General features: G+C 35.8%; 2 protein-coding genes across 3 annotated transcripts in view; both read right to left on the reverse strand.

The window, feature by feature from the left end:
• Positions 1-44683: 44683 nt before the first annotated feature.
• Positions 44684-95739, reverse strand: LOC149781958 (NACHT domain- and WD repeat-containing protein 1-like). Of its 2 annotated transcripts, XM_089936139.1 has the most exons (29): positions 95643-95739; positions 92349-92603; positions 89616-89818; positions 86613-86728; positions 84866-85041; positions 83877-84005; positions 83086-83274; positions 82390-82592; positions 81818-81960; positions 81252-81354; positions 80660-80872; positions 79755-80085; positions 78991-79143; positions 78426-78575; positions 77383-77590; positions 76490-76646; positions 75731-75902; positions 61149-61319; positions 60296-60499; positions 59410-59631; positions 57196-57472; positions 56744-56855; positions 55193-55370; positions 53876-53982; positions 52152-52413; positions 50633-50779; positions 47370-47530; positions 46167-46305; positions 44684-45567 (listed from the first exon to the last, which is right to left on the reverse strand). In XM_089936139.1, exons 1-29 carry the CDS (start codon positions 95704-95706, stop codon positions 45500-45502), a joined length of 5013 nt encoding a protein of 1670 aa, XP_089792265.1. In that variant the 5' UTR covers positions 95707-95739; the 3' UTR covers positions 44684-45499. The 2 variants fall into 2 exon arrangements, with proteins under 2 accessions (XP_089792265.1, XP_089792266.1); XM_089936140.1 differs by lacking the exons at positions 44684-45567; positions 46167-46305; positions 47370-47530; positions 50633-50779; positions 53876-53982 and having other exon boundaries at positions 52288-52413.
• Positions 95740-119935: 24196 nt separating this feature from the next.
• LOC149781959 (OTU domain-containing protein 3-like) overlaps positions 119936-144179 on the reverse strand; it is a 37431-nt gene continuing 13187 nt past the window's right edge. Inside the window, exons 3-8 of the mRNA XM_089936141.1 lie at positions 135700-135812; positions 131096-131218; positions 130556-130675; positions 129986-130079; positions 128576-128784; positions 119936-122122 (exon numbers count right to left, since the gene is read on the reverse strand). Coding sequence (XP_089792267.1) covers positions 121943-122122; positions 128576-128784; positions 129986-130079; positions 130556-130675; positions 131096-131218; positions 135700-135812 — 839 coding nt within the window. The 3' untranslated portion in view covers positions 119936-121942. The remainder of the gene's footprint in view (positions 122123-128575; positions 128785-129985; positions 130080-130555; positions 130676-131095; positions 131219-135699; positions 135813-144179) is intronic.

Raw genomic sequence — 144179 nt, forward strand, 5'->3', positions numbered from 1 at the left:
ATTGATCTTACCTAGATCATGACCAAACAACGCGCGGACGTGAAGGAAAACATCCCCTACTTTCTCATTTCATATAATAAAACCCAAACTATACTCTCCACATACGCTAAGAAACAATAAAGAAACCCATAATCTACTATTCACACGAACTTACTTGAACAGTTACAAACACAAACACACAAACATATACACTCGCATTATTAAAAAAAGAGTTAGTGTTTATATTCACACTACTCTACCTACACACATTGGCAAATTGATCGTTATTTCTTTTCTTGAGTATTGGGTAGCCCTGAAAAGGGCTGTTTTTTTGGAACTTCATGGACACCTGGTTAATGGTGGCACCTTCCAGGCCTGGCGCCACATACACATCTTGTTCCCCAGTTACTTTTTACTTTTTTGGGGGAGAGAGCAGAGGCAGGATATGTGGCTTCAGAATCCCAATTTTCGGTTTCTGGGATTCTGAAATTTCTTCTTCTCTCCTTTTCCTCCTCCTCTTCTTTGTATCTTCTCTCCTCCTCTTTGTATCTTCTTTCCTCCTCTTCTTTATATCTTCTCTCCTCCTCTTCTTTGTTTCTTCTTTGCTCCTCCTCTCTCATCCTTCCTTCTTCCACAATGGCCTCCGCGGCCAGTTCGTTCAACAGGCGCCTGGCATATTCCAGATGCACATGAAGTTCCAACAGTTTCGCCAATCTCGTGTTCATTTTTGGTGTTGATCAATCAGCAAGGGTAGCTAGACTTCCGAACGAGTTTCAATTTATAGTGAAAGCGCGGACGTGAAGGAAAACATCCCCCTAAAAAACATAAAATTGATCTTACCTAGATCATGACCAAAAAAACAACGCGCGGACCTAAAGGAAACACTCACTCACTTTTTTATGCTACCCATCACTATTTTAAAAATTTTTTATAAATCACTTCAATAGACTATTTACATACTCAAAGCTATCCAATCTAACCCCAAATCTACACCTCAAACACCAAAAAACATTATTTTAATCTACTATCCTCACCAACTTACTTGAGCACTTACAAACACACAATCCTATACACAAACACATACCCTCACATTTTTTAAAAAAGAGTTAGTGTTTATTTTCACACTACTCTACCTACACATTGGCAAATTGATGGTTATTTCGTTTCTAGAGTATTGGGGTAGCCCTGAAAAGGGCTGGTTTTTTTTGGGTTTTTTTGTTTGCTATGGCAATCTTTTTTAGTTTGTAAGAATGCTATGTCCTCTGAGGATAGACTTTCTGGCGATAGGTCTGCTTCTTCGGAAAGAGAAGAAGAACTCTTTGGTGTCGATACGACAATCGACAAAGCCTCTGTCAGCTTCAGGTTGCTGCTGTTGTTGTTGTTGTTGTTGTTGTTGTTGTTGCTGCTGCTGTTGCTGCTGTTGCTGCTGCTGTCTCTGAAGTCTGTACTTCTCTGTCCATTCTTCTTTCTCCCTGTTCACTTCTTCTCTGAAGAGCTCTTCTATCAGGTCTTCAGTAACTTTTAGCATTCTCACATTCTCTATCTCTTCTGGCTTCGGTATCAGACTGTGTCTGACCCTATGCAAATTCACGTAGGCTTCGTTGAGCTTAGCTAGTTTGGAGCACATCTTCGTAGGAGGATGAGTCGACAATGGATGGTTTGACTGGAAACTACCCCGGTTCTTAAAGTCAAAGCGCGGACGTGAAGGAAAACATCCCCCACGGTTTTCGAGTCGCAACGTTCAATGAGTGTCATGAGAGGGATAGTAAGAATTGAAAGAGCATCAATCAAACATTCTTATAGCTATACAAAAGACAAAGGCATTTTTTTTTCAAAACACAACATTTTTTATTCAAAAATCACTTAACACTAAACAACAACATTTCTAACATTTTTAACAATAATCCAACATGATAACATCAAACATTTTTTCTTCAAAAAAAGTTACAAACATTTTTCTCAATTCAGACTCTACTTTAAACAGGGCTGACAACGTTGTGATCTCCACTGTTGGAAATCATTAGGCCATTGATGGACACTACGTTTCCTAGCTTGAGACAAAAGATAAGCATAATGGTCACAAAACCATCGATCTACTTTCACATCATTTCTTGAAGAAGAACGAGGATCAAAATGAGTCACTAAATGTTCTAAGGAATAGCCCAGGCTGCGATGATGCAGAAAATACACACAATATTGTCCACACACCAAGGAATCTGTGCCTTGTAATTTCACATTATTCAATCGGGTGGTCTGAGCATTTCTTCTCATAAAGTCGATGATATCGTCTTCCAAAGGGGGCAATCCGTACGAATCGAAATATTCCACACATCCTTCTTGAGGAAAGTAAACGGCTACCCAGTGGGTTCCTGGGAGATGACTGTCGTCCGTGTTGATCACGTAAGCTTGATGGTCTTTAGGTTTGCGATGAGGGAGTTCACCTTTAGCACAGACGACAGGATTCCAAGAAGCCGTATACGAACTGTGGTTCAAAAGGTAATAAAGTTCCCAGGTATCCATTTGTGTGGTTCTTTTTTTCTTCACAGGTACTAATAAGTCGTCAATTCGATCCTGACTTTTTGCTTGAAAATGTCTGACAAATAACCGTTTCTTCGTTTCGTCTCCTCACTCTGATTCAGGAGAGCTTCGATACGATGGATCTCATGAGTGGTTAATGGTGGACAAGAATGTTCACGCAAGTCTTTATACCACTGGTGCCACACGTCTTCGTCCGAGATGAGACTCCAAGCCTCGTCTAGATACTCGTCCAATTTTTCTTCTTGACTCAACATTAGGCATTTATCGTGTTGAATTTGACTGGGATGATCGTTTTGACATCCATAGCAATTTTTCTTGATCAATTCCGTCATTTTTTCGACCACGTGTTTGGCAAAACAGCAGACTAAATGGGCTTCTTGTTCTGGCCATCTTGACTTCATCATGATATCTTCTTCGTCTTTGTCTTGGGATTCTTCTTCCACGGTCTCCTCACATTCCATCTCTAAAGTTTCTCCACTAGGTAAAGAGGGCTAACAGTCTTCCATGGTTTCTAGTAATCTAGGATGACTTCTCTCAAACTGTTGATTTCTATCGTATTATCGAATTCTGCATACAGGATGACGTTCACCGTTTCATCAGGGTCTCGGTCTTTAAACTGAATTTCCACACGAATCTGGCCGGATTTTATAGGGTGGAAATGTCCCTCGTCGCTGCCTTGGTCTGGAGTGAAATCAAAAGCCCACAAAGCATAGCCTCCTGCATAATCCTCGTACGTAATACCGTGACTTGTATTGGTTCCTAACTGTCCGGTGGCTTCGTACAAGGACAAGTACGATCTCAAGTAATTCTTCTTGGTAAAGTCAGGTTCAAAAGGTCGGGTACACAAGGTTTTGCCATCGCGACTGACTTCGATTTTGGACACGCCAAAGTGTTGAAAGTAGAAAGGATTTTTTTCGGCAGCTCCGTTGAAGGCTGTATTCTCGACGATACCAACGATCAAACGTTTGGGTAACTGTCCTTGGAACAGATGATCTTCGATCATGGATCGCTGTCCCTTGGGAATGGTGAAGGTTTTCACTTCCACGCGTCGTATGGGATACTTGGCGGTCGTTCTGCTCAACGTCTGACTGATGTCGTTTCCCACTTTAGGTAACACTTCCACACGGCGTACGTAGAGTCTGGCTTCTTGGATTTTGGTTTTGTAACCGTCACTATCAGCCATTAAATGGAAAGCAGTACTGCTACGATTCAGTCTCAGGCGGACATCCACCCCGTTCAGCAAATACTTTTCTTGCAACCACATGTCCAAATGCAAACGATCCATCAGTTCTAAACTTGTGTCGACTCCCGTGATTCTCTTTCTTCGTTCTAGAAATCCATCATTGTTGTCTTTCTTTTCATCAGTTTCCAATATTTCAAACTTGGTAGGTTCGTCAGCTTCCCATACCACACAGATATCGAGATGAGTGTTCTTGGCATCTATTCCGTACGTCAAGAGATTTTCCAGGTAGGCACGATAAGGGTAAGTATCCATGCTGCTACTGACCACTTTGTTATTCAAGTACAAGTCCACTCCACTGAACAAGGAATGCATGAAATTGTTGACGGGAGCTACTGCTTCATCGTCTATAGGACCTCCAGTCTTATCTAGAATTTTGACTTTCAGGTACAAGTAACTGCTATTCAGATCGATGTAATCTTCGGGCTGTCCTTTGATTTCAAACTCGATGGGAGCGGAATCCGTCAAAGAGGAGACGGGGTGAAATTCCACCCACTGGGATTCTTGCATGGTCATCATGGTGGGGGGCATGGCAAACAGATCCAGTTCCGACTTGGAACAAGCGCAAGACTCTCGGTGCATCATTTTTTTGTTCTTTCTCAATAATCGAAAACGTCTAAGTCTCGAACGGTTCTTCTTTTCTTGGCCTTTCTAGCTTGAAGTCTGGTGAAAGGGTGTTTTCTGCGTCGTCTCTTTCTCCCTTGTCCTTGCTGAATGCCTGACTCGGTAGCGTGCAGGGCATTTATAGGTGTTTCTCGTTGACCTAAAATGTCTTTGCCCGTTTGCAGCAAGACATTTTTGCCTGCCCTCATGAAGGCTTCTTTAGGGTTTTGTTTGTCGATGATGACATTTTGGAGAAATTCTTTGCCTTGCGTCAGTGCCGCATCTTTCAAGGCGTGCAATCCGCGTGTCACCATCGGTTTCAACACCGGGGCCACCGAACGAAAGGCCGATTTTAACATATCTCCTAAGCCGTGTCCTCGCTGTCGAGCAACCCCTCGGTACACTGGATACATGACTTACTTACGAGTCGTGAGAGAACCGTTTTCGAAAATGGAGTTTCACTGTGACTTTTCCTTTGGTGAATGGAATATTTTGTCCCAGATCTCCTTTTATAGCAATGTTGACCGTGTCCAAATACGACTTACTGACAGGCAAATAGTGAGGATGGACAAATTCGCGGTGGACGTGGTAAGTGTTTCCACCTTCCTCGTCAGCGCCCGTGGCAGAATCTACTTTGAAAGGAATGACACGCAGTAACGGTACGGAGGTGTGTCCCACCACGTTATACTCCACCACATCGGAGTACACAAACATCAAATTCAGTCCTTGGTTCAGTTCTACCGGGGCACGAAATAACTTGCTAAAAGACTCGTTGTCGTAAACGATGGGTAATTCGTTTTTCTTGATCATGGTCTTTCTCATGTCCATGTCTCCGCCCAACATGTCAAAGAATTCAGGACAAAATAAAATGGACATGATTTTACTCCGTTCAAATTTCATCAAGAAGCGACGAGCTGCTTTGTGGTACTCCATGGTGACACTTTTGTTGACATGCTCCAAAGCTTTCAGAAACACGACATTAAACCTGGAGGTTATGGTGCTCACCAAATGTTGACCACTAAAATAATAGCCTGGGGGAATGAACAAGTGATAGGTGGTGTACTTTTGATTTTGTGTACGGGTTTTCTTGTCATATTTGACATTGCTATCCATCCACTGTTGCATTTGCTCGTCATGAACTTCCACATCAAAAAAGTTTTGATTGGGAAGGACATTGAGGACTTGGGTCGGGTGAATGATTTCTACTAAAGCCACTTCCCAATGGGCTTCGTGATCTAAGGGGATGGCCTGAGGTAATTTGGCCGTGTAACAGCACAACGTGTTGTGGGGAAACACCTCCATGGAACTGTCACTGGGTAAGGTTAAGTAAAACTGGTTTTGGTGACTCATAATTCCAGAGTTCTGTGGCTGTCCGAGGGGTTACTGGACGTCAGAGGCGTGTCTCCGTCTAAAATGGGGTTCTGATTGTGGTTGGAGTGGTGACTGACACTGGCACTGGACACAAGGTTCCCGTGGTTCCCGTTCGAGGAGAATTTCAGGGAGGGATTGGGAAGCAGGTAACCGATGCAACTGCTCAATAAAATGGTCCACAATTGTTTGTCTCCTTGTTGCAAACTCAAATTGGCAATGGCTGCCCCGATGACACAATACACCACGAAGATTTGACAGAAAAAGACGATTTGCGTTTTAGGCACACGTTCTCCACACCACACCCACAAGGGTTGTTTTTGTAAATCTTGTACAGAAGAACTAGGTAAAGGAGGAGTGGTCGACGTAGCTGCGTCTGTGTGAAAGGGCATGATGGCACTTCTTTTTATAGTCGATGACTTGCGAAGCGTCGATCCAAGAATCAAAACTGGGTGGATATCCTTTCCAACGTACTTTGACTTCTTTGACACGTCGTTTGCCCACTTTACGGGTTCTGCGTTCGAGAATGCTTTCGATGTCGTACACGTCGTCTTCTTTTTTGGTGACACGGGCAAATAAAACGTTCCTTTGAGCACTTCTCCGTTCATGTCTTCCAATTTATAGACGGCAGGATGACGGCCATGCACTCGTCCAGTGACGCGAAACAATTCGGTTCTCCAGTTAGGTAAGTAACCTTTGTCGAAAGTGCGTTTGGTTTTGCCAATGCGCACCCAATCTCCTACGACCAAGTCTCCACTTTTCTTGGGGACAGCCCTCGTCGGGGACGTACCAAACAGGTGCTCAAACACCAACACTTCGTTCTCGGGAGTCACGTCTTGCGGGGCACGTCCGACACTTCGATGGTAAGATTGGTTGTACGCTTGCGCCAGGTGCGGTAAGATGTCGATGTACTTCAGAGTGTGGTGATGCGTAAAATATTTCCACATGCGTTCTTTCAAAGTGCGTTGAAAACGTTCCACGATGCTGGCTTTGGTTTCGGGATTCTCGGTGGTAAAGAAATGAATGTCACGTTTCTTTAATTCTTTTTGGAAAGCTTGGTTCAAAAATTCGGTGCCTTTGTCCGTTTGCCATCGAAGAGGGTGACGACCGCTTTGTTTCAACACCCGTTGCAGGGCTCGCACTAACTCGCTGCTCGATTTGGAAGTCAAGGGCACGACCCAGGCAAATTTGGAAAAGACGTCGATGACACAAAACAAATATTTGTAGCCACGATTGTAGCTGGCCAAATGAGAGACATCGGCTAAATCGGCTTGCCATTGATGATCGATGCCTTCCACTCGGGTGCGACTTCTGGCAAACTTGCGTCGAATGGGTTTGTGTAAAGTGTAGGTAGCTTGTTCTTGTAACCATCGTTGCACTTGAGGTAAACGGAGACTTTTCAGTCGAGTTTTGGCAGCACGATACAATTTTTGAACTCCTGCGTAACCTGCAGGATGCGAGGGATCGTAGTAAATGCTGGCTAAGACTTTTTCCATTTTTGTGTTGGTTGGTGTGTTAATAAGACACCCACTCTTGGAGGATGCTACTCTTTTTCTCTTGGGGTACTTTCTTGGATTGCAATGCTTTGCGTGTGCGACCCGCAATAGGTGTTGAAGAGGAGGATGTCTGAGCGGGGGATATCGGTTCTTGTTTCACTTCTGTCTTCACTTCGGTCTTCACTTTCTTTTTCTCTTGTGATGAAGAAGGGGTGGCCATCATCTTTTTAATCCATCCAATTCTGGAGGTAGGTGGTATTGTTAACTTGCGTACTATTTCTGGTGGAGTTTGAAACCCTTCTTCTTCTTCTTCTTTTCCTTTTTCTGTCTTGGTCACTGGTAGTGGTGGTACTGGTACTGGTACTGGTACTGGTGATGGTGCTGGACTTTTCATCAAGGTCTTAAAATCTTTCAGAGTGGGTAGAGCTGTTTCGTCTAAAGCTTTCTGGTGAAAGAGTTGCAGTCGTTGCAAAAGTTGACCGTACTTTTGCGATTTTTCTGTTTCGGACAAATCTTGGCGATCCATCAAGGACTGCAATTCGTGTTGTAACTGGGACATCTCGCTCAAATTGGGATTGGGAGGTAAATGCGGGGTGCGTTGTTCTTGCCACCGATGGTATTCCATCCATCGTTTGTAAGGCACTAAAGCTAGTTTTCGTCCTTCCATGGGTTGTCAGGGGTAGATTCTGAGATCTTGGGACTTCCGAAGGCCTGTTTATCTTGCTCCCACCAGTCCTCCCAACATGGTTCCCAAGACTCCTTTCAGCAAGGGGCCTAACAAGAGGGGTAAAATGCTTCCACGTTGGACCAACGTCTTCTTTTTTTGACGAATGGGAATTTTCTTTTGAACCATTTGGCGAAGAACGTGACGATGTTTGCCTAAGCATTGTTTCTGGTGTTTGGACAAAGGGATCGTGCCTTTCAAGACGTTCAAACAACATTCGCACACGGTATCGATGATGAGGCCGATTGAATGAGTTTTTTTCGTAGAGGTGGAGAAGCTTTGGACAGGACAGATAACATGTCCCCATGTTTGACTAAACGAGGAGGCAAAACTGACTTGGTCACAGGCCTTTTTTATACTGGAACGCGTCGCCACTGATTGTCTTTACGTCGTATTAGTTTGAGGACAGGCATGACACGTCATGCAGGGGTACGTAACGGACTAAATCGAGCCAGTTCTTGCTTGGACAAATCCAGTAAACTTTGTAACATGCCCGATCTTTCTTGGACTTTGATTTTGGGAGAAGGTACTTTGTCAGCAGCAGCCACTGCCACTAAATTGGAGGGTCCTGCCACTGGGGAAGTTCTTTTTGGGGTCATCAACGGAGAAGTTCTTGGTGTAATCAACGTCTCCAAGTACTCTTCAGTTCTTGGTGTCATCAACGGAGAAGTGGATGAACGTGAGGCTGCCGGAGACGCAGTCACCGCCGTGGCAGGTCGTGGTTTGCGAGTGTAAGGTTGCGTCCTGGCCGAAGTGCCTCTCTTGCGACTAGTTTTCTTCTGTGGGCTTTTCTTTCTCTGGGGACTTTTTCTCTGTTTCTTTTTCTGAGGGCTTCTTTTCTTTTTCCGGGGTGGTGTCTGGTAAGAGGAGAGTCCCGCCACTGGAGAAGTTATTCTTCTTGGGGACCTGGTCTTTTTCTTCTTGGGGCTTCGTTTGACTTTTTTCTTGGGGAGAAGTTTGGGGGCGTTAGGATCCCATCTTAAGAGAGAGCGAATGATGACCCCTCCTAGAGTACCGCTCCCTCCAGGTTTCAAAATGATTTGTTTTTTGGTTTGAGTATCGATGCGGGGATCGGCCAGTTGGACCAAAGCGACTTTGTTTCGATCGAAAAAGCGTTTGGTTTGATGAGGAATCTGAATGATCCCTTGGAGTAATTGACGTGCCGTCACCGTGAACCATCGTAAGACTTCTTTGAGACTAGCTTCTAAGACAAGAGCTCGTATTTGTGGATTTTTTTTCTCGACTGATGCCATACAAGGCACGAATCAATTTGACGGGAAGATGCGACTGAAGGGACGTCATGTTGACGTTGTGTGAGACAGACGAAAAAGGGTCTGAGGTTTTTATAGATTTTTTTTATGTGGAGTGAAATTAAGTCGAGGTCGGAGACGTGTACAGGACAGGCCCTCCGTCTTGGCACCAGTGGTGAAACAAGTGGGTACGAAATCGCAAATCCTCGGGGGTGGTATGTTTCAAATCGACGAGTAAATAGGCGTGTGGAGTTTGAGTGGCATCGTCGTACGCCTGAGTCAGCCAAGGCGTTCCTAACTGTTTGGCTAAGATTTGCACTTGCGATTTATCTCGAGGACTTTTAAACAAGACCACGTAATGCGCATTGAGACTGATGGTGCGATGGGCTTTACTTTGTTGAAACAAATTTTGGGTGATGTAAACGACACTGGCATTACGGTGATGCCCTTTGCGCGTGAACCACAGTTTAATTTCTTCTTCGTCTTCTCCTAACATGTCGTCGAAAATGACCAAATGGGTTTGACGAGAGTCAGAGACGATGCCGTCGTCTTCTTTAGGAATGCCTTCCACAAACACGATGGAATCGCCTTGACTTTCTCGCAAGAGGCTGTACGCCGATTGCCACTCTTTGTAACACCACACGATCCGCTGAGGTGGCCGATCGATCAAATGATGTTTATGTTCGATCAAACGTTTGACGAATTCGGTTTTGCCTGAACCGCTAGGTCCAGCAATGAGCATGTTAAAGGGATGGCGAAGATACAAAGCCTCCCAACTGGCACGATCTAAGTGTTCGTCGATGACTTTGACAGTAGAGGAAGAGGGAGCAGAGACAGCAGAGGTAGCCATAGTGTGATAAATGTCACTTGTGACACGAAAACAAACAAGACAAGAGTTTATATACTTTTTCAGAATACGTTTATTAAATGTTTTTTCAAACATGAATACGAAAGACAAAAATACATAAAAGCCAAAGGCTTAAGTACAATGATAAAAGGCACATGATAACCATTAACGTGGAATAAACACAAGTGTCTGTACAACAACATGTTTTGGGTAATGTTCTAACCAGTTCTATAGTAGGGGGTAGTAAGGTCACACAAGTGTCCTCCCGAAAGGGTCTTTCAGGCCTGTCCACGACAGTCCCGTCCTGGATGACGGGTTCTTCTGGCACCGTCACTAACACGGGTTGAAAAGTAACTTTTTTCCTTGAACAACTCTCGTGCATACTGGGCCACTTCTTGGGTCCAAGCCTCAAAATCCCATTCTTTCCAGGCACGGACATCTGTCCAATGGGGATGTAAGTCACAAGCTACACACACATCGTCATACACGTCTTGGGTAGCTAAAAGTTGACGAATCTTTTTTTCCCATAGAGGTCGAGAAGTATCCAGATGAAAACGCAAGGCTTTGAGCAAAAGGAGTTTTTCGTGACCATTTAAGGCCATTGAGGTGGTAAGTACTGATCATAAAGAGTCCACAAGGAATCGGCTGGTAAACGAAATCCCAGAAAACAAGTCTCTAAGACACACACCACTTGTCGTCCCAAATTGAATGGATACAGTTCTTGTAATAATCGATGGTAATGATCCACGGTTTGAATATGGTCATTGAGTTCCTTCCACGGAATCTGTTCAATCACTTGTGACATAAGCCGTGGCATGGATTCCTGTTTTTGTACTCTCTTTGTTTCGGAAGCAATACACGTACATTCTACCCAGACATCTTCGTTCTCCAGAAGGAAATCTAGAATACTGTAACCTACAGTTCAAACTTCGATTAGAAGTTTTCTCTTCCACTAAGTAGATTCCATGTAACATATGTTGGTAATCCTTTAACTCGTCTTCCTCAATGCGTTGCTGTAGGTGAATCTCGAAGTAACCAAAATGATGAACATTTCGTTCATTCACTAACTTACTAACAAGGTCTGACCACTGAAACAATTTCTGACGAATCAGTTCTCTTATACCATTCAGGTACCAGTGGTTAAAGATCTGATGACGTAACGGATGCAATTGTTCTTTACGTTTGACTTGTATTTTCACCAGCTCTCGGTAAATCCTTTCTCTCAACTCCTCAGGCAAGCCCAAAATGTTCTCTTGTAAAGTATCCATAAGTATATACACTGTTTTTGGAATCCTTGGGTGGTGGCCAATAGCCTCGTTTAACTTTGTGCCTGATGTAATATCCACTCATAATCAGTCTTCTTGTACTTTGGAACAGAGCATAATTTAAAAACGGTTGAATAACTTTGCGTTTGCGTTTCACTTGTATTTTGATCAGTTCTCGGTAAATGCGTTCTCTCAACTCCACAGGCAAAGCACGAATGTTCTCTAGCAAAGTATCCATGAATAGGTCATACTAAATCCTCTTTGGTCTGACACAAGAAATGTACTCTTTGCACAAACATGGTTTTACTTCAGTGTCGAATTTAAATCGTTTAGTCACTAATCTACACATTACAATTCGTTCAGAAGTTTCCTCTTTCACTAAGTTGACATTGTGTTCAAGATGTTGGTAATTCGTTAACTCTTCCTCTGGAATTCGATGCAGTATATTTACAATGTAGTAGATAGAATCGTCCATACCAAACCATTCCTTTTTAAAACCAGGGGGTCGTTGATCAATGTCTGTCCAATGGAACACTTTCAATTGAATCAGTCCTTGTATACCCTTCAGGTACCAGTGGTTCAAACACCGGTGACGTAACGGATGCAATTGTTCTTTACGTTTCACTTGTATTTTGACCAGCTCTCGGTAAATGCGTTCTCTCAACTCCACAGGCAAAGCACGAATGTTCTCTTGCAAAGTATCCATGAACAGATTATGGTAAGTTACTTCAATGTGTCGGTCCCACTAAAGGTAAGTAATGACAATTCGGTGACCATCGAGCATGTTCTACGTAGGCCGAATCTTGCGGTTCCCAGTGGTGAAGTGACACACCGCAACTGAAGCACTTGACTTTATCTCCTTCGCCCAAGTAGAAAAATCCGGCTCTGGCTAATTCTTCGGGGGTCGGTCCTCCCAGATACTTAGGCCATTTTCCTTTGAACGATTGAAGACGATTTTCAAAGTCGCAGTATTCCGACAAACGCACAGGAAACGAATGTTCGTCTTTCACAGGTTCGTTTCAATGAGGGTTGAGTGACATGGGCAGGAGTTTGCTCAGGGCTGGATGACATCCGTAGGGAGGTAGACGTGAAGGTGAACATTCCCCTTTAAAACGAAACCCAGTAAAATGTCCAAGAGGACGAGCGGCATCACTTTCGCATCCCTCAGGTTTGACACGCACAGAATCACTTTCCATGATAGGGGTCGTAAGAACAAAGTTCCCATCATGCTTTACGGCATCGCTAAGGTCACAACGTACAGCATCGTACCCATCGCAAGGCTCACAATCGCATTCCACTTCCGAAGCCTCACACTTGAATTGTGCCTTTCTAAACAACTTGTTTTGTGTTTCTCTGAAAGTATTCATCTTGTTCACTCGGTCTTGGTAGTCACAATGAACTATCGATCTTGACCATAGCCCCTTTTTATACTAGTCGCAATGCAGTCTCCAGCTTGTACATCTTTCCTTTTTTATGTCTTGTTTTGGAAGGTACCGTCTCTAAGGTACCGTCAACATTGTACCGTAGTGTGATGGGTGGAAAGGCCATAGAAAGGTAAGGGCAGTGCGGAGACCATCGAGTATGTTACAGAATAGCTGAATCTTTATAGATACATAGATCCATTCGTAACTTCAGTCCGCAAGCGAAACACTGTACCTCGTATCCCAATCCTGACTCAGGTCCCAAGTAGACAAATCCTGTTCTAGCTAAAACATGTGAAGAAGGTAATCCTTCCCTATCCGTAGGCCATTTCTGAAACGTGTCCAATCGACGGGCACAATCACAATAGTCAGGTAAGAAGACTGGAAAATGGTAGGGTTTGAACTTGGAGTTCTCATCGGGTTTCTCACTCGATTCTTGCTGTGGCGAAGTCATCTTTCTGGTGGGTGACTATCCTCTTACAACCAATGTTTTATACCAACGTGTCCATACGGTAAGGTGAAATGATTGGGAAGTCGAACTCGCTTCTGGTACACGATTTGATAGACTTTTTCCAAGGGCCGACTGACGATGTGGTGAGTGGGTAAACGTACAATCTTGTTCGGTTGATAGGTGGTCATTTTAAAGTTTCCATCCTCTCCCGATTGCAAGGCTTCTTTCAATACCCCAAAGTTGACCACTCGACTGGTACGATAATTCAGAGTCAGTCCTTTCACTTTGCACGTCGTGTGCACTTCTCCTTGTTTGTCACGGTATTCGTAGCCGTAATTTTTGTGACCGCCAATGACGAAACTTAGAATCTTGTTGTCGGGATGCTCGTCTGTCCAGGCTCCTAAACGGTCTCCTTCAATGTCAGGGTGCTGTTGACTCGGGTGATGGATGTAAATGCAACTGTCCGTGTCAAAGTACAGGACGCGTTCCCCTAACAGTTCTAATGCTTCGTACAATTTTAAGCGAGCATGAGCTGTCACGTAAGCCGCAATGATGACATTTCCAAAAGGGTCGTCTTGTACAAAGTCCAGATCTTCTTCGTAATTGACCAAGATCAAATCCTCGCGAACGACGTCCACGTGTTTCATGTATTTGGTTTTGTCGTGAATTATCTGGAAGTAGCGGAAAGGTTCTGTCAAATATTCCGTCTTGGGTAAACACGGTCGTTGTGCCATTTTACCCCACAAGCAATTTAACATCACTTTGGCAAACGATCGCCTGCCTTCGTTTTTCTCGATGTGGTCTAAAGAGATGCCTTCTTGTTCATAGTATTTCTCTTTGAATTGTATTTGGTCTTCGGGAGTGTGACACCAGGAAGGATAGCCGCTAGCTTCTTGTTTCAGTTTCAAAAAGGCATCCACGTAGTCGGCGAAAATGCCTTTCTGACTGGGATCACCCTTGTGGTATTGTTGTGTCTTGGGAAAGTGGCAAATTTCGTACACTCCTAACAGTTGTATCCCATGTCCAGAGCTTTGAACAATTCTACGCTGACCCAGGTTCCCGTCAAGGCCCGTTCTTCCTGGCTGTGCTGACAAGGTTGGTCTTGGTTGCACGTTTCGGCACAAGTACGGCACAAGGGAAACATCAGTTTGCCTTGACAATGGTGAGGTAAGACGGGATAGTATAGGTTCGTGGGAGGCAAAACTTTGCACTTGATCAAGCCTTCGTATTGTCGAATGTTGACCAGGTCGATGTGTTCCATCAGCAATTGCGGGTGCCCTACAGGAAAGCGACAATATTTGCACACGTAGGGATACAGCGAACACACGTCCAAGTATTTGATTTCTTCTCCTTTCTCTTCGTCGGCTTGGTACAGCAAACAGGTGGCATTGGTCCTTCCTCCGTACAAGCTATCCCTAGGGTTCAGCGGGTCCATGAACTGGTAACTTTCCACGAGGCGTTTAAACTCGGGATCGGTTTTCATACGGTGATCGTACTCGTGTTCCCACATTTCCACCACTTGGTATCCTTGCTGTTCCAACTTTAAGCGCCGCTGACATGTGTCCTGGTACAAGTCTTCCATGGTTCGTTGTAAAAACTGATTTTTAGTGCTACGGTCAGGGTAACAGACGGGACATCCGTGAAATAAGCAACCGTTAAACTCGTACACGATCTTGGGGTTTTCTAAGTCCCAGCCATCGACCGAATACGTTCCGATGGTCTTTTCACCCCCTCCGTTGTGGGCATGCTGAATCCACTTGTCTTCCTTGTCGCACAAGTAATGTAACCAACGTAGGGCTTTGACCGAGTATTGACGTTTGACAAAGTGGGTCGTTTGAGGGCTGATGACAGCCACGGTGTTTTCAGGCATGAATCGTTGTCGATACACTAAGGAACACGCTTTGGCAATGGTGCAAGCTTCTTTCAAAGGATCGACCCCTCCGTGTTCCATGAACAGTTCTCGAAATTTTCCACAGCAACGCCGTAAAATGTCCACGTCGGAACGACAATACTTTAGCATTTCTTCCTGAAAGTCGAAAGGGTCCGAGGCGTGAGCCTGGTACCAAGCGTAGAAAGCTTCTCGTTGTTCGGTACGCATGTTCTCGGGGTCGTAATAGTGAGCCTCAGGTAAATGGGGTAGAACGGCGTGTTGATTGGCTTCCGTACTGAAAAAGTGTGGAAAGTACCCTTTAGCCATTTCTGTCATTCCAAACGTTTTAGGCATTCGACTCAAAGGCATGGCCAAATAGCTCATTGAATCTTTAAACTGTACTTGTCCCACTTGCATCAAAATGATTTTGGCTCCGTTCAAAGTCACTTTAGGACGTTCGGTGCCTTGTTCCGTATAGTATCTCAAAAGAAACTGTCCATCGTATCCGGAGAAATTGTGAGCCATCACCGTGGCATGGCGATGACAATCTCCGTAACGTTCGATGTCCTCTTGGCTCCAGGTCATGTCGACGGGGTCTAAAACACATTGGGCAAAATCGGCTAACGTGTTCGGTTCCCTAAAGATTTTTTCACGCCCTCCAGGAATCTTGCTGCAGTAAGGGCAATGACTGAAGATAGGTTCTTGAATGCACTTCTCGCACGCTCGATGAGCCACGCAGAAATTAGGAATGTGAATGCCGGTCTCTTGCATGCATTCGAAATCGAAAAAGATGAAATTGCCTTTCTTCTTGTGACCGTCCTCTTTCTCTGGTGGGGGTTGGTATTTTTGCACGTAGCATTGGTGTTCCAAGTCCACGATGTGGTGACAAATGTGACATTTTTTCTTTCCTGAACATACGTGAGCCTTGGCAGTATTGGTACATATGCCTTGTCCACACGTAGGGCACAATCTCAGGAGTTGACAAGCACATTTCTGCTGTGAACCTTGCGTCTTCAAATGTTGTTGGTAACAGGTAGGGCTGACAAACGTGCGCAGACAAGTTGAACAAGGCACTGGTTCTTCGCTCAGACAGGGTGGAGAGGCCAAACATCCTGGGCATTTCAATCCACAATGCTTGTGTTGCTCTCGATTGTTATAACCATGGTCACATTTCTCACAGTAATAACCGTATCCCAGGAATGCAGTGATACTGGTAATGGTATCGAAATGGTCATCGTGATAATAAACATGAATGTATTTTCCATCCTTAAAATCTTGGCCTCGAAACAACAGAGGCCCGGGCATTTCTTGAGGGTGCACTTTCAAGGTGTATCGTGGAGCTAGGGCATCTTGCAATTTTTGCATCTCAGGAATGCCACAGGGTGTGTCTTTGGACAGTCCGGCTTCTTGTAACAGGAGTTCTGCTTCGTTTCGTTGTTTGGCTCGGTTCGATTTTCGAATGTTCTCCCAGGTTCTTTTCCATTCTACCGTGTCGTTCTTGTTGGCATAGGTTCGTCCCACCACGATGGCACGGGCTAAACACATCTGGTCTTGAGGGTTGTTAATTCGGACGAGACTTGTTTTGGTGTTGCGAAGGTCGTCCACCAATAACATCTTTTTGCGTCCAGTCCCTTGAGGAGGAGAGACGTGGGTCATGTCCAGTGTGGCTTTACCATCGGTGATGTCAAACTGATCATTAGATTGTTGTACGTGTTGAATCTTGTCCATGACTTTGGAAGCAGTCAATTCTGCACGGGTGCTAAACTCGATCCAAACAGGGGATTTCAAACCGTCGTGTTGTATGGAAAGTCTCAAGCGATCGTCTTCTTTGGGTTGACATTGTCGCTTGAGTGCGGTGAGCAAAGAATCCCACACCCCAGTGATAAACACTTCTGCTTTCTCTAACGGCACTTCAGCCTTGAAATCTTTAAACTTCACCGTGTATTTGTAAGCCGTGGTTCTAAATTTTCTAGAGGAGCGCTTTTCCGTCTCTCGAATGGAATAGTATTTTCAGGGTTGACTAAGGGTGGTGAACTTGGTTTAGAGGGTTAGGATTCTGGTTCACTCATGTCCTCTTCAAAATCACTGGCATGAATTTGTGCCAAGATTTCAGCCCTGGTACGAGGCGATAGATCACGTTTCTGCCTCTTACTTTCTTCTTCTTTCTTCTTGAATGAATAGGATCGTTTCATCTTGAGTTCAAAACGTCAAATGACTCAAGTTTAAACACCATAGACTAATTTATAGTCATGGCAGACCAGCGTATATAAAAGGGTGTGTGTCTTGTCCTTTCACTATTCATTTCACTCTCAAGCCGAGCACAACGATGGAAGAGACTAGCAAATCGAACGTTTCGTCAGAGCTTTGCGAGGGGTCATTAGAAAATTCTCTTCAGACCAGCCCACGGACTACTCTCCTTCCTTTCGAGATAAAAGTCAAGATACTTGCTATATCTGTCAGAAGAAAGGGCATTGGTCTTCAGAGTGTCCAGACCGTCAAAAAAAAAAAAAAAACAGGGGCTAAAAAAGACAAAAGTAAAGATACCTGTTATTATTGTAAAGAAAAAGGATATTGGTCTCCAGATTGCCCAAAAAAGAAACAAGAGGAATCAGAAGAAAAGAGGAATTCTTCAGAAGAAGAGAGGGATTCTTCAGAGGAAGAGAGGGATTCTTCAGAGGAAGAAAGGGATTCTTCTGAGGAAGAAAGAAGACAGGTGAAGAAAAAGAAACAGGAGAAGAAAAGAAGGGAAGAAAGCGAGGAAGAAGAGGAAAAGAGTGTGACGGTGAAGAAATTCAAAAAACAGAGAGACTAAACAAGGAGACAGAAGAAGTCAATGAACTTTTGTTTAAAGTGTTCTGTTGTGAATTGTGAATTGGATTGTAAGAATGGAAAAAAGAATAAATTAATGATAAAAGGTAAGTGTCTTTGAGTTTTGATTTTAAAATAAGAAGCTACACTCACGCACTCATACACAGACACGTACTATAAGGGTAAAATGGGTGGGTTTTTCTTTTTTTGAGTTATTGGCAAATTGAAATTGTATTTCTTTTCGAGAAATGTGGGTGGCCCTGAAAAGGGCCTTTTTTGGTGTAGGGGTGAGTTTAAGCAATCAACTTTAACTGTCTTAAGCCTTTGCCACGGCCAAGGCCTACTTCTGGACTGCGTAATGTTGATGATGATTGGGTTGAAATCACTAAGGGTGGTACGGTAGGCTTAGTCGCAGGGATGACGTGTTTAGCTCGGGAAGGTCGTATTCTCTTCGGTCGTAATAAAGAAGTCTGATACATTTGTTTCAGACTCCTTAACTCCGCTAAAATGTCCAACAGTACCGTGACCGTTTGATTTTCACCCTCTTGTTTCTTTGCTGCTACTTCTTCTTGCTGTTGTTGCTGTTGTTTTTTTTCTTACCTCTTCTTCTTGCTGCTGTTGCTGTAGGAGAAAAGCTTGTTCCGCTTCCTTTTGTCGTTGTATAAATTTCTCCAATTCTTCTTTCTGTCTCTGTCTAAAATTCTCCACGTGCGGTAATGAAGAAGGAGACGAAGGTTCCGGAACAAATTCTTGCGAGGTAAGAAAATCCACAAAATCCCATTTTACCTCTTCTGAAAGTAAGTCCGGGTTCGCTTGGGCGGTCTCCACTGCTGGTGCACCCCAATGGATCGTTTTCTGTGTTTCCGTCATGTTGAATCACTATCGCATAGATTGACTGCACACAGGCGCTAGCGAATCTATATAGACCACGTGACGTCACAGACTGCTCTCTTCGGATTGGATGCGGGCTGACTGAATTTTGTAACGCGTGTTCGGATTGGTGAATGAACTCAATCCGTTTCAATCCTTCCTCTACCTATAAATAAGCGCAGTTCACTGCATTGATTCACCTGTTCTCGTCGCTTCAAGATGTGGACCACAGTCGAATCATCCACCCTTGTCTTCCATGATGTTTAGGACGGACATACTCATGTATGTCCGGTCCAAGTGGACCATTGTCGACAAGTCAGACAGCAGTCTGTGGATACGAAGAGTATACGTAGAAAGACAAGGTTGCCTCAAGAGGACACTGATTTATGGCCCTCGAGTAAGACGCAGCTTGAGGACAAGAAGATGCCGCAGATGCCCTTTATGTTAATGGATACATTAACATAAACCCAAGGGCCCTTTTCAGGGCCACCCATATTTCTCGAAAAGAGAATGACTTTTCAATTGCCTACCCCTTTTTTAAAAAAAAGTTTATTTTAAAAAATATTTAAAAAAAAAAAAATCCCATATTCAATTCCCTTTGTCCCTAGACAGACCCACACTTTATTCCCCCCATGTTCAATTTCCCCTTGTCCCTAGACAGTCCCAAACTCTATTCCCATGTAATGCTAATTCCCCTTGTCCCCAGATTGTCCCACGATTTTTTTCCATGTTAAATTTCCATAGTCCCCAGATTGTCCCGGGGGGGTCTGTAATGCTAATTCCCATTGTCCCTAGGGTATCCCTATTCACTACTCACCATCTTGGTAAATAAGTTCGATCTGAGATAGTAAATATATCGATATACCATTCCAAGCCGGTATCGCGACGTTGCCCTCCTTCTTGCTACCCTGGTGCATACAAATAACGAACAAAATCGTTTACGAGTGGTTATAAAGGCAATGGCTGTGAAATCAATTTGTATGTAATTATGACAATCTTCTGTCTAATGGCATTAGCTAGTTTTAATCCGATTGTGGATAAGATTTCATTATTTAATGCATGTATGCCTAAATGAAGTTTTGTTATCCATTGGTGAGATCTCTTTAAGGGGCAAACCGGTACAGAGCTATCACTCTAAGTCGGTGACCTCATCAAAATTCCCTGCGCCTCCTGATGTCAGAATAATCCTTAGGCAAATGTGCAATTAAGCCCATCCACAATAACTTGGTCACGATGTGCATTAGCAAGTTAAACACGAACCAGCAACGGATCCAATAAATTATGTCCCTGGATCGACTTGCACTTGCCGTGGCCATGCTAATGTTCCGTGTGCATAAATATGTTTAAGCGCATCAGATATTCGTGCGCAATAGTAGGCTTCAACAGCTCCGCTTCCATCCATCTACCGGCATCATATACAATGATTGTTGTGAACATGTATGTTCGCGCCAGTTCGCCGCGTCCTTTGACACCATCATGTGGAAGAAATATTGGCAAGGCTAGTTATGTTTATACTTCACTTTTAGTAGAAGAAAGTGCTGATTATGATGTGGTTAATGAATATAACTTGAAGAGGATGAGTTGGTAGATGATGCATATCAACAGAACGAACTATTGGACAGGTGGTGTGAATCGGAGAAGGTTGAAATAGAGTATGATAAACTGAAACAACTCATATTATTCGAAGATTTCATAAACTGCGCCCATAGTGACATCAAGACTTCCTTTGATGTTCACAATGTAGACACTTTGGAAAATGCTGATCGTACAGCTGACGACTATTCCTTGACTAACAAAATATTAATTGTAAACAGTTCTTCCTCTCAACAGGTTTTTAGCAAGAAACCATTTCAGCCCCACAAGAGTACGTAGAAATCTAAATCTGCAACAACATATAGGAATAAAGCTGCTGATAAGACTTAACAAAACTCCTTATATCTTCCAACATGTACCATTGCAAAAAATAGAGCAGGTTCTTTCTCATTACTATAAATTGGAAAACAAGCAACATAATAAAGACAAGACTATACCAAATGTTCTTATGAATATACGGTCACGGTCACGGTCATGCATTTTTTAAAGCAATACATTTGATGGTTCAAACAAAAACTAGACTGACTGTATTATGGAGAATTACGACCCATTCAAGTCGAAAGATTCTATATCACTTATTGCTGTTTTGCCAATCCTATCCTTATTGAAATGTTAAGGGACACTGGGGCTTCTCAAAGTCTCTTTTTTTCATCAGATACTTTACCTTTATCTGACGAGTATTCATATAATACAAGTGTTCGTATTCTGAGAGTGTAGTTCGGCTTTGTTAATGTTTCTCTCAATTGTGTAAGTGTGTCATCAGTCTTAATTCCAGGATCCCTTTGACTATCAGAGCATTGACGTCTTTACCCGTTGAGGGAGTACATTTATTGCTGGCAATGACTTAGCTGGAGATAAGGTTGTGGTAAATGCACTTTTAACTGAGAAACTTTGTTTGAAACCAAAGGTTGATGTATTGAAATTAAAATCCCTGATTTATATCCTGCTTGTACAGTTACTAGAGATATGGCGAAAAGACATCTTCAGAAGGTTGTTGATCAAGAATTTACTCCTTTAGCTTACACGTTTATTGTTCAGTTTTCTTCTGAGACCGCGTTTGCTTGAAGTATTGAACGATCGAATGGTATTGGTTGCAGCGATCCTGTAAAGTAACAAGAACTAATCTTTAATCTACATAATCAAAAATGAAGCCAATGCATGATATAAATACCCAACGAAATATATTTGGAGACAGAATTCTGGATCTCTTGCCCATACTTCAAAATCCTCCCTTGGCTAGATGGTATGGTCCTAATACAGTTAAAAGGAAGCTAAGTGACTTAAAATCAGATGATCAATACACCTGGGAGGCGGAACCAGAAATGAACTATGCCATGTAAATATGCTGAAAGGGGTTTGTTGACAATAATCACGGTGTTAATCGTTCGATCACTTTAGTTCTACATGTCCCACACTGTGAAGATTTAAACAATGGCTTGCAACCGGATTGTAGTGAATTTGGTGTAACCGGTCTTCGGAATTCGGAAATATTAAAGAATCTGGACCAGAAAGTTTCACACCGTTAGCCACAAGAGAAGAATGAACTGAAACAACAGCTGTTATGTTAATATGAGCACTTGTTTCCAGATGTTTCAGATGTTTCAACTAGAACAAACACAGTCTACCATGATGTTGAAATTGTAGATCCTCCACATATAGACTGAGACTACATGTGCACAACTTTATTTTAAAACTTTGTTAACTAAATTATGTGTTGTGTCTTATACGACTTGTTGATTTTGCTTCTTTATGTTTCTTAGTTTGTGAACATAGAGTCGTAATATCTTCATACATCACTTGACTATCCATTCAAATATGTTTTCTCATGATGTATGATTAATTGCATTTATATCATGGATATTTTCATATATACACGTTGACTTGCACGGATATCGTGTGATGCTATATATAAAAATCAGGTCTGTCACAAGAAGCATCCCGATGAGTAATAGGTCCTTAACCAGGCTTTGATTGGTAGTTAAAATCATCGTATAGGAGCAGCAAAATCACCGTCTGTTTTTGACAGAATCTGCGCACAAATGGGAACGTCTTTGCTCCACATAGAAGACAAGTACGTTACAGTGAAAACATTTATATTAGCACATGTTATAAATCGTGATGGATTTACTGACGCTTTTTCAAGGCATCGCACACAGTATGAAAAGATGACTTGCTATGAACAACAATTGTGTTGCCATTTAGCAAGACATCTGGAAAAGAAAATTCGCTCTTGTTTTTCAAAACAAACTCTATGATTTAACAATCATTAATTGCTAAGCACAAGCAGATACTAAACGACTAAAACACGGCGATATGTTTCCAAACTCAGTTAACGCATGGATGATTGTTGCTAAATATGATCTTGGGATGGTTAATATATGCGAATGCAAATAAGGTAATAGGATGTGACCTCGGAAAATTCGAAACGTTTTGGACAAAAACCAATATAGAATAAATAATGATCTAATTTGAAGGTGCATCTAATACTTAGATGACCGAAGGAGTCTAAAGGAATTCTATCGATCGGCCATTGTTAGTTAAATGATAAATATAAATGAATTTATATCGCTGATGCTATGTTGCAGAATTACTAGGATTAATTGCATGCTAATGCACAAAAAATATAATTTGTAAAGTGACTATTTTGACAATTTATTCACTTGTCTCTTCAGTCACTTTTTGGTTTTATACATGTTGATAATATAATAGACAAATAATATAGCCAGCCACACATTTTAAATTCAACGATAAGCTTGTTTTTAAAAAAGTGAGCTTTCACACGTTGAATTAGGAAATAATATTTGCAATACTAGCCATATTTTATGTGTACATATATGTAAGTCACCATATACAAACGTAATAGTCTCTATATTTGCACTGTATATCTAAGGATGCATTGGCCTCTCATAAAGAACATAAAGGCCAGATTATAATTATTCAGCTTATAAACGTATTTCATCAAATATTATTAGCAAATGAAACTATTTTTATTAGATTTTTAAAGATATAAAATATTGTAATTATTTAGTTAAAACGAAATTTGCAAGAACATTTAGAAATGGCGAATATAAAGAAATTAAGCAATTTCTCCAAAATTGATACTTAAGTTGCTCATGTAGAAAACATTTGCAAGACGAACATAATTTTTGGACCTCACCCTTGATGAATTGAAAGTGGTTAAGATTAAGTATTTCTAAAATTTCAGATAAAGTTTTGAATATGTATTGATTAAACTTTATACTTCTAGTCGAACATAAGGATATACAGCATATGTTTCATTAACCCCTGGTTCAAGGGCCAGGAAAGGAAATGGTAGGCGGGAGGCAAGGTTGGGGCGATAAGCTAGCCGAGAAAGTAGAAAATGTATTGTAGAGTCTCGAGCTGTCCCCAGAAATGTATGAAAGCGTCAAACCCGGACTGGTCTGAGCAGTATTCAGAACTGCAACTAAATATATATGAGTAATGTTTATTTCTTCAAATGGATACAGCTGCCAGAAAGAAAATTCAGGCGAAACTTATAAATACTTGTATGATGTTTGTGTTTGTTTTGGATTTCAACGTAGCTTCAACAACTTTTTAGTCAGTATGCAAAACATTTATGTGGTGTGTTGAGAGTATTGTCTAACATTGGGCGATCTTGCCGCAGACATGTTGCACCATGTTCCACCCAGTCAAATTATCCTGACACCAGACCGATCAGTCCCAATACTAATTTCTTAATGCTGAGCACCAAACGAGGCAGTTGCTAGTACCATTTTTATGAGTCTTTGGTTTGACTCGGTCGGGGTTCTAACCCGCGACCTCCTACATATGAGGCGGACACTCTAACCACTGTAGCCATCGGAGCGGTCCGTATGACGTTTCAACCAAAAATCAATAATAATAATAATAATAATAATAATAATAATAATATAAAAAATTGAAACAGAATTAGAAGGAAAACAAACATGATGCGGTTCACTATATTGTAATACCTTTATGGTATGATTAATGGAATTTTACATACACAAACATTGTCCATTTAATGTGTCAAGATTATTTGATGTTAAATGTTGGGATGTGAGATGATGTTTACCTACGAGACTGTGGCATTTGTAATCGCCTCATTTTATTTGTCACTGAAAACATATATCGCGTGTGAATTGCTTTTTCCGTTCCCGAACGTATGCCATCCACCCACCATTGTTTATATTGCCGTCTGCATTGTCTTATAGATGTGTACTATGTGTTTTATACTGATTATAAAACCTTGTTCTGGTCCTCGTAATGCCACAGTGTGGTCATGAGAATCAATGAATTTTTCAAGGAATTCGTCTAATGGCATCTACTCTACAAGCCCCAGGAGATCGACATTAAGTCGAAACAAGTTAGCATGTTAGCGGCTATTGTGGCCTATTCATTTCCATGTTATAACATGTTTGTGTGTGTGTGTGTGTGTGTGTGTGTGTGTGTGTGTGTGTGTGTGTTGCTGGAATGTCTCATGAATAGTATAGGAAATGAATTATCTTACCTTTCTGAAATTTGGAATATCAAAGCCAGAAATATTATGATAGTCCATAAATTAGTGATTTCAACCAGATGGTGGAGTTTTGTTACCGAAACAGCGATACGCAGGATAGAAATGGAATCAATGTACCCAGTCGACGAATCACATTTATCTTGCCGGACGTTTGTTGAACAGTAAGGTAGAACTAATGTTACTGTTCATTATTTTAAGTTCTTGGCTATGTAGAACTCGTTACTGTAATATAATGTGCAAAAAATATGCATTTGGAAGGGACTATTTTGAACCGTATTACGACTCATTGCATCATCAGAACGCTCGATTCACATCGAAATTCACTTATACTGAATCATATGTATGAATGTACAAATGAGATTAAAAGTAAAATGCATACCACTGACATTGAGAGGACAACTTAATTCTGTCTAAAATTTGTGTTCAGAGGCACTTTCCCGTGTAGTTTGAACAGTTGCTTTGGTTACCGCCATGGCTAGCCTTGAGTAGGACAAGCTTTATTTGGCTAACTTGGATAATTTTATGCGAATGTGAGTCTATAAATGAGCGCAGATACTGCAGCGGCGGATAGCTGTCAGGGTGGCAAGGTATAAACATTTATTTAGTAAAGAATTTCGGCCTATTCTAAATCCAATTCAAAAAATCATTTTTTTTTTTCTTAAACGATTTTAACTTTAACACCATAAAATTCCAAAATTGAATCGAATTGTTAAGAGCAAGTTTAAATAGATTTATTGCTATATTGCCATTGAATTTAAATGCTTAATACTTATTATGTAATAATTCTTTATAAAGCTGTTATCTCCAACCACACAGCATTAGTACGTAGATGAACGAGTAAACGAGTGATTGTGTACGTTTATTCTGATTCTAAAGAAAGAGTTCCTAATTAATTTTTAAACAAATTATGGATGATACGTCAAATACACTCATGCATCATTGTTTATCATTTATTGATAACTCTTATCACTAATGATCAATAAGAGTTCGTATGTTTTACTTTGCATTATTATAAAACTCCCTAAGGGGGAGATAACTGATGGAGAAAAAGGGAAATAATCTATATTGGTATGTATATTTAATTTAATTGTTTGTTTGTTAGTTTAATTTTTTATTTCATTACATGTTATGGTTATGTAACACTGTATGCTGGACTTGACCCTGTCCAAAAATGAGTTCATTTATGCTTGACCTGATTGTCTTCTTTTATCTTTTGTTATTTCATTTATGTAAACAACTAATAATATATTCGTTATTCTCTTTGGGTATGAGCTTATCATCAGGATTATTATTCAGGTAAACAAGAAGGGTTAAATATGTTGATCATGGTCAGGGTTCTGGAGACGCCTAAGTCCATTTTGTAGGATATTGTGTTATGAATAAACAAGGCTCATTAGATCATTCTAAAAGGTTATTTTTCCATTAGGTATTGGTTGTTTGTAGAAAATATTAATTGTGACCTGAGGTCAAGCAGAGAACTATATTATCTTGTCACTGTGAGGATTTCACCAGTCGTGATCTAACATCCAGCATTTTGAGTTGTATTATATTGTGACCAGTTTGGGCTGAATTTTATTTTCTTCAAATTATTGAATTCAAGTGATTATTTTCTCTGGAAACACAAAAGTGCTTTCACAAAATTCTTGGATAAAGACATTCGTTGGAATTTATACTGAATTCAAACCTGGAATAATAATTTTGTGATTCAACAAGAGACTGTTGACACGTCAGCACTTCACAGGTTCTAACAGACACGTCATTAATTATGGATCTCTTCGGGACTTGAACTGAGTTTTATTCAGGACTTTTTATTACTAGGACTTGTGTCCCTAATTCTTGGATTATTTTTGGATTTAATTCGCAATACCATAAGTTCTTTTTTCTCATTTTTTTCACTTTGTATTCTAGGGAAAATAAATTATTTGTTGCATTTTACAAAGCTTGTTGTCTTCACTCTTTGCTGTTACTTATTTTAAGAGCTTTGACTCGTAACAATATGACGCTAAAAGAGTCAGCCTTGTGCAGTAGCTCGTGTGTCTTATCTCCATCTGTTGTACTTAGCTTGTAAAATCACCACTCTAATGGTTTGCGACCAAAATAGTTTTCTCGATATTGTATGTATCAATTCCATAGGTAATTACCTCTATTGTTTTCATAAGAGTGAAATTATTACTACAAGATGTTTCTCAGATAATACGGTAACATTATTGAGTAAGCGTATCTGTCTCTGTTCTGGCGATTCATCAGCTTCAAAACCACAGTATACGAATATAATGAATAGCAACAGAGGGGCTGGACAGATTCTTAGGTCTACGAATTAGAGAACCTAATTAGAGAAGGACGCAAAAATTGACATACAAGGTTGCGAAGGATAAATCGAGGCCTCTAACTCGTCCGGAGACACGTAGATCCACGCGCTGTTCCTCTCTGATGCTGTACATGATCGTGGAACGACTGGTGGTATATTGTGGTTGATTGTCTGCGACGCTGTTTACAGCCGAATGTTGAACCACGAGCAAAAGATATAGTATATGTCGGCGGCGAAAGGTCCCTTAGCCAAAAATGCGATATCGTGACCGAAGTTCATGAAGATTAATTGTAATATATCCATGTGGCTCCCTCAGCGCATATACAAAGGAAATTTTAAATCTAACCATATCCATGTCGCCGGAACAGCAGGTCAGATGAATGTTTCGCTGTGTGTGTGTGTGTGTGTGTGTGTGTGTGTCAATGCCATTAAAGAGGGCCAACACATGTCTGTTATCCCTGATAACCTTGGGTATCAGATTGAACTGCTGCGTGATGTAAATCACATCAGTGTTTTTGTGTCTGCCTCGTGCAGGATTTGTCTGCTTTTAGAGCTTGCCAAGTCTCCGTAAAATATGAAACGTTAGCTTGCAACGTCTCCGTAAATATGAAACGTTAGCTTGCCAAGTCTCCGTAAAATATTAAACTTTAGCTTGCCAAGCCTCCGTAAAATATGAAACGTTAGCTGCCAAGTCTCAGTAAAATATGAAACGTTGGCTTGCCAAGTCTCCGTAAAATATGAAACGTCAGCTTGCCAAGTCTCCATAAAATAAGAAACGTCAGCTTGCCAAGTCTCCGTAAAACATGAAAATGCAGAGCAAACAGCATGTTCCGCACTTTTCCAAATTATTCATTTTCCATGTCCTCGCTTTTTCATTGCACCATACAACCACAGTTTGCGTCTATCAAAATGTTAAAATTACACGCTAAGATTAACAAACTCTCTGCAACTATATATATCTTAAGATCTGACGCCATCATTTGGAACCATATTGAAGACGTTCCATGGCATAGAGCACACATGCTTGCTAAAGCATGTACAACAGAACACACAAGATAAAGTTTTCTCTATTTACGCTTTTCAAATGCTGCGAGATTTTTTTTTCAAAGAAACCAGAAACACAAAAATGAACAGTTTTGTTTAAAGTTTTGGAACCTCGAACAAATTCCAACCTTTCCACAGATTCATAGATTCTGGTGAATCTCTGTATTTTATATTGCAATATTTTCTGTGACCAAGTACTGGCTAAAACTATAGTGTGAAACGAAGTATTTAAAACAATTTGTACATTGCATTGCTAAATAGCAATATGTTAAGTACCGTTTTCTACACGTGTTTCTATTCGGTGACAATTCGGATTTCCCTCTTCGTGTCACTCTCAGAGTTAAAAACGATAGTACTAGTGTACGAAAAGTTTGGATTTTTATGTCTGAAAAGATGAAACACATGATGCAAAATGATGTTTTTTAAAATTATTTTAACTAATTCAAAATCCGTGTCCCTCAGACCTAACTGAAATTTACGATGCATTTCAAGAGTTTGACAACTCAAAACATATACATGTGACAGTCATCTGCATAAATTTGACAGCAAAATATGAATAAGAAAAGTGACAAACTTAAAAAGGCAAAACCTTTGGAATGTAAGACATAAGTGTAATATTAAGTGAAGCTTTATTCGACGAAAAACCGTACGTACTCGCGTATTAGTCAAATCCAGGTGCAAACTGCACAGACCCCGATCTGCCGTCACTTAATGTTCCACCAGATCTGGATCTATACATATTGCAGTAGTAATCAGTAGAACAAACAACATAGACCCTGATCTGAAGGAGTAATCAGAAGAACAAACAACATAGACCCTGATATGTAGGAGTAATCAGTAGAACAAACAACATAGACCCTGATCTGTAGGAGTAAACAGAAGAACAAACAACATAGACCCTGATATGTAGGAGTAATCAGTGAAACAAACAACATAGACCCTGGTCTGCAGGAGTAATTAGTAGAACAAACACAGGGTTCCCACGCTACCGGGAAATCGGGAAAAAGTTGGGAGAAATGAGACATTTTTTTCCGACGGTGAAAAGTCATTGAATTTCGCAAACCCTTATGACAGTCAGGAAAAAACCGGGAATTTTCCGCCACCACTTGACGCCCGAAACAATCACGTTATTGAGTCGTAACTAAATTGATCGTGAGTTAAATTTATCGAGTTCTAACCTGAATTTTATGAAGGTGCTGTATGGATCATTTGGTTGCTTGCAATAAACAATTATGCTGAATCAATCCAATGTCCAGTGGACTAGATTCGTCGAGTAGACTTTTATTTTCTATGGCAACTCGATATCCGTACCTTTCCTTACGTGAAAGGTATGAAAACCAGTCTAGCATCACAAGAAGCCAACATGGTCGTGGCAAAGCGTAGCCGCTTACCGGATGGCCTAGCAAACTTTAAACGTTGTTAAATAGAGTGATACATGCATGAAATCGATATGAAAATTATTTATTTTCTCAGACATTGTGAGTGTTAAAATCGGTATGTCTTTAATTTTCTGAAAGACGACATAAATGTACATCGTCGATGAAATGTGACATGGTAGTATCGACTTGCATTGCTAGTCGCATCAGTACACAAATCTAACAACCCTCATTTTCAAATGTTGTAGAAAGAAAAGAAAAAATCAAAGTCGTATACTGGTTGTAATAAAAATGCAAGAACGAAAAAACATACAATTATCCATATTTATATATACCGAGAAAAACTTCTGGAGTTTTATCACGTAACTACCACGTTGACATATGCTCTCTGCTTCAAAAATCAGACTGGCCATATTTGTGGTTTTTACAAAAGGTATCTGACTTTTATTTAATATAATTGAGTCTTTGGTTTGACTCGGTCGGGGTTCTAACCCGCGACCTCCTACATATGAGGCGGACACTCTAACCACTGTAGCCATCGGAGCGGTCCGTATGACGTTTCAACCAAAAATCAATAATAATAATAATAATAATAATAATAATATAAAAAATTGAAACAGAATTAGAAGGAAAACAAACATGATGCGGTTCACTATATTGTAATACCTTTATGGTATGATTAATGGAATTTTACATACACAAACATTGTCCATTTAATGTGTCAAGATTATTTGATGTTAAATGTTGGGATGTGAGATGATGTTTACCTACGAGACTGTGGCATTTGTAATCGCCTCATTTTATTTGTCACTGAAAACATATATCGCGTGTGAATTGCTTTTTCCGTTCCCGAACGTATGCCATCCACCCACCATTGTTTATATTGCCGTCTGCATTGTCTTATAGATGTGTACTATGTGTTTTATACTGATTATAAAACCTTGTTCTGGTCCTCGTAATGCCACAGTGTGGTCATGAGAATCAATGAATTTTTCAAGGAATTCGTCTAATGGCATCTACTCTACAAGCCCCAGGAGATCGACATTAAGTCGAAACAAGTTAGCATGTTAGCGGCTATTGTGGCCTATTCATTTCCATGTTATAACATGTTTGTGTGTGTGTGTGTGTGTGTGTGTGTGTGTGTGTGTGTGTGTTGCTGGAATGTCTCATGAATAGTATAGGAAATGAATTATCTTACCTTTCTGAAATTTGGAATATCAAAGCCAGAAATATTATGATAGTCCATAAATTAGTGATTTCAACCAGATGGTGGAGTTTTGTTACCGAAACAGCGATACGCAGGATAGAAATGGAATCAATGTACCCAGTCGACGAATCACATTTATCTTGCCGGACGTTTGTTGAACAGTAAGGTAGAACTAATGTTACTGTTCATTATTTTAAGTTCTTGGCTATGTAGAACTCGTTACTGTAATATAATGTGCAAAAAATATGCATTTGGAAGGGACTATTTTGAACCGTATTACGACTCATTGCATCATCAGAACGCTCGATTCACATCGAAATTCACTTATACTGAATCATATGTATGAATGTACAAATGAGATTAAAAGTAAAATGCATACCACTGACATTGAGAGGACAACTTAATTCTGTCTAAAATTTGTGTTCAGAGGCACTTTCCCGTGTAGTTTGAACAGTTGCTTTGGTTACCGCCATGGCTAGCCTTGAGTAGGACAAGCTTTATTTGGCTAACTTGGATAATTTTATGCGAATGTGAGTCTATAAATGAGCGCAGATACTGCAGCGGCGGATAGCTGTCAGGGTGGCAAGGTATAAACATTTATTTAGTAAAGAATTTCGGCCTATTCTAAATCCAATTCAAAAAATCATTTTTTTTTTTCTTAAACGATTTTAACTTTAACACCATAAAATTCCAAAATTGAATCGAATTGTTAAGAGCAAGTTTAAATAGATTTATTGCTATATTGCCATTGAATTTAAATGCTTAATACTTATTATGTAATAATTCTTTATAAAGCTGTTATCTCCAACCACACAGCATTAGTACGTAGATGAACGAGTAAACGAGTGATTGTGTACGTTTATTCTGATTCTAAAGAAAGAGTTCCTAATTAATTTTTAAACAAATTATGGATGATACGTCAAATACACTCATGCATCATTGTTTATCATTTATTGATAACTCTTATCACTAATGATCAATAAGAGTTCGTATGTTTTACTTTGCATTATTATAAAACTCCCTAAGGGGGAGATAACTGATGGAGAAAAAGGGAAATAATCTATATTGGTATGTATATTTAATTTAATTGTTTGTTTGTTAGTTTAATTTTTTATTTCATTACATGTTATGGTTATGTAACACTGTATGCTGGACTTGACCCTGTCCAAAAATGAGTTCATTTATGCTTGACCTGATTGTCTTCTTTTATCTTTTGTTATTTCATTTATGTAAACAACTAATAATATATTCGTTATTCTCTTTGGGTATGAGCTTATCATCAGGATTATTATTCAGGTAAACAAGAAGGGTTAAATATGTTGATCATGGTCAGGGTTCTGGAGACGCCTAAGTCCATTTTGTAGGATATTGTGTTATGAATAAACAAGGCTCATTAGATCATTCTAAAAGGTTATTTTTCCATTAGGTATTGGTTGTTTGTAGAAAATATTAATTGTGACCTGAGGTCAAGCAGAGAACTATATTATCTTGTCACTGTGAGGATTTCACCAGTCGTGATCTAACATCCAGCATTTTGAGTTGTATTATATTGTGACCAGTTTGGGCTGAATTTTATTTTCTTCAAATTATTGAATTCAAGTGATTATTTTCTCTGGAAACACAAAAGTGCTTTCACAAAATTCTTGGATAAAGACATTCGTTGGAATTTATACTGAATTCAAACCTGGAATAATAATTTTGTGATTCAACAAGAGACTGTTGACACGTCAGCACTTCACAGGTTCTAACAGACACGTCATTAATTATGGATCTCTTCGGGACTTGAACTGAGTTTTATTCAGGACTTTTTATTACTAGGACTTGTGTCCCTAATTCTTGGATTATTTTTGGATTTAATTCGCAATACCATAAGTTCTTTTTTCTCATTTTTTTCACTTTGTATTCTAGGGAAAATAAATTATTTGTTGCATTTTACAAAGCTTGTTGTCTTCACTCTTTGCTGTTACTTATTTTAAGAGCTTTGACTCGTAACAATATGACGCTAAAAGAGTCAGCCTTGTGCAGTAGCTCGTGTGTCTTATCTCCATCTGTTGTACTTAGCTTGTAAAATCACCACTCTAATGGTTTGCGACCAAAATAGTTTTCTCGATATTGTATGTATCAATTCCATAGGTAATTACCTCTATTGTTTTCATAAGAGTGAAATTATTACTACAAGATGTTTCTCAGATAATACGGTAACATTATTGAGTAAGCGTATCTGTCTCTGTTCTGGCGATTCATCAGCTTCAAAACCACAGTATACGAATATAATGAATAGCAACAGAGGGGCTGGACAGATTCTTAGGTCTACGAATTAGAGAACCTAATTAGAGAAGGACGCAAAAATTGACATACAAGGTTGCGAAGGATAAATCGAGGCCTCTAACTCGTCCGGAGACACGTAGATCCACGCGCTGTTCCTCTCTGATGCTGTACATGATCGTGGAACGACTGGTGGTATATTGTGGTTGATTGTCTGCGACGCTGTTTACAGCCGAATGTTGAACCACGAGCAAAAGATATAGTATATGTCGGCGGCGAAAGGTCCCTTAGCCAAAAATGCGATATCGTGACCGAAGTTCATGAAGATTAATTGTAATATATCCATGTGGCTCCCTCAGCGCATATACAAAGGAAATTTTAAATCTAACCATATCCATGTCGCCGGAACAGCAGGTCAGATGAATGTTTCGCTGTGTGTGTGTGTGTGTGTGTGTGTGTGTGTCAATGCCATTAAAGAGGGCCAACACATGTCTGTTATCCCTGATAACCTTGGGTATCAGATTGAACTGCTGCGTGATGTAAATCACATCAGTGTTTTTGTGTCTGCCTCGTGCAGGATTTGTCTGCTTTTAGAGCTTGCCAAGTCTCCGTAAAATATGAAACGTTAGCTTGCAACGTCTCCGTAAATATGAAACGTTAGCTTGCCAAGTCTCCGTAAAATATTAAACTTTAGCTTGCCAAGCCTCCGTAAAATATGAAACGTTAGCTGCCAAGTCTCAGTAAAATATGAAACGTTGGCTTGCCAAGTCTCCGTAAAATATGAAACGTCAGCTTGCCAAGTCTCCATAAAATAAGAAACGTCAGCTTGCCAAGTCTCCGTAAAACATGAAAATGCAGAGCAAACAGCATGTTCCGCACTTTTCCAAATTATTCATTTTCCATGTCCTCGCTTTTTCATTGCACCATACAACCACAGTTTGCGTCTATCAAAATGTTAAAATTACACGCTAAGATTAACAAACTCTCTGCAACTATATATATCTTAAGATCTGACGCCATCATTTGGAACCATATTGAAGACGTTCCATGGCATAGAGCACACATGCTTGCTAAAGCATGTACAACAGAACACACAAGATAAAGTTTTCTCTATTTACGCTTTTCAAATGCTGCGAGATTTTTTTTTCAAAGAAACCAGAAACACAAAAATGAACAGTTTTGTTTAAAGTTTTGGAACCTCGAACAAATTCCAACCTTTCCACAGATTCATAGATTCTGGTGAATCTCTGTATTTTATATTGCAATATTTTCTGTGACCAAGTACTGGCTAAAACTATAGTGTGAAACGAAGTATTTAAAACAATTTGTACATTGCATTGCTAAATAGCAATATGTTAAGTACCGTTTTCTACACGTGTTTCTATTCGGTGACAATTCGGATTTCCCTCTTCGTGTCACTCTCAGAGTTAAAAACGATAGTACTAGTGTACGAAAAGTTTGGATTTTTATGTCTGAAAAGATGAAACACATGATGCAAAATGATGTTTTTTAAAATTATTTTAACTAATTCAAAATCCGTGTCCCTCAGACCTAACTGAAATTTACGATGCATTTCAAGAGTTTGACAACTCAAAACATATACATGTGACAGTCATCTGCATAAATTTGACAGCAAAATATGAATAAGAAAAGTGACAAACTTAAAAAGGCAAAACCTTTGGAATGTAAGACATAAGTGTAATATTAAGTGAAGCTTTATTCGACGAAAAACCGTACGTACTCGCGTATTAGTCAAATCCAGGTGCAAACTGCACAGACCCCGATCTGCCGTCACTTAATGTTCCACCAGATCTGGATCTATACATATTGCAGTAGTAATCAGTAGAACAAACAACATAGACCCTGATCTGAAGGAGTAATCAGAAGAACAAACAACATAGACCCTGATATGTAGGAGTAATCAGTAGAACAAACAACATAGACCCTTATCTGTAGGAGTAAACAGAAGAACAAACAACATAGACCCTGATATGTAGGAGTAATCAGTGAAACAAACAACATAGACCCTGGTCTGCAGGAGTAATTAGTAGAACAAACACAGGGTTCCCACGCTACCGGGAAATCGGGAAAAAGTTGGGAGAAATGAGACATTTTTTTCCGACGGTGAAAAGTCATTGAATTTCGCAAACCCTTATGACAGTCAGGAAAAAACCGGGAATTTTCCGCCACCACTTGACGCCCGAAACAATCACGTTATTGAGTCGTAACTAAATTGATCGTGAGTTAAATTTATCGAGTTCTAACCTGAATTTTATGAAGGTGCTGTATGGATCATTTGGTTGCTTGCAATAAACAATTATGCTGAATCAATCCAATGTCCAGTGGACTAGATTCGTCGAGTAGACTTTTATTTTCTATGGCAACTCGATATCCGTACCTTTCCTTACGTGAAAGGTATGAAAACCAGTCTAGCATCACAAGAAGCCAACATGGTCGTGGCAAAGCGTAGCCGCTTACCGGATGGCCTAGCAAACTTTAAACGTTGTTAAATAGAGTGATACATGCATGAAATCGATATGAAAATTATTTATTTTCTCAGACATTGTGAGTGTTAAAATCGGTATGTCTTTAATTTTCTGAAAGACGACATAAATGTACATCGTCGATGAAATGTGACATGGTAGTATCGACTTGCATTGCTAGTCGCATCAGTACACAAATCTAACAACCCTCATTTTCAAATGTTGTAGAAAGAAAAGAAAAAATCAAAGTCGTATACTGGTTGTAATAAAAATGCAAGAACGAAAAAACATACAATTATCCATATTTATATATACCGAGAAAAACTTCTGGAGTTTTATCACGTAACTACCACGTTGACATATGCTCTCTGCTTCAAAAATCAGACTGGCCATATTTGTGGTTTTTACAAAAGGTATCTGACTTTTATTTAATATAATTGAATTTCTGTAAAACAACATTATAAAGGAGTTTGTTGTTGATATCACGTGACTACTGGACTTCCGATGTCGTCATTTGAGATTTGTTAAGTCATGTGACTAGTAAAGCAAATGGCGAATACTGGGAAAGGTATCATCTACGCCATAGTTTCGTCTTGTCTGTCAACGGATTAACGACATAACAATCATGATACTTGCCATTTCGATATGCAGTTGCAATGACCCCACACCCCAACCTAAATGTCCAAATATGAAAAATGGGGTGTGAATCTTCGGAGAAAACTCGGATTAGAAAACGGACTGCTATTTCTTTTAAGCCAAATGTGTAGTCCAAATTGTTGAATCTCAGAGCTAAAATAAGAAATTGTCGCCCCTTGTATTATTCAATGCTGTCGGGCATTTCTGCGCACCTTAGGTTTCCGTCTCCAATATTGAGGTAAAACGCATACCGAATTCGACGGATTGACGAAAATAAAATACTGGAATGCTTACCATTTGAAATGAGGCAATTGTCACCAGAATATTCTGTTCAAAATAATGTTAATTTTTGGACACACGGGATACCACCCTCGTGTTTTCATGACTCGCGATATCTCAGCCAATTCTGCGCACAGCTTTGAAAAGATGTAATGTTTATCCATTGGGCTATAGAAATGAAATACGTTACGTTGGACTGTTTCTGTCGGCAGTTCAGTCAAGTAACTAAATAAGGTTTATAGCTAGTTTTACAAAATTCAACGTACAATGCCAATAAATGGCAAGCGATATTAGGCCAACTAAACCGATCTTGTAGAATAATTAGTAAAAGTCAACAGTTTATATAAAAAAAATAAGCTAAGAGAAGCAACAATGAAAAGGGTGCAATGTGTTTACAACGTCTTGTTTATGGGGAAAAATATTAAAGAAAATAGAAACAGACTATACACGGGAAATTTCGTGAGAACCACGGTTAAGCGGCAAGCTGACGTGTTCGGTAGCAGACAATTTTGTACGTGTGGGACAACCTCTTGCAAAATTAAAAATTGGATTAAGATGCAGAATTTATTTAATGTATACATTTCCATATTTTATATAATGTATTTATATGATTCTAAGAGATACATAACCAGCAGAGGGGGTGAACCCACCTCAATAAATCCGAGCAAAGAAGTCTATACGCCTTACCTTAACGGGGGAAGGTTCCATTTTGAAAAATGAAGCTTTCCAAAAGGAATGCTCCATTGGAAGAGCCCGGGCAAAAAGTATATACGGCCTACCTTAACGGAGGAGAGGTCGCATTCGCTGCTGCTATCCAAAAATTTTATCAAGACCTATACGATATAGTGATCGTGGGTCATGTAAGTTTGACTAAATAAATTTCTAAACTTAATTATATCCATATCACCGCTACACCAAGTCTGGTGAATATTTCGCAGAGTATGTGTATCAACTCCGTTAAATACAACTAAAATATTACAGCTGTCTCATATTACTTTAGGTATTTGTGTATACCGCTGAGTATCATAAATACGTCTGTGTTTTTATGCCTGCCTCGAGAAAAATCCGAGCTGGATTTGATTGTCCATCCAACATCACATCGTCGTATACAACTAAATTATTAATAAACCCATCGAGGTCATCCACTGATGGTGCGTCACCGATATCAGTAATAAATTCAATAACGTCTTCGTTTAACAACTTTACATTTTCATTAAAATCCTTAAGTACTTCGTAACATCTCTGATCATCAACTCACGAAGCAACTAAATATAACTTATCCCATTTCAACCATCTCATTATCAAATTAAGTAACAATTGCGTTTTACCAGACCCAAATGGGCCTATTATGATTATTCGGATAGAATTTGGTAGCGCTGCATGATGCTTGACCGGTTCTTGCTTTCGTGTCGCTGAGAAATCAGTTACATCCATGTTGTAGAAATATAATAAATAATATGTGTTTATATTGTGTAAAATGCAGGGCGCGTACCCCCACAAGCGGAGTAACAACTATTACAACAAAAAATAACAAATCAGCAGTTACAGGTAAGTGTGAACGATGTGGTACAAAGAAATTGAAATTTATTTCCGCTGACAAACCATTGGGCAAGACTGTAAAAAGGAGGTGATATTGCGCGCAGTTAGCAAAGTTACCAGGAACTCCATGGGGAAAATACCCAGGTGAAAAACATCTCCCATGATATAACTACTGCGGTCCTGGTACCAGACTTGATATCCGACTCGATAACCAAGATCAGCCATGTCCTGGTGAGTATCCAGTAAATGCCACTGATAAAGCGTGTCACGCTCAGGATGTAGCTTATAAAAGTAAAAACCTACAATATGCAGACGTAAATTTAATTCATGCGTGAAATTCCATAAGAATCATTAGCTAATTGGTTGGTGAGATCTGCGATGAAGGGTAAACTAGCATTAGGAGCTGGTAATTAATCAACCGATTATTATTATAATGGAGTCGATTTATTATAGTCCAAGAGGATATTGGAGGGGTAGAGCAGCGATTAGAAAACTCGCTGAAGCAGCAAATGTTACACGTATTGCTGCTGAAAATGGTTAGCACGACAGGCAATATGCAAATTAGCTACCACCACCTAAAATTATTCAGCATGTACATTTTGATGTCAGCGTTCCAAATGAAGCTCATCAGGCGGATATTTTGTTTTTACCACATGATACTATTGCGGTTTATGTATTAATCGTGCTATTTGGTCTTTGATTGCCGGAAACGCTCTACTAGCAACGTTACCGATTACACCAGTTGTTTTTTCTCGAATGACTTCGATGGCTTTCATTGATAATTGTTTTGCGATTGGTGCTGGTGCTGCTTTTGGAGCCATCCTTGTAAATAATTCCTGAATAACATTACCGAGCCCATCTCCGTAATACGCGCTGTAAACAGGTAATCGTGAGTTTACTACTCTGACCATCACGGGTCTGCGGTGACCGTTGTTGTGTATGAATATCTTTTTTGTTATTTATTCGTTTAATCGCTGTAATAGTCATCCGCGATTTCATCAGTAAGTTCCCGATAAACATTAATATTCATAATAGCGCCTTCAAATAATCGTCGACAAATATCAGCTGCTTCATTGATTATTTCCGGAGAATTGTTACCGGCTTGTTTTCCTTCTATAAGGACTTCTAGTCGTTGCACGTCATCGAGAATATTGTTAGGACAAGCAATAAGACCACTTCCAGTAGCCTAGAGTAGGTGCATCGTAAAATTGTTCTGGAGATTGTTCTTGTTCTCGTCTCCTTTCTTCTACTTGCTGCTTAAATTTAATACATTTTGGATCGCGTAAATTAATCGGTGAATTTTTTACAGCAAAATATACTAAAGGAGTCCTATTATTAGATGATATTTTGCTATCACGTTTTAAATAATTTTTACGTGTTTTATATCCACTTGCAGCAATATCGATTAAATCATTCTCATCTTTAAATTCTTCAAGAGCACTATCAGTAAACATGTTTCTGGGTTGTTTACCTTCTATACGCGGAGGTGATGTATTTTGTTGCCGTTCTATCTGTTGCTGCGGTGGAGGAAGTTGATACGGTGGTGGTGGAGAAGAAAGTACAAAGGTTGAAGTTGTTTATCAAGTCTTCTTATTTTTTCAACAAGTACATCGTATTTAGCATCCTCACGTTTGACTTTTTTTTTTTTGTTGTATTATACACGATATATCCAGTTAATAAAATTGTAATCATTTATGGTGTGATTACCAGGTTTTAATATTCTAGATTTATCATACATGCCAGGTAGTATTATTCCAGGCAATTCATGATCGTTAGTATTATTAATATCTTCAACAACACCTTCATTAAATTTTTTAATCAATTCAATATTTTTTTTTTTTTTTTTACTTTGGGTTTAGGAGCAAGTTCTTGTTTTATGCCGGCGATACGAATATTTTCAAGTGTTTCTTCACCTACAACAGGTTGAGCTGCATCTATTTCAGTTGGAAGATCTCATAAACTCTTTTGTTTGTTTAGTTCTTGTTGCTATTTTTTCAGTTTGTTCAGCGGTTTGTTTCACTGACGGAAGAAGACTTTCAGTAGCCGTTCCGATTCTTTCAGAAACCGTTGTAACAGGCCTAAATAACTGTTCTGCACATTCCGCAAATTCAACATGGGATTCTAGACCCGCTTGTAGTTTTTGTTTACCAGAATCTCTCAAGGGAATATATTTCTTAATTGCTTCTAGTCGCTCTCAAGCTAATCTAGCTGTATGAGATTCCAATGCTGGGGGCATTATCTGATATAATTTTATATTAATTGACAGCAGCAGCCGGTGCGACCTCTCCGTTAAGGTAACCCGTATAGACTTTTTTGCCCGGGCCCTTCTAGTGGTGTGTTCCTTTTTGAAAGCTTCATTTTTCAAAATGGAACTTTCTCCCTTTAAGGTAAGCCATATAGACTTCTTTGCTCGGATTTATTGAGGTGGGTTCACCCACTCTGCTGCTGCATAGTAAATAGGATTTTCTGGGTTACAGATTCAAGAATGTCATGGAATGGGTCTTCATTTTTGACATTCAGAAATCACATTTTCATATGCATTTCGAGTCGAAATGTGGGATATTTTTGTATACTTTATGAATATCACTTTTCTTAATTAAAGCACGATCATTCTTTCTTGATACAAAGTAGATTTTTGACAAAAAATAACACGTGATCAAATGTTGACAGAAATGACGTATCGGTGTGCAGAATTACACGACTCGCAGAATTGGACGACATGGTGGTTTGGGGACTGTTTTAACGAATTACAAGAAGACAAGTTGATTTTACAGAAAATTCAGGTCTTTTGTCAAATTTAAATCAACCCTTTTAAAAAATTATTTTTAAATGATGGATATTTAACCAGATCGTCTTAAGGAGATTACGTTGTTTGAAAAATCTTGTTTGGGATTTTAATGGCACGGATAAATTCAGGGTTTTTGCAACTTTGTCTGCTGTTTCGTTGCCAGAGATTCCAATGTGCGACGGTATCCACATGAGCTCGACTAATTGATGTGCTGTGGTGATATCGTCGATTAATTGGCATGCTCTGTCGAGGAATTGTTCCCTAGAGTGTGTATTGCGATTTTGGATCGATTTGATAACGCTTAGGGAATCGCTTATAATGACTGCTTTAGGTATTTGGTTGTCTTTGATCCATTGTAGTGATTCAAGTATAGCCCAGAATTCAGTGGTGTAAATGGAGCAATAGTCAGGTAATCTGGATCCCGTTTGTATATTGAATTCAGGGATGACTATTGCTGCTGCTGTTCTTGGTGGGTTGTTTGTTTTTGATCCATCGGTATATATTTTAACATAGTCCGGGTATTTTTGGTTGATTTCGTTTACCAGTACAGGTTTTAGTAAGTTTTCTTGTCCTTCTTTATTGCCTAATTTGGTAGCTTCAATGTTAACCCTTGGTGGTTTTTGTAACCATGGTGATTTGTTCTGGTCTGTATTGTTTGTTACCTGTTTTTTTAGTAGAGGTATCTTTTCTCTTAGTTCAAGGATTACTTTGCCACTTGGTGTGATGGGTATGATTTTGGGTTTGAAGACAACTTTACACTTATTTATAGCTATTTTGGTGGGATGGTTGTCTGGGTGGGTATCTAATCGAATGAAGTATCGGAGGAGCAGTTCTTGCCTACGTAATTTTAAGGGTAGTTCTCCTATTAGTGTTTGTAGTTCTTCTAATGATGTTGAGGGGAGTGTTCCTGTGCATAATAGTAAGGCTTTTCTCTGGATAGTGTCAAGTTTTTGTAGTACAGGTTGCTTAGCCGAGTTATATGCTTGGCAACCGTAATCCAGTTTTGATCTAATTAGGCTTTTATACATCGTGAGGAGGGTTTCCTGGTTGGATCCCCAGTCAGTCCCTGTGATGAACTGAGTAAATTGAGATTTTTGTTACAATACTGGGTGAGTTGTTCAATGTGCTGTTTCCATGTGAGGTGGTTGTTAAAGAACATTCCTAGGAATTTTACTACTGTTACGTAGTTGATTAATTGATTTTGTATATAGAAGTTTGGATAGACTAGGTTGTTATTTCGTTTGGGGGTGAATATGATTGCCACAGTTTTTTCATGAGATATTTTGAATCCCCATTTGTCCGCCCATCTCCCTATGTTGTCTAGGCTCTGCTGGATTTCTTTAACTACTGTGTTTTTGGCAGGATTTCCATTCCCCCATATGCCACTATCATCTGGAAATTGTGACAAATTTATTTTTGCGGAGGCTGCATTGAGGTCAAGGTCGTTTACCATTTGGTAAATAGTAAGGGACTTATTACACTGCCTTGCGGTGTTCCATTTTCAAGTGAAAATTCTTCCGAATGGGTGTTGCCTATTCTTGTGGTAATTTTCCGGCCTGTGAGGAAATCGCCAATCCAGTTGAACAAGCGTCCAGTTATTCCAAAATTGGCTTTATTTTTCCATTAGTCCATTGGTCCATACTAGGTCGAACGCTTTTTCTAGGTCTAAAAAAACCGCTATGAGGTTGCGATCGGTTTTCCTATGTGCGTTAAAAGCGAGTTTGATGTCTGTTTCCAATCTGAGAAGTTGGTCAGTGGTGGACCGTTTGTTCCGAAAGCCACATTGATTTATGGAGAGTAGGTGATTGGTTTCTAGGTGGTGTTTTAACCTATTTGCGATTATTGTCTCCATTATTTTGCAAATATTGTTTGTAAAGGAGATGGGTCGGTACGAATTTATGTTGTTGGGATCTTTACCTAGCTTGGGGATTGGTATTACTATGGCCTGTTTCCATTTGGTGGGTAGTTGGCCTTTATCCCATATCCTATTAAAGAGTTTGATTATGGCTATTGTTATATTGATAGGTAGTTTTTTGTAGATAATGTAACCTAACTGATCCTTACCAGGGGATGTTTCGTTTTTGGATCGTAGGGCTATCTTCTATTCATGTACTGTGATGTCGCTATTTAGGTGAGATTCTTTTGTTCCTTGGCCTTGAAACATTTGAGGTTGGGTTCCCTCCATTAGTTTTTTGTGTTCTTGAAAGTTTCTGGTGTGATTATTGTTGCTACTCATGTTCGAAAAATGCCTCGCTAGAAGGTCTGCCTTATCTTTATTTGTTATGGCATTTTTAATTTTTGGGGCTGAGGTAGTTGCTTTCCCTTTGATGGCTTTTATCTTGTCCCATATTTGTTTTGAGTTTGATTTTAGACTCAGTTTAGAGCAAAAGGTTTGCCATATATTAATTTTAGCAGTTTTTATAGTTTGTTTTAGTGCTTTTTCTTTATCTTTATATTGCTGGAAGTAGATAGAATTTTTGGTGCGTTTATATTTATTTAAGGTCCTTTTTTTGTCTTTATGTGCTATAGTGCACCGTTTAGTCCACCATGGTACAGGGTTTTTATTTTGGATATTAGTTGTCTTTGGTATGCATCGATTAGCTGCTTCTATAATTGTGTCTGTTATGTTATCATAATACATGTCAATACTTGGGCTTTCTAAGTTATCTGGATTTACTCTAGCTAGTAACAATTGGAATTGGTCCCAGTCTGCCTGTTGGTACCTCCATTTAGGTGGGGTTTCGTTTGGAATGTGTTGAGTTTTTGTTTGAATATTGATTGTGATGGGAAATGGTCACTTCCTAACGTATCTTCCTGATCCACCCACCAATTTGTGATTTGAGCCAATTTTGGGGTAGTGATGGTTAGGTCTATGGCTGAGAGTGTGCCATCCTCAGGGTTTAATCTAGTGTTTGACCCGTCATTTACGATGACCAGATTGTTCTCAGTTATCCATTTTTCAACCATTTTCCCTCTTTGATCTTTCTTTTTACCTCCCCATAATTCACTTCAACGCACATAGACCCTGATCTGCAGGAGTATTATGCCATAGAAGATCAGGATCTATATTGTCTCCAGTTGGACTCGACTTATGGGCCAGTACATGGTAATTAAACCGGTGTTAATTAAAAGAAAAACTTTACTTCTTAAAAGCATTGCGTGGTCTGTTTTACAGTTAATTTGATCAAACTGTATTTATTTTACATCTTTGATAATTAGAGAGGTACAGTGCTAATGATTCGCAATGGTTATAACATCGGATGCGCTCGAGCTGACTACAGCTTATTTCACAGTTTTCTCAGAATCAATGACTAATACCAACTTTGGGCTAGTATGTGCATATTTTTAAAATTAATGAAGAGTCTGCATGTATTTATGTATACTATTCCAAATGAACTACCAATAAATGGGAACATACCATCATACTATTCCAAATGAACTATCAATAAATGGGAACATACCATCATACTATTCCAAATGAACTATCAATCAAAGGGAGCATACCATCAAGCTGATGCTGCGAGTTTTGTCTAAACTAGGCAGAAATGATATAAAAGCCTTCCCTGCAATGAGGCAGGTGAATTAGTATGCAATGACTTGAACATAATTATTTTTGAAACAGACTGTGACATACGAGAGCACCATCACCACTGAAAAAGGAACTGTTTTGCCTCAAATAACAGATACAATGTTAAAGTCAGTTCCAATAAAAATAATCGACCAGCAGTCTTAACTAAAACATGTTTGCTGTCTCTGATTAACATCTTGATACTGTGAGGTAGATTTTTTTCTGAATTCCTGAAGAATTTTCCAAATAAACACTTCATGTCTGAGTGATGTCATAGGAAGACTGGTGGTCTGCATTTTCAAATGGGATCGAACGAAACAATCTTTAGAAGAAAATAATAACATTGCAATTATTTTATTATCTTTATTCAGGCGATTTTGTAAACAATATCAATACTGTTCATTCAATGTACAACTATGCCAGTTGATTATGGTGGAATTTCTATAAATATCATTTAACTGTGTTTGCGTTCTCCATTCACTAACTTTATCTTTCACCTCAACACATGATTTAAGAAAATAATATTCCCCCATCTAAGTGAGAGTGTAACGGTCAGTTGTTTGTTCAGCCTTCATTTGGAAGACACTTGAAGTAACTGCATCGCTTGAAGTAATATATTTTCTTACTCTTGTGCAAACGCGAACTGTTGATATGCTATCATGCTTTATTCTTCCAATCCTCATAATGGATCTTATCCATTCCTTGCATGTAAGTACATAATGGATCTTATCCATTCCTTGCATGTAAGTACATAATGGATCTTATCCATTCCTTGCATGCAGTAATCTTTGTATTGAAGCGATAAGTTCGGCTCACAAGTATTACCAAGCTATTTCCTTTTTGTAAAAAGTCAATATACTAACACATTCAAACATATTTCTTAATTATGCTAAATACAGCACTGATGATGTATGAAATAAACTTGGCTTCTCCACATTAAAGCACGGGAAAATGTGATTAGATTATAAAGGGAAAATGAGTATACAAAGTTATCTGTGATCACCTGTATTTCATGAAATAATTATGTTTGTGTAAAAGAGTTGCACAGTTATGTGCAAGCTGTTGCACTTGTAAGCACCAAACATGTCTTATTGATGCACATATTAGCTGTCAATCCTATATATGGGGTGTCAAGCACTGTTAGAGCATTTTCCATTCTTCTTGCTACTTCGAGTTTTCTGGATCAGAACCCTCCGGTTTCATACTGCTTAGAGACAATTTCAGTACTGGACCTGAAGAATGAATAAACAAATAAGCAAATATCAGGACAAAAGAAAACCATGTACTTTATAAAAATTTCAAATTTATGTTTAAATATCAAAGTGAATTAAACAACTCTTTACAAGAAAATGCCAGATTAAATATTTTGTTTATTGATATTCCCAACGTATCTTATATTTGCTATTGGTATCAAATTAGAATCCTTCACAATAGCTTAGCTTTTCATTTCATAAGAATTTAAAGTCATAAGAGGGTATTTTATTACTTTTATTGAACATACAGGCATTTTCTCTTCAGCTCAAAAGCTGAATATGTTGAAAATTTTCTTGCAAATTTTATTAAAAGTTTTGTCAAACTGCTTCATTCTTTATAACATGTTTTCAAAATGAGTGGAACATTTGCTTTGTCATAACACCTACAAACTGGTAACAAAATGAAAACAAAGATTTGATACAATATAAAATATAAAGCTCTTAGGCAGTGAAAGAAACACTTTAAATGCACAAAACAGCACTGAGACAACACAAAAGGCCAGGTGAAATTCTTCGATTCTAATTGCTGAATGATGTAAAATTAAAATGTGCCCTATAGTTGTGTAAATATAGGATACCTTTCTGTTCCTTAAAATCTGTCGGATATGTTGATGTATTAGTGTCTGAAGGAAGAATTTCCCATTTCACTATTTGACCGGAATTGGTGCATCCAACCACAAATCGCCCATCTTGGCTCAACATGGGGAAGCGTTTGACCTAGCAGTAAAAGATTCATTTTATGGTGATGAGTCAACTGATCTGAATAACTGATCTAATCTTCAATTTCAAACCTTTGGGCATGTATTTGCTATGAAAAAGATTCATTTTAAGTTATACTGCATCTTTATAATTCTTTACAAAAGTCTTAATTTACTTATAAATAGTGTGATAAGATAGTAGTCTGTTGATTTTTAACTGAATAGGTAAAAAGAAAATGCTCAGTATTTTGTCATGTATTAATGCATCTACAATTTGGCTTATCAAATCTTTGGTAGCAGTTACATTTAGGTGGAAAACAAATTTTGCTCCCTTACAAAATCTGAGTTCTTGCATTTGATTTGTCTCTCTTACGTGATTCAGTTTAACTATGCTGTGAAAGGTAGTACAATCATGATCATTTGAAGTCCTATATGAGCATACAGTGACTTTTTCTGCACTTTACCATTTTAACAAACAGTTAATAATTGAAAACTACTGAAAACATCTTTGTGTTTTTTGAGACTGCTTTCTTTACAAGGTCATTCACACATGAGCATGAACACATAAGGAAATAATGATAATTAACATAAATATGTCATTGAAGGCATTTAATGGTTTAGAACAAAGAAACAAGTTACATACCTGACATTTAAGACACCTGATTGGGTATAACAGAAAGACAAGATACGCAATGGATCAGAACAGAAAGACAAGATACACAATGGACTAGAACAGAAAGACAAGATACACAGTTGATTAGAACACAAAAACAAGATACGCAATGGATTAGAACAGAAAGACAAGATACGCAATGGATCAGAACAGAAAGACAAGATACACAATGGCATAGAACAGAAAGACAAGATACACAGTTGATTAGAACACAAAAACAAGATACGCAATGGATTAGAACAGAAAGACAAGATACACAATGGACTAGAACAGAAAGACAAGATACACAGTGGATTAGAACAGAAAGACAAGATACACAATGGACTAGAACAGAAAGACAAGATACACAGTAGATTAGAACACAAAAACAAGATATGCAATGGATTAGAACAGAAACACAAGATACGCACATGGTAATCCATACTGAATGATGCCACATGTTTTAGATTTTTCTTTTCCAGCACAAAGATCCGGCGCACGTAGATGTCCGCCAACAGAAGGAGTTCTTCAGTCTGACTGACACACACTAGGTCAAAGGGAAGCTTGTCTTTTGTGCGCTCTAGAACTGTTCCTGAAACAAGTTTCTAGCTTAAAATAATAATAATAATAATAATAATAACAATGCTAATAATAATAATTATTGTGAGAAGAAGGAGGAAGAATATAACAACATAATATTATATGGGCCTTAAATGTAAATATGTTTCTGATGAGTGTGGTCAAGTAATACCAGATGATTAAGTATAACAAAATAATTAAATGAAAGAAGTTTAATACTGCCATTTTTTTAAATTCCTGTCCAGTGCTTTTGGTTCAATGAACGACTTGCTATTTTAATTCTTCTACAACGAGCAGCTATAGACGCTGTCAGCAATATTGAAACCATCAAAAAATTAAGCAGGGATAATAAGACTAGTTAGTTTTATCTTGTAAGTAATATGGAATAATATGGATGGTTAGTTTTATCTTGTAAATAATATGGAATAATATGGATGGTTAGTTTTATCTTGTAAATAATATGGGATGGTTAGTTTTATCTTGTAAATTATATGGAATAATATGGATGGTTAGTTTTATCTTGTAAATAATATGGATGGTTAGTTTTATCTTGTAAATTATATGGAATAATATGGATGGTTAGTTTTATCTTGTAAATTATACGGAATAATATGGATGGTTAGTTTTATCTTGTAAATAATATGGAATAATATGGATGGTTAGTTTTATCTTGTAAATAATATGGGATGGTTAGTTTTATCTTGTAAATTATATGGAATAATATGGATGGTTAGTTTTATCTTGTAAATAATATGGATGGTTAGTTTTATCTTGTAAATTATATGGAATAATATGGATGGTTAGTTTTATCTTGTAAATTATACGGAATAATATGGATGGTTAGTTTTATCTTGTAAATAATATGGAATAATATGGATGGTTAGTTTTATCTTGTAAATTATACGGAATAATATGGATGGTTAGTTTTATCTTGTAAATTATATGGAATAATATGGATGGTTAGTTTTATCTTGTAAATAGTATGGATGGTTAGTTTTATCTTGTAAATTATATGGAATAATATGGATGGTTAATTTTATCTTGTAAATTATACGGAATAATATGGATGGTTAGTTTTATCTTGTAAATAATATGGAATAATATGGATGGTTAGTTTTATCTTGTAAATAATATGGATGGTTAGTTTTATCTTGTAAATTATATGGAATAATATGGATGGTTAGTTTTATCTTGTAAATTATACGGAATAATATGGATGGTTAGTTTTATCTTGTAAATAATATGGAATAATATGGATGGTTAGTTTTATCTTGTAAATTATACGGAATAATATGGATGGTTAGTTTTATCTTGTAAATTATATGGAATAATATGGATGGTTAGTTTTATCTTGTAAATAATATGGATGGTTAGTTTTATCTTGTAAATTATATGGAATAATATGGATGGTTAATTTTATCTTGTAAATTATACGGAATAATATGGATGGTTAGTTTTATCTTGTAAATAATATGGAATAATATGGATGGTTAGTTTTATCTTGTAAATAATATGGAATAATATGGATGGTTAGTTTTATCTTGTAAATTATATGGAATAATATGGATGGTTAATTTTATCTTGTAAATTATACGGAATAATATGGATGGTTAGTTTTATCTTGTAAATTATATGGAATAATATGGATGGTTAATTTTATCTTGTAAATTATATGGAATAATATGGATGGTTAGTTTTATCTTGTAAATAATATGGAATAATATGGATGGTTAGTTTTATCTTGTAAATAATATGGAATAATATGGATGGTTAGTTTTACCTTGTAAATTATATGGAATAATATAGATGGTTAGTTTTATCTTGTAAATTATACGGAATAATATGGATGGTTAGTTTTATCTTGTAAATAATATGGAACAATATTGATGGTTAGTTTTATCTTGTAAATTATAAGGAATAATATGGATGGTTAGTTTTATCTTGTAAATTATATGGAATAATATGGATGGTTAGTTTTATCTTGTAGCTTTTTTCAGAATAAACAAATGAAAGACACCGATATGTAATTGACATAATATTATGAGTTTTCTTATCATGACCTTATATGCTTCTGTCATGTGACAGGTTCAGTGCATCATCTAGGATAAATCTATTAATAGATTGCCAGAATAGAGATATTGAGGTTCCTGGTTTGAGCTCCAATCAAACTGCCCAGTTTTCTCTTTACTGTGCATAATATGTATCTCTTCATCGTCATTATCTGTTTTCTTATCGATAACCAGTATGTATAATTAGCAAACCAACCATAAAGAATATGTAAATGCCAAACATTTGAGTAAATGTATAACTGTAACAAACCCATGGAAAAGTGTGAGCTCGATTTACAGAGTCCAGTAATATGTTTGATTTCAGCAAGATTCCCCTATATCAAAATCCCAAAATTATCAATGCTTGACATGTCTGCCAAAATATTCCCCAAAAACAAAAAAAAAGGAATTTGTAAACTCCAAATATAATTTGGAGAGGAGCAGTGGGCTGCAGTACTGCAAGTATCAATTGAAAGGGAAGGTGGGCTCGAGGCTGTTCATCATCTATACGCAAGATAACACGACAGCATTTACTTTTAAGGAAGAATTTATTCAAGGAAAATGGCTAATCACTACTACTCAATACCAATGACTGATGCAATATGCTGGACACATACTGATATTCCTGTTATTGAATGCATAATTTCTCACCGAGAAGCCTAAATGCTGATTATAAACCAACACGAGAGAATGGGATCAAGCTAAATATGAAATCTAAGGACCATCTCTACCCCGAATATAATGATAAACTTTGTCCATATTATAGCATTATATTGTTTGCTAATTGAACAAGTGTGGTGGTGAGTTTACCAAAATTGTTTTTCAGGGTAGTTAATATCCACATATTCCCCATCACTGAATATTACTTTTTCATGGTGTTGAGTTTTGTTTTAGAGCCATTTTTAAATTACTTTTATCTTTTTTACATCCACTGAAAGAAATTATCACTAGGCACCATCTTGGGCCATTTGTGACCATAGATTCCAAACCACAACATCCTGTCAATAGCAATTATTGTTCAAGTGAGTGAGAAAAAAAAGGTTAGTGAAAGGAAAAGCATGTGTTACCAGTTGTAAAGTCCATCTTAAGGTACCAGGATTCTCTGAATGGAGCAACAAAAATTTCTCTTTGCCCGATGACTGTCCAGGAATTTATTCCATACAAATGGTCTATTTTGTAGTTTTCTAATTTTGAAAAGTCAACAGTCATCCTCCCTTCAATAAAAAAAAAAACATTAGGATCAACCATTCTGTACTGATTTTGTTTGTTTGTATTTTGACAGTGCAAGATTTGCACAGTTCTATACTTGTATTAAAATAAAAAATCATAAATTCTCTCCAACATATTTAAAATCTTTTTTATAAGAGTTCTAGCTGTAATAGCCTTGTATATCTCATATGCTGATTAACTTTAAACGTTCCATTAAAATTAAACTGATGTCACAGAAAAATGTTTTGACCTATTTTTAATTATTTCCCCAATGGACCAATTCAATCATGCACACACAATCATTTCACAAAAATAATTAGTAAATATGGTTTCAATTTCATAATTTTTCATTAAGTAATATAAATATAATTCACACAAATATTAGTTGGAACTTTTTCAAGCTAGATGATGATTATACATAGAAATAATATTTTCTTCCAATGATTGGTATGACCCACCAGTATGTCAATTTTTTTATACAAATTTCTTAACTCTAACCCATTCATATGCATGTGTTCATAGGGAAATGTAGGGTTTCCATATTTGCGAATAGCCAATTGGATCTTTTGCTACTATGAAACCAAGTCTTGATTTTGTATCTATATTGCAGGTACTTTGTTAAAATGTTTTCCTGGCTTATAATAATGTTTCTTTCATTACTTCAAGTTTTGATTTGATCAAGGAATATTCACAGAATATGGTGTTTGTAATATTTCTTAACATCAATCTCATTTGTCTTATGAATATTAATAACATAATTAACATTTATCAAAAGGGAACATGTATGCATTTAAAGAAATGCTGTTTCCATCTGTAATTTCCTTGATTAACATGTAAGTTTGTAATTCTAATTCAATATACTTATTCTAGTTATTCATGACAATTTTCTCAGTCTCTAATTTACAGTGCATGCAGCCATGTTAAAATGAAAATTTTATTTTTCACTGTGATGAAAACTTGTATAATTTAGATATCTATACTGCACATTATGTCGAGCAACAAAACATTCCAAACCCTAAGAAACTTATAAGAAAAGTGTATTACTTAACGCTAAACATTTAATCTTAAATTTTAGCGCAATAAATGTTTTTGCATGTAAAAATACTTACACATGGTTGGAAGCTTTATACTGCAAATATACAGTATATGTGACTGGAATTCACCCAGATGTTTTGGTTTTTAATTGTTTTATGGATTACAAGCAATTCCAGCACTTCTTATATATATATATATATATATATATATATATATATATATATATATTTGAATATGGTGTGCTACTTTCAAAACTAAAAGCATGTGGGCTACTTAAGGTAGGATTAAAATTAGTTGCCTGTACAAATCTAAAATTGACAATGAACCATAGTTTACACATACCATTTCCTACATCCCAGATGAAGAGTGTCTCACGAGCAACCTCCTCTTTAGTTTCACCACCACCTGGCAACAGAGTAACTTCCATTTCCTTCTTCCTGTAGTTCAGCATCAAATATTTATTGTCACGAGACAATTGCTGAAGTGTACCTTTAAGTTCCGTTCCAGTTTCAATTGTCCTCACTACTCGATGAGATTTTAGATCACAAACATGGACTTTTCTATTCTCTGTGTATGCAGTCAGTACATAACTGTCCTCATTCACCTGGTAATTAAGACAATTATACCCAGATAAAAAGTATGTGCAGGCAGTCTTTGCAGCAGTACACTGGCAGAAATATGCAGGCAGGCAAATATCTTTAGCTATATATAACGTACAAACATATAATCATTTAAAGATTTAATATTAAATACTAAAATCATCACAAAGCATTTGATCTTAAACTCTTATTGAATCCTTAAATGCTTTATAACTTTGTCACAACTTCAGTAAAAATACTGCAATTTTTTAAGGGATAGAAACGGCCAATAATCAACAAATTTTATAATAAATGAGCTTACTGAATGCATTGAGACAGAAAGTTATTATTATCACACATGTACGTATTACAAAGTTTATGCTATATCCTCTTGGTGGTGACAAAATTGTTCTTAATTTACAGCATTGTCTGTAGTTAGGTTCACCCTACAGTAATGGTATGTTTTCCTGCCACTGTAACAGAATCAGGAAAACAAGCCTTCAGTCTGAGAAGAACCTGACTGCAGATGGCTTGACATATGATAGCTTCGTAAACCGAGTTGGGGTTTTCTTGGCACCATTTTGAATTATCTTAGGGATTTGTATGTCAGTATTGACTAAATCATTTTAACACTACTGAGCTTGCCTTTTTAACAGGTTAACCTCGTGTAAAAAGTTGTCTTCCCATTAACTCGGTAGCTCTAGGCATGTTAGGTTCTTACAACTTAGAGTGTTTCTTGTTTGATTCAGGTTCAATCAGGGAAAATGTAGACAGCAGTGACCTACATTTCTCACACTAATGAGCGTTTCCTTTACATATTAACTTCACTGTAAGCATGAACACTGAGGGAACTATAAATAGAGTTTTCCTTGCATGATTCTAAACCAAATCCAGGTAATTAAGGTCACAATGACTCCAATGACTTTTTTATTTACAGACTCCAGTGCAAAAAACATGTTTAATTGGCAAATCTATTCAGCTGTTCGTTTCATTGTGAATTATCCTATGGGAATGTAAGCCACAATGATTTCTCAAATTACATTAATGACTACTTCTAAATGGTCAACACCCATGTTAAATGTGTTGCTTTAAAATCTGCAGTGTTCATGTCAACACCCATGTTAAATGTGTTGCTTTAAAATCTGCAGTGTTCATGAAATTTTATTGACAAGTACAGGAATACCAATAGCAGCATAAGATAAATACAGACGGACAGCTTGGTTGTCTCCATGTCATTACTGAATGTAAGTTGTTCTCATAACTTCATATCAGGTATAAATTCATTATAACATGAGGGTTTTAAAAATCAGCAGGAAACATACATACATACATACATACATACATACATACATATGTATATACATACATACATATATAGACACACACACACACACTTCATGCAAATTCGTCATATTTGGTCCTATAAAAGACAAAAGGTTGTATTGTTTCATCATGCTTGAATTCTGTATCACAACTAACTATACATACACTCATCGTTTCAATGATTTCACCAACATGTACAATCCCAATTACTTTGGCAGATCTGACTTCCATGCACTTAACACCCAAATTGTTTCTCGTGAGAACTGCTATTTCTATAAAAAATTTAAAAAATCACAAAAACAGAAATGAGAACTCAACATATTCAGCTTGGTCTTCAAGATGCTTGCCTTATTATCTCCTAAAGACCTCATCTGACATTTTGTTTTAAAGAACAAGAATGAAAGAAAGTAAGACAAAGGTTAAACATTTCAGAAGAAAAGTATCAATTTATGGAATACGACTACATTACAGAGTGTTAAAGGCCTGAAAATAGACACATACACATAATTCTATGTCAGCTATCTATGATGCATAGTAACCTAAGATAATTATTCATGCATAAAACAAGATATGTGATCTTTTTTACCCATGTCTTTCATCTAATTAAGATATTAAAATTATTTTATCTACATAAAAGTGCCAGTCTCACTTCAGAGTCCAATGTGCAATATCATCTTTGCAGACACATTTAAATTTAAAAACTTTTCAAAAACTTTTCTGCAATATCTACAAGTAAAATATTAATGATGAAACACAAGTAAGGGAAATATTGGAATCCTCAATAAAAAGTATCATAATTTCTGGTCTGTGTTGTGAAGAGGGTTGAAAAATGATTACTCAAGAATAATTTCCCTACATATGTGGAACCACTCACTACTTATTGTTATGCCAAGAATAATTTCCCTGCATATGTGGAACCACTCACTACTTGTTGTTATGCCATTGCAAAGTATTCTTGCTCCTAAGAGAGTAACTTGATTGTAAGCAAAGTCCTTAATTCTGAGTAGGAGGGGGTCTCAACATTCCACCTTAACTTTTCTGTACATTCCCATATGAATGCAGGATAATTTATAATTATTATCATGATGATGTCATTGGCATGTGCATTATTATACAATAAAATGTAATTACTGTCATTAGTGTGTGTGTATGTCTGTCTGTCTGTGTGTGGGTGTCCTGCATTTCTATTATTATCCAAAATCTCCACATGTTGAGTCATACGGCAAGTAGAGGACCAGAATGTTGTCCGATTACAATTAGTATTTAAAAGTAAAATTATAAACGCTGTATCTGCAATAGGACTCAGTGTACGTAGTCTTCGGCGAATCAAAAAACCTAAATTCATACGAAGAATGTTACCTTCTCTAAAAACATGCAAGTCAGTGAACAAATAGTTTATCATGTCAAATTTAAGTATTAAATTTGTTTTTAGATGTAAAATGTAAAAAATGATGTGCAGGAATATACTGTGTCAGCACTTACCACTTTTACTGGCATACAGCTGTTGTATTCCCCTATATGGGTGATATCTTTTGAGACACTTCATGGCATCAAGGTCGATCAGGAAGCCATCGTGCATCTTTTGACCATCCTTGACCTCTGATCGGATTATGATGGCCAGTTTGGTATCTATGGGTAAGCAGCTGGTAATTTCCACATCCTTTAAGTATATAAATGCTACAATATAGCTTCCTTCAAAAATATACAACATGGCTTTCTTCAAAAATATACAACATGGCTTTCTTCAAAAATATACAACATGGCTTCCTTCAAAAATATACAACATGGCTTTCTTCAGGAACATACATGTTACAATATCTATTTCAATGTCATTTAATGAGACATTTGAGTTAGTTAGGGTATAACAGTATCCAAGCCTTCATTAGAAAAAGATTTTCAAATAACTTTCTAACTAATATATATATATATATATATAGAGAGAGAGAGAGAGAGAGAGAGAGAGAGAGAGATTTATAAATATACACCAGACAGAACAGAAAGTGCTATCCCTGGATTCTAAAGGAAAAGGACAATGCTTGATAATAGTAGGCAGAATTAATATGAAGACAATACTATATAATACAAGTTAGAGAAATTTTACTTCATACTCTATGGAGATTAGAACCCAGTTCCAAGGGTAAACGGCACAAATTGCATACACCAGTCAATATATATATATATATATATTTGAGGAAAGAATTGATGGACACACACATACATTCATGCATAAATACAGAAAAATCTCAAACCTAATTAAAATCAGAACAATGGATGCATATTACATGTATTTAATTTAATTTTTATTTGAATATACATGAATATTTCGAATTTCATCTGCTTCATTTGACAACTGTTCCTCTATCAGTAAATATTGCTATTTTCAACATTGCTATTCTGAGTTTCTAAAAACCGCTAATTGCTTACGACCATTAAAACTAGTTGGTTGTGAAATTATATTAAAAAGAGATCCTGTCTCTGGCATTTTCACTAGGTTATATTTACATTCTGTGTAGTGAGAAGGTTCTGTATACTAATGACATAGGGTCTCATCAGGCTGATTCATACCTGGTCCACCATTATTCAACTTTTACCGTTTGCAACTTCTCAAAATCTTTCCTGTTTTCAAAACCCTGGCTGACAACTCAAAAACCACTAAACCAAAACAAAGAGACTTATGTACAGAAGACGTACCACAGCAAATACAATTCCCTTTTAAAAAATATCACCATTAACTTATTTTCTAAAAGGAGTCTGGCAGTTGCATCAAAATTGACAGAGAATAATGATATCATTTGAGCACTGTTTAAGTGATTAAAATGCAACATAAAAAAATTATTTTAAAAAGATATTACCACTGAAGTATATATATATATATATATAGTCTGACATATCGGATGGACATGTTGATGCCAGATGCCAAATCAATAATACTAATAATAATAATAATAATAATATTATTATTATTATTATTATTTTTATTTTTTTTTAGATGATAACCTCAGTTTTCATGTGAAAAATGTTAAGATATCTTACAAAAATAGCCTGTCGGACAGTCTTCTGTTTGATGATATCATGTACGATGACTGTCTTGTTGGATGTGCTAATTCCTAGGCAGTATCTCGAATTTGGAAGTACGTGAACTTCACTGAAATGAATGACATTAACAGAGATAAGAATATTCCTACTTTCCTTTTCCTTTTCAATATGCTTATTTCAGAACTGACAAATTCAAAAATGACCAGTTTAAAACATGACGATCTATGTTGTTTGCTCTGCTGATTACTCCTACAAAACTGCACAGATCAAGACCTGCCAGCGCATTCTGTGACAGCATATCGGGCTCTATGCAGTTTGTAGTTGGATCTTACACAGTCACAAGCATATACGATATGATAGTGTCTTTAAGTCAAAGTTTTACCAGGTATAGATTTACTGACAGTTTAAACAGCCATAAAAAATACCCGCATTTCGCACTGAATACCTACCTGATTTTCCCTGACTCCTTGTCATGGCTGCTTTTCTTGGTATATCTGGTACGATCCCATATTTTCAGAACTCCCATACTCTCAATGGTCACTATGCATTTACCGTCCACACTTTTAACATTGTAGATGATTTTTGGATGAGGAAGCTCAAGGGATGATTTACCAGTTTTCATATCGTATATCAATACATAAAAGTTTTCATCAGCATATGCATTTACATACAACTGTTGGCCATCAAGACTCGTGCCATATATCCACCCAACATCCAACTCTGGGTCTGAAAGTTGAATATCATTGCAAATTAATAAAGTAATTTCAACTTACAATTATCCAATATTTATTAAATGGAACAAAATGTAATTTTGTTGTATAACAAACAAACCTTAAATCACACTTGAAGGAAGAAAATGGTACAATTAAATCACGATGTATTTATAGCATCAGAATTAGAAAACCTGTGTTTGGATAGGTTATACTACTTGCTAAACAGCAAAGCATGATGGGAATCAAAATATGAATACACAGAGGATATTTTCCTTCCCTACATATCAGATTGATAGTACCATGTGATGCAAAGACATGTATTTTTTAAGAAGTGGCAAATACATCATTGCTGTACCACACCATGAAATATTCCTAGCATTAACGCAAGAAAAGAACATTTTCTTTTTATTATTCAATAATCTTGCTCATAAATTGAAGCTTAAAAGATTAAGCTCGTTTCTCAGCACATCAAGCATACCAAAGTTTTCATAAATTCACCACACTTTCAAACCTAATCAAAGAATGATCATAAAAATATCAGTGACTCAAGAGAGGGGCAGAATTTAAATGACGTAAATATTGCTGTAAATTGTATCAAGTGTTTGTATATTTCATTTCATTCAGTGTTTTTCAGCACAGCAACACAAGTAAGTTATTTAGTCTGAGGCAATAGGAGTGAAGTGCCTTGCCCAATGACACACCACGGTAGCTGACCCAGGTTGAGCCAATAGCCCACAAACTTTCGGCTGGGTGTACGGCACTCTAATCACTGCGCTACCAGGACACCCACAATTTTTTGTACATAAATATAGATGACAAATAATATGCACTAATGCAAAGTTCTGTTTAAGACAAACATAACATTAAAAGTTTCATTTTAATTGCTTAAATTTAAAGCCATGAAAAGTTATTGGAGAATGAACATGAAATCGATGGAAAGTTTCAGAACCCCTATCATATGATGTATAAATATGGCGGTTTAAGGTTCCGCTGAAATCAGTTGTTCTACTTTTACCATGAAAATTGCAGCATAAATTGTGTAAATATCTTCAATTGTATCTTGTGTGATAATTTTAATCATTTTTTCTATTTATTCAAATTAAAATTGCTTCATAGTCCCTTGAAAAAACAGTAAAAATATCCAAGGAAAATGAGTTAGGCTTGCCTTAAAAAGGATACTTATTACAATATGGAGGAACCGTTTGTCATCGCTATTTTTGACATTCTGCCAACTGTTTGACTCTGACCCCAAGTCAGACTGAGCATCACACTGGTTTATTACTGTTAATAGACAATAAAGGGGAATAACTTCATAGAGACCCAAAGGTGTAGAGTCAAATTTCTTCAGAAGAAACTGATTTCCATGTCTGCAAGGTAATGTGGTTTCTATTTATCTGTCGTAGAGCAGAGAATGCTCATTTTTCATGCTGCAGGTAAAACAAATGTTAGCACATGCAATCAAATGGGGAATGACATAATCAGAAATATGGCATTATCATATGTGGAAATATATAGATATATTTTTCAACATGTAAAAATGCAGGAATGAAAACAAAATATGAAAATTATTTCATGGATAATCTGATATGTTTTGAACTTAAGTTATCTATCAAAGAGTTTATAGCTCCAATTTAAATATCAACATCAGCAGAAGTTTATTTCTCTATACTTGCAAATGAAGAGTGCTGAAATATGCAATGAGTCTATTTGGTTGAAAGAAATGAAGGATAATTGGATATTTCGTCATCTCAATTTTTCTGAGAACTCAGCCGACTTACTTACTGCATGATAAATATTTTCAATGCAAATTACTCATGTATAAACAAGATCGCTTTTATCAAAGTCTACCTAAACTCATTAAGACGCTTTTATCAAAGTCTACCTAAACTCATTAAGATGCTTTTATCAAAGTCTACCTAAACTCATTAAGACGCTTTTATCAAAGTCTACCTAAACTCATTAAGACAACTCGAATTGCCTTTGTGGCAATGTCCATGAGATGGAAAGACGTATCCTTGAAAATGATGTATCGCTCGTCAGTGCTTATGGTCATGCTGTATCGGATGTCTGATATTCTTCTGGATATAACAATCTTCATGGACCTTAAATCTAGTAACTTCATGAAGAACTCTTCCTTCTCATCACATGTGTACAAGCAGAAATTGGAGGATCCTGCATAAAAGAAAATTGGTTTATATAGGGAGATCAGCGAGAGAAGATGTGGGAAATGACACCTGATTCAACATGGATTCATTGTCTCTCCTCGTACGTAATGTAAATTTATTTTATGGATTGAGGAGAAGGCTATTTACAGTTTGCTAGAATATGTAAACCTAACCGTATTAGAGTCTTATACATGTGTGTCAATCACCCAAGCATCCTGCAACTGCGGGTGGTAGGGATGAGGCGATTGGGGGGCCATGATTCCCATTTTCAGGAGGGGGAAAGACATTCTTCATATGCCACTGGTTTTTATCAAGAGCACAATTGTGCCAAAAGTATCTGTTAAACATTAACAGGTTCAAACTGTTTTCATGTCATTGCAAAATGATTAAATCAATGCTGACTGAGTGGAATCGTAGCAAAAATTGCAACTTCATCTATGAAATTTATTACAAAATAATGAAGAGTAAACCAAGTAGATAGTGAAAATAAAATGAAACTGGAGCTTATCCTGAGTAAAGTAATGTTTTATCATGGTCGTGTTTTTTTATATCAATTAAGTAGTACCCTCTCGAAGTCAAAAACATATTAGATTTTACAAGCATTTACATTGCTAAATGGAACATGTGACATGTATTTATACATGGCAGAAATTTTATTTTAAAAAAAATACCTATAACTCGCTCAAACTCTACTCCGTCCTCCTCCTTGTCAACCCCTTGTCCTGGGATTCTAGCCGTTACAGATCTAGATCCGTCATTCAAATCATATATCACTGCGTCATTTCCTTCCATTGTCAAAGCTCTGTGGCATCCATTTCCTATGAGACACCATACTTGCTTGAATAAAATGTCCAGCACATCTAGTTTGACTCTTCCTTTAAGGAAAGGAAAATTTTAAATCATTTAATATTATATTACATATGTATGATAACATGTTAGAAATTTATATTTATATAAATATTTATATATATAGCATCACAGATTCATGCAACTATTTATATATATAAAAATAGGAAATAATCTAGAGGAAGAAAACTTTCCAGTAAATTTTCTTATTGGTTTAAAATATGTTTGATTTTAAATCAAATATGTTTTATCTGTGTAAAAAGTTTTCTAAGGTATAATAACCTCTAAATTAATGATATCTGTATGTAGATAGAAAGCTCCATAAAAATCTTTAAGATTTCACTTACTTTATTTACATTGCAACAAAATTAATATTAAAATGTCTAATCTTCTGGAATTATTTTAGTAATCAACTATGGAAAATGGTTGCTAAGGATGAAGATAATGACAGCCTGTTGTAATCATACTCCACATCATTGCTTTTTCAGCAGGAAAAATAACAAGTAACATTCATTACGTCAGGTGTGAACATACCATTACTATATAATAAATGCATATTCTGCAAGGGGAGGTCTTTCTTAACTCCTTTTCTAAGTTCCTTCATTTCAAGTTGTACATCTAATCTTGTGTGGTATTTTGTCAGTGCCCTCGTGCAAGATATTATTTCGTTTCACTCACCAGTGATAACTTCCCGAATACTCAAAGTGTCCTTATCTCCCATTGTTTGTGTATGTAGGATCACATGTGTATTATTCAGGCAAAATTTGGCATCAAAGACGTTATCTATTCGATGCATGCGTAGAAGCTTTCCAGCTTGTATATCCCAAATGCAAACTTCCCCATCACCACCTAATCCAAAATGGAAATTAGATGTTGAAATAGAACACTATATACATGTATATATATATATATATATATATATATATATATATATATATATATATATAGTAAATAGCATCACAGATTCATGCAACTACTAGTGTTTTTATATATATATATATATATATATATATATATATATATATATATATATATATATATATATGTATATATATATATATATATATATATATATATATATATATATATATATATATATATATATATATATATATATATATATATATATCTGTACTTTGTTTTACTATAAGAGGCTGCAGAAACATAAAATGAGAATGATCATGTAGAATTTCTCATAAAGGGGAGATTAGTTGTGAATGCTGTGTTTTTCAATATGTTTTTCAATCAAGAAAAGAACTTTAAAGAGAACATATGTTTGTACTTAAAAGCTTCAAATGTACCAATGATACTCATTGAAATCTTACACTCAGTACTTTAACCACTCCGGTGGCCTAGTGGTTAGAGCATCCGCCTTGGATGCGGGAGGTTGTGGGTTCGATCCCCGCCCGAGTCATACCAAAGACTTACAAAAATGGTACTAACAGCTGCCTCGCTTGGCGCTCAGCATTAAGAGGTTAGTGTTAGGACTGGTCAGCCCGGTGTCAGGATAATGTGACTGGGTGGGACATCATGCTACATATCTGCGGCATGATGCCCCAGTGCTAGACATCACTATAAACTGCCACATTGCAGACATCATAGGGATATGACTGAAAAATTGTTAAAGCTACGTCAAAAATCAAATCACATCACATCACATCACACTCAGTACTCATTTTTTTTTATGAAATAAAATTAAACGAATGTTTATTGGTGCATGTAGGTTATCATTCTGTCCTCGGCCTTACAAAAACAAATATGAAGGCAGATCTTCAAGATGGTAAAAAACAAAGCATTTTTGAATATAAATAAATCCAAAATAAATTCATTGTCCATTGTCAACATCTTCTAAACTATTTCAAGGTTTTACTAAACCTAAACTATGTAAATGAATCAGAAACACTTTTAAAAAGGACATACGAATATGAATGGGGGTTCTCAAGAACACAGGAATGTGCTTTGCTGGAACACTTCAGCATTTCAGGATTTAAATATTTTTTAAAAAATTACACATGAGAATATAATGATAATAATTATAATAATAATAATGACTTAGTACAGTGGTTAATCTTTACAAACCAAGATACTATGGAATTACCATGCATGATAAAAATAGTTACAGGTAAAGAATTAAGTCTTGTTAAATTTATTCTTGCAGCTAACCATGAAGGCGCTCTTGAATGAAGTCATGGTATTACTATTTTTGAATGAAGTCATGATATTAGTGTTTGAATGAAGTCATGGTATTACTGTTTTTGAATGAAGTCATGGTATTAGTCATGGTATTACTGTTTTTGAATGAAGCCATGGTATTACTGTTTGAATGAAGTCATGGTATTACTGTTTTTGAATCAAGTCTTGGTATTACTGTTTGAATGAAGTCATGGTATTACTATTTGAATGAAGTCATAGTATTACTGTTTTTGAATGAAGTCATGGTATTACTGTTTGAATGAAGTCATGGTATTACTCTTTTTGAATGAAGTCATGCTATTACTGTTTGAATGAAGTCATGGTATTACTGTTTGAATGAAGTCATAGTATTACTGTTTTTGAATCAAGTCATGGTATTACTGTTTGAATGAAGTCATGGTATTACTCTTTTTGAATGAAGTTGTGATATTACTGTTTGAATGAAGTCATGGTATTACTGTTTTTGAATGAAGTCGTGATATTACTGTTTGAATGAAGTCATGGTATTACTGTTTTTGAATGAAGTCTTGGTATTACTGTTTTTGAATGAAGTCGTGATATTACTGTTTGAATGAAGTCATGGTATTACTGTTTGAATGAAGTCATAGTATTACTGTTTTTGAATCAAGTCATGGTATTACTGTTTGAATGAAGTCATGGTATTACTCTTTTTGAATGAAGTCATGGTATTACTGTTTGAATGAAGTCATGGTATTACTCTTTTTGAATGAAGTCATGGTATTACTGTTTGAATGAAGTCATGGTATTACTGTTTTTGAATGAAGTCATGGTATTACTGTTTTTGAATGAAGTCATGGTATTACTGTTTGAATGAAGTCATGGTATTACTGTTTGAATGAAGTCATAGTATTACTGTTTTTGAATCAAGTCATGGTATTACTGTTTGAATGAAGTCATGGTATTATTGTTTGAATGAAGTCATGGTACATGTATTACTGTTTTTGAATGAAGTCATGGTATTACTGTTTGAATGAAGTCATGGTATTACTGTTTGAATGAAGTCATGGTATTATTGTTTTTGAATGAAGTCATAGTATTAATGTTTTTGAATGAAGTCTTGGTATTACTGTTTGAATGAAGTCATGGTATTACTGTTTGAATGAAGTCATGGTATTACTCTTTGAATGAAGTCATGGTATTACTCTTTGAATGAAGTCATGGTATTACTGTTTTTGAATGAAGTCACAGTATTACTGTTTTTGAATGAAGTAATGGTATTACTGTTTGAATGAAGTAATGGTATTACTGTTTGAATGAAGTCATGGTATTACTGTTTGAATGATGTCATGGTATTACTGAATGGATGAAGTCTTGGTATTACTGTTTGAATGAAGTCATGATATTACTGTTTGAATGAAGTCATGGTATTACTGTTTGAATGAAGTAATGGCATTACTGTTTGAATGAAGTCATGGTATTACTGTTTGAATGAAATCATGGTATTACTGAACGGATGAAGTCATGGTATTAGTGTTTGAATGAAGTCATGGTATTACTGTTTTTGAATGAAGTCATGGTATTACTGTTTTTGAATGAAGTCTTGATATTAGTGTTTGAATGAAGTCATGGTATTACTGTTTGAATGAAGTAATGGTATTACTGTTTGAATGAAGTCATGGTATTACTGTTTGAATGAAATCATGGTATTACTGTTTGAATGAAGTCATGGTATTACTGAATGGATGAAGTCTTGGTATTAGTGTTTGAATGAAGTCTTGGTATTAGTGTTTGAATGAAGTCATGGTATTACTGTTTAAATGAAGTAATGGTATTACTGTTTGAATGAAGTCATGGTATTACTGTTTTTGAATGAAGTCATGGTATTACTGTTTGAATGAAGTCATGGTATTTCTGAATGGATGAAGTCTTGGTATTAGTGTTTGAATGAAGTCATGGTATTACTGTTTTTGAATGAAGTCTTGATATTAGTGTTTGAATGAAGTCATGGTATTACTGTTTGAATGAAGTAATGGTATTACTGTTTGAATGAAGTCATGGTATTACTGTTTGAATGAAATCATGGTATTACTGTTTGAATGAAGTCATGGTATTACTGAATGGATGAAGTCTTGGTATTAGTGTTTGAATGAAGTCTTGGTATTAGTGTTTGAATGAAGTCATGGTATTACTGTTTAAATGAAGTAATGGTATTACTGTTTGAATGAAGTCATGGTATTACTGTTTTTGAATGAAGTCATGGTATTACTGTTTGAATGAAGTCATGGTATTTCTGAATGGATGAAGTCTTGGTATTAGTGTTTGAATGAAGTCATGGTATTACTGTTTTTGAATGAAGTCATGGTATTACTGTTTTTGAATGAAGTCATGGTATTACTGTTTGAATGAAGTCATGGTATTACTGTTTGAATGAAGTAATGGTATTACTGTTTGAATGAAGTCATGGTATTACTGAATGGATGAAGTCATGGTATTACTGTTTGAATGAAGTCATGGTATTACTGTTTGAATGAAGTCATGGTATTACTGAATGGATGAAGTCTTGGTATTAGTGTTTGAATGAAGTCATGGTATTACTGTTTGAATGAAGGCATGGTATTACTGTTTAAATGAAGTAATGGTATTACTGTTTGAATGAAGTCATGGTATTACTGTTTGAATGAAATCATGGTATTACTGTTTGAATGAAGTCATGGTATTACTGAATGGATGAAGTCTTGGTATTAGTGTTTGAATGAAGTCATGGTATTACTGTTTTTGAATGAAGTCATGGTATTACTGTTTTTGAATGAAGTCATGGTATTAGTGTTTGAATGAAGTAATGGTATTACTGTTTGAATGAAGTCATGGTATTACTGTTTGAATGAAGTCATGGTATTACTGTTTGAATGAAGTCATGGTATTACTGTTTGAATGAAGTCATGGTATTACTGAATGGATGAAGTCTTGGTATTAGTGTTTGAATGAAGTCTTGGTATTAGTGTTTGAATGAAGTCTTGGTATTACTGTTTAAATGAAGTAATGGTATTACTGTTTGAATGAAGTCATTGTATTACAGTTTTTGAATGAAGTCATGGTATTACTGTTTGAATGAAGTCATGGTATTACTGAATGGATGAAGTCTTGGTATTAGTGTTTGAATGAAGTCATGGTATTACTGTTTTTGAATGAAGTCATGGTATTACTGTTCTTGAATGAAGTCATGGTATTACTGTTTGAATGAAGTCATGGTATTACTGTTTGAATGAAGTCATGGTATTACTCTTTTTGAATCAAGTCTTGGTATTACTGTTTGAATGAAGTCATGGTATTACTGTTTGAATGAAATAATGGTATTACTGTTTGAATGAAGTCATGGTATTACTGTTTGAATGAAGCCATGGTATTACTGAATGGATGAAGTCTTGGTATTACTGTTTGAATGAAGTCATGGTATTACTGTTTGAATGAAGTCATGGTATTACTGTTTGAATGAAGTCATGGTATTACTGTTTGAATGAAGTCATCGTATTACTATTTGAATGAAGTCATGGTATTACTGTTTGAATGAAGTCATGGATTTACTGAATGGATGAAGTCTTGGTATTAGTGTTTGAATGAAGTCATGGTATTACTGTTTTTGAATGAAGTCATGGTATTACTGTTTGAATGAAGTCATGGTACATGTATTACTGTTTTTGAATGAAGTCATGGTATTACTGTTTGAATGAAGTAATGGTATTATTGTTTGAATGAAGTCATGGTATTACTGTTTGAATGAAGTCATGGTATTACTGTTTGGATGAAGTCATGGTATTACTGTTTGAATGAAGTCATGGTACATGTATTACTGTTTTTGAATGAAGTCATGGTATTACTGTTTGAATGAAGTAATGGTATTACTGTTTTTGAATAAAGTCATGGTATTACTGTTTTTGAATTAAGTCATGGTATTACTGTTTGAATGAAGTCATGGAATTACTCTTTTTGAATGAAGTCATGGTATTACTGTTTTTGAATGAAGTCATGGTATTACTGTTTGAATGAAGTCATGGTATTACTGTTTGAATGAAGTCATGGTATTACTGTTTGAATGAAGTCATGGTACATGTATTACTGTTTTTGAATGAAGTCATGGTATTACTGTTTGAATGAAGTAATGGTATTATTGTTTTTGAATGAAGTCATGGTATTACTGTTTTTGAATGAAGTCATGGTATTACTGTTTGAATGAAGTCATGGTATTACTCTTTTTGAATGAAGTCATGGTATTACTGTTTTTGAATGAAGTCAAGGTATTACTGTTCGAATGAAGTCATGGTATTACTGAATGGATGAAGTCTTGGTATTAGTGTTTGAATGAAGTCTTGGTATTACTGTTTGAATGAAGTCATGGTATTACTGTTTGAATGAAGTCATGGTATTACTGTTTGAATGAAGTCATGGTATTACTATTTGAATGAAGTCATGGTATTACTGTTTGAATGAAGTCATGGCATTACTGTTTAAATGAAGTCATGGTATTACTGTTTGAATGAAGTCATGGTATTACTGAATGGATGAAGTCTTGGTATTAGTGTTTGAATGAAGTCATGGTATTACTGTTTTTGAATGAAGTCATGGTATTACTGTTTGAATGAAGTCATGGTATTACTGTTTTTGAATCAAGTCTTGGTATTACTGTTTGAATGAAATAATGGTATTACTGTTTGAATGAAGTCATGGTATTACTGTTTGAATGAAGTCATGGTATTACTGAATGGATGAAGTCTTGGTATTACTGTTTGAATGAAGTCATGGTATTACTCTTTGAATGAAGTCATGGTATTACTGTTTGAATGAAGTCATGGTATTACTGTTTGAATGAAGTCATCGTATTACTATTTGAATGAAGTCATGGTATTACTGTTTGAATGAAGTCATGGATTTACTGAATGGATGAAGTCTTGGTATTAGTGTTTGAATGAAGTCATGGTATTACTGTTTTTGAATGAAGTCATGGTATTACTGTTTGAATGAAGTCATGGTACATGTATTACTGTTTTTGAATGAAGTCATGGTATTACTGTTTGAATGAAGTAATGGTATTATTGTTTGAATGAAGTCATGGTATTACTGTTTGAATGAAGTCATGGTATTACTGTTTGGATGAAGTCATGGTATTACTCTTTGAATGAAGTCATGGTACATGTATTACTGTTTTTGAATGAAGTCATGGTATTACTGTTTGAATGAAGTAATGGTATTACTGTTTTTGAATGAAGTCATGGTATTACTGTTTTTGAATTAAGTCATGGTATTACTGTTTGAATGAAGTCATGGAATTACTCTTTTTGAATGAAGTCATGGTATTACTGTTTTTGAATGAAGTCATGGTATTACTGTTTGAATGAAGTCATGGTATTACTGTTTGAATGAAGTCATGGTATTACTGTTTGAATGAAGTCATGGTACATGTATTACTGTTTTTGAATGAAGTCATGGTATTACTGTTTGAATGAAGTACTGGTATTACTGTTTTTGAATGAAGTCATGGTATTACTGTTTTTGAATGAAGTCATGGTATTACTCTTTTTGAATGAAGTCATGGTATTACTGTTTTTGAATGAAGTCAAGGTATTACTGTTCGAATGAAGCCATGGTATTACTGAATGGATGAAGTCTTGGTATTAGTGTTTGAATGAAGTCATGGTATTACTGTTTGAATGAAGTAATGGTATTACTGTTTGAATGAAGTCATGGTATTACTGTTTGAATGAAGTCATGGTATTACTGAATGGATGAAGTCTTGGTATTAGTGTCTGAATGAAGTCATGGTATTACTGTTTGAATGAAGGCATGGTATTACTGTTTAAATGAAGTAATGGTATTACTGTTTGAATGAAGTCATGGTATTACTGTTTGAATGAAATCATGGTATTACTGTTTGAATGAAGTCATGGTATTACTGAATGGATGAAGTCTTGGTATTAGTGTTTGAATGAAGTCATGGTATTACTGTTTTTGAATGAAGTCATGGTATTACTGTTTTTGAATGAAGTCATGGTATTACTGTTTGAATGAAGTAATGGTATTACTGTTTGAATGAAGTCATGGTATTACTGTTTGAATGAAGTCATGGTATTACTGTTTGAATGAAGTCATGGTATTACTGAATGGATGAAGTCTTGGTATTAGTGTTTGAATGAAGTCTTGGTATTAGTGTTTGAATGAAGTCTTGGTATTACTGTTTAAATGAAGTAATGGTATTACTGTTTGAATGAAGTCATTGTATTACAGTTTTTGAATGAAGTCATGGTATTACTGTTTGAATGAAGTCATGGTATTACTGAATGGATGAAGTCTTGGTATTAGTGTTTGAATGAAGTCATGGTATTACTGTTTTTGAATGAAGTCATGGTATTACTGTTTTTGAATGAAGTCATGGTATTACTGTTTGAATGAAGTCTTGGTATTACTGTTTGAATGAAGTCATGGTATTACTCTTTTTGAATCAAGTCTTGGTATTACTGTTTGAATGAAGTCATGGTATTACTGTTTGAGTGAAATAATGGTATTACTGTTTGAATGAAGTCATGGTATTACTGTTTGAATGAAGTCATGGTATTACTGAATGGATGAAGTCTTGGTATTACTGTTTGAATGAAGTCATGGTATTACTGTTTGAATGAAGTCATGGTATTACTGTTTGAATGAAGTCATGGTATTACTGTTTGAATGAAGTCATCGTATTACTATTTGAATGAAGTCATGGTATTACTGTTTGAATGAAGTCATGGATTTACTGAATGGATGAAGTCTTGGTATTAGTGTTTGAATGAAGTCATGGTATTACTGTTTTTGAATGAAGTCATGGTATTACTGTTTGAATGAAGTCATGGTACATGTATTACTGTTTTTGAATGAAGTCATGGTATTACTGTTTGAATGAAGTAATGGTATTATTGTTTGAATGAAGTCATGGTATTACTGTTTGAATGAAGTCATGGTATTACTGTTTGGATGAAGTCATGGTATTACTGTTTGAATGAAGTCATGGTACATGTATTACTGTTTTTGAATGAAGTCATGGTATTACTGTTTGAATGAAGTAATGGTATTACTGTTTTTGAATGAAGTCATGGTATTACTGTTTTTGAATTAAGTCATGGTATTACTGTTTGAATGATGTCATGGAATTACTCTTTTTGAATGAAGTCATGGTATTACTGTTTGAATGAAGTCATGGTATTACTGTTTGAATGAAGTCATGGTATTACTGTTTGAATGAAGTCATGGTACATGTATTACTGTTTTTGAATGAAGTCATGGTATTACTGTTTGAATGAAGTAATGGTATTACTGTTTTTGAATGAAGTCATGGTATTACTGTTTTTGAATGAAGTCATGGTATTACTGTTTGAATGAAGTCATGGTATTACTCTTTTTGAATGAAGTCATGGTATTACTGTTTTTGAATGAAGTCAAGGTATTACTGTTCGAATGAAGTCATGGTATTACTGAATGGATGAAGTCTTGGTATTAGTGTTTGAATGAAGTCTTGGTATTACTGTTTGAATGAAGTCATGGTATTACTGTTTGAATGAAGTCATGGTATTACTATTTGAATGAAGTCATGGTATTACTGTTTGAATGAAGTCATGGCATTACTGTTTAAATGAAGTCATGGTATTACTGTTTGAATGAAGTCATGGTATTACTGAATGGATGAAGTCTTGGTATTAGTGTTTGAATGAAGTCATGGTATTACTGTTTTTGAATGAAGTCATGGTATTACTGTTTGAATGAAGTCATGGTATTACTGTTTTTGAATCAAGTCTTGGTATTACTGTTTGAATGAAATAATGGTATTACTGTTTGAATGAAGTCATGGTATTACTGTTTGAATGAAGTCATGGTATTACTGAATGGATGAAGTCTTGGTATTACTGTTTGAATGAAGTCATGGTATTACTGTTTGAATGAAGTCATGGTATTACTGTTTGAATGAAGTCATGGTATTACTGTTTGAATGAAGTCATCGTATTACTATTTGAATGAAGTCATGGTATTACTGTTTGAATGAAGTCATGGATTTACTGAATGGATGAAGTCTTGGTATTAGTGTTTGAATGAAGTCATGGTATTACTGTTTTTGAATGAAGTCATGGTATTACTGTTTGAATGAAGTCATGGTACATGTATTACTGTTTTTGAATGAAGTCATGGTATTACTGTTTGAATGAAGTAATGGTATTATTGTTTGAATGAAGTCATGGTATTACTGTTTGAATGAAGTCATGGTATTACTGTTTGGATGAAGTCATGGTATTACTGTTTGAATGAAGTCATGGTACATGTATTACTGTTTTTGAATGAAGTCATGGTATTACTGTTTGAATGAAGTAATGGTATTACTGTTTTTGAATGAAGTCATGGTATTACTGTTTTTGAATTAAGTCATGGTATTACTGTTTGAATGAAGTCATGGAATTACTCTTTTTGAATGAAGTCATGGTATTACTGTTTTTGAATGAAGTCATGGTATTACTGTTTGAATGAAGTCATGGTATTACTGTTTGAATGAAGTCATGGTATTACTGTTTGAATGAAGTCATGGTACATGTATTACTGTTTTTGAATGAAGTCATGGTATTACTGTTTGAATGAAGTAATGGTATTACTGTTTTTGAATGAAGTCATGGTATTACTGTTTTTGAATGAAGTCATGGTATTACTGTTTGAATGAAGTCATGGTATTACTCTTTTTGAATGAAGTTATGGTATTACTGTTTTTGAATGAAGTCAAGGTATTACTGTTCGAATGAAGTCATGGTATTACTGAATGGATGAAGTCTTGGTATTAGTGTTTGAATGAAGTCTTGGTATTACTGTTTGAATGAAGTCATGGTATTACTGTTTGAATGAAGTCATGGTATTACTGTTTGAATGAAGTCATGGTATTACTATTTGAATGAATTCATGGTATTACTGTTTGAATGAAGTCATGGCATTACTGTTTAAATGATGTCATGGTATTACTGTTTGAATGAAGTCATGGTATTACTGAATGGATGAAGTCTTGGTATTAGTGTTTGAATGAAGTCATGGTATTACTGTTTTTGAATGAAGTCATGGTATTACTGTTTGAATGAAGTCATGGTATTACTGAATGGATGAGGTCTTGGTATTAGTGTTTGAATGAAGTCTTGGTATTAGTGTTTGAATGAAGTCATGGTATTACTGTTTGAATGAAGTCATGGTATTACTGAATGGATGAAGTCTTGGTATTAGTGTTTGAATGAAGTCTTGGTATTACTGTTTGAATGAAGTCATGGTATTACTGTTTGAATGAAGTCATGGTATTACTGTTTGAATGAAGTCATGGTATTACTGTTTGAATGAAATCTTGGTATTGCTGTTTGAATGAAGTCATGGTATTATTGAATGGATGAAGTCTTGGTATTACTGTTTGAATGAAGTCTTGGTATTACTGTTTGAATGAAGTCATGGTATTACTGTTTGAATGAAGTCATGGTATTACTGTTTTTGAATGAAGTCAAGTCATGGTATTACTGTTTGAATGAAGTCATGGTATTACTGTTTGAATGAAGTCATGGTATTACTGTTTGAATGAAGTCATGGTATTGCTGCACCTAAGTACAAGAGGTGCATGGGTCCTGATATGAAAAATGATGCTGTCCATTGAACTGGATTTTAACAGTGGGAATAATGAGAATACGATTGTCAAAAGACAAGTGTAAATCGCTAGAAGGGGTGTACACTTTGGTATGGTCAGATATGTGTTTAGAACTGCTGGCACTCAATGAAATCTCACAGGAAAAGAGATTCAATGATTGATTATGGAGCAAATGGGTAGCCAGAAGAGGCTAACGAATGAGTGAGAGGATGCACATTCGGTTCTAGGTACTCTCAGTAATCCGATAATCCGAGTAGCAATGTTTTGAACTTTTTGAAGTGTCTGTAATTGGCATGGAGACAAACTAGATAGCAAATACATGTAATTACAGTAGTCAAATCTAGAAATTATTAAGATACACACATGTGTTTTACAGGCATCAACTTAAAGAAATTCGCTGAAGGAAATGGCTCATCTCAGGTCTAGGTAACACTGGACAACAAATTTTTACAAAAGTCATGTTACTGAAATAAAATTAGTCAATTCTTATCAATTTTTATGTGCTGAACACGAATATGACAGTCAAATTGCAAAATTGGCTCTAGTTTTTTTGTAATCTGCAAGAAATTAATGTTTACATAACGAAATGCATTCCAATAGTAAAAGGTCAACTGTAATAGCCTACCTATAAAAAATCAAGTCATTGACTACATCTTAGATTTCTTCGCCTGTCTCTTGTACAGCTGTTCGGGAGCATCTCTGAGGAGTGTCCAGCAGTAGTCAGCCAGCATTGTAGTGGACCATTTTCCCTGGTATCTTTGTTCCATTGTTGCGATATCTTGATGAAAACGTTCGCCGTGTTCATCACTAACAATACCACAGTTGCTAGGAAAGAAATCCAAATGGGAATGAAGGAAGTGAATCTTTAGAGACATATTGCAGCCAAGTTTCTTATACTTCATCAACATGTCTTCTACTAGTTCCTTATAGTTTTCTGCCCTAACATTTCCGAGGAAGTTTGTAGAAACTAGGCGAAAAGCATTCCATGCTTGTTTCGCGTCACCTTCCAGCAAGTTGTTGAACCGGTCATCTTTGAAAAGCTCTCGAATCTGAGGACCCACAAAAACTCCCTCTTTAATCTTTGCTTCGCTGAGTTGAGGGAATTTTTCATGCAGGTATCGGAATGCTGGCAAAGTCCGGTCAATGGCTTTCACGAAGTTCTTCATCAAACCTAGTTTGATGTGAAGGGGTGGTAGCAAGATTTTCTGAGCCTCAACCAGAGCTGGGTGTTGGATATTCTTCTCTCCAATGGCTACATTCTGCCTGTGAGTCCATTCCTTCCTCATGTAGTGCATTTCCCTTGCTCGGCTATCCCACTCGCATAAGAAACACATGTATTTTGTATATCCTTGCTGCAGTCCCATTAAAAGGGCAACTACCTTCAAATCACCACAGAGGTGCCAGCTGTACTTGTTATACTCAATGGAATTCAGTAGCTGCCTTAAGTTATCGTATGTCTCTTTCATGTGGACAGCATACGCTACTGGAATAGATGGAAGAATGTTTCCATTGTGCAAAAGCACAGCCTTGAGACTCAGTTTCGAAGAGTCCACAAATAGTCTCCATTCTTGTGGGTCATGAGTGATTTTTAAAGCATTCATGAGGCCCTCAATATCGGAACAGAATATCAGATTACTTTCCTTTTTGAAGAAAGGCTCCAATTGCTGGTGGCGCTTTTGATATGCAGTAATTGTGACATCTTCTTCTAGAAGATTCCATTGTTGGAGTCTTGATCCTAGCAATTCTGCCTTGTTCTTTGATAAGTCCAAATCACGAATCAGGTCATTTAGTTCTTCCTGTGTTATTCTGTGTGGGGTTGATGATGCACCACAGTGAAAATCTGGATCACTGCATGCTGATGGACCAGGAGAAGAACAGGTCGACTCACCTTTGTCTTCGTCAGATGAATCAAGAGAATATTCTGCTGGAGGTTCTGGAATAGGAAGTCCCTCACCATGTGGAACTGGTCTCAATGCAGACGGAATGTTTGGGTAGACTATTCTCGACTTCTTTCGCTTCGTTATTCCGCCGGAAAGAGGAGGAACCAAGCAGAAGTAACAGTCATTTAGGTGGTTGCTTGGCTCTCTCCACACCATTGGGACTGCAAACGGCATTGATGACCTTTTGCAATTCAACCACTGTGAAAGCTGTGTTGTACATGTAGCACAGCATATATGCGGAGCCCAAGGCTTGTCTTGGTCACCAACCTTGCATCCGAAGTAAAGATGATATGCCTTCTTCACTTGAGAATTGATACTTTTCTTCTGGTTGGCAAATGTCACTTCCCCACAAATATAGCAAAAATTGTCCGCGGTATTAACACACTTTCGAGGCATTACTGTTCTTTATTGTACGTAAATGGATAAAATAATAAGTTTTATGTAACAGTAGCTTGAACTGTCTTGCACAACGTCTAAAATATTTTAAATGCTGAACCTATCTGATTGGGCTTTATATAGTACACTGCTTACGTCAGCTTCAGCAGCCGCCTGGCATTAGTATAATAGGCCTACACATGTATAGTACACTGCTGACGTCAACTTACTTCAGCAGCCGCATGGCATTAGTATTGCATTGCATCAGAAAATGATGCAATCAACTGTGGATGATGTGAGCATGATGGTATTATGCAATGTTACATCATTATTCCGGATGTTGCTGCAGTCCTACTGGAGAAATTTACACAGTGAAACATAGAAAATGAGGTATATGAATATCTTCAAAACGAGAGCCAATACAAATTTTTCACGGTTATATTCGTGTTCGGCACACCAAAATACTACAGATTAGGGCCTTTTCAAGTCAGTAATGATTTCACTGTTGACCAGTGTAACCATTCAAGGGGTGTTGCGTCAGAAAGATACAACTGTCAAGAGTGACAGATAGGTTTCATACTGTCTGTGAATTTAATGTCTGTGTTGCTTACTTATTGAGATAAAGGATAGGAATGAGAAAGTCTTTGTCAGGTGCTATGATTGGCTTCTGCTTTGTCATCATTTATATGCAGCTAATTACGTGTTATCCATCATTTCACATGGGAACTGCACTTCATACGCCTTGGATGGCAACATCAACTTCAATTGTGTGACTAGATATATATATTTGAGGGTCATAGTATACTATTGGTGTGACACTGGATGACAATATATGACACCTGGAAGGGGATGACCATACAGAATAAAGAGAATGGATGCAAGAACCAAACTCTGTGGAAAGCCAAATCAAAGATATATTGGTCTGGAATGGTTTCTGATTATAGACACAATTTTTGTCCTTTCAGCTAAGTGTGATAATCAAGCATATTATGGTTGCATCATAAATACCAAATACATGCTGAAGTATTATGTCTTGGTCTATTGTGCTAAATGCTGCAAAGAGAAGTGGAGATAAAGTCATTAACTACTTTAAAATGTTAGCATTCGTAACATACAGGTGACAGCCAGCTTTCCATCAGTTGTGACGTCAAGCTGAAGGATTCCTCCTTTGCTGTGTCCAGCCAGACAATGTGTTAACTGATCTCCTGTCTGTCTCAATAGGTTTTGGTTGGGTAGCAGATGAGGCAGAGGATTCCTTCTGCATTGTTCCAAAAATGCTGAGGTATCCTGTCATTAAAAGAAGGAATAAATGAAAGCAACAGTTTAATATATTTCATTTAATAGCAGTACAAGTATTCCATGTGTCAGCTGAACTTGAAGAGTCAATTTTCAATAAAGCAATAATTATCAGAAAAAAACTAATGAAGATAATAGTTCATTGTTTTTCCTAAGCAGATAAACTTCACATGGATATGTAAGGAAAAATCAGTCTTTTATTGTATATATGATTATTTCAAGAGCAATATTAAATTATTTAAAGAAACCAATAACTTAGATTGAACCATTTTTGAAGCAGCCTACATTTTACTATAAAAGTAGGTCAGTTTTCCCTATAACAATATTTTGACACTAATAACAAAACAAAAGAAAATAAAAATCAGGCTTCAGTGTTAGAATTATAGTTCTTTTTTATCTATTGTCATGTCTGACCATATCTTGCTAATGTAAATTTTTGGGGTGCAACTCCTTGAATCCAATATTCCAAGCTTGACCCTGATCATTATTATTGTCATAAAATAAATTGTTAATATTTATCAATCAAATTTAGAGAACTTTTTTTAATTTTTGTACTAATTTATAGCAAGGTCATGTACCTTGCTGGGTGAAATTCTTTGAATCAGCTGCGGTCCGAGTTGGTTGGGATCCTCCACCAAAGCTTCCTGGGATAATTGAAGTGCATCCCTAATTTGCCTGATTAAGTCATCATTAGGGAATATCTCCGCAGCAAGCAAGAAATCAGACCGCAAAACCCTGCAATGGAAAAAGAATGACAATGTAATCAGTCTATTATGGTCCTCAAATATATGAGATGTTGCCCCAAAATTTAGCCATATTGTTTTGATAAAATCAATACTGGCCTAAATTTATGGCAGGTATAAAACACATTCCTCTTCAATTTTGATTATTTTCGTAAGTCCCGGTGACCCTAATTTGTAGTATATATACACTTACATACAAACACACAAAGAGAACACGATATTCCATTCAAAGTTTTAAATAATTTGCACGTATGAAATGATGGGGTACATAATATTCCTATACCATCTTATCTTCATTAGTAGTTAAATACTCATGTTTATAGACAACAGAGATAAAATCACGAATGTTATATACGTCTGTATCTCAGTGTAGTTTCAGGCTAGCATCATTAAATGTAACTAAATGGAACTAATTCGATTCGAACATAGAGAGTAACACATTTCATTAAATGCATGTTAACATAGAATGATCATTAGTGCACAAAACTAATTCAAATTTTTTTTATGCATTTGGGACATGATGATTTGAAAATTTAGCAAGAAACAGACTCTGGTGTCATTCGTGATGCTGTGCGGAACAAACTTAAGAATTTTTTTATTTGATTAATATTCCCCTCTATTTAATTTAAACCATAAGAACTTAGAGATAATTTTGACAAATATCATAGAACAAAGACATGCCTTTACTTTCAGACATAGCTCTTATTATGCAAAAGTTAATTACTTACTCTATGTCAGAGGCCTTTAGTTTGAAAAATAGAAACTCAAAGTTGCAGAGACAGTCTGCCTTCGCAGGTTCCAGCTGTCGGCTCATAATGCGATGGTAAGGCAGATTGTTTAGCTTGCGATAGTTAATTGTATTTTCAAACATTAAAGGTTGCTGTGATACATGTCTGTCTTCTTCTTTTCCATCTTTTTCATTACGCTTTTTTCTGCCTGTTAAAATATAATAGTGGTTTCAACTGGATGCATTTGTGACATTCAGTTTTTTAATTATTAATTGCCTTTATATATATCAGGTTTTTATTTACCTTTAGATTTTCACTAATGGAAGCTGCTTCTAACTCAAGGTAATATGATTCTTGCCCACTCTTGGACAAACTTCCATCTTTTGATAATTTAAACTTATCTGTGACATTTAAAGTTGTCTCGACAGTAGGAGAATAATGATAGTCTAAGCAATTATGTCCCATTAGCCAAAATGAAACTCGACAAGTCACCTGGTATCACTTCATAAGGTATCACATCGCTAGAAATCATCAATTCTAAGCATATTATGAAGAACAAAAAAAGAGTATACAATTGATGAATTACTTATTCCCACCTACCTGCTTCTAGCCATCAATCAATTGTTGCATATTCATAATTCATAGGGACCCCTGCTCACTATAAAAAGTGGAGCAATAAGTAATTTCTTATGGAATAAATTTCATGCTTGGGGGTGTTAAATTTGCCTGATTTTACTTTAAAACACGTACAAATTCAGTTTTACCCTCACTATTTTTCGCCCAATGATGTTTTGAAATTTTAATTATTAATTAATATTTGCTCTCTTGTGCAATAGTAAATATTTTGAAAGAAATGTTTTGGCTATATGAAAAATAATTTTCTAATTAGCAGAATTGGTATCATTGAATAGGAAAATCATCAGTCACTAAAAATACAGCTATACAAATGGTGCTTGGTTCGTTCACTGCTAATTCCTCAATCGGTAACAAAAATATTTGGGAATACATATCAAATCTTGCATCTATACTTGGATAACATTTACCAATAGCCCAACGACCTGCGAAGAAATCCGCCAATGCGCAGTGAAGTTGTGTATTTGTCTTTTCATTACTGCAGTAAAAATCTACTGCAGCTTCAAAGAACTGGCGATGATACCAGAAGAAAACTCGAGCACCATCTGCTCCACGATCGACTGAAACAAAAAGGAGCATGAGTTTGAATGGGTGTCTCTTCTTATGTAAAGTTAATATTTCTCTCTCCTATGTTCAAGCCACTTCGCTTGCAAACTGTTTTTTCTATTAAAGTGTTTGTAATTACTGGAACAAATTTGTGTCACAAGAACACGCCTGAACATAGATTCTAAGCGTTTGAGCCTGCAGTCCTAGTTCTTAGTGTATCAGTAGAATTGTCTTATAGAAAACATTATCGTTTCACGAAGAATACACAATAAAGAAAGAAACAATTTTAGAGATTGTCGCAAATGCGCTTACAGTTCAGACCTGTAGAATTTAAACACAATTATCTTTTTTTTGCATACGTTTTTTGTTTATTATATATTTTGTGTGTATATTTGTTGCTATAAAAAAAAATCATGTGTTATCTTATACCTAGATACTGGTCTAAATCAGCTCGAAGGCGAACCAAAAGCAACGGTGGAAGACGTCTAACAGGCGGTGTCCAATAGGTAAAGATTTCGTTCAAGACATCATCGTCACACGATAGGATGTCTTCCAATTCTGATTCAGACAAACCTCTTTGCGCTGTAAGGAACCATCAAACGTGATATTTCAAGAGTAAAGGATTCATGTAAATAAAATATCAACAGTTGCAAACATAAGCAATGCACATGAAAGAGAGACATCTGCAATTAGTTTATCTGCATTAAAGATATTAATAAACTCATCCCGTCCAACTTGAGATTTTCTACTGCAAACAATCAAATGCTCGGACATATTGACAAAACCAAGACTTTCGTAAAAATTCCTGAACTTTCAATTGAAATTTCTTATCAGTGTACATAACTAATACCAACTACAAACTAGAGTTCCTTTCACTAATAAATCTCTTCTATTTGTGAAAACACTCTCACCGCATTAATGTCTGTATAATAAAATGTTAACAAAATCATTTCCATTTTTGTCACTATTTAATTAATAGGTATTTAAAGTAAAACGAATATATTGAACGAGAAATCTTGACCGGTGGTTTAGCCAGGTGTAGATGAGCCATTTTAATCAGACTGTATCGTCTTTCAAAAGTCAATCATTGATTGAAGAGAAAACACAATTTTACTTTGATTCCAGAAATAATATTTTTAATACTTTGAGACATTGAATTGTATATTGTAGGAGTATGTAAATGCTATGCTTACAGCAAGTAAGGTAACCCAATGCTTTTGACACAAACAATGTACCATGGAGGCCTTCCAGCTTCTTGAACAGAGTATCGATACTCGTTCTGACAGTCATTTGTAGAACCGTCATATCTTTTCCCAAGAATGACTTCCATCTCACCGCCTCGTCTAAGCATAGCTTTAGAAAGAGAGGAGATGGACAGGTTTTGAATCTTTCTTTAACGAGGTTCCTCTGAGATTCGGTAAGTGTGCGTTTCTTGAAGGCAAGCCAAGTATCTATGATAGAAATGACGTCAGCTTCCTGTAGATTTGGTACGTCAAGGAAATTTTCCGAAGTTGCGCCAGTCGACTATTTTAAAGAATATAAACAAAATATGTAATTATATCAGCTTACTCACAGTGAAACCTAGACAAAATGTCCATGATATCTGTGCAAAAACAAGTAAAATAATGTACATTCAAGATATTCTCAAATTTAGCAATTCATAACTCTAATTATTTAGTTTTCTTCTAAACATATATTGCGGCATTTTTTCTTCAACAGATTATATATATATATATATATATATATATATATATATATATATATATATATATATATATATATATATATATATATATAGATAGATAGATAGATAGATAGATAGATAGATAGATAGATATATTAGAAGTCAGCTGTTTAAACAGTTTAGGTGAATGAGCCAGGCTTACATTAACAAACGTTAATAGGACGAGAATTCTGATAATGTCTTTTGTATCATCAATTAATGTAGTTCCATTATCAAATATTATTTATTGATATGCTTTGAAAATGGAAAAGGGTCGATCACCTTAATCACGTCATGTGTATTTCCTGACAACATATATGCATGTAATATTACCAAAATATGACAAACAACCATAAAAACAAACCAATATTTCACCTTGAGGACTGGAAGACACTCGTATTTGTCGTCGGGTAGTGTAGAAACAACAATTTTAACGTTGTAAGGAAGTGGTTTTGGCAGCCACGTTAATTGCTGAGCATTGTTGGAGGGGTCTAGTTGATCCAGGGAATCTAGTATTATGACTGTATGTCTGTGTGTTCCAGCTTGAGCTAAACTGTGGTGGAACTCCTTCACTAGCTCTTGGAAATTCTATTATAAAGATCAGGCGTCAATAATAAAATCAGTGGATAAGGTGGTGCTATCAACAGTAACTACAATCTCGCCAGCTAATTCTACAGAGTAACTTTAAGAATGAGAAAATGTATAAATTACATGCAGAAACTGAATAAGAAACATAATATCATAGCATACAAGCTAAAGTTTTTTCGGAAGAACCAATCAATGGGAATAAGTGAAAAATATGTAGAGAGCGTAATGGAGAACATGTAAGTTTACAGTGTCTGTTTTAAGCTGCCGATATTTTCTGGAAAGAGCTAGAGAAAATAAATACGTAAAGGACTGGTCGATGCTCAGACAATTAAAAGAACTTAAGCAAATATAATTAGCTTTGAAACCTGTTCAGACTTACAGTGGGTATGGGTCTGTGCTCGTTGAATATTCTATTCAGCTGTTTGAGGAGGCCAGTTAGCAGTGGGATGATCGATGTGCTGTCTGGACTGGTTCCAATGAATCTTTAATTCAGAAATCAAAATCTGAATGCATATTTCGATGCGGTACGTAAAACATCGTATTGTGAAGACATGATCCATTCTGAGATATCAGAGGCTTTGTAATGTTACAACTTGTGTAAAGAGTACCAAACAGGTTGGTTCTAAGAAATCTTAATGGACTACGATGCCACGAGAAACTATACTGAGACATCTGTGCGAACACACTGTATCTCGAAGACAATTGTTTTGAAAACTGATACCCATACATCTATGTCGTCATGTTGTATCGCGAAAACACTCAATCAATTAAACAGTTATTGAATGCAGAGTTACAGTCAATATTAAATAACCATAGCAAATGCTTTGATATCAGCGGACGTGTTTGGAGTAACCTCTAAAATTCAATAGAAATAAGATAGTATCGACATTAAAAAATGTGTTTTCGATTAAATTAATCCAAATATCAAACTTTTTATAATATTACCTAAGCAGCAGAACAGCCGTACCGCTTGTCCACTGTTTGATATTCCTTGCTGTCATTGCAAGAATGGATGTTTTTCCAGAACCGGACTGCCCATGGACGACAAATACTTCACTGCTTTTACCAGTTATGTAATCCTTTATTTTCTGCGCTCCAGGGAAGATAATGTAAATACTAGCATTCAAATTGTTTTAATTTTTCATATGCAGGTTTCAGTAATAAAAGATATATTTACATAAACTCATTCAATATTAAAATATGATTTTAAAGTAGACATTTACATTGAATATAAATGTAAATTTGTTGTTGTTTCTTTCTTTGTTTAATTTTTTAAGAGTTAACATTCCGACATAGACAATTATGCTGAACTTTGGAAGGAAGGCATAGGATTCAGTACAATATCTGTATTGTTACATTTTGTACATTGATCGATAAATTAAACACATTTTAAGTTTGTTTAGCATTGGATTTTTAAAAATAAAAATAAAAAGCAGATATTTTCACAAATGTTCTTTAATATCTGGAAGAATGGTTAACCTTTATTAAAAGCACAGAATTTCCATCACGACAATTACCTTGAGACTCTCCTCCCGGCCATGAAACAATTCACACTTTTTTTGACAGAATCTGACATGTTGAAATACTTCTTCTAGGAGACTGTCACTATTTGCTTGTTTTCTTCTCACCGCTGTCTCAATCATTTTCTTTATCATAGCAACAAAGTCATCGTTGAAATCTTTCAAGTATTTCTTGTGTTCGGGGTTATCTAAATCTATACCTGGAGTTTTAAAGAAAAAAAAAGACATGTATGCTTTCCAAAAACAACAAAAAATACCAACAAAAGTATTTTGACCACAAAAAAAACAAAAAGTAAATGCTTCGATTCCTTAAAATAGGTATCTGTTTTTCGCATACTAATTCATTTTTATTCAGTAATTAGCCTCATAACAATTAGAAAATTTTCCTTAGTATTGTGCCGACAATGTAAAACACAGATGCAGTCAATAAAACTGTATCAGTATATAGGTCTTTGTCAATGGGGCATCATTGTTAAGGACATCTAGATCTGAACCTCACATTCAAACACGCTGCCTCCTGACATCAAATTATCCGTCCTAAAGAAAAGGATGACACGATGTCATTGAAGAGTGTTTTGAAATTATAATTTCCTCTGCTATCAGTTATAGTTCCAAAGTTTACCTTAGAGAAAACGTAAACTTTAAAAAAACTGCTTTAACAAACACAAAAACAGTAGTCTAAATTTTTTGTACCTTTTTCTGTCCAATTAATTTCATATTCTTTAAGTCTCTCCTTAGTTATACATTTACTCATAAGGTCATCACGGAGCTCCCTGTGCAAAGCACGGGCCCTCTCTTGTAATCCCTGTGCTTTCTCCAGCAATTTCTTTTTCTCCTCAGGCGATGCCTTTTCCATCTCCTTCTGACTGGGTTCGACACAATCTAAAACAACGAGCTTTCGTGTTTATCATAACCTTACACCCTTCCAATTAGTGGCATTAATCAAATACTATGGTTCTTCTGCAGCAATGATCACTATTTTGAAGTGGAATGAGTAAAATATCACTCCTTCAAAAAGCATATGTGTGCTCTAAATGGTTTGTACAAAACCTATTACTGTTGCAAAGGCGAGAGAATTAATTATTATGTGATATATCTACATTACATACTATTTCCTTGATTCCCAAAGTATCTGAGAATTAGAACGTTCCTTTTCTATATAAAAAATATGAATTTAATATCAAAGAAAATAATATTGATCTTAACATGAAATTGACCTCAAAGATTTACATCTAAATTTAGATTTGTTCTTGAATATTATACTGGTATTATATATGTAACTTGTACGACTTGGAACGCTAAAACATTATCTGAAAGCTATGTTTAATAACGTACTTGAACTCTCCTTTAGATTTAAAAAAAAATCATCCAGCAGTAAATCTAATAAACTATTATTTTCTTAACTGACAAGTACATCTGATAATAATGAACACATAAACCAGTTTCAAATTATTACCTGGATAGGATAAGTATAAGTATGTTACCTATAAATCTTCTGGTTACACTTCCATTGGGAACATCTTCTATTCCTTTGAATCTTCTTTTCAGCCAGCAACAGCACGTGGATCTATTCTGGGCCTCTAGCATTCCCATGCGAACTTCTTTCTCTGTAACTGAAAACATTTTCTTTGTCCATTGTCGGTCAGAATTATCCAATGGGAAGAACACGTTGCATAATTTCCTGCACATTTAAATATACTTTAATATTTTCGTATAAAATGCATCCGAATGCATTTGACCTCTTTCGGTTTTTGTTGTTGTCATAACATGGTTCATAAAGCATCAATCATTTAACTGCATCGTTCAAAAAGTGTTATAATGTTGATATCAATTTATCTGGATAGATACCAATTCAGCCATGCATCAGAACAGTACGAATGATAAATTGGTCAACGGTGCAGTTATGAAGTACGTGTTAAATACAAGTGTACTTATAATGTGCAGTTGACTTAATGTCTGATTTCTATTTGGCCTACAACTAAGACTGACTACCAATAAAGTCAAGCACTAGTCCCGCATAACAATGTTCCCATAAAATTCTTCTAAGAATTAAAATATACAATATCTCGGTTATGTTAACATTTGTAAATACACAACTTTGTTCCAGACATTATACAGCTAATTGACATATAAAATTGCAATCATTTAATTGTTTAATATATATATATATATATATATATATATATATATATATATATATATATATATATATATATATATATATATATATTCCATTTACTTTTTTCATGAAAATTTTTAATCGTAATGTGAATAAGTACATTTTGCCGCAAAAGACTTATGATACAAAATTGTCATTGCAAATGTTATTACTATAGGCTAGGCAAAAGATATAGCAAATTTCAGTTTGAGGAAACAATATTAAATCATTATAATACGACCCGTTGTCTCAGCTAAATGTTAAAGTTCAGCTGTTGCATTAAAATATGTTTAAGTCAAACAGTGTCATTGTTACCAGATGAAAAATACTGTCGAGCCTTTTCGCGTCCCAAGACCTCTAGTGCTGCATGTTCCAGGGCCGCGTGCAGATTCTCAGATTCCTCTAACCAGTCTGTCTTACTGTGAAAGTGGGCTGATATGGGATCAAGTGCGTATTCTGCGGGCACTGCGTTCTCATCACGATGATACCATCTAGGAAATCAGTCATTCAACCAATGAGTGTGTTAATCTCTCTCTCTCTCTCTCTCTCTCTCTCTCTCTCTCTCAGCAGAGGAATAGAGGTTTGCCAATGATGTAAGAATGCTCTCATAATGTCTCTCTTTATTTATTATTTGAAACAAAATGAAAATACATAAGATAATGCTTGACAATGAAAAACATTTAAATTATTCATGCATATACAATTCATCCAATCGATTGTTAATTGTACATGTAGCACTTATTCAATCAAGCGTTATATGTATAGGTAATACTCATTTAAGAATGAGTAATAGGTACATGCACCTCTCGTCTAGTCAGGGTTGATATGTTGACATATATGCATTTATCCAGTCATGGGTTATATGCACATGCAACACCCATCCAATCCTGGGTTATATGTACATGTACCATTCTTCCGGTACAAAATATACCTACATGTACCATTCTTCCAACACAGGGTCATACGTACATGTACCATTCTTCCAACACAGGGTCATACGTACATGTACCATTCTTCCAACACAGGGTCATACGTACATGTAGCATTCTTCCAGCACAAAATATACCTACATGTACCATTCTTCCAACACAGGGTCATACGTACATGTACCATTCTTCCAATCCTTCTTTATACGTGTGTGTACCATTCTCACAATCCCGGTTTATACGTAAATGTATTATTCTTCCAGTACAAGGTTATATGTACATGTACCGCTCGCCATATCCAGGGTTAATAAAGATATATACTACTCATTTTATCAAGGGCTATATGTAGAATTATTTCTAAATTCTAAACTTAAAATTTTGAATTATCCGTACATGTCTTACTCATCCAATCGTGACATGTGGTATTCATTCAAAACACTCTTCGAATATATTTTGAATCACACATACATGTAGCTCTCGTGCCGTTCAGGGTTATTGTGGTATTATTGCTAATTTCTATTCAAATAGTTTCGGAACTTATTTTTCAACCAGTAATGTTTTCTATTTGAAGTCGTATAAGATAGGAAAATGTCTGTGACATGGCTTGATAAGGATTCCAAACTTCCCCAAATGACTTATTTACTAATGTAATATACCACACTAATCACGGTATATAAAAAAATCATAATTTGAAAATTACACAAAAACAGTCAGTTAACAGTGCCTACACAAAAACAAAGTCAATTAACAGTGCCCTACACCTACGTCATGTGGAATAAATATTACCGAATAGCATGCACATGCGCAAAGATGTGATGGCTATATATGTGTAGGGTGTAATAAATAATTTCAGAATTAGGAAGGTTATATCCACAGTTTACGGGCTTGGTATTTGTGCTAAGCTGTCAACATATCTAAAAGTTTTATGAAGTAAGAAGCGTTATGACAATTTTTTCTTAAAATGGGGGCTCTTTGTGACGTTGTGGTGGTAATCTGGGAAAATATTTTTGAGGACATTTTTCTATCATATTAAAAATGAACAAGCCGGAATGCAATTGCAAAACATATTTTTACAGAGTTTCAACGTGAATGACAGGTCTTCTTTTAACAGCAGACTAAATGTATCGCATACTCACTTTGAGAAAAGAGATTTCGTCATGGTAGATGTTTCACTCTGGATGATGAGTTCAAAATCAGACGCCGGAATACTTCGAGGCAGAGGGCGATATCCGTACTTGTGTGACAGCAAGGACTGCATGCATATATATATATATATATATATATATATATATATATATATATATATATATATATATATATATATATATAGATAGATAGATAGATAGATAGATAGATAGATAAGAGCGGCCTGGCGGCCAAGAATCGAAGGTCAGTAACTGCTGCTTGTTATAACCTTTCCCTCCATGCTTCGAAATTCATTCGTTACATGCGTTACCAGGTCAATACCGTAATTTGACACGTTTTTGATATCAGAAGTCATTTGAATAATAACAAGTTTGACATTGCTTGTAAGTCTATTTAGTCACAATAAGTCAGGATCTAAGCAGGCCGTAATATTTAGACGAAATTACCTCTGCAGCCAGAATACGCGAAGTTGGCATAAATAGGGAGAAAGGGGTGTAGAAAGTTCCAAACAATCATTTTAGATTAATGTTTCAGTATAAGTTCATGTCTAGTTATTAAAATGATGATGAAATAGTATTAAAAATATTAAATCTCTTACTATTTTGCTTCATGATAGTTGTTGTAGAAAAAGAAACGAATATGGCAAACTCGAAAGCTGTTATTGTTATCGAGTTCAACGCTATTTTCTGCACAAGATAGGCTATACATGGTAGCCAGTATAACTGGTGGAAGAAGAACCCAGGAAAACCTCGGAAGAACAACCGACCCACGGGAACCTACTGGTAAGCCTTCTCACGTACCAACGCTAGCCGAGCCCAAGACTCGAATCCACGCCGACAGAAGTAGGATAGCAGTAATCCAGAACGGTGAGCGCTTTAGGCCACTCGTCCACTCGAAGCCTCAAATTCGACAGTAGGTTACGGTTGAAACTCGGCAACAATTTCCAGAGAAGAAAACTTCATCCAATGTTTGTTTATGACGAAATACTGGATAAAGTGATTAATTTTATTTTTAATGGATCTGGAAAAGAAAAATTAGTCATAATTTTCCGCAGATTGAACAGTAATGAAAGTTTTCACTTTTTTCAAGGTTTCTGTGAAACGTTTCTGCAGGACTGAAAAGGCAGCAACGTAATTTCTGATATTTATGATCCTCACATTAGCACTAAAATTGGACTAAAGAACATAGGATTTCCATTTCTTTCTCTCTACCGTCTTCTTTCTAGGGAAATAATGACATAAAAGTCGACATTTACTTTGGTTATTAATGAGCTGTACTTAAACAAAATGGGTTTGGGTAATGCCATGGAAGCAACAATTCAATGAAAAATAAATTTTACCTTTTGTGACTATTTAGGTGAAATGACAAACTCTAAAGTAACTAATTCGCCTTAATCAGCCCCTAGCGTGGTTCCTATAAGTATTGGGATTGTTGATAAACTGACATTAGAGCAGACATCTCGTCCGTTTTAATAATGACAGACATGTATTCCCTTTATAACTACATCATTTTTGCTGATCAACTGTTTAGATGCTTGACAGTACATATTGGTAAGATTGATACACACATTTTGCGCTTTGAATAGTGTACATTCAACAGGTGGCCTGAGATTCGTCTGCCAAGGTATGCTTGGTCTAGTTGTTGACGTTGGGTTGGCTTTAATGCCATTCTTCAGCACATGATAGACTATTTTGGTAGCCATTATAACTGGTGGGGAAGGAACTGGAGAAAAAAACTCAATAGGACCAAAATACATGTTAATATTTTGCTGTGTCAAAAGGCATCCTCTCTACGAAACAATAGCATAAGCATATGTATTGAAATTCAACAGTTCTTGCTTTCTTCCTTCTACTCATCTGAGTTCTTGTTACATGTATCGTCTTCCCTCCTTCGCGTGTCTCATCAGATCCCACATTGTTCTATCGTCTCTTTGTGTCCTCTTCGGCACACGTTGATCCTCTCTGCGCCAATTGCAACCGGCGCCAAAAGCGTCAGTTTTACGATCCAAATTCAACATTTCCAAACATTCAAATCTCTAGGAGCAGCTATCCTCTAACACACTTCTAATTCGTTTCCTCGAGCGCGCTCAATAAAATTTCGGTGAGCTGTTCTCCAAACGAACACACGCGCCTACGCTTAATTTTCGATTTATCTCTCGTCTTTGAAAACCACTTAGTCAACTATATCTGAATGGTCTAGTCGCATCGAATTTTTCGTTGTCGAAACCAACTTCTGTTTACACAGGAATGTGAATTCCCTATTACCCATCTATCTAGCACCCGACAAATAGCAGCCATCAAAGTATCCGGTCTTCTTTGAAATTCCGCCCTCTCCTATATTCAGATTTAAATAGACACGCAACGCGTGTACTTAGGTAACAAAATTCTTCTACGAACTAGGGTTCGTTAAACTTTTATATCAATCTCCGTCCGTCTGAGGCATTGGATAACAATGAAATTAACTAGTGCGCAAACACGCACATCCAAAAGAGTTGTAAATGCTTTCAGACGATGAACGAAGGTAATCCTAAAGCAGCGGTCTACCCCGCTAAATATGTTGACAATGCCATGCTATGAGGTAAAAGGCTTTTTTGCCTTTACTTAGGAACTTAATAAAGGTAGGACGGCATGAACTATTTTCCAGAGAAAAAGTCGGACAACCCAAATAAAGTTAATTAATCGATATATATTGTTATAAGGAATGAATAGTTCAGTTCTACTCATGAAACTCAAAAGGATGGGGGCAGGGTCCATTAAAAGTCTATTAAAAACTTTACTTCTCGACCAAAATCGTGTTTCCCATTAAGTTTCACCAGTAAAGATCCGCGTGTTGTCTCAACAACGTTCGATGACAAATTAAATCTCTGGCAAAGTATGATTTGTAATATGGCCCTAAATGCCATCATACACAGAATATAACTTTACACGTGTTGGATAAGTTTCAAGAGCCCGAAAAATAAAAAGAAAGAAGAAAAAATAAAAAGCAATACATACAACAAAGTTTGGTCCTGTTGACAACTTTTGACAGCGTGCCAGTTCTAGCAGACAGAGGTCAGTTCCCATGTGGTCATCAGTGGCTTCATTGGTCACGCCCCATCGCATGTCCACCACCTGAAAGTCATAACCCAGTTGTTGACAGAACTCTTTTAGTCGCGGGTAGGCGTCTATCATCAAATAGTTCCTCTCCTCTTTTGTATCTGCAATGAGGTCATCCTCCATTGTAATTTTACATTTTTAAAATCACAAATGAGGTTCATATGAGGTAGATTCATATGAGGTAGATAATAAAACGGAGAGGCTCTGAGGCAAATTGTTTAAGAAAATACAAACTTTACTGTATATGATGTTCAATAGTCTATTGCCCTGTCTAATCAAAACCAAACTAAATCATATTAGTTCAACGGATTCCGAGATATGTGGATTTTTTAATGGTCTTCCTGCGTACTTGCTTCCTAAAAAAGGTATTAAGATTGCTTGAAGAGATAAGTGCAAAAGAAGTTCACTGCCTAATGATAGGTCACACCTTTTTTCTTTGGTGTGGCCTGATAGCCTGGATCACAAATCCAGAAATCGTGCATTGATGTAAGACTAAGTAGAAAAAGTCAAATTTTAATGCATGTCATTTCGAACAGAAGGGTAGACTAATTTAACAAACCAAGCACACGTACTAACTCTTAAAGTTGTAATTAAATTTATTTATAGATCTTCAAAATTATTAAAAGTTTATTTCCAGCATAACAATGTGCTACAACTGAACAGTCTCTTAAACTATTAAAAATGATTGGCAAGTCAAAGAGTGTCTAGCGAACGGTGAACAGACGACATTAAGCGGGAGGTCGTCTTGAGTTCGGAATGCTCATTTAACTTTTCAAAGATATTTGACCTAATGTTTCGGCAACGCTTGGGCATATTCGTTATGGAATCCATCAAATGCAGTGATATGGGATAGCAAAATCCCACCGAGGTCAGAACTTTCCGGATAGAAGGTATTTTGCCGAGTTCATGCCCAAAATATTCAAGCTGTAGTTATTGTAGGGTTTAACGCCATTTTTCAACAACACACGATAGGCTATACATGGCGGCCAGTATTAATGGTGGAGGAAGAACCCGGGAAAACCCCGGAAAGAACCACCAACCCACGAGAAGCTACTGGCAAGCTTTCTCACATACCCACATTAGCCGAATCCAAGACTGGAACCCACGAAAGAGGTGAGATGGCAGTGATCCGTAACGGAGAGCGCTTTAGACCGCTCGTCCACCCAGGCCCCCCCCCCCCCACCACCACCACCACCGAAATAGTCAAACCAAGGGGATATTACTTCCGTGTCCGACACTAGCGCATGCAACTGATTATTTTCTCATTCCTGAATGAAATGCTGGAGTTTAGATAAAGATTGAAATATTGGCACATGATGTAGAATTTAAATGGACATTATATTAGTTACAAACAAATTAAGTCGACTTCAAATCATCATGTGCACTCATGAGCGATTGATATTTCTCATCAATGTAACAGAAGATTCTCGCGAAATTAACATCCTTACTTTCCTTTGGAGGCTATCTCCTATCGACTATCACAAGTAGTTTTTTCGGTCTCCTCGTGAAAAACACGTGCTAGCAATTTCAGCAACCGCCTTTATATGTACCTAACTAGTGTCAGCAATCGTCTATATGTGTAATTACCCACCTTCAGCATGAAAGCTTAATGGTTTCAACTGTACCAAATATTATGTCCATTGCATGCTAGCAATTAAGTGTACTAAATCTAGAATTAATGTGAGTTTATATGACTATAATTAATAAAATAAAATGATCTGCAAAGGGGTGAGAAAATAATCGGTGTCAGGTTTGTCACCATGACAACTAATCTAGAGTACAATAATGCAGATCTGTGGGAGTAAGCACCTATCAAAAACTAAGGAAACCGCAAAATCGGATGTCCTAGATGTCCTTAACGAACAGTGTAATCGGCCAGGACTCCGGTCTCTTGCTAATTAAAGTATAAATAACATTCAATCTCTAAAACATTAATAAATAAATAACTTAAAGAGGCAATATCTAAAAACTTATAAATAACATAACGTAGGAAGCACACCTTAAACACCTCGACTAGTAATACCATAATAACCTTGAAAATCTCTCTTCATACATGATTTCTATTAACAACCTCTATAAACAGAATAGAACCCTCCCCCTTTTTAGAACATTTTGAAAAGAAAAAAAAAAAGAAAGAAAAAAAAGAAACACCAGGCAAATGCAACAAGAAACAAGCGATGTGAAGCAACCAGGACCGTTCCCGAGCTCTACTTCCCACTAGTGACAGCCAGCCATTCAACTGTAAGGGACCTTTATGGACCCACAGATTGAGGCCAAACTATCAGGGTTCCTTGAACCCATAAAAGCCTGGGGGATGTGGCACCATTCCCTTCCCCAGAAACAACTAGCAGGCTGCGGTGCAGTCAGAAGAAAGTGGCACATGCACAATTGTGCGCATACCACTAAAATTAAACTCAACAACAACAAGTAATTACCATGATACAAAAATATTAGGGTATATTGACATTTATGGTAAGGAAAAGTACATGGACTGTTTACATGTATTCCAGTAGTCACTACCTTGACTCGGCATTTGTTTTTCATTCAAGTTGAATATTTTATGCATTGACAGATAAATGACATAGCTAGATTCTTGATCATGAACGTAACTGTCGATAGCTAAACACTTACCTGTGAAGGTGCTGCTAGTAAAAATGCGGACGATTTTTGCAAGGGTTGGGCATTCGATGTCGATTTCCCCTTGCAGGGCCTTTTTCTCAGTCTCTGAAAGTACGTGTTTCTCGCTCTTCAACTGACTCGGCTTAACAATATGTGGTGTCGTGTTCTTTAAATCGTCCAATTTCCGGGATAATTTCTTTAAATAATATCCTGGCGTGCGACTCATGATGTCTCTTAACTGTTCTAGTTTTTCCTCCTTCCTTCGATCTGTAAAGCAATCCATAAATGTAGAATATTTGGAACCAAAAACTGAAGTGGATGAAATATTGTATTAACTTTTTGAATTAAATGGTTTTTCTCTGCAGATATTTTTCTTTTCAAACATAACTGGGATTTTTTTTTAAAAAACAAACGCCGAAAATTCTGTGCAAATAGTTTCGCATTTATGCTTCTTGAGGCATGAAATGTTTTGAAAGAAACGGATGACGTCTTTTATTTGAAAATAACAATTACGTCATTACGTAACGTGATTAATGATATGCATCGTCATAACAATTATATATGCCATGACCTAAAAGATACAAGAGTCTCTAATGAAACCTGAATCAGTAAAATAAGAGAATAAAATAGAGACAAACAGTCATACATATAATTATAAAGGATATACAATATAATAAATTTTTGTTTAAAAATGAATTAAAAAAATTATACACTTTTATATAGTGCATTATCAGTAAGGCCATTAGGATACAAAGTATTTAACTTATGAATCCAATAAGTTTCTTTTATGAGTCTATTAATGTCACCTAAGTAAGCTAATAATCACCAATATGTGGAATATTCTTCATGTCATCCCATGTCATGTAAAAACGGTATACCATATAGCCAGGTCAAAAGATACCGACGCATTATTTCAGGCGATTGTTAATTACAAGATTCGTTTAATAAATTACAAACATATTTCCAAAATAGAAACTATCCTATGCATTGATTCTGCGCCGAACAAAGCCCGTAATCTTACTCAACATGGGGATTTATATACAGCAGAATGTAAACTAGAGAAAAATATAATTCCTTTCACAATACAATATAATCCTTCATTACCTAATATAGGTTGTATAATTAATAAATAGTATAGTCACCTAAATTTATCAAATAAAACCAGCGTGAGATCACTATACAAAAATAAACCAATTCTCGCTTATATAGAACCCAAGAATTTGCATGATTTTCTAATTAGAACTAAACATACAGAAAATAATAGAGACAATTTTCGTCATCTAAATGTAAGATACACCGATGCTCTCAATGTACAAAGATAAGAGAAAGAACTTCTTTCAGTAGCGCTAATACAACGGAGGTGTCTTCTCTGCGTGATAACACTAACTGCATATCAAATGATGTGATTTATCTAATAACCTGTAAAAAAAAAATGTAGCATGCAATATGCTGGACAAACACTTCAATAAGTTTCTAAGATAATGAATAATCATCGCTTTCATATAAAAATTATAGAGCTCTTCAATTTTTCTCTAACATTTTAACACACTTTAACACCAATAATCACTCTCTACTCGATTTTTCTTTCATGCCCTAAAATAGTGTGCAATGTGATATGAATAGACTCATAAAAGAAACTTATTGGATTCATAAGTTAGATACTTTGTCTCCTAATGACATTAGTCCCGATGCACTATATGACATTGCATCATTTTTTTGTAAACTGACATACTGTATATCCTTTATAACAGTATAATAATAATAATAATAATAATAATAATAATAATAATAATAATAATAACAATAATAATAATAATAAACAACTCTTCAACGAGGATAACACATTTGGTCATGGCTGACCAATCTGCCATGTGGTCCTAAATTTTTGTAATAAAAATAAAATAATTAAAAAACAATGGAAGACCATGCACATAACCATGTATTGTCGCACACTCATTCATACATATTTGACATTAATGACTATGTGTGACTATACTGGGAAACATACAAATATATATCAATTATGGATATGATTTTAAAGTTTTCTATTCAGAGCTTTTAATATGTTATTCCAGCTGGTCTAAAAGGAATTTCTTTAATGATATTTTAAAAGAAGCAAAGGAAGTTGAATTACGTATCCTCATTGGTAAGGAATTCCATACAGTAGGTGCTGATACAGTAAATGAGCTTTTGTAATGATTGGTTTTCGACCAAGGAATCTGGAGATCGTTGTTAGTCGTCGATCGGAGATTACGCTCAGTATTCGATGATCTTTGTTCAATTATGTTAGAGATATATTCTGGAGAAAGACCGTTTAAAGACTTGTATGTCATGATTCCTTTAAAATAAAGAATACGTTTTTGTATAGGTAACCATTTCAGACGTGAAAACAAAACATTTGAGGGAGTAAATTATATGCATGACTGTTTGTCTCTATTTTATTCTATTATTTTACTTTTCAAACATAAAAATAAATACGTAGCAAAAAACAAACACTTTTATGTAATCGGTAGTGTTAAAAGAGTTAGCTTATTCGTTTTGTAAGTGTTAAAGCAACTTTATACAGCTTTGCTAACTTATCACTAAAATGTATTACGTTTCTTTTGTAAGTTTTTTTTTTACAAACACGCTTTTGATATAAGTTAGTTCTTTATAATGAATACTCTTTAAATCTTACTTGGAAAACAAAGGAAGTTCAACATCTGCCTCAAAATGTTTTAACAGCATTGTTTCAACACTCATTGACTGAAATATTTAATGTGTGTTCTTATGGGTGGTCACTCAATTTTCTTGACATTTATGCCGGCAGACTTGAACGCGACAAGTAAACATAGATGATGGCTCTCATGTACTTAATCGAGATGAAAAACTTTACTTTTTCGATTTAAACCTAGCTGATTCCAACTTGTTTGAAGACATCGGATTCGTTGGTAAATATGTCGTATTTTAATATCATAAATGAAAATACCCCAATCCTTTCAGTATACGAAACTTGACTTTAATACATCCATCTTACATGTTTCCGTCAGTTACATCGAATACCCAATTACAAATGAATTCTACCATGGGATAAAGAAACTGCAAGTCAAATAAATATCTGATATTCAGTTCAATATATTTGTTTCCATGAAAATTAGGAAAGTCAGGTCCAGATCTATTATTAACTGTATTATTTGGAATGTAATTAACTGATTAAACTCTTTCATGCTTATCAAATAAATTCAAATAAAGCAACACATCTACCAAGATAAGTATTAATGAATGTGTATAACTCTAAACTAGACTCACTGTATGTAGAGCACTTACCCTTCCATTTTACACCAGTGTTCTTTGCGACACCTGCTCCACCCTTACTCGTTCCAGAACCCATTACGTCCCTTTACTTTTCAAACCTCTCTAATACCTGTTTCACAAAATTGTTGTAAGATTTATCATAAACATCATCGTAAATAAATAATGTGTGTATAATCATTAATGTCTGTATATTTAAAATTCAATTCCCATTATATGAATAAAAAAGTAATTAACTAATTAGAAACAAAATATTTTGGGCATATAGATTAAAATTAATACTTTTTATCGTTATTTTCATATGTCATTTATGATTAATAAATGAGTAGAAATTCATCATTGATCTATAGGCCTGCAGTTGAAAGAATGTTTATATATTTGTATTATTACGCCATGAACGGATCACAATTTGATACAGCAATATTATTGGTATATCAGTATGGTTTGTAGCAACACTTTAAATGCCAAGTTATTTTTAATATATATATATATATATATATATCATACTTGCACACAAAATTAAATTTCTAATTTTGAAATGTCATATAGGTACATTAATGCATTGATACAATGTAAAATTTGAGTCATACAAATTAAAATCACTGGAAAGTTATTAATTCATTATGACATGAAAATGAATTAGTGCATTGAAACAATGTATTAGTGTATTGATACAATGTATTAGTGTATTGATACAATGTATTAGTGTATTGATACAATGTATTAGTGTATTGATACAATGTATAAGTGTATTGATACAATGTACCAATATCATACTTTAATTTTCATAAAGAATTAGCTTGAATTATTAAGGTCTGGATGTAGAGTACTTATGAATCAGAGTTCCTTTTCTTCAATTCAAGATTCACTATTAGTTAAAACTTTATGAAAGGGAAACACTTTGAAGTTTCCTCCTGAAGAGTTATATGTAAGTTTATTGACTTCTAATAACATGAGTTCTTCTGTTTTTGTTTGCTGTCTATGTCTGTCATTCTCATATTAGTTCATTTTTCGTCTGACCTATGTAAAAAGCTTCACACTTTACACATATTAATGCATAAATCACATTTCTTGAATTGCAATTTATGACATGTTTAACTTTAAATAGCTTACCATTTTTATTTTATTTTATTAAGTTTCCTTCTATTATATTTATATTCGTACCAAATTTGGTTACTCTGGCCTCTCATTCAATGATTTCAAATTTAGATCTAGTAAGAATTCATTTCAAATATTTGCGTTGTCTCTTACTGTTATTAATTTTCCCTTTCTCCAAGACATTTTTCGTTTTATCACTACGTTTTAATAATTGTTAACATGTTCGTACCATCGGTATGATATTTGTATTCCGTGGATTATAGGTTGTGATTAAAGGAATTCCATTTGATGATGGATTTATGTTTTCACGGTTATTTCCCTTGATTGGTACGAGTAGATGCAAAACTTGTTCAAATACGATAGAAGGAAACTCAATAAACATACACATAACTGTTCAGGAGGAAACTTTAAAGTCTTTCCGTTACACAACTAGGAATATTGTTAATATCTCGCCGTATAAACAATGACGTAATTCATATTACTATGACGTCAAAGTGTATATTTGCAAAATTATTGTAAAGAAATAATGTATTCATCTGAAGAGCACCCATAAAGAAATGACATACATAACCCACCCAAAAACTCTCTAAACTCAGATTAATACACATAGAAGACGGGCGCTTTTGATACGTCCCTAGGGACCTGAATACTCAGCAAAAAATTCCCGTCTTCTTAAATCCCAAATATATCCTTAAAAATCAACAAAAAAAAATATTTTTTATATAAAAAAAATCTTCTTCTCTGCTCTCTTCCTAGCCCTAACATGAAAGACAGCCAAGGTAATACTGCGGCCTACTTCTGTGATACAGACCATACTAACACTAAAGCAGCACCGAGTTTTCCATCCAATGCAACCTAGCTCATATTTAGAACAATTTCAGAAACAAGAACCAAAACTCAAAATTCGCGCAAGTACATCCATCTAGACCAGTACCCTGGAATGAGCGGACTAGTACCTGCAGATGGTCACCTGCCTTCCTGGTCACGTCCTCCCTTGCCTCAGTCGGATGCAAATAAGCGTGCAATGCGCACATGAAACACCTAACATAAATAAAAGCAAAAATAAATGTATAGCTAGTGGCACTATAGTGTCCGAATCCTTACACAATTCTATCAAGAGGCCTACAATAACTACCCAGTCCAGCAGCTAGCAGAAGCAGCTAACTACATTTTTACGCTACAATTTTCCCGGAAATTAACTGAGAGGAAAAAGGACTGCAGATAAATGTAAAAAGGCAGAAGAAAAACGGGGAACTTCTGCTTAAAAAGCCCTTCTAAGGGCTACCAATATTGCCTCTTATCCAGGGACCACTTTGGCTTGGTATCCCCTTTCGATAAAACTATTAAGTACACTAACTTGATCCTTCAATCCACCAGTTCAAAATTCAAACCCTTTATGACCTAACAGTGACCAAACTTTTTATATGTCGCTCAGACATATTAGTTATTAAAAATTTGTAGGGCATCTACAATGTACACTATGTACTAGAATTTTTACGATTGTTAGGACGTAGGAAACTTTTACAACTTGTTTTGATCTGACCCAATAGCACAGGTGGCAAACACATTATGTATTGTCCATTAGTAAAACTATACTAAATTTGACTAAGTACGGGCTGGCGTTCATGGGAATGCACGACATCCATGTCTGGCTTGCCGAGTTCATTGCCCTCTTACCTCTCTCGGACATCGTTTAACGGCGGAGATATGGAACAATTTCCACCCGCCTGAAGCGAGGTGTCCCGATGTGACGTCATCGATGCGACCAATCGCAACGGGCGTTACGTACTGCTTAGGTCGACAGTAACGGACTGAATTCAAATCAATTCCCACTCATGAAGCCCTTCATTCAGGTCGTTAGAGACATATAGCCCTACGACCTGACAGCTGAATTATCAGTGCTCCTTGAGCACACAAACGCCTGGGGGATGTGGCACTAATTCCTTCTCCAAAGAACATTTAGCATCCCGCTGTGCGGGAATAAACCCGTCGCATATGCGCTTCTGTGCGCATGCGACGTAAATCAAATTAATCAATCAATCAATCCAGAAAGACGATGCGAAAGCGCTTGAATGAATAAAGCATGTCACATTAACTAATTTTTCAATGTATTATCCGACACATGGACAAATTCATTTATTCATGTTTTTTAAAATAAATAAATAAATAAATAAATATATATATATATATATATATATATATATATATATATATATATATATATATATATTCTGCGCGACGGGTAATTCTGTGCAACGATACATCATTTCTGTAAACACATTGGATCAAGTGTTATTTTGGTTCAAAAATCCATTTTGTATCTTAAAAAAAGAAGGATCGTACTTTAATCAAGGAAAGTGATACTCATAAAGTGTACAAAAATATCCCACATTTTGACTCGAATTGCACATGAAAATGTGATTTCTAAATGTCAACATGAATACCCACTCAATGATCTTCTTGAACCGGTAATCCAGAAAATTCGATCTACTATTTACTATGTATATTTCAGAACAATACAAATAAATACATAATATAAAAGATTAAAATGTATTCCTTAAAACAATACTACATTTTAATCCAAGTTTCAAATTTTGCAAGAAGTTGTCCCACACGTACAAAATCGTCTGATATCCAACGTGTCAACTTACCGCTAGAACATAAATTCTCAAGAAATTCCTCGGCGTATAGTCTGTTTCTAAATGATGTAGTAACTTTTCCCCTTCAACAAGACGTTGTAAACACATTGCATCCTATTCACTGTTGTTTTTCTTCCACCTAACAGCTTTTTTAAAAATTATAAAATGTTGAACTTTACTAACTTTTTTACAAGATCGGTTTAGTTTGCTTAATATCTCGTCATTTATTAGCATTTTTACGCTGAATTTTGTAAAAGTATCTATAAACCTGGGCCCGGTATCACTAAACATCTTAAGTGTGTATTTCGACTCAAATTTTGAGATTTTCCTCAAACTTAAGATGTTTAGTGAAACCGGGGCCTGACCTAATTACTCGACTGAACTGTTGAGAGAAACAGTCCAAAGTAATGCATTTAATTTATATAGCCTGATGGATAAACATTACATCTTTTCAAACCTGTGCGCAGAATAGGACGACATATCGCGAGTCAGGAAAACACGGGTGTGGTATCCTCTGTGTCCAAAATAATATTGTTTTGAACAGAATTTACTGGTGACAATTAAATCTTTTCAAATGGTAAGCATTGCTGTATTTTATTTTCGTCAATCGATCGAATTCGGTATGCGTTTTACTTCAATATTGGAGACGAAAACATTAGGTGTGCAGAAATGTCCGACAGCATATATATATATATATATATATATATATATATATATATATATATATATATATATATATATACATTATTTATTTATACCATATACAATAAAAAAATAACATGGCATTTAAAGTGTTGGTATAAAGCCATTTTATATACCAGTGCTACTGGTATCAAATTGTCATCTGCCGATGGCGCAATAATACGCATATATAAACATTCTCACGATCGTCTGCAGTTGGTTCTACATCAATGATCAATTTCCTAAAACATTAATCGTTATTGACGTCTGAAAGTAACGATAAAAAGTATTAATGATCCCCATTTTCTAAATTTATTTAACATGGTATATATTTTCAACAGAATCCTTTCTGGTTTCTTGTTTACCCCTCCCCTCTCATGCATAACGGACAAACTATGCAGAAATGTGGAGTGAAAGAGAAAAGGAATTTGGGCTGGATTAAAACCTTGAAATATAAATTACACCAAGTAACCTACGAGAATATGATCCGTCGTAACGATATGTGTGCACTTTACTTTGGATTTATGTACAGTGTTTATCAAATGATACAAAGTTGCAAATCATGTCGACATTATAAGGTACATTTCTCGGTTACGTAGTACACACACTGTCATTTATTTCATGTTTTATTGTTGTTGTTTCTTAAACAAACTATAATGTACTAAAAATCGATTAATAATAATTAAATCTCTCTCTCTCTCTCTCTCTCTCTCTCTCTCTCTCTCAGGACCATCGTATCAAGATATGGGCTAAAATCTATGTGATGAGCGTCGAGGATTTTCGTTGTGTCATCCCACGATGTCTCGGGATTTAAGAGTGATGGTAAAAGTTACGTCAAATTTTGAAGTCAAACCGACGAGAGAGAGAGAGAGAGAGAGAGAGAGAATTTATGGTCGGTGGTACTGTTACTAAAGCAGAATAATGACTTAGATCAACTGCAAATATATTAAAATATTGTAATTACCTCTTGTTGGTTCGCCATTCCGCTTAGTTTCTATTCCACATTAATGTCCATGCGATGGTATATGAATGGCATAGCGTTCATGTGAATGGCGTAGCTAACCAAGTGTTTGTATTGCTCTACTCTTGTCATTAAAACCATCTTTCGTGTTAAAATCAAAGGGCAAATATATGTATTTGTATGTTATACCACTCGTTTCCTTTTAATGAAGTATTTATACATCTCACGGTATATAACTGATGCAGCATACGCACTATATATATATATATCTGTTTGTGGGTATATGTGCGTGTATGTGCGTGTGCGTGTGTGTACAGATACAGAATTGGTAACGGTGTAGTTACATCAATAAAACCAAGAAGTATCACAATAGCTAAGAGAAATCCTGAACTACAGTATTTTCATGACAGGATATCTAGGGAAAAAACAAAATTGGACTCCAACAATAATAACAGATCAGAAAAACACATAGTGTACGCTATATGGCTATTTTGTGCTGATGTCTGGATAGAAACTGTTGGTAGCAACAAACAAAACAACATAACAACAAGCAAAGGTAGGGCATAATGCGTTGCTATTAGAAAAGACAAAGCACAAGCTCAATAACATGATATCTAAATTTTGTTTATTTAAACATCGCCAGGGTTTGGTGTGGGGGTAGGTGGCTTGACCAGTTTGGATGTCGAATCAAACACGCACTTAATGTTTTTTTGTTTTTTTTTTCTTCTGTTCAGTAATGGTGATGATTAAAAACAGTAGCGACAAAATAAATCCCGGATATTGTTGCCCCTATTATCTAACTAATGAACATTGCCCTCAGTTAAGATGCGATACTGTAGTGGTCAATGTACACGAGGACACTTACTAACCATACTAGCTGGTCCGGACCTTTTAGTCTAATGGTATGTTCACCCGCCTTTGCGACGGACGAAAAGGGTTCAATTCCTGACCGCAACAGTTAGAATCTGTGTATGATCCCGTTACATTTTGGGGTTCGTCTGACTCTCGATAGCTGGTGGTTAGGTTTGGAATGGGATTCCACCCTAAGAAGCGAACCTAGGTGACATTCGAAGACAAATTAATGTCATGGTAAGGGAATATAGCGGTCTACATATGAGACCACTTACTAAGCAACATAGCTGGTCCGTACGCTAGTATGTACTCCCGACTGTGTGACTGACGAACCGGGTTCGATTCCCGATCGCGATAGTTAGAACTTGTCTCCGCTCCTGTTACATTATAAAGGGTATTCCACAAAGATGGCAGCTTATACATGGGAGTACCAGCAGTGCATGGAGACTTATTGCAAACTATGGGAAACACTCTCAGGCATGTTACGGAGAGAGAGAGAGAGAGAGAGAGTCACTTGTCTATACACCTAATCTACTTAGAATAGAGCGGACTCGAAGTCGATTAAGTATTGTAAAGACAGGGCAGCAACGGTCGAGAGCCGACTGATCTAAGGACAGATCTAATCTTCATGCCCAGATCGACCCTGGAAAGACTAAAAGGTCAAGCACACAACATTAAAAGAATGTATAAAACCTCTGTTTTCGAATAACTACTGATATTACTGATTTACCTGGCATAACGTGTCCCAAATCCGTAAGTACAGCTAGCTCCGAGTTCCGTTAGGCACTGATTAACGCCACGGGTCATTAGGTCCTATACAGTCGGTATCATAATGAAAACTTGCTCGCTGTATATTCTATTAGATCAATATTGTGTGCATTTTGAATACAGGCATGGATAATCAATACTAATACCTGGATACAAAGAAATAAACATGAGTAATATACTTACCTGAATATTCAAAGACAAATAGTGTGTGTGTGTGTGTATGTGTGTGTGTGTGTGCGCGCGCGCGCGCGTCCAGGGATCAGGGAGGAAAACCACTCGTCATCTGTTCCTAACAGGGTAAGATTGGCTGGCCCGAGTAAAACTTTATTACGTACCCGTCCCTGGACCTAGTAGATGTAGAGTCACACCTTTATAATAATTGTGAGTGCATTTTATACCCTTAACAAGCATCGAAGTTCATCATCGCTTAAAATGTAACGTACGTTAATTATAAATAATCTTAGCCTAATTTGCCTACTTGTTTTCAGTAGAGAAGATGTTGCAAAGGAAACGAACTCGTTTTCTTTTACACATTTACCCGATGAAAGCTTCATATAAAAATAGGTACACATTATAAACAAATCATATCGCATTTTCACACCTACCCATCGGTTTCTTAATGGTGTTTGCATTTATATTGACACTTTTCGGCAATATAACCGCCACTTTGATGCGGACAAAGTTTCTCTTCCATGAATCTGTCAAGCATCTTTTTGAGTGAGACCTCTGAGAAGTTAAGCAACAGAGAATGTCAAAGTATTTGTGAATTTTCATCGGGTCAGGCAATGTTACAGTTGCCTCACCGAACCTGTACTTTGAAGACTGAATCTTTATTGATACATTATAATGCCAAATGGAAGATGCCAGCTGATATTTCCAAATGTATGTTCTTATGTTACGTTTGTACGCTTTGCTAAACAGTAAGAAAAGAAACAGTGAAAAGAACCAGCTTTGAAAAAATTAACAAGTAATTTATTTCCCTGGAAAAGCACTGTAAAAATGAAAAAAATTGAACTTATGGTTTTAAGAATGAAATCCAAAAATAATCTAAAAATAATTCACGAATTAAATTTTGAAAGTCCTAGTAATGAATTGTTCTAATGCAATCTGAGTTCGAGTCCCAACGAAAAAATCCCAAAAGGAAGGCAATGACGTATACTGTAGTCAGTATTGTGCTGTTATGTCTACAGTTCTTTGTGAACCACAGAAAATAATATTCCGGTGTTTGAATTCCGAATAAAATTTAAATAAATGTCTTTGTCCAAGAATTCTATATAAGCACTCAAATATTTCCAGGGAAAAGAATTATACTTTAGAATCCAAATAATCTGAATAAAACTTATAAATATTCCAAACTGTCCCAACAAACACTTTCCAGTGTAAACAAAAGAGCCCAACCGCCGAATTTCTCTATAAGCAAGGGTTATATAGTAACCTGAAATGCAAAACATATTCCCGGATGAGGGTCAACTCTCCAGAATTTTCGAGAAGTGTTTACGTCTAAAAGCATGTAGTCCCGGTATGACCTTTACAAAACCGAACATTTTTATCTAAGAATAAGATACAAATAAAAATGTGCTTACTTGTCTCGGTGATTTCTGAATAAGGCTAGGAACTAAGTCAAAAACTGAAACAGTGTTTCTATTATTTTGTATTTATGAAAAGATTCAGATCAAACTGAAGTTTCTGGAATATATCAAATTCCTAGTAAACAAAATTGCATTACGTTGACATGTAATGAAATTAAAAATAACAGATTTAAAACTTACATACAGACCATTAAATTAAATAAAATATACACAGCAATGTTATTACTTTTCACAATAAAAATGTTGCAAATTTATACAAGGGTCTCAGCCAAGCCTCGCCAACTTCCACACAATATATGCTGTTGTAATCTATTCATAAAGCAGCTGATATCGAGACAACAGATGACTGCTCGAAATCTGTTTGGGCTAATGATCTAGAAACATTTCCAGTGTTTAGCCAATAAACAATAAGCAATCTTCATGTTTATGGCGCCTGTGTGTAGCTCTCTAGAACTGAGGTTTGACCATAATTAATCATTTAATGAGAAAGTTAATGAAAATGGAGATGGTTGGAATTCTCTTTTCAAATGCAAATTATTATCCGCTCCAGAGGCCTACTGGCTAGAGCGTCCGCCTCGGATGCGGGAGGTCGCGAGTTCGAACCTAGACCGAGTCGTATCAAAGTCTTATAAAAATGGTACTTACAACTACCGTGCTATGCGCTCAGCATTAAGATGTTAGTGTTAGGATTGGTTGGTATGTTGTCAGGATAATGTGACTGGGTGGGACATGATGATACATGCCTCCGGCATGAAGCCCCGATGTCTACATATAAACTGACACAAGGAAGACATCGTAGCGATGTGGTTGACTTTTTTTTAAAGCTACGTTAAAAATCCAAATCACACGCTCATATATACAAACACTCAGGCAAATTATTAACATTTTCTCGTGAAAAGTAATTACATGCATAAATAAATATATGTTGGCGTCCTAACTTTGGCGTGAAAACGGTACTAATGATATCAATAATTAATATTAATAACGGTTATCTAAAGTAAGCGTAACAATATCTGAACAAGCTAAAAATCTTACAATGTTGACTTTACTTTTCCATATATAGGTGTGTGATTGTTCAAAACAAATCAAGGGTTGTGTCTGCAACTACAATTTCTCGAGTTACAAACATTGTCTCTTACCATATGTTTAGCTAAGGAGACATGTATTGAAACATTTTCCGCGTATGGACCCAATTTAAAATCAAGCTTACGTGTAATTCTTTATGTACAAACGCAAGCAGTGTTGTGGAAAAGTAATGTGTCGAATATAATGGAGATAGTGATGAATAACTACTCACTCGTCCCAATTATGAAGGCTTGGAACAATTTTGCCCGATCCCTATTTAATCGCCTTAGTAATCGAATACATTATCTGCACAAAATCTTTCTCTGTCATTCAGTGAATTATTATTGTGTGCAGACATGTTATTTTCCCGATCTTTTTCACACATACATTGTTTTCCCGATATCTATTTCTATTAGTCATTTTTCAAGGCTATGTAATATACAAATATTAGGCCTACTATGAGACACGGTACCCCTTGGCTAAATAAGCTAGTGTCGAACAAAACTTGGTAAGATATGATCAAGCTATTTTGTACCAAAAAAAAGTATTTCAATCTTTTAACAAAATTGAAACCAAATGGTAACTAGAAATGTCTTCAAAGAACACGAGACCCGATTATAAAACATAACCATGGTGTGATTGAAGGATGTACAAATATGGGTACATCGAATGGCTTTAGTTTTGTTGGGCTTAACGCCATTGATCAGCACATGGTCGACAATATATTCGGGAAAGGGGATACCCAGGAAGAACCACGGACTCACGTGAAGCTTTTAACAAGCTTTCTCACATATCCACGTTGGGTGCGCACAGATCCGTAAAGATGATCGCCCGCGGCCCTGGGTGGATGGAGGGATGGACGAATTAGTGTCATAATGTATGTCCTTTTCACATTCATGGCAGGACACAGCAATACTAATTAAAAGAAAATAAAATAAGGGGATTTTGTTAAATATGGAACATTTAAAAAATTCATTTCATATTTCTGTTAATTTTAAGTATATGATGCCACTTACTAACCAACTTAGATGGTCTGGTCCATTTCACCCAATGATGTGTGCATTTGGCTGAGAATCACATGCACTTGGTTAAATTCCTGGCTGCAACACATTTTAACTTTGCATCACATTCCCATTACAGTGTCATGTAGTTTGTACGTTGCCACTTTCATGAAATTATATCTCCCAATTGTAAATACTTTTAAAAAAATTTTTTTATATATAATTTAGGGGTTTTGGGTTTGATCAATAATTTACACTACTGAAGCAACAGCACCAACAAAATGTGTCACGAGTAGCATTTCCGTCATTTTGAATTGAGTATTAATATTAGTTTTGGTTCTGGACCAAGAAAGAAAATGTCAGTTTCTTCTGGGTTATATATCACATTGTTCTGAATCATGTCAGACCACAACCAAGGATAATAAAAGTAACTTTTTCATCACCCTTTCTGCCCCCTACCCCAGTTTCTTTTTGAGATGCACCTAACTCCAGTTAAAGCAATTAAATAAATAGTACTGTATATTCCTCCAGCTGAACTACTCATACTAAAGATTTCTCAGGCTGGATTACTCATATTGTATATTCCTCAGGCTGGACTACTCATATTGTATATTCCTCAGGCTGGACTACTCATATTGTATATTCCTCAGGCTGGACTGCTCATATTGTATATTCCTCAGGCTGGACTACTCATATTGTATATTCCTCAGGCTGAACTACTCATATTGTATATTCTTCAGGCTGGACTACTCTTACTGTATATTGCTTAGGCTGGACTACACATATTGTATATTCCTCAGGCTGGACTACTCTTACTGTATATTCCTCAGGCTGGACTACTCTTACTGTATATTCCTCAGGCTGGACTACTCATATTGTATATTCCATTGTATATTCCTCAGGCTGGACTACTCATATTGTATATTCCTCAGGCTGGACTACTCATATTGTATATTCCTCAGGCTGGACTACTTATACTGTATATTCCTCAGGCTGGACTACTCTTACTGTATATTCCTCAGGCTGGACTACTCATATTGTATATTCCTCAGGCTGTACTACTCTTACTGTATATTGCTCAGGCTGGACTACTCTTACTGTATATTGCTCAGGCTGGACTACTCATATTGTATATTCCTCATGCTGGACTACTCATATTGTATATTCCTCATGCTGGACTACTCATATTGTATATTCCTCTGGCTGGACTACTCTTACTGTATATTCCTCAGGCTGGACTACTCATACTGTATATTGCTCAGGCTGGACTACTCTTACTGTATATTGCTCAGGCTGGACTACTCATACTGTATATTCCTCAGGCTGGACTACTCTTACTGTATATTCCTCAGGCTGGACTACTCATATTCTATATTCCTCAGGCTGGACTACTCATATTATATATTCCTCATGCTGGACTACTCATATTGTATATTCCTCATGCTGGACTACTCATATTGTATATTCCTCTGGCTGGACTACTCTTACTGTATATTCCTCAGGCTGGACTACTCATACTGTATATTGCTCAGGCTGGACTACTCTTACTGTATATTGCTCAGGCTGGACTACTCATACTGTATATTCCTCAGGCTGGACTACTCTTACTGTATATTCCTCAGGCTGGACTACTCATATTGTATATTCCTCAGGCTGGACTACTCATATTATATATTCCTCATGCTGGACTACTCATATTGTATATTCCTCAGGCTGGACTACTCATATTGTATATTCCTCAGGCTGGACTACTCTTACTGTATATTGCTCAGGCTGGACTACTCTTACTGTATATTCCTCAGACTGGACTAATATTGTATATTCCTCAGGCTGGACTACTCATATTGTATATTCCTCAGGCTGGACTACTTATACGGTATATTCCTCAGGCTGGACTACTCATATTGTATATTCCTCTGGCTGGACTGCTCTTACTGTATATTGCTCAGGCTGGACTACTCTTACTGTATATTCCTCAGGCTGGACTACTCATATTGTATATTCCTCAGGCTGGACTACTCTTACTGTATATTGCTCAGGCTGGACTACTCTTACTGTATATTGCTCAGGCTGGACTACTCTTACTGTATATTCCTCAGGCTGGATTACTCATATTGTATATTCCTCAGGCTGGACTACTCTTACTGTATATTGCTCAGGCTGGACTACTCTTACTGTATATTCCTCAGGCTCGATGACTCATATTGTATATTCCTCAGGCTGGACTACTCATATTGTATATTCCTCAGGCTGGACTACTCATATTGTATATTCCTTAGGATGGACTACTCATACAGTTTATTCATCAGGCCTGACTACACATACAATATAATCCTCAGGCTGGACTACTCTTACTGTATATTCCTCAGGCTGGACTACTCATACTGTATATTCCTCAGGCTGGACTACTCATATTGTATATTCCTCAGGCTGGACTACTCATATTGTATATTCCTCAGGCTGGACTACTCTTATTGTATATTCCTCAGGCTGGACTACTCATACTGTTTATTCACCAGGCCTGACTACACATACAATATATCCCTCAGGCTGTAAATGTACCAAAATCATCAAAGGTACATATATAATCACTGAAGTGTAACATATTCATCATGGTAACTTACTTTGGATCTCTCAGTATAGTACACTTCAGCATGTATGAATATAAACAGTTTACTCAAACTGTATATTCCTCAGGCAGGACTAATGTTACTGCATATTCCTCAGGTTTGACTCATTCCATTTATTCCTCACACTTTATATTCCTCAGGCTAGACAACTCGTGCTTTATTTTCCTCAGGTTGGACTACTCGTACAATATAATCCTCTGGCTGGACTATTCATACATTATATTCCCCAGGCTGGATTATTGATAATGTACATATCTCAGGCTGGACTACTCATACAGTATATTCCCCAGGCTGGACTATTCATACATTATATTCCCCAGGCTGGACTATTCATAATGTACATATCTCATGCTGGACTACTCCTACCATATATTCCTCAGGCTGGACTACTCATGCCATATATTCCTCAGGCTGGACTGTGCATACTGTAGATCACTCAGACTGGACTACTCACACTGTATATTCCTCTGTTTGGACTACTCTAAGTTTTATTATTACCATGCAGACTTATAATTCAGGAAAACAATTTTTCATTAATAGGTAGCCAGCAAGGTTAAATTAAATCTCACCTATCCTTCATGGGCAAAATAAACTAAGATCATGTGTATGTGTGTAGTTTGGAATTTTAATGAAGCTTTACAATTTTTTTAGTCGTATCATTAAGATGTCTACAGTGTGTCAGTTTATAGTAATGTCTAGCCTGGGGCATCATGCAGCACACAAGTAGCATGATGTCCCACCCAGACACATTATCGTGACACCAGGCTGACCAGCCATAACACTAGTTTCTCAATGATGACTGCCGAGAAAGGCAGCTCTCTGTCGGAGATCAAATCCGCGACCTCCATCATCCAAGGTGAATGCTAATAAACTAAGAATTCCATGCAACTTCCAGAACAGTTTATTATAAACCTTTTCTGGAAAAACATAATGCTGTATCAAAGCTTAACAAATCAACGATACACAAGTATATCTCCATTGAAATATAGGAAGCTAATTTAATTTTAGCATGAAATTGTGGAATATAAACGTCCTGTGCAAAATCAGACATGTATATGTCTGCATTATATACTGTGTATATATACAGAATATATTAAAACTGTAATAATAATTATAAAACCACCCCCACCAAAGAAATGTACTGTCAGCGTCTGCTATATGTTTTATAATTTCAAGATGGTAATAACAAAATGCCATCTTAAACTGAGTAGAAACATGGGGAAAAAAAATATACAATACTTATACAGAATCAGCAACAGTTTTCATGGATATTGAAAATGTCAACATGCCTATATTTCATAAGAAAGCTTATATGCAATACACAGATTAATCAAACCAAGCAACAACAAGATGGCTAACACAAGTATGTTTACACCAGGAAACATACATACCCTATAATCTAATGGCAATTTATCATCAAAGGTACATATATAATCACTGAAGTGTAACAAGTTGATCATGGTAACTTACTTTTGATCTCTCGGCGTAGTACTCCTCAGCATGTATGAACATAAATAGTTTACCTATAATAACAATCCCTTAAATTGACTTCAACATATAATATGTATGACCACTGTAGTGTGAAAAGTAGGTCATAGGAACCCACATTTGATACATATGTGTAGGACTCTTCAGTATGCAAGCATGGATCTAATTGGATAAGCAACAATTAAGAAATATATAATATTGTGTAGATACATCATACATACTATTTTCAAAGTGTAAATTCAAGGATGTTACTGGCTGACAAACATTTGCTGTGCAAACCAGAAGACATCAATCAATCATTTTTTTAGGGCAGCATTATTATGTCACTATTTACATTTAGGCAGGGTGTGTGCTATGAATTATGGGAGAAATGTAAGGTATTGTGATAAAATTACAACACTGTTCTCTTCTAAAAAAATTTTTATTATTAAAGAACTAAAATAAGAACAGAAACAATTTTAACAAAACAACATTATTGTAAAAGAAAATAAATAAAGCAATCTAAAAAATAAAAAACTTGCTTGCATGCTCAAAAATCTGCAACCTGGCATAATTGTCATTTCTCAACTTCATATCACAGTTGCGACTGTAATAATGTGACCTCATGGAAAAATTACTTTAGCAATATATACATTTCATGCTGTAACTAATTGAGAACCTCATGTGATCTTCAAAAATAGTAAATTTTGCTGATTTTTAAATACTAGTCGTAAAATTATTTTACGATCACAGGATTATGTGATGCAATTTCCTGTCCATTTATATACAACTATTGTCTTGCTTTGAATACAAATTTTGCTGAGCCAAGTGTAATAAAATGCACAGCTACCAATAATTTTGTGTTGTTCAATTGCTGTGGCTCTAATTTTACTGCAAAATGAGTCTGCAAAAACATAAACACGCTGAGGTTTCAATAGCGATTATCCTTAAGACTGTACGAAGAAATTTTACAAACAATTATCCATGCAAAAATTTACTGGGCTACCATCTCTACTTAAGTCAGAAAAAAACTTTTATCTCAAGTAAAATTTTAATGCCTTCAGATTCACATTTATTTTAAATTATTCAAAGTAACACAAGTATCAATTCAACATGATTATAGCAAAAATAGACTGATGAAATTTTACCCAAAGAACCAATTTATGTCCAAATATTAAATAACTGATAGATTTTTACAATAAAAATAACTAAATTTTATTTCCTCAAATTTTATCGATTTTTAATGTTTCCTTACAAATAAATTCAACAGTGTAAAAATATAACTTCCATTCATCACTTAACTCAGTAGGAACATTACGTTTTCACTAAATCATAACATGATTGGGAGTAACCTGCGACTCCCATAAAACTAAATTGTTAGTTAGAGGTGAAATTAAATGATGTTAGGTGTAAAAGCTCTGCACAAATCAACCATATGAATTGTATACTCCACCTGAGAAATTTGGATCTGTAAGGTTCTAGTGTAATGGTAGTCTGAACAAGAAATAGCTTGACTTGATACTATTCCATGTGTAACAAGTTTGACTTGATACTATTCCATGTGTGACAAGCTTGATTGATATTATTCCATGTGTAACAAGCTTGACTTGATACTATTCCATGTGTAACAAGCTTGACTTGATACTATTCCATGTGTAACAAGCTAGACTTGATATTATTCCATGTGCAACAAGCTTGACTTGATACTATTCCATGTGTGACAAGCTTGACTTGATATTATTCCATGTGTAACAAGCTAGACTTGATACTATTCCATGTGTAACAAGCTTGACTTGATACTATTCCATGTGTAACAAGCTAGACTTGATACTATTCCATGTGTAACAAGCTAGACTTGATATTATTCCATGTGCAACAAGCTTGACTTGATACTACTCCATGTGTAACAAGCTTGACTTGATAATATTCCATGTGTAACAAGTTTGACTTGATACTATTCCATGTGTAACAAGCTTGACTTGATACTATTCCATGTGCAACAAGCTTGACTTGATATTATTCCATGTGTAACAAGCTTGACTTGATACTATTCCATGTGCAACAAGCTAGACTTGATACTATTCCATGTGTAACAAGCTTGACTTGATACTATACCATGTGTAACAAGCTAGACTTGATACTATTCCATGTGTAACAAGCTAGACTTGATACTATTCCATGTGTAACAAGCTTGACTTGATACTATACCATGTGTAATAAGCTAGACTTGATACTATTCCATGTGTAACAAGCTTGACTTGATACTATCCCATGTGTAACAAGCTAGACTAGATACTATTCCATGTGTAACAAGCTTGACTTGATACTATTCCATGTGTAACACGCTTGACTTGATACTATTCCATATGTAACAAGCTACCTGATCAGTTACAAAATGCAATTAGAATTGTAGGGTAACTGGGCAGTCAAAGAAATAGGTTGAGTTGACTATACACCATGTATAATAAACTATTTAATCAGTTATGAGACACAATTATAGTTCAAAGGTAATATCACAGTCAAAGTTAGGAAAAGTTTCATATGACACTATTCCAAGTTTTCAGTCAAAAAGCATAATGTTCATAATCTTAGTCCATAACAAATAACTGCTGGAAATTTAAAGCTGATTATACTCTGATACTGCTTCTTGTAATGAAGATCAAATAGCAATTTTCATAATAATATTTCCAAGAATAATTGTTGAACAATGACCAAAATGTAGCTACCACTGTGACATATTGCTCCTTGTAATGTAGGTCAAAAGGTATAATTATCATAATAATAATTCCAAGAATAGTTGTTGAACAATGACCAAAATGTAGCTACCACTGTGACATATTGCTCCTTGTAATGTAGGTCAAAAGGTATAATTATCATAATAATATTTCCAAGAATAATTATTGAACAATGACCAAAATGTAACTACCACTGTGACATACTGCTCCTTGTAATGTAGGTCAAAAGGTATAATTATCATAATAATAATTCCAAGAATAGTTGTTAAACAACGACCACAGTGTCAATACTATTAAGCCATACTTATTTCAAACTGAACGTTATAGAGAATAAATTCCAAAAGACAGCATGTGGCATGCTTTTACAGGGACTGGCACCAAACATAATGATAATATGATCCAACGCTCCCAGTCATCAATTAAACTCTATTATTCAACATTTTCATCTAATATCTAACTGGTATTTTACGGCACAGCAACACAAGTAGGCTATTTAATGCAGAAACAATTTAACTAAAGTGCCTTGCCGAAGGTGACACCACAGTAGCTGACCTGGACTGATCCAATGGTTTGATATGAACCAACAACCTTTTCAGTTGCGCCTCCAGCGCACTAACGCCTAGTCAAACATCTCCAATAACACATTAACACCTGTACACCAATGAACTAATTTCATTAAGTCATTACCTTTGACAAATCTCTTGCACTTTTCATTTGTCCAATGTGGAGCGTGTTGGCCTGGTATGAGACCAGGAGGAGAGACAAATTGACAACTTTTAAATATAGATTACTGATCACACTGAGCAAAATCTTTTACAAGATTCATTGTCTGGTTATGATACAAGATTCAAATTAAGGAGACATCAAATATATGATTTTCAAACATTAGGATATAACTCTAAAAGTACTGTTTCAAACATTAGGAAAAAACTCTGAAAGTGCCATCTCAAACATTGGAAGATAACTCTAAAAGTGCTACCTCAAAAAGTAGGAGTTAACTCTTAAGAATGCTTTTTCAAACATTAGGAGATAACTCTGAAAGTACTGTTTCAAACATTAGGAAAACGCTCTGAAAGTGCTATCCCAAACATTGGGAGATAACTCTAAAAGTGCTTCCTTAAAAAGGAGTTAACTCTTAAGAATGCTTTTTCAAACATTAGGAGATAACTCTAAAAGTGCTAATCTGACAAATTTAAATCCTATACAGGACACAACTCTTGTCTCCAATGTATACCAAGTGTCATTAAGATATCTCAAATGATTCAACTCAAATCATCTTTCCTATTATTCATATTTGTGATAGATTTCATTTCCAAAAACATGCAATAGCAAACCACTTTCACAAGTCTCAAAATTTAAACTAAACTGAAAGGAACAACAAAGTATTTTAGTCATTTCTTGATAATCTGTTATAAAAACTCACTGAACCAAAGGAACAGCAAGCAGTTTACTCACATAAATATACTCCTACATCCCAAGTCCTACTCCCATTATGGAGATGAGCCAAGAGAAAAAAAACATGCAAGTAAAATCAATGGTCAATATGCATATTAATGCGCATTAAGTTTAGCTGCAATTCAATTAAAACCGCAAGAGCACATGCATTAAAAATTTATGTCATATACTGCATCAGGCTGAGAGTCATAGGGGCAATAACTCTTACAAATATCATATGATTTGTCATTACATGCATCTTTCGATGATGACCATAATATGGGCTAAGTTTCATAGTATCCATTAAACCCTCTCAGGCTACATGGATTTACAACATTGTATTACAAACTGCATTCATCTGCAGGAATCAAGGGCAATATCTGCAACAAAAATGGAAGGAGCAAAGTGATTTGTAGATATACATACATTCAGATGATGACCAAGTTTCAATGAAATCCAGAGAAAACTGAGACAAGCTGCATTTAAGATTCTGAAATTCAGCTGCAAGTCAAAATGGGCAATAACTCAGGTGCTGACCATAATATTTAAAAAAAAACTGTGGCAATCCATCAGTATGCAAGGGATGAGTTATATTAACAAAAATGTGTGCCAGGCAGAAGGAATGATGGACATGAGGATAGATCTATAAGCCTGCTTCAAAAAGAAAACCCAGCACCTATTAAGGTGGCTTCATGTATTTTAAACCTTAATTAAAGCTATTGTTGGTAGTGTTGATGTGGGTTTAATATCATTTATCAGTACATGTTGAGTTTATACATGGTGGCCAGCATAACAGGTGAAGGAAAAACCTGGGGAAATCCTGGGAGGAACCACCAACCCACAGGAAGTTACTGGCAAGCCTTCTCAAATAAACCACATTGGCCAAACCCAAGATTCAAACTCACGTGGAATTTGTGAGATGGCAGTGATCAGTAAAGGCAGCACTTTAGACTACTTGACCACCTGGGCATCCTCAAAATAAAGTACAGTAAACCCACAAGCTATGCATATAATGCATTCCTGAGATACCTTACGTATATAGAATTTGCGAGACTCATGATAAATATTCGCATAGGAAATATTATGCAAGTAAGGGATTGTGTTCCTTAGACCTCACATTTGTGGCACCCAAATAAAAACTTTTCTAGCCAATAGTTTATTTATTGTGTACAAAATAAATTTCTAAACTTTCAGTTACATTGTAAAAAATGCACACAAAAAATACAAAATGGACAACAATCTTCGATCTATCCATTAATGTAAGCCAAATCGAAGCCTGGTCGAACACATAAAAAAAGTGTGGTTCCTGCTTGGCGACCCATGCTGCATGTTTGAGTATATATGTGAATAATGCGTGTCTCAATGTGTAGTTTTCTGCTTTTATGTTAATCTTGATTCACATAAAGACTCCAGTAAGTCAAATATTCATAAATTGGGAGTTTACTGTAAGTTTTGCAATAAAACCAGACATGCAAACCATAAATCATAGATTACATTTAATCCAACTTTTGTGTCAATTTCAGATTTGACGAAGATGATGCAGCACATGCTGTCATTTGGCATATTAAGGTAAATATATCGGCAACAACAGTTTCACATCTTTTCCAGTTTTGTCGAACACCGTGTAATTTCCATTTTCTTTCCATATTCAAATGTCTATCATTCATCCCTACTGGTGTATATTGAACAAACATCCCACAGCAATATTATTGGCAAAACTATTCGACTGTACAGTGCAACCCCGCTGTAACACGCCTCGCTATAACGTGAAATTTGGATATAACACGGTCGTGGCATGGTTCCCAAAATTTTGTTTATTCATTCACACATGAAAAAAATATCGTCAAAGTACATGAAATGGTGTATAAATAATTTATTATCATTATGGGGAAGAGATCGCGTATGAATTCAAATTTAACATGATCATGGCGTGGTTCCTGAAATTTTAAATACATGTATGTGTATTTTTCTTGTACTGGGAAAGAATATATTTTTTAAATACGAGAAATAGTGTTTAAAACGTTTATTATCATTTTGGGGAAGCAATCGCATTTGAATTTTAATATGATCGTGGCATATCTTCTGAAATTTAACAATATTACCAGGTTCTTGAAGTGTTATGCCAAAATAAACATTATAGGTCCATGAGTAAAGCCAGTAAGTCATCTTTGTGATTGTCTTCAATTAATTCTATATACAATCGTTGCTCAAACAATAGCCAACATGTTTCTTCTTTAACTGCATACACATCCAAGCAGCATGCAATGCAGTGGTTGATAATAAATTCTCACAGTTTAATAACATAAAAAAACAAAAGCCACCAACATATTTGCTGGGCCTGGCGATGTTGTTAGATGCAATCAGTTGACCAGTAAATAATGTCCACTTTATTAGCTGGAAATTGAAAGGGTATGAAACTGTACATGCGTTTAACTTTAAAAATTTTATAAAAGTAACACATGACCATTGCATGCCTACTGCACTTAGTTCTCGGGTTTTACATGTGCATGAGGTTTGCTTATGAACTAGTTATTAATTTCCTATTTTTTATAAAAATATTTAACATTATGGAAAAGCAAGTTCACAAATGCAATTCATTCTCTGTACTATGCGCAAAAAGAAATTATTATCATTCTGTAGAAAAGACTGTGTATGAATTTGAATACGTAATATAATACGATTATGGTGTGATTCTTGAACTTTTAAATACATGTACGTGGATTTTTCTCATACCCGGAAAAAATATATTTATTTTTTTTATGAGAAAAAGTGTGTAAAATGTTTATTATCATTTTGGGGAAGAGTTTGTGTATGAATTCAATTCCAATATGACTGTGGCTTGGCTTCTTAACTTTAACAATTTCACCAGGTTCTTGAAGTGTTATGCCAAAACAAACGTTATCAGAAATATTACTTATTACTGATCCATGAGCAAAGCCAGTAAGCCATCTTTGTGATTGTCTACAATTAATTCTGTATACAATCATTGCTCAAACAACTGCCGACATGTGTTCTTCTTTAACTGCATACACAACCAAGCAGCAGACAATGCGGTGGTTGATAAAAGATACTCACAATTTAATAAACATCAAAAAACTAAAGCCGCCAACATGTTTGCTGGGCTTGGCAGTGTTATTAGATGCAATCAGTTGACCTGTAAATCATGTCCACTTTATTGCTGGTAATTGTAAGGGTATGAAATTGTACATGCGTTCAGCTCAAATTTTTTTTATACAAGTGACTCGTGACCATTGCAGGCCTACTGCACTTAGTTCTCTAGTTTTACATGGGTATGGTGTTTGTTTATGAACTCATTATTAATTTCCTATTTTTTTATAAAAATAATATACCATTATGGAAAAGCAAGTTCACAAGTGCAAGTTGTCCTCTGCACTTTGCACAATGATTACTATAGTAGTTTTCAAACTATTCTTTCGATATTCACAAAATCTGAAGTAAAAGTTATATGCATGCTGAAAGCATGTGTTGATTGTTAATTATTCTTGCTGTAATTGTTCAAACGAATAGGCGTAAAAGCGTTAATTATTGGAAATTTGCAATGGATAAATGTACATGCAAATGCATATGAGAAACTTTAGCAGTATGAAATTTGTAGACACCGTTCATAGATCTTGGAATGTAATGAACCATACACCTGCTTTGTCTTTCTTAACCTAATTTTGCTGTTAATTTTTCCCAATAAATTCAGACACATAATGATGTGTGACAAAATTATTGAATAGTTTAAATTTGTATGCAATTTTTGCAATGGAATTACATATATTATGGATTAATTGCAAGCTCCGACAGTACGATATCAGATGGCAAGTAAATGGTGTTGATACTCTGTTCATGTTGTTTGTTAGACACTGAATTCAGACACAATCTGGCAAACAAATTATTGAATATTGTAAATCTGTGTGCAATTTTTCAATGGAATTACATGCATTATAGATGAAATGCATGCCATAATGGCATGATGATAAATGGTGTTGATACCCTATTCATCATATACATTAGACATGAATACATGTATATGTGCCAATAAGTTGTTCTCTGAAAAAAGTAAAATACTGTAAAACCTCGCATTAATGAGACCCTATTTTTTAAACCCCAATTATCGTGTTATAGAGGGGTTCCACTGTATGACTGTCAAGTGCCATTATCACTATAGGCAAGAACTGAAAAAACAACATGGAAATGCAATAGTTTTAGCTAACCTACCCAACTGACTGTCATATACCTCCAGACAAGTACTGCAGAAAGCTGCATTTTAATGCCCTTTTTTCCATGCATAAGCAGTTTATACTATCACAAACAGCATACATGCTAGTGCACAATGTAGTTGCATATCAGTATTTGCCCTGGTTTATTTTATACTTATGATGTGAACTCTGTGCATTATGTACTGACAGATTAGAATCTGCATCATTTGCAGTCATATTTTTACTACCCTAAAAAATAAGGTGTACTATTACAGGGTTAATAAAAAAAAAGATAAAAAAAGAAAAGGTGTAACTGTATTATCTTGATTCATTTAAAATCAAATATCAGGAATGACTCTGAAAAAGACTCCTGGATTTGCCAACTTAGGAGTCAGTTGATTCCATACATGGAACTGCTAGTGGAAGCTTGGATGGACTTGAGCTTAATGCAAAAATAAATACAAATCACTGAACTATGAAATATATGTCACTGTGATCTAGTTGTCACTGACTGCTGCAATACTCCTTGTCATGCAATTACATGCCAAGTTATGTGTGTATGTGTATGCGTTTTGGATTTTTAACATAGCTTTAACTATTTTTCATATCGCTACAATGTCTGCAGTATGGCAGTTTATAGTGATGTCTATCACTGGGACATCATGCTGCAGACACGTAGCATATGTCCCCCCCCCGTCACATTATCCTGATACCAGGCCAACCAGTCCTAACACTGACCTCTTAATGCTGAGCATCAAGCGAGGCAGCTGTTAGTACCATTTTTATAAGTCTTTGGTATAACCCTGCTAGGGTTTGAAACCCGTGACCTTCTGCATCAGAGGTGGACCCTCTAACCACTAGGCCACCTGAAGGGTCGCCAAGTTATGTAACTCTGTAGGCAATAGTGCCTGAGAAAATCAGTTAACACAAAAGTTAACCAAAATCAATGGATCATGAAATATGGGTCAAAGTGATCTAGTTTTCAATGAATGATGTAGTACTCCACATCATATAACAAAATGCCAACTTCTATAACTCAACAAGCAATAGTGTCTGGCAAAATGAACTAAATGCAAACCCTTACCCGAGTGTTCATGCCGTATGAACCAACAGACATATCTAATCCATAAGATGGAATTACTGTCTAATATGGCCAATAAAAACAAGTGGAAAAATCTGAATATATAGGATAGAGGTCCGTATTTATTTTCGCAGTAAGTTACAATATGAAGCACTTTACTAAATAATGTGATTGTCTTTTGTATATTCACATTTTACTATCAATTACTTTATACAATTATATCACAATTATATCACATTACATAATTTATAGCAGAAGTGCCCTGCACACCCATTCTGGAGCAAATCTCTCAAGCCAAAAATATAACACAAAAGGTGTTATGAAAACATTGGGTTTTGGTTACTCATTTGGAATGATCATAAGAAAATGATTCTTACCAATAATGGAGAATCACAAGTCAACAACTGCCATTTGTAACAAAAATAAAAGTTCATCATGTACACAGTAAACACATATATAATTCAACAAAATCTGGCCAATATTTTTGTAATAATAATAATAATTCCTAATATCATATCATCTAACTATGAAAGCACAGAAAATTCACTTAATATAAAGTTGATAAACACTCTTACATCACATGAGTAATTTATTCCAAACTTCAAAAAGGATGCAATTCATATGCATGATTGTTTTTTTTTGAGAAAATTCTTTTAAAGGTCACAGTATCAAAATCTGGCCCATTCAGATCTCATTTGCAGCTGAGACTGTGTGGTGACAGCGATTAAGTGATAAACCAAAATTGTTTTAGATCCAAGCCTACTATTAATTAACCCAAATTTGGGATTAAATGGAAAAGTTATGCTTGATATTCTAGTAATTAATTTCAGCCAGTAAGTTACCTTCATTCTCTTAAACAGGGTATTTAATACTCAACCATACATAGGCTGGTAGTTTAGCTCATAAATTAGTTGCCACGACCATGATGATTATTGATGTCACTATACACCTTTAATTCACATTCATCGTATCAATGCACAGGTGATAAATGTTAACAGTGTGTTGATTACGGACTTTAATTAGTGTTGTACATATCCACATTCCAGATAACATGACCCTGTGGACAACTTTACTTTAGTAGAAATGGACCAAACACAAATTTTTGACACGGAGGTTAATTTAGGGTATTTACATGGACACAAAAATCATTGCTATGTGAAATTTTGATTCCGGTGGGCTTGATAAAAAATAAACACATTAAATGATGTTTTGAATACACAATGCCTACCTCATAAGTATAGTCAGAAATACCCAATATTTCCTTTACACTGATGTTGGTTGGTTGGTTGTATTTAAAGGCACTTAAAATGGAATGATTACTCTGCCATTTGAATCCAATGTCAGCATTTATACTGACTGAAATGAAATAGTCTCATCATTAGCAGGTTTTTACTAATGTGTGATCTGCCATTTAACAAGCTAATAAGAATACAAGTTCTTTAGTGCTACAAAAATGACTGAATTACAAGATGTTTTCAAATGCATTTGCACAGGGAACCAGCCTATGCCTGGTAGCATATTAAATACCATATTTAAAAGAAAAAAGATTACTTACTGGCTGAAAACATTCATGGAAAACAATTACTATAATACGCATTCAGAATGGGTACATAACAGTAGGGCTGAACCTAAATCATTTTTATTTCAATGCTGTCACTGCACAGGTACTAATGGATGTAAATATGTATTAATGGATCTCCCCATGCAGGGTGTGTTTACTGAGGGCACCTGCAAGGACATTTTTTTATTAAAAAAATGACCAATGCAGCATATAATTTTTATTAATTTAAATGTTTCCTCTTCAAGAAATCATTTATAAGAGGTATGAATGATTTGTTGGTCATACCACAATTATTTAGAAATATGGCAATACAATAACATTAGATCTACTGGACCTCTGTCTTAACAGACAATCACATCATACGTGCATCAGTTAAACATTAAACTGATTAAAACTGATTTAGATATATGAGCAAATTTCAGCTATTTGGTATTATAGATGTGAGAGTATATAGAATAGACATTTGTAGAAATAGTCCTAAATCTTTGCAATCTTATTTGGTATTATAGATGTGACAGTATATAGATGAGACATTTGTAGAAATAGTCCTAAATCTTTGCAATCTGTAGATCTCTGGTAATGACTGTCATCACATTTTCCTCATCATCACTGCTAAGTTGCTGTGGTTTGCCTCCCAGAAACTTTTGACGATGTCGTTCCTCTGCTCGCTTCTTCTTCTCCAGCTTCTTTTTCTCTTTCTTTTGCTTGGATGACATCTTTTCTGTGCTCTACAATACAGATAAACTCAATGTCTGTAAAGTTTAATCTTAAATCAAAACGTAAAAGAATTAACAATAAAAAAAATTTCTGTTTCAATTGAAGAACACTTAATATTTTAGCCTTTTATTTTACAATTCTGGTTACAGTTCTGGTGTTTTTTTCTTCTTTTTATTTGAAAAACTAAGTCAGTGCATTCTTGTATAACTACTGCAATTGATGACAAATGTTCTTAGTACTCGAATATTCCCTGCGACTGGCCCTAAATAACATAATTGCTTCATCTGCTGTACACTCTGGACAAGTCCACAAATTGTGAAAATATCGTGCTGCTAAAATGCCTGAATGGACAAAATTTATCAACTTAAACAATTTCCTAAAGTACAACAAGTCTCAATTACTGCTAGAAGTTTTAATCTCTAACTTTGAAAGAGTTTTAATCCTGCAATTGTAACAATAGATTGTATCACCAAACTACAAATGTCTATTCAAATTATCTTATATCTGAACATTTAAAGATAAGACAAAACTGCCTGAAATATTTTTACTTTACAACTTTAATTCTGGTGAGGAATCCACCAAATATGCAAAGAAGTAAAATCACTTAGACTGGTTAAGGAATTCAATCCTGAAGGTCCAAGTGAACATTACAAAAGTAAAACCACTTAGACTGGTTAAGGGATTCAATCCAGAACACAGTTACTTTTTAATGCTACTTACTATATGTATGAAACCCAAACTGACCATGTCAAACATGATGCTTTCAAACAGGTTCTTCTCTAGGACACATAATTACATGAGATTATTTTTAAAAGAGGATCATGAAAAAAAATCAACAATATGAACAAAAATAGTACATCATATTTTCAAGTCAAACCCTTTTTCTTTGTTAAATCCATCCTATATTCAGAAAATGTATACATTTTTTAAATGGCAGGAACATACAACTGGGATCTTGATATTAAGGGTTGAATATAAAGGCCATTCTGTTTGATCTAAGAGCAGCATACAAGTGGATAAGAAAGCATCCCTCTCTGGAAGATGAGGCTAACAGGAACAGATATTAAATGGAAAGCAAATGTTGAGCTGCCCCATTTAGTGTGTGTGTGTGTGTGTGTGAGTGATTTGGATTTTTAACGTCACTTTATCAATTATTCAGTCATATCCCTACAATGCCTGCAGTTTGGCAGCTTACAGCAAGGTCTAAGACTGCAGCATGACTGGAGCATCATGCCGCAGACATTTCGCATCATGTTCCACCCAGTCACAACATCCTGACACCAGGCCGATCAGTCCTAACACTAACCTCTTAATGCTGATTGCCTAGAGATGCAGCTGTATGTACCACTTTTATAAGTCTTTGATATGACTCTGCCTGGGTTTGAACTCGCAACCTTCCACATCTGAGGCAGATGCTCTAACCATTAGGCCACTGGAGTGGGTAATAATTTGCATTTGAAAGGAGAATTTGAACCATCTCCATTTCCATTAATGAAGAATGATGTCCCACCCAATCACATTATCCTGAGACCAGCCCAACACTAACCTCTTAATTTTAGAGCACCTAGCAATGCAGCTGCTAGTACCATTTTTATAAGTCTTTGGTATGACTGGGCCAGCATTCAAACCAGCGACCTCACGCATCAGAGGTGGATGCTCTAACCACTAGGCCACCAGAGCGGTCACCCCATTTAGCACACGAGCCATGCCCGAGACTGACTGCTAGGTGTATCTGTCGAAGGAAGCCTCAATGACGAGTTCTGGGCAATATTCAGCCAGTTAGAAGAGAAACCAGAATGAGCATGGAACCAACAGCTGTGATGCTTTATATGGATGACAATTTTGACACATCCATCTATCACTGACTCAGGCTTCAGTGTGGAAAACAGTTGAGTTTTGCAAAAGACCAAGGTGAAATTGCATGGGAGACATCGTTTTGAGCAGAAAGGCCTGTTTGACACTAGGTACTTCCCTCTCAATGCAGTGCAAAATGTCAGTGACTAGAACCAACTGCAGCAAAAATACTAATTTTGACAGATGCAGGAATTCTATTGGAAGAAATTATTGAAGCAACAGGAGGAAGAATTCTGGGTCAGTAGTTGGAAGATCTGTTCTATGTCAGCAAGAAAGACAAAATATTAAAATAATTGGTCAGACTGAGCTCATAAGAAAGGATTTGTGATTATTCATCTTTGTTTTTATGAATGTGAAATGACAAAGCATCGCTGAATGGTAGACGTGACTGAACATGAAAACAGGTTGTCAAGAACGGTACACTAAGCTGGGAGTCTCAAAGTGTTATTGTGCCATAAAACGAACCATTCTAAGCATCAGATCTAAGTATCAATAACAGTCTGAGATAGATACCATGGTTCTAGAAAAGGTAAATGCATTTGATATGATGATGCCAATGCTGCTTTTTGAATTGCTAGGTACCAGTGTAGTACAACATCAAGTTCCGAGGTTCACTATGGTTATCTAGGAACAGAGCACAACAGCCATACAGGTAAACATATATGGTTCTCCAGGGCTAGTTCATATGGGACATACTACTAGTCCATTTGGGACATACTGCTAGTCCGTATGGGACATACTGCTAGTCCATTTGGGACATACTGCTAGTCCATATGGGACATAATGCTAGTCCATATGGGACATACTGCTAGTCCATTTGGGACATACTGCTAGTCCATATGAGACAAAATACCATAGTGGTAATGACTCTGAAGTCTGTCTAGAACTGGTGTGACTTGAAAAGGTCACGACAAAGTGGGCAAATGTGATACTGGAGTCATGTGAGGGACCCAAGGTGGCAAAGAATGCCCATATGGCATCAGGAAGTTGGACCAGTTTGGGGCTATCTCACTAATCTTGAACAAATATTTCACCAAAATCATCACCATCTATCCTCTGACCAGAGTGTACAATTTAATAAGTGTGGTCTGACTAAAGATTTATTATACTTTAACAGCTCAAAATTTTACAATCTCACAATAATAAAAAATATAACTACTTTTTCTCTCTGCCAGATAATTCATGTACTGATGAAAATTAATATTTCTGAATATTCTGCCCAGAAAATTTAACATTTTTATTATAAGGATTGTGTGTCTATGCAATGTGCAGGTTTAATGCTGGTCATAAGTGGTTTAGGTTGGTAAATTTGGTTGCACTAGATATTTGCTTGCCAATAAACAACATATTCATGATAATGTTCAGAATTTTCTTTAACAAATAATAATTTTTGGTTGCATTTCTGATCTTTGTTTTTCTTTTTGTTTATAAAACTATGACAATTATTTCATCTTGTACATGTACTGCAGTTGGTAATATGTCATGCAGACCGCTCCGGTGGTCTAGTGGTTAGAGCATCTGCCTCGGAAGCGGGAGGTCGTGGGTTAGAACCCCAGCTGAGTCATACCAAAGACATACAAAAATGGTACTAACAGCTACCTCGCTTGGCATTCAGCATTAAGAGGTTAGTGTTAGGACTGGTCGGCCTGGTGTCAGAATAATGTGACTGGGTGGGACATCATGCTACGTGTATGTGGCATGATGCCCTAGTGCTAGACATCACTATAAACTGCCACGCTGCAAACATCGTAGTGATTTGACTGAAATATTTTAAAAGCTGCATTAAAAATCCTAATCGCACACACACACAATAAGTCATGCTAGAAAATTATTGATGAAATATGACCCAATTCTAATAATCAGTATTGTTTCATAGCTTCAACAATATAATGTACCACAGAAATAACATACATCTTGTCAGAGTATCTTAGCTCCAAAAATCTTAAAGATAATCCATATTTGTTTTAAAAAATACTTAATTACAGAATACGAATATCGGTACTATTATTGCAGTAGACTGATCCAACCAAAATATACCATTAAAAAGTCTGAGACCACAAGAACCTCTGAAACTTGCATGTTCATGATGTTGACTACATTATTGCAAATAAATGTAAACCCAGTTTAACAAACAAGAGATAACAAAAAAAAAACTGCATACACATTTAAACACATTATACACCACCCCCTTGATAACTCGTGCCTTGACAACTTGTGAACCCACTTGTGGGGTCAGGGGTGGATCCCATTTTTTAAATAAGAAAATACTCAAAACATTTTTCCCTATTTGTTGAACTTGGTAATGGAAACTTCGATATATCGCTTGTTTTATCATAAAAAATGGTAGATAGTACCTGGAAATTTAATCAACATTATGAAATATCTTTTAATAAGAAGTCATATAATTTGCTATATTTTCTTTTCAAACAACATTCTTAGTACACCATAATTAACAATATTCAAGGAAATTCCAATCAATGGAAATGTCACTTATGCCTAGTGGAGACAGTACTTTAATAAATAAATACCAATTAAATAATTTTTTTATCAATTGAAATTTGTGTTCTAGTTCTATCTTTTAGTTCCTTTTAAATGTAATCATCATAAATGCGATGTATTCTCTTGTAATTAAACGTAAACTGTATCAATCTACTGTAACAGCTATGCATGCAAGCATTTCTCTGAGAACCTAACTATATGCCGACCTTGTTTTGATATTGGACTAGCAGCACCATTTGTTGTATTGTTTCACTAAATAAAAAGCTGGCCTCCTTTTCTATTATCATGTTAATTACGTCTTTTGAATCAAATGCAGGAGGTAGAATACAATTTTTTTTAAAAGGCATACAAATCCAACATGCTTAAGAACCAGCGACCCCAGTCATAGGTCAATTACCTCATTTTAGTCGATCAATCGAACAGTGTTGCAACCAAGCAAAATGAGAACTTTGCAAATAAAGAACTTTGCTTCACAGATACGGACCATTGTGGGGAAAATGAATTTCAGAGAATTCCTGAATTTGCACATAAAGATATCTTTAAGGATGATAAGAAGTTTCACTATTACATGCAATGAAATCTCAGCATCATATTTTACTGATCAAACAATATAAAAATTGAGTTTCGACATAGACGATTGTCACACAAAATAAATGTTGTGTGTTTTTGAAAAAGGAATCTTGTTTGGTGGTGTATCAACAGTTAGTCTGGTTCCCTGCTTAACAGACTCCTTGTTTCGCAAAACCCCGACTATTTAACAAAATAAAATGCATTGACATTATACACAAAAACTTTTGTGTACCATGTTGGTTGTTGAAACTAGGTGGAATCATGTTATCGCTCTTTCTGATGTAGGACATTTTGAAAATAAATGTAATTTTATACAGAATAACGAAAAACTTCATCAGAAAAAACATTTTATTGACATTTATTCTCATGGGGATTATAAAACAAAGATTCAGTCATTAAACAGCCCAGTTCCTTCCCCTCTAAACCCTGCAGTTCTCTGGCTGTCTAGCAGATATTTTGGAGGTCCCTTGGTAACTCGCACCCTCACTTATAGTGTGGTCTGTGTTTCTGGACCCCGATGTGTGCGAGTTATTGAGGGAGAGGTGTACTGCAATTAATTCTTGCAAATAACATATAAACCAATGTCCATGACTGCTTTGTCTCCTTTTATATGCTCTCCTGTGGTAAACTAAATCAAGCCCGCAATTACATGCTGGCTTGGTGTAACACTGATGACCACTGATCTTACAGTGTTTTAAAATGAATGGTTGTTTTGCCTTTATTGCCTTTAGCAAGCTTGCATCTATCTTTGTTTAGGTAATTACTTGATCATGAGTTGCAGATAACTCACATTAATTAGAACAATTAAAACAGTTTCATGACCGAGTGGAAAGCAACTCTAGCATCAGTTTTACAATACAGGTAAAACATTCCAACCTGAATTTTTTTGTCAGCTTTAAAAGCACATACCAGATGTATGGAAATTTATTGTCGATTTAGCATTTTGACAAATGTGGAAATGATGAAATCTCAAAAATTGGAGGGTCAGATTAATTAGTCTAATTACAGCACTGTATATTAGAAATTGCTTACTTAAAGTCAGTGAGAAAACAGACGAGTATACAAATACTTCCCATGTCATGTGAAAACTCCTTGGCTCGCTTAAGCCAGAGAAAGAACACAAACTAAAAGGTATTTGCAAAATCTCTGACAAGGCATGAGCAGAAACAGTAAACAGCAAATTACAATTACAGGATTTGGCATCAATCTCTCTATTCAGGACACTAATCTTGTCTGATGTCCATCTTCATGAACTGATGATGTTCATGCACCTTTAAGACTAAACAAGGAAAAGATGTCGTTAAAGTATTTTTTCACTTGGGAGGGCTGGATTTGCAAAGCAGTGAAAGGATTCCAAGCACATTTAGATAAAGTCATGCATTTGAAGAAGAATTAGCAGCTTTCCACTCATGAGCTGCCAAAACATGTCCAATGCCAAATAATGCCATGAGTACACTTTGCAATGAACCAGTCAGGTTGAAACAATATATTTTTAATACATTTTTATGCAAGATGTATCACACATATAAAATACTGTATACCTTAGTAGCTATCTGTACTTTGGTCCTAGCTCCACCATTATGACTGCTAATTGAACCATACCCTGAACTGTCATCTAGACTGCTTTCACGGAAATGGCCTTTACTACCATGCTCCACTGCTACTTGAGTAACATGTCCCAGACTTGAGGCTCCATCAATAAATATTCTACTATTAGTAAATGTTTGTTGTGAAGTCTCATCTGTTGCACCTGCCAATAGAAGTTAGACTCCATTGTTCCATTACAGGAATATGTGGGTATTCACTGGTGCATGTCAAAATGTACACCAATGTATGAAAGGGCTGGACTTTGAGACTACATTGTTAGTATGATATTTTAAGAATCAGGGTGAATTACATAAGGCCTTCTGTGTGGATTTTTTATTATCTATTTACATGCCCAAAATGGGTAATTCTACCAGTGAAACAAGCCTGGAATGCAGCATAAATGTAAACAAAACAATGAATGAATGTAAATTAAGTGATTAATGCACTTTGAAGAAAACAAAAATCATTGAAGCAAAATGCAGAATGGTAAATTAAACACAACAAAAATGCAAATACATTTCATGAATGGATTTAAAAATCAATTACCTTCTGTCCATTGCTAAATGTATGGTCCAAAACCATTTCACATATTATTTGGAATTAGATTCAGGCAGACAATTATCAATCTTTACAAGCTTTGAAATTCTTTTTGTCAAGGCATACATAAAACATGAAGACTATCACTGATGTGATGATATTATCACCGATGCTTGTAAATGCGAGACATTATGTAACCAAGCTGAGACAGCAAAAGTCTCACTTTCATTCAGAATGCAACACAAGAGAATCAGTTCAGTTCCATCAGTGATAAAACAAAAATCTTCAAATTGGAAGAGTTGTCTTCCTTGTCTTGCTTCAAGCTTTAGAAAAAGCTGTGCCAATCAGTGTAACCATTCAGCATCTTGGTAACTAAAATGTTTTATTTTTAAATTAATTTCAACTTAACAGCCAGCTCTCTAGATCTTAACATTGACAGTCTCAATTAATAATGAGTCAACTCTACAACTTACAACTGAAGGCATGCATTAATAAAAATCCCGCTCTCTAGATCTTACCACCAAGTCTCCATTAATAAAGAATCAACTCTACACTGAAGGCATGCATTAATCAAAATCCCGCTCTCTAGATCTTACCACCAAGTCTCCATTAATAAATAACCAACTCTACATTGAAGGCATGCATTAATCAAAATCCAGCTCTCTAAATCTTACCACCGAGTCTCCATTAATAAATAGTCAGCTTTTTACATCTTACCACTGACTGTCTCCATTAATAACAAAAACTCTCTAGATCTTACCATTGACTCTCCATCAATGAAGAGTTAGCTCTCAAAATCTTACCAACGACAACTCTATACATCTTACCACTGACTGTCTCCATTTCTTGAAGAATGATGGCAATGGCAGCATCAATGTCATAACTACTGTCTAATAAGGCATCCAATATCCTTTCTTCATCCTAAAAAATATGCTGAATCTTACTGCGTGCAATGTTTACATCCAGAATAAAACTGATCTTAAATATGAAATTGCATTACCTCTGTCTACTATATATGAGAATTAAAAAAGCAAATACAAATTCTAACCTATGTAAAACAAAACACATGAAACTGTTGACTTAACATACAACTAATTCACTAAATACACATTTTGCTATAAATTACAGCCCGATTTTTCATGACAATAAAAGGATATTAGCAAAGAACCTGCCTAGTATGCAGGATGGTTCATTACACACCTTAATCTCAATTTTGTGATATTTAAGATATTGTAATTTGAAAATGCTTAATAAAATTGTGAGAAAAAGCATGTCAGACTTTCGTTAACTTTGCAAAGGCAATCCAAAGACTAAACATAAATCAATCTTAAAACAATATCCCTCCTTCTCAGTCTCTTTCCTGTTTTATATGAAGATATTTTATTTCATTTCCTTACATCACAGCCTGTGGCCTGTCTAACTTCTTCAGTCAGTCTATCTGTATCTCTAATGGCTCTTACTACACCATCTTTCATAAGACCATTTTTGTGCTCTAAGGAGTCTCTGTGGTCCTTAACCTGGACAAGAAAAGAATTTAAAATGTGAAATGTGTAAGTAAATCAATTTGCTCATTATGGCACAAAAAACAAAATGCAATAATTTTAACACAAATCAGAATTCTGGTATTTTTATATGGCATTTACACACAAAAGATTTAGGGGTTCTTAGTGGCAAAAAATGACCCATGTATCAAGGAGAAAGATTAAAAACTTATACAAAATTACCAATTTCAGCAAAATTTTTCTGGCAGTTTTCTTCCCAGTTTGTTGGATTCTTTACCAAAATGATGAGTTCAATTCCTATTCCCACTAACCAAAGAAAAACAGGTTTTCAAATTCAATCAGACAAGAATGCAAGTGGGCATAAAACACATGGAAATGCATTGATTAAATCTATCATAAAGCATTCTTAATCTCAGTCTTGATTCTCTGTATTACCTCTATCCTAATATTTGCTGGAGATTCTGTGTTGTCATTGACTCTTCTGACACTGGAGTAGTGATCCCCATTGTGGTAGGCAATGTGAAGTTGCCTGGCTTTTGGGTGCTGACATCCCTGGATCTAAAATGAAAAGAAATTCTGGCTCGAAATACCATAATCCTGAAACAACAATTGTTCTGTGAACTAAATACAACTCACATATACAAACTGATCCCCAAGAGATGTTAAATAAAATAAATGTTGTATAAAACTCACAAAAAATGAAACATGCTTAGATCTCAGCCTCATATAATGTCAATTTGGATGCTGAGACAAAGTAATAAATGAAGCTGAGATTACATATTGTTCATAGTACATGTACTGATATATTGAATATTACAGTCAAGCCTGTCCTAATGGTCACCTGAATTCAGCAGTTACCAGGTCACAATGGCCATTCTAATCCCCCCGCCCCGCAAATTACCTGTATAATTGTAATGTAATCAGCAGCCACCTGTCTTCTGTAGCAGGCAGCCATGTGTTTCTTAACCAAGCAGTGGTTTCACCCTATCTTCTGCATTTGGCGGCCAGGTATTTCTTAACCAATAAATGGTTTCACGTTGCTTTCTGTACTCATTAAAGTGTATCAGCACTGACCACTCCAATTATGCAAGTTATGAATATGAGAAAACAATGAATGCAAAATACTACAATAATGCTTAATGATGAAATTCAAACTATAATTAATCAAAAGAAAGAAACCAGGAAAACTCGACTACATCCAAATCTAACAACCTGGAACAATATTATTTGTGATTATGGAAAGAAATTCAAATGTTTAGGTTTATTTCAATTTTCAAAGACTTTTAAGACCTCAGGATAAGGGGGCCCTGAGTGGCCGAGTGGTCTAAAGTGCTCTTCATTACGGATCACTGCCATCTCACCTCTGGGTCTGCTTGGGTTCGAGTCTCAGATTCGGCTAATGTGGGTATGTGAGAAAGCTTGCCAGTAGCTTCTCGTGGGTTGGTGGTTCTTTCTGGGGTTTTCCTGGGTTCTTCCTCCACCATTAATACTGGACACCATGTATAGCCTATACGTGTGCTGAAAAATGGCGTTAAACCCCACAACAACAACCTCAGGATAATCTGCTTGATTTTCCCAAACTTACAAGGCCTTGAAAATGCTATCTCATTTTTCTCAAACTGTCAAAGATCTTCAGAGACCATAAGAATCCTGAATAATAACTCTTTGTTCTATTAGAAACATGCATGTATTGAACCTGCTTCAGAGGTCACCTGTCAACGAAGGCCACTTTGGCCATTTCCCATGGATGGTCACTGTTGACACGTTTGACTCTACTTGCTTGAAACAGCTTAAAATGATTCAATTTGAAACCTTATTCCAAACAGATGTGTTATTGAAAAGCAAAGAATTTTGCAGGAGGATTAAATCAGAGGAAAATTAATGTCTGGAGATTGTTGTTGTTGTTGTTGTTGTTGTTGTTGTAGTGTTTAACGCCATTTTTCAGCACACGATAGGCTATACATGGCGGCCAGTATTAATGGTGGAGGAAGAACCCTGAAAAACCCAGGAAGAACCACCGACCCACGAGAAGCTACTGGCAGGCTTTCCCACGTACCCACGCTAGCCGAGCCTTGGACTCGAACCCACGCAGACAGAGGTGAGATGGCAGTGGTCCGTAACGGAGAGCGCTTTAGACCACTCGGCCACTCGGGGCCCCAATGTCTGGAGAATAAGACTATTCAGGACAAGGCAATACTCACAGAAGGTTATCTATATAACAACAGTTATACTTAAATGGTATGTGAGGGAACCATGTATAATAGACCCTTGTTTCATATTCTGACTTAACTACTTCACCAAAACCATTGAATAAACTATTACATATAACAAAACAATGTCTTGAAGCTGGATTTAATGAATACTTTACCACTGGCTTCGGCAAAGAATATGTTCTCAGTACAAACATGTTTCAAGCTATTTGCTCTTTTGTTTGTTCATTCATTATACATGAATTAATTCATTTATTGATAAAAAGTTTTGGAACAAGGCATAATGCCACTTATGTATTAAAGTTTGATCAGTTATTTTATAAAATGTATCATTATCTTGTCACTGATGAATTGCTTTTTTTAAAGCATGCATAATTAAATGTAATTTTTTTTATTTCTTTAGAAATTCAACATGAAGACTCATTTACTGCGTGGTCCAAGATGCTGACCTTTACAGAACACTCACATCTCAAATCTGTCCACATGGGTTTGGCTCAAATAATGTGGATATACGACAAAGTTTGCTAGCTGTTTCCTCTCAGTCTGTGGATCTTCACAGTGTCACTGATAAGCTTAGTAGCAATCAAACTTACTTTAATTGCTGTATGAGTTTCTAATGTTTGCTTGGTTTTGTGAGGTTTAATACAATTTTTCAGGACATGATAGACTGTATGTGGCAGCCAGTATATTTGATGAAAAACAACTCAGTACGACCCCAGGAAGAACTATTGACCTATGGGAAGCTATTGACAAACTTTCCAACAGACACATGTTGGTCAAGCTTTGACTTGAACTCAAACAGAGGTGAGATGTGTGAATGATACCTTTATCTATGTTGTAAAAGCATCAGCTTCAGCATATTGAATGGCTTTATATTAAGGGAAAACTGTAGTATATCATTTGTATGCAGGACCATGATGTAGTAATGAATGCTTTAAAAATATAAAATCACACTAGATGTACCACTTACATTTAAGATACATGTTTAGTTAATATGAAGTATATGTTTAATTAATCTGATGTACATGTGTGTTTAATTAATATCAAGTGCATTAATTTTTAATTAATATCAAATAACATGTATCTGATTTAATATCAAGTGCATGATTTTTTTAATTAATATCAAGTACATGTGTGCTTAATTAAGATCAAGTACACCATTTGCAATATTTTCATTAGACTAATAAGTTGACATTATAATACATATCACAAGATCCCTTTTATGTTATGCCCCCAACCCCATTTAGCTTGAAAAGACATACATAAAAAACCAGAACGTTCAGACCAAAGCCCCAATGCCAATCATCTGAATAATACCGAATACTGAAAGATAATGGTCCTAAACAATGTTGGGTTCCATTAATGTCCGATAATATCAATGTTTCACCTCAAAATGAGATACACTGCCATTTTCCAAGGGCAACACCCATGGGTCAACCAATTTCAGTATAAAGCTGGCACACAAGATTTGATGAAGTCACCAATATAAACATAAGAAACTAACATCAAGCCATGTCGGATTGTCTTCAGCCCAAGTTTTTGCCCTCCATGCTTTTTCTTCTCAGATCCACTTTTAAAAAAACAGCCTTGCTTCTCCTCATTTCTTCTGGAATACATTTTTGTGCCACATGTGAATGTTGTCATTATTAGATTAGTCACTAACGGAATTTTTCAAATATACCACATTACTACCTTTGGAACATTCCAGAAAAAGATCATAATTACAAACTACTTCATGGACTGAATTAAGGGGTGGCACCTCTTAATTCTAGACTGAATATCTGAACATCATTTAAACCTAACACCTTGCTTAATTCAAATTACGTTTTATGTCTGATAGCTTTTAACAAATCATTCCCTTCCTTCCAAACCTTAGATTGGATGAATGATGACATTGGGCCTATGATCTTTAAAGTGTGGATGAAAATACAGACTTACCAGACCAATATAAACATGGATACGAAAGTGAATGCTGTGTCAAACTTAAAAGGCAAGCTTGAAAATTATGATTCCTTCTATATTAATTTTTTTTACATGTGCTATAATTCCTTCTGTAATAAAATTTTACACATGCTATAATGGTATAAAGTCAAATAAATTAAATTCTAACAAAGGTCAATTTTCATAATCATTTAAACTGGTCAGAATATTCATACAAAATTCATTTGGCAAACTATTTACATACATACATACACACACACACACACACATATATATTATATATATATATTCCATACAATAATACTTAAAATAAGAAAAAGATTAACAATAACATTGTTTTCCAGGTAAAAATACACAATGTAAAATCAACTCTTCAAAAATGTATTATGGCTATAACTATGCTGGTCACATTTACCAAAACTGTAATCATACAAGTGTGAACTAGAGCATGAATAAACCACAAAAGGGGGCCCATAGTGTGTTATTGTAAAGGTCATTCACTTTCTTATAAAGGCAAATACAACTATATTGTATACTACTTGCCCAGATGACACAGCTCTATGGTACACTTCCAATTAACAGCTACTGGCTATGTAAATTTGAAACCAATCCTAATTTATAACTGCTACTAATAAAAAGGACAGTATGCCCCAATACATCTTTGCAAAACAACGGTCATGAAGTCACCTCCATCTACAAAGGCATGGAATGACGTGGACTGACAACCATTAGGGACTGAAGATACTCCCAACAATTTTGACTTTCTTTACAAAAGGTGGGGAAATAAAAGAGCAATAGAAAAAGAACACATTTTAAAATCAGAGCAGTCCAAACGTAAAATCGATAATGATTAAAAGGCTTTATTAAGAAAAAGTCTCCAATACTTACCAACAAAAATGGTGCGTTAAGCTGGTGGATTACAATGCTGACTTGGTGTAGTCTTGCAAATGCCACTATTGCATCATTGCCAACATATGTACCAATCTGACGGATATGGCCAACTTAAATATAAAAACGAAAAGCTTTATGGCTTTCAAGAATGACAGCAATAATAAAAACATATATAAGACAAAATAATTCCATATAAGGATGTAAAAAATGATATTTTCAACAATGCAATCTATTTGACTTTCCTAAAACCTTTATTCAGTAAAAACCTGCATAAATTGAAAATGAAACCAATATACAGACAAATAATGAAATCTAACTGTATAAAGTTATTTTTTTAGAGAATAAAACTGCAACTGTATGGTGTAGATATTCTAAATACAAAAGGGTCATTACAATCAAAATACATGAAAATCCAAGGATTTCGATATTCATTTTACACCAACTCCTTCAAAACTCTTTAAAGTTAGTCATTAAGTCTATGTTAAAATAACAATATAGGGTCAATAAAATAACACTATAGGGTCAATATACCTCAATATTAAAGTGACTAAATAAAGCTCTGAAACTGGCTGGTAACTTATGTTGAGCACCCAGGCAGAGTATCCCAAATCTGAGTCCCAGTCTTGACACCTGTGATACTAGGTGGCTGGCTGGCTGCTAATTATACATATAAGGGACTGTAGTTTAATTTGAGTCATGTGGATGCTGGAGATGTGGGATATGGCTAAAAAAGCATGGAGGTATATACAGAAACTGCGACAGATCAGATGGGTCCATTCTACCTGGTCTAAAGATTTTCATGTGAAGTTACTTCTTTGCCAGAAAAGGGCAAAGCATGTGCACAGTTGTCAACTTCAAGTCTACAAGTCACTTAAAACAGCTTCCATACGTTAGAAATAAATACCACAGAAACAAGATATATTCATTAAACTTTATAAAGAAATATTATTTTATTTCTTTGATTCAGCAAAATTCCTGCATGACTTTGTTATTGCAAATAATAGTAACCCTGAAAACAGGTAACTACTGAAAACAGGTGAAACACCAAGGTACACTCTTATTACCTTTATGAGATGAAATAGAAAATAAACTTGTTTACTTGTAAAAAGCAATCAGCCATTAAATTTCAATGGAGTAGTAAAATGTGCTCATGACTGGGTTGAACATACTTGGAATTTCATAAACCTATTCAAGCCAACTTGTGCCAGTGGGCAATCAGTGATTAAATAACTCCCCTCTAAGAACCCTTAAGTGGTCTCCAGTAACCACTGTAAACCAGTTACCATGCAGAAAATAAATCCATAGTAATCCTATATTCATTCACAAGCACAAATATACATAACCTGCTGAGGACAAGGTATCACCATATCAAATGTATAGTCATTAATATGAAAACTGGCCAGAAAGTGCCTTTGGAGTGGTCATTAGCTAAACACAAATACTGGACCCATATGTTAGTAAAGGCGTAATACTAGCTGAGTAACATCCAATTATCAAGTTTTACACTGGATCATAAACAATACCCAATAAATAAACTAAACACAAATTTCAACAAAATCACTGAACTATGAAACATGGGGCACTGAGATCTCTTTTTGCAGTACAGGTTTAGTTCTACCAAGATGCATCCCAAACATACTTAAATAATCTGATAGTTTCAAAAAAATTCTTAGGTATAGAAACACCTTGGAGATTTCAAATATTAGAACATCTAGGTATTGATTTACAGTCTTTTAGGTATGTAAACACCGTGAGACTTCAAATATTAGAACATCTAGGTATTGATTTACAGTCTTTTAGGTATGTAAACACCATGAGACTTCAAATATTAGAACATCTAGGTATTGATTTACAGTCTTTTAGGTATGTAAATACCGTGAGACTTCAAATATTAGAACATCTAGGTATTGATTTACAGTCTTTTAGGTAAGTAAACACCGTGAAACTTCAAATATTAGAACATCTAGGTATTGATTTACAGTCTTTTAGGTATGTAAACACCGTGAGACTTCAAATATTAGAACATCTAGGTATTGATTTACAGTCTTTTAGGTATGTAAACACCGTGAGACTTCAAATATTAGAACATCTAGGTATTGATTTACAGTCTTTTAGGTATGTAAATACCGTGAGACTTCAAATATTAGAACATCTAGGTATTGATTTACAGTCTTTTAGGTATGTAAACACCGTGAGACTTCAAATATTAGAACATCTAGGTATTGATTTACAGTCTTTTAGGTAAGTAAACACCATGAGACTTCAAATATTAGAACATCCAGGTATTGTGTTTTAAGTCTTTAAGGTATGTAAACAACTTGCTGAATTCAAATGAAAGACCATCCAGGTAAGGGCTACAATCATTTATGTATGAAATACACCTTGGAAACTCCAAATCTTAGAATGTCCAATCTACAATCTTTTAGGCAAGCAGCAGATAAACTCAGGAATAATCTCCCCAATAATTCTCTAATAATCTCGAAGTGTTACCACTTTAAATCACTGTAAATGACCTATGCTCCATATAAAGACACAGAAAAACTGCTATAATCTTTTACACATTTAGAGATGTAGTCTTGTAAATTATAGCTTTTGGCTACCGCCTTAGTCATTACACATGTATATTTTATTGTTGCATGCAATTTTACTATAAAATCTATTTATTTAATTTGATTTCTCTACATTTAATCTTTAAACAGAAATTACACTGGGACAGGTATATGTTTTAAGTATGGAAACAAGATTTTTAGTAACAAGGACAGCGTGTGTGTGTGTGATCTGGATTTTGAATGTAGGTTTAACAATTTTTCAGTCATATAGCTATGATGTCTGCAGTGTGGTAGTTTATAATGATGTCTAGCACTGGGGCATCATGCTGCAGGAATGTAGCATGATGTCCCACCCAGTCACATTATCCTGACACAAGGCCAACCAGGTCTAACATTAACCTCTTCATGCTGAGTACCTAGCAAGGCAGCTGTTAGTACCGTTTTTATAAGTCTTTGGTATGACTTGGTTGGGGTTCGAACCCATGACCTCCCATAGATCCTCTAACCACTAGGCCACTGGAGCAGTGAACAAGGTACAGAAGTATGTATTTATGTGTGTGTGCATGTGTGTGTATTTACATGAATCACTGTTTCTTATTCTTAAAATTAATTGCTATTTTAATGTTTATACTGTAGTCAGTAAAACTGCCCCAATAAGCTAATCCTTCTTATTATGTAATGCAAACCAACTACGTGAAATCTGTCGATGTCTGCCCTTTCACAAAGTTTCACACTCCAAGGCAGGATAGTATGCATATAGTATGTAGTCATGAGCAAAATGCAAAACCTTAACCAAAGCCAGTAAACAATGAAATATAGGTCAGTGGAACTGACAGAGATGCATATCATATTCAATTTCATGATAGTAGCATGAACAAAGGGTGAGAAATGAATGTCAAATACAAAATGTAACCCAAGTTAGTGAAGCATAAACAATGGGTAAAATAATCTAACACTGCAATGAGGGAGTAGTACATATCAAGAAGCATTCTAACATCACATTTCATGATTCTTGATAATCATCAGTTTTGCACACTATGTCCTACATTCCTCCAAGTCAGTGAAGCATAAAACATGGGCCATAATAATCTACCAATACAATAAGGGAGTAGTACATATCAGATTGCATCTCCTAGTCAAATTTCATGATTCTTGACATCATCAGTGTTATACATAAAATCTCAAGGGCACGGGTCATCCCATGCCCTCCAAATCTGGGGAACATACAATATTTTAAATGGATAAAGAAATGTAGCATAAGGTACCTACATAATATACTCATAATTACTGAAGACTATTGGATAATCTTATCTGCTCTGCCACCTTGGTAACATTGTCATCTGCACTGTACTATCTATCATTTACTCTGTGGGCACTTACTTTATTGTAGTACATGTTTTATGAAGTACTCATGAAAGTATTAAGATGTTTGAATATCTGATTCACCTCAAACAAGCAGCACTATGGAATTTTTCATTCCAGATCATTGTTTCACTTAACCTCAGAATTCACTAACCTACAAGCATTTATTATAATAATTCCCATTTTTTTGGAACTAGTTTTCTTTTTAAACTAGGAAATCACTGAATAAAACACAACTTGTGTATGTCTAGAAGTGTAGTCCCTTTTCATTAAATCAACCCTGAAATAAATGAAATATTTGTCAATTTAGGTCTGCATTCAGTCTCAAAAACAGAACAAGCACTTGAAAGTGATGCCACTTGCTGGTAACTTTTTTTAACAATATTACAGTTACTGATAATGAAAGTTAAAGCATGTACATCAGAACTGAAAAATGGCAATATGACACTAGCAACTTGCCTAGTTATGACAGGAACTAAGTGTGGCAATATGACACAAGCAACTTGCCTAGTTATGACAGGAACTAGTAACTTGCCTAGTTATGACAGGAACTGAAGTGTGGCAATATGACACTAGCAACTTGCCTAGTTCTGACAGGAACTAAGTGTAGCAAAATGACATTAGCAACTTGCCTAGTTATGACAGGAACTGAAACATGGCAATATGACACAAGCAACATGCCTGGTTATGACAGGAATTGAAGCATGGCAAAATGACTCTAGCAACTTCCCTAACTGAAGCATGGCAATTGACACTAGCAACTTGCCTAGTTACAAATCTCATTCTGATATACTGCAATGGTTTCAGTCACTTTTACATGACAAGTGGAGCAATTATATTTTCAAGATCACTAATTCAAAATGAGGAGTTCCAGGGAAGATGCACATCACTTGATCTTGTTGGCGTGACACTGGCATGTAATTCTAGATTTGCCTGAAGAAGGTAACAGTTACTAAGGTGCCATAGCAGATTTCAAACTCAGCCAACATTGATCATCAACCATTAGCATACAAATCTGCTTACAGTCATTAAAAGCCTCAGAAACAAAATCCCAGCATAAATGGTAAACAAAACCTGTCAGGCTGCATAAAACATGGATAATGCTTTGTGTATATGCCCATTTTGGCCATTACACCATGAACATGGGTCACATGACTTCAAATAAGACCAGCAGAAACAGCAGACTGTAATTAATTCGAATTGATTTAGTCACAAACAGGTAGAAATATTTCCTAAACTCCCATAAAACAATCTATTTTTTTGGTTAATTTGTAAAACTTTACCAAAAATTGGTGAATTTTAAAGCATTCACATTCACTTTCCCAATGAAACAAATGCTTCTATTATCTGTCTAAAGGAATCTTGTTTAGTTCTGCAAAAAACAGTGAGGTAATAAACAATGTTTTGAAGGTACATAACAAGGCACACATGTATGTGATATATTGAAACCACCTGGGAGTTTATTTTTATGATCTTTCAGAGACTGGTAATCTTGAAAATATAGATAATTTGCAACGAAAAGTGAAAAATGTCATAAGATATGGCTGTTTATTGATAAATATTCCCAATGCAATTATAAAATGAGTATTCAGCTATTACACAGCATTATTACCCAACCCCTTCCATGGTCTTTTCAATGTCTAGATGGGACGGCACCCCCTTCTTTTAACTTTTCAGAAGTCCCCCAGTAACTTGCAGATAGTGCACTCTATGTTTTCTGACCCTCTTTGTAATCAAGGGAGATGTGTGTGTGTGTGTGTCTGTGTCTGTTGGTAGGCTTTCATAAATCCCTGTTGATGACGGACATGGCAGACAGTTCAAACATTTCCAGAGCAAATGGAAATGAGTCAAAGGATGTCCCAGATATCATTATATTAACTTGCCTTTGATTTGTTTATCAATAAAAGTGAAAGTAACAAAGTAAATTTAAAGGCCACAAGGGTTCTCAATAGATGTGTACCCTCAGATTTTGATGCTTGGAATTTAAACCTGACCCACTTCTGATACATGGAAATTCCAACCTGTGCATTTGTATTATGCACATTTATTTGGACCAGCGCATCAGTCTCAATTAACCTTGATTCACCAATGGAATAATTTCCTACTAAGCGCATGCTGTCCCTAACAAATTTATAATAAATGCCAATGACTGATATTCGCTAGTCTACTCTTTACACCATATCAGCCGGGGCCCCGAGTGGCCAAGTGGTCTAAAGTGCTTTCCGTCACGGATCATTGCCATCTCACCTCTGTCTGCATGGGTTCGAGCCTCGGGCTCGGTCAGTGCTGATATGTGAGAAAGCTTGCCGGTAGCTTCTCGTGGGTCAGTGGTTCTTTCCGGGGGTTTTCCCAGGTTCTTCCTCCACCATTAATACTGGCCGCCATGTATAGCCTATCTTGTGCTGAAAAATGGCGTTAAACCCTACAACAACAACAACACCATATCAGCCAATACTATCACAATTATTAGTTAATATGAACTAGGCACAGCTAATAGGCCATTGAAGTCACACATAGGTACACATAGTTTAGATTATCTTTGATGTTTATAATAGCTTGAGAAGTTATGACTTGAATGGATCAACTTTTAATCAAATAGTGGTTTTGCATTATTGTCCATCAAAGCTTAATCAATTAGACAAAATTGGAAAATATCGCAGCTCATGAAGCCAGTAGTAAAATTAAGTGGACAGACTCTGTGTTTTATTGGTCATTAATTTCCTTCAGATTGAGACACACGACAAAATGTGAGTATTTTAGTTAATATATGATTCCATAAGAATTTACCAGATACTATGCTCAGTGATTCATTACATACTTTGGAATTACTCAAGACTGAATAATGCGATGGAGTAATTTTTTTATATTAGATGTATCTGTGAATTTTCTTTTTACTTGACCCCAAGTTCTGACAAAGTTTGTTGTTTAATTGACAAGCTGATCCCAGTTTTGGCACCAAGGGGATTTGACGCAGTCTGACGCTGTTTGGGATTGCACAAAACTGAATAACAAGATGGAATAGATCTTTTATATTAGATGTATTTGTGAACTGTAAACTCACAATGACTCACTGAAGTGTGTTTCCTTTTCTGTCTCAGTCTCAGAAATCACCTGCCAGTCATGCATATTAATTAGCAAAAGAAACACATAAACAAAAATCAGTAATGGCCCCCGTCTGTCTCACTGTCTGTTTGAATGTTTCTTATAAAATACAGTCGAATGTGGTAGGTCGTGGGTTCGATCTTCGGCTGAGTGGTACCAAAGACTTACAAAAATGGTACTAACAGCTGCCTCACTTGGTGCTCAGCATGAAGAGGTTAGTGTAAGGACTGGCTGGCCTGGTGTCAGGATAATGTGACTGAGTGGGACATCATGCTACATGTCTGCGGCATGATGCCCCAGTGCTGGACATAACTATAAACTGTCACACTGCAGACATTGTATTGACATGACTGATTTTTTTTAAAGCTACGTTAAAAATCCAGATCACACATGCACACAAAATACAGTACAAGTGTTTGTCTTTATTGAACACAAGACAATAAATCTGAAATATCAGTCTGCTTCACAAATAATGAACAAACCCAGCTATGAGCTCATGACTATAAAAAATTAATAACTCTGAGATTTCAACTTTAGGTCTCTTACTGTTTTTTTCTTGTGATTTGGGGATCAAGGGTAAAATCATTCTTCCATTTTGAAATCTATGGGGAACCCAAATCACTGTCATGTTTACAGATTGTTTGTTTTGTTCAATAAATAATGGTGTTGCCAACTAAACTTAATTCAAAGGTAACAAGGTCAGGTTTGCATACTGTTTAATTTCCATGCAAACAACAGGTGTCCCTGACTAAGCCTGTTTACAGTTCATCTGCCTGAAGGCTATAATGCTCACAGTTAACTGGCTAAGTGGGGGCAGAATAGGGTAAATTAATCCTCTAGTTAAGAACAGTGTGGGAAACTTCAGTAAAGATGTTTATCATACAAATTTGTTTTTAATTAGTAGGCTTTTATATGCCTAGATAAGATAGTAATAACTATCCATTTTACTCCATTTAAAATATGAATTGTCAAGTCCAAGCCTTTAGAGCAAAAATGGATGATCATTAACTTTTAGCTGACATTTGCAGACAAGAAATTTGCCTTACATTACCACAATGTAACACGGCAACAGATTTTTCACATCAATGGATGCTCTGTACCTTAGAATCCTTTGCAATGAGTTTATTACTGCTATTTGCAAGAGCAGTCATTTCAAGGGGACAGAACTAATATGTTCATCACATGACAATGACTTTAAAACTATAGCAGTACAGTGTATATGGATTATGTATGCAACTGTACATGGTAGATTCCAGAATTTAAACATTTTGAATGCATTCACTATGTTTACACCTAACATTTATCCTGCAAACATTAGTGGCATACCACAGCTTGGTTATGATAACATGGACACTCTGATTGCTCTATATAGTCAAATAAGAGATTTCTGTTGCTATGGGTTTATTGGTAATGCCATATTTCATTATATAATAGGCTATACATGGCAACCATTATTTTGGGTGG

Source organism: Sinohyriopsis cumingii, chromosome 15 (assembly GCF_028554795.1).
Source record: "Sinohyriopsis cumingii isolate HCF-2022 chromosome 15, ASM2855479v2, whole genome shotgun sequence".
NCBI lineage: Eukaryota > Metazoa > Mollusca > Bivalvia > Unionida > Unionidae > Sinohyriopsis > Sinohyriopsis cumingii.

What these genes read in the sequence shown, in the direction of transcription:
- LOC149781958 (XM_089936139.1), bottom strand. Translation starts at nt 95,706, where the DNA reads ATGGGTTCTGGAACGAGTAAGGGTGGAGCAGGTGTCGCAAAGAACACT. An exon ending in AGTGTCTTCCAGTCCTCAAG is followed by an intron (nt 80,086 to 80,659) that starts GTGAAATATTGG and finishes TCTTTAAAATAG; the next exon opens with TCGACTGGCGCAACTTCGGA. An exon ending in AGAGTTTGAGCGAGTTATAG is followed by an intron (nt 59,632 to 60,295) that starts GTATTTTTTTTA and finishes TCTTTTATGCAG; the next exon opens with GATCCTCCAATTTCTGCTTG.